The 116,488-nt window shown below is 43.7% G+C and overlaps 2 protein-coding genes and 1 long non-coding RNA gene across 6 annotated transcripts; 2 read left to right on the top strand and 1 right to left on the bottom strand.

The window, feature by feature from the left end:
• The first annotated feature begins 287 nt into the window (after positions 1 to 287).
• pals1a (protein associated with LIN7 1, MAGUK p55 family member a) lies at positions 288 to 25,523 on the top strand. The gene is made up of 17 exons (XM_056426027.1): positions 288 to 449; positions 11,948 to 12,246; positions 13,742 to 13,919; positions 14,506 to 14,606; positions 15,721 to 15,828; positions 17,643 to 17,720; positions 17,813 to 17,953; positions 18,933 to 19,094; positions 20,203 to 20,280; positions 20,394 to 20,577; positions 20,723 to 20,794; positions 21,093 to 21,164; positions 21,825 to 21,992; positions 22,100 to 22,189; positions 23,113 to 23,225; positions 23,351 to 23,461; positions 23,548 to 25,523. Exons 2-17 carry the CDS (start codon positions 12,052 to 12,054, stop codon positions 23,722 to 23,724), a joined length of 2,028 nt encoding a protein of 675 aa, XP_056282002.1. The 5' UTR covers positions 288 to 449; positions 11,948 to 12,051; the 3' UTR covers positions 23,725 to 25,523.
• Positions 25,524 to 28,202: 2,679 nt separating this feature from the next.
• ccdc88c (coiled-coil domain containing 88C) lies at positions 28,203 to 76,021 on the top strand. Of its 3 annotated transcripts, XM_056426021.1 has the most exons (31): positions 28,203 to 28,786; positions 34,733 to 34,845; positions 37,408 to 37,516; positions 46,595 to 46,664; positions 47,605 to 47,663; positions 50,238 to 50,321; positions 51,296 to 51,439; positions 51,697 to 51,923; positions 52,400 to 52,481; positions 53,103 to 53,261; positions 53,590 to 53,736; positions 53,974 to 54,124; positions 54,239 to 54,420; positions 56,367 to 56,504; positions 56,615 to 56,899; positions 56,998 to 57,795; positions 59,228 to 59,355; positions 59,452 to 59,593; positions 59,678 to 59,788; positions 60,072 to 60,233; positions 60,344 to 60,621; positions 60,832 to 60,975; positions 61,149 to 61,335; positions 61,436 to 61,581; positions 62,203 to 62,292; positions 62,394 to 62,698; positions 65,757 to 65,846; positions 66,369 to 66,473; positions 66,569 to 66,706; positions 67,542 to 67,780; positions 71,902 to 76,021. In XM_056426021.1, the coding sequence occupies exons 1-31, from the start codon at positions 28,727 to 28,729 to the stop codon at positions 72,658 to 72,660; spliced, it is 5,832 nt and encodes a 1,943-aa protein (XP_056281996.1). In that variant the 5' UTR covers positions 28,203 to 28,726; the 3' UTR covers positions 72,661 to 76,021. The 3 variants fall into 3 exon arrangements, with proteins under 3 accessions (XP_056281996.1, XP_056281995.1, XP_056281997.1); XM_056426020.1 differs by having other exon boundaries at positions 59,452 to 59,788; XM_056426022.1 differs by lacking the exons at positions 65,757 to 65,846; positions 66,369 to 66,473; positions 66,569 to 66,706; positions 67,542 to 67,780; positions 71,902 to 76,021 and adding an exon at positions 63,992 to 64,418 and having other exon boundaries at positions 59,452 to 59,788.
• Positions 76,022 to 76,817: 796 nt separating this feature from the next.
• Positions 76,818 to 79,989, bottom strand: LOC130201232 (uncharacterized). Of its 2 annotated transcripts, XR_008833154.1 has the most exons (4): positions 79,907 to 79,989; positions 77,583 to 77,821; positions 77,347 to 77,442; positions 76,818 to 77,207 (listed from the first exon to the last, which is right to left on the bottom strand). It is a non-coding gene; the product is annotated as an uncharacterized LOC130201232 (long non-coding RNA). The 2 variants fall into 2 exon arrangements; XR_008833153.1 differs by having other exon boundaries at positions 77,347 to 77,821.
• Positions 79,990 to 116,488: the final 36,499 nt, after the last annotated feature.

Here is a 116,488-nt window from a genome sequence, read left to right as displayed (position 1 = left end):
TACATCCTAAACTGTTATCTTAAACAAATGTTTTTAAAAGTCATTTGGCAGTTGCTCTTTTCTGTGGTCCGGTTTGACTGATACTAATTTATCAATAGTAATCATTTTACTGTGACGTTCACGAGCTGCATTCCACCGATGCAGAAACGTGTTGGATTGGTTTAAACACGATTCGCTTCATCGCTGTATCCAATCGGCATCATTGTTTCGTCTCGTTGCTGGTATGTGGTCTCCGCCCCCTGTCTGGAATTGGAAATGACAGTCAGTGAGGAGGAGGAGGGTGAGGTTTGGTGCTGTGTCCGAAAAACGAGCGACGATTCTGTTCGGAGTGAAACTGGCAAAGAAACATAAAACCCCGAATCACGACGACTGGAAAGAAACTAACTGAAATACGAAGTATCAGTCGGGACGTAGCTGCTAAAGGAGGACGTGGAGGGCTCTGGAACAGAGTGAGTGTCGAAGGGTTTTCGGTCGTGTCTGAAGCCGCTTTGTTATCAACAGGTGCTGCAGGAAGCGGCGAGCTAGCTAGTTAGCCGCGAACATTAGCCTCATAACGTTAAAGTTGACCACACTCGCGGAAAAAGAGTGAGTCGTTTTCGTGAGAGCGGCTGGTCGCTAATATGGCGCCAAAGCTTTAGACGATCGGAATTAACTTCCTTTCTCCTGGTGATATGAGTATATAATGAACCGAAAGCTGCTGCTGAGTTACTTTGATAGTGGCTCACTAGAACCGTCTCTTAGCTAACTGTCACACAACCACCCGGACCTCCACCGACATGCTGACCCGTAGTGACCGTTCACTAGCTACAGCAGAGGACTGAGTTTAGCTTGCGTGTGGTCATCTGAGGACAGTGTAACAACTAGTTAGTGTTTCAGCCCGTAGCTGCGGTCGCGTTACGCTACATTGTGTTACTTGACGTTACACCTCTGTATGGTATGGAGACGTGTTGGGTTCTGACTAAAACATTAGGATGCTAGCGTTGATTGCGTCAGTGAGAATGTGTTAGTTACTGCCTGCTATCCAATGTCGGTATCAGCTCTACCAGGCGGTAACACAATAATAATAATAACAACAACAACCTGTCTATGAACCGAAACTTGGCAATTCACCTATTCAATAGTTAATTCTAGGGATTTACCTGCCGAGTATCTGCAGTTCGAGAACAAGGATGTAATGTTGACAGGCATTTTCTTCAAATGAGTAACCTTGGAGAGCAGTTTCGGCTGTGCCAACATAAGTCACATGCCACTAAAATCTGCATTGATGTCAAACGTGTCCTGTCTACATTATCCTTATTTATGTTTTCCTGTGTTTTCATCTAAATTCAAACTGCCCATGTCTTAATATATTACACTCAGTGCGTTTACATTATGGTATAATTCGAATCTTGCTTTAGTCGGACTATGCTATCTTTTGGGGGATCTGCTGTTATCCCAATATACATGGCAGTGAGTAATTCGAATCATTGGCCGAAAGCATGTCATATCCGATACGATAGGTGGCGCTGTTTTCATTACAACTTGTGGTGATACAGCCATTTCCGCTTGACCTTTTCACCACCACCAACAACAACATTTCGAGAAAGATGGCGAACAGAGAGCAAGGCGAAGCTACATCCCTCTACTATTCTTCCATGGTGTTAATAGGAGCACAGCGAATGCAAATGGCGCTATTGGCTGAGTTGATAACGGAGAGAAGACACCGTCGCCGAAGGTACACGGAGAATTTAATTTATCGTCTCTTTCGACTTCCGGGTCACGACATGGGAGGGAGGGAGGGAGGGCGGCGGGATCTCGAGCATGCGCAAAGACGCAAAGTCCAGTTCCGAATCGAATTCAGAGTTACATGCCGCGAGAGTCGAATTATTAACTGGATCGGACCGAGCTATCCAGGGGTGTTAATCGGACCGAAGTCGGACCGCACATAGTCCGACTAAGGTGTTTACATGAAACGGATAATTCGATTTCAGTCCGACTAAGCCAATAATTCGATTGCATGTAACCGCACTGAGTATCGCATAGTTGGAGTCGTTTAAAAAAAAAAAGGAACTATGATGCTGGGTGAAAAAGCCTTTGTATTGGTTCTCTGATGCAAACAACACAAACAAGGAGCACAAAGGTTTGACTACATGCATACAGACAATGATGGAACGACTGTGAAGGAGGAAGGCAACCATGTCACCTCCTGACTGTCGTCCCAAAGTGCTGTCTTGAACAATGAACACCGATTTTTCTTCATGTCAGTGAAGGATTCTCCCCTTGCTGCGTCATGTTGGGTGCCTGAGGCTGTCTGCATGGGTTTGATAATCTATGCTTATTTGCAATGTTGGTGAGACAACATTGCCTGACAATGTATCCAAGTGGGGTACTGTGTTGTAGGGAAGCTTATACTCTCTTAAAGTTAAACAAACACTGTTGTAGTGACAACTCTTAACTGAGATGAAATGAAGGAACAACGCTTTGTCTTGCTCAGCTGAAGTGTGCGAGACCAGATCAATTACACTTAACCACAGGTATTAACAGATTTATTAACTGTGTTCTTTATTCTTCGCTCGATTTAGGGAACAAACACGTATTGACTAAATAGCTTTAGACTCCATCCATCCATTCTCCTTCGCTTAATCCAGGGTCGGGTCGCAGGGGCAGCAAACCCAGCTGACTCTCATCCCCGCCGCTTCACACTCGCTGCAAAACGCCCCAGTGAATGCCGTAGGTCATGGTCCGAGGATACTGACAGGACCACATCATCTGCAAACGGCGGAGAGGCGATCCCGAGCTTTAGACTGTATTTTTAATTGATATGGTCTATTACGTAATGGGTTTTGGTTCCAGCGCTTCTGTTGTATGGCACAACATGAGGATTGTATCATGTCTGTGTAGACTTGGGTGACCTAAAAGGGTGAGGTTTTTGTTTTGTTACACAGTGGCATACTTATTAGCGGTTGATGCGTTACTAACAAGTTTGGACTGGAACCTCAATGTCCCACTTTGAAAGAAACACTGAAGTATAGAGGTGTTCCAATTTGTTATTACAGATGTTAACAAACTGCATGATTTGCAAATGAAAATAGGTAATAAATTGCATTTTTCGCAATGTTTGATATTGCAAAATCTATAGCATGATTGCAAAATCTCAATAATAGTGTCATGATTTTTGTTTTGTGATAATGTCGTATTGTGACTTTGGTGTCGTGATAGTATAATATTGAAGTGATAATATTGTATCTTGCGGCCTCTGGTGATTCCCACTAGAGATGCACCGATCAGGTTTTTGGTGCCGATCACCGATCACTGAAATCAGTACCTGCCGATCCGATAATACCGATCACCGATCACGGTGTTGATTGAAGCATTCTATTTATTGTGTAGCATTATTGCCTAGGACTATGAGGAAATACATATATAAAGCAACTCAAACATTAAAGAAATTACCGATTTCTTTTAACATTTAGGACTTTTATTTTGAAAAATGTCCTAATTGATACATTAAAATTGTTTGATTGCTATTGTAGGGGATTTCAGATATGTATGGAACACATCTGCATTATTCATTTCCTGGAACTCTTGGGGAAATCTATATACAGGACTTTTCTTAACATACAAAAGTCTGACTTATTTTTATAAACTCTTCCTTGGTACAGTAAAAATGTTTTAATGTTAGCATAATTTAAGCTAAATCTCAGAAACGATCTATAAAGATACAAAATCAGTTCATTGTTTACTTTTATATGTTAGTGTATGATTTGTCGACATCTTATTTTGACAAACGGATGTTGTTTCACGTGGTTCTTTCCGCTAACTTTGCAAAACCGGATGTCACATAAATCCTTCCGCTAACGTTATCAAAATCCTCGCGCGCTCCTGATCGAATGTGTTTACCGTGAGCATCAGTCTCTAGGGGCTCAGACATGTGAGAGTCGGCTGAGTCGACCCAGAGATTCAACTCTGGGGACGGGGACGCCGCTCGGTGCGTGAGGATCCCCTCGTGGACCTCTCACTCTGCGGCCCTCGCCGGGCGCATTGTCTCCGTTGTGCAGTGATTGAAACGTCTGATAGTTCTCGCAGATGTTACGTCATCTGATGGGCCGTTTTGAGAACGCCGATCAAAACCGATAATGGGAATATCGGCCGATATGGATCGGCGCCGATCAGATCGGTGCATCCCTAATTCCCACCCACGAGAAGCCTTTTTCATGTGTCAGATTTCACATTTTATTAAGGTGAAAGTAATATTTTTTGTTTTGTTGATGGATACATTTTTGATACATAGCAGGAATGAGTAACTTGACAGATTGCTTCCCTTTAGTTATGGCCGTCAGCCTAGCTACTGAGCCCCAGGGGCATGTGGTCCCTCGTCTACAGTGTGTACCGTGTAGGACCGCATGTGATCACCCGGTGTTCAACAGCTCTGAACTGATCTTTAGGCTCTGGTGCAGGTAAGAGGTCACATCGGTTTGGCGATGGGGTCGATGCTGCCTTTTCCATAAACCCACTGTCGGCTAGAGAGGTGAGGACAGGCACGTTGGGCCACAGGCCAGCAAAATACACAAGTTCTCTGTTCTCTGGAATGCTCTCTCGGTCCCTCTCACTCTCACTCCGTTTCTCTGACCTGATTGCAACCCAAAGTTAGACCGCTGCCAAATGAAAATGTGTCGCGAAATCAAGGTTAGACGTTATCGCGCTGGGGCTGGCGCTGTCACCTGGTCAGTGTCACCCACCTTTTAGATATGATGACGGTTCTTTCCTGTCTAGAGCTTTTCAGTGAGCTTAATTCTAGTGTGCTGTTTGGGCATTTGTTAGCGGTTTCAGGCTGTCAGTCAGTGAAGCCTGCCTCAACCAGCCTAAACAAGCGGTCGAGTGGTCTTAAGGAACTACTTAGCCTGACTTTCAGTAGATTACTTTTGCTGAAAAACAATAACATACAGGCTTTCGGTCATTTCCCCTTAAATAGTAAATGCTATGTTTCCATTCATATTTACTGAACCATTACTTCATAGCTGTAAACGATGCAAAAGTCTTCCAGAATGTTAAAGATTATTGTTTATTGAAATCTATCTATCTATATTTTCTACTTTCGTATTTTAATAAAAATCCAACTTATGTCTGTATTCCCCCTCTCTGCTGCATTTTGGCTCCTATTTGTGTGTGTGTGTGTGTGTGTGTGTGTGTGTGTGTGTGTGTGTGTGTGTGTGTGTGTGTGTGTGTGTGTGTGTGTGTGTGTGTGTGTGTGTGTGTGTGTGTGTGTGTGTGTGTGTGTGTGTGTGTGTGTGTGTGTGTGTGTGTGTGTGTGTGTGTGTGTGTGTGTGTGGCAGCTCTGCTTCTGCTCTCACGGAGATTCACAGACTGACTGCTCAACTCAGTCTTGGTGACACATGATGTGGGTTGTTTTAAGAGTTGCAGGAACACTGCATCCCATACTCTTGAATTGATCAGACATTATACAGATGAAGCCTGATATTAACTCTTGCTTTGCCATGACACATTTTAGAATTGGGCTAGATTCCCGCCCGAACCATTATTGTTCAACTTTTAGTTTGAAGGAGGTCATGACGTCTGACTAGTTACCTGAACGATCAACAATCTGACAGTCCGATAAACTTTATCATCGGGTCCACGTCTTAGATTTGTGTCTAAACTTAAATGTTTTTTTTTGACACCATGAAATGTATCTAAGTCAACTATTGCAAGAATGTTTTTTGATGTAAACCGAGAAGTTGTTGTGGTATTTTAACTGACATCGATGATGCTTATATTGCCCCTTCTAAACTAGAGTGCTAAACCTCCTGTTGACACATTGACCTTCACAGCTCTGACGGGGCAATTATTGGGGCGCTCGGTTCTGAAACAGCTCATTTCCCGAGTGATGTGTTTCCACACATTGTTTTTCTCATTTGTCTCTGGCAGCTCATTAAATATGGCAGAGTTGGTCCCTGCGCTGAGCTATTTGTCTCTATTTAGAACTGTTATGTCATCCATTCAGTAATCTAGGCCATACATTCTTTCTCTATATCTTTGTGTGTGTTGTCAACCCTCAGTGTGTTTTTTTAGGAGTCCAGCTGACGCACCAATAAAGTCCTAATTGTCCCTGGTCTGAGGACAGAGATCCTGCCGGTCTTCATCAGCCGTACTGGGGAGCGGAAACCCAACCCTGCCTCGTCCTTCCTCCCAACAGCTACAGCACATTCAGTTTTTAGCCTTCAGTCACAGAGTATGGATCACCACTTTAAGTAGGTCAAGGATCCGCTTCTGCTAGCATTCCACACCATTAGACATAAAGTATTTTAATGAGCCGGGCTCTGAGTGGGAGAAATCCAAGACATTTTTAGGCACCTGCTTTATAGCTGGCTTAATTTATGTTTGGCTATATTAGACTTGGCGAACTAAAAAACTACTAGGAATTAGTTTTCAGCGCAAGCTTTATCAATACAGACAAAAGGCATTCTACTTATTATCTATATTGTTTTCTGTAAAATGATGATATCATACTGCATATTGAAACATTTAACCCTTAAGTCAAACCTAAAAGGAATGTGCGATAATTACCCTCAATATTTTGATGACACCACTTTATGTAAAGAAGTGTTACTTGCAGCCAGTCGGATGCTTTTTTCTTCTTCTTAGCCGTTCTGCTTTTGACGGGATTGCAAGGTGGACGGCAGACAACCACCAAAGGCTGAATATAACTGAGGCATGTCATTGTGATGTTAATATAATTTCGGTTAGTTTGTGTCCCTGACCCGGTTACTGGGGCAATGGCTGATGTCATCATCATAACTGGGATAGAATCAGCCAGGAAACCTCTAAACTCATATCTTACTATTAAAGTGCATGTGCACACACTTATGCTTGCACAGTATCATGGGGACATTAAGACCTAGGAAGGAAAACATGCTTGTGTGATTAGACAATCTGTCAGTAGTGCCAAGGTTTCTTGAACACGTTGCATGAACTAAACTGGGCTCTGCATACCATTTAGGCATTTTTAATGACTAGCTAATTAGAGCTGGGAGTCAGGAGGGACTTACCTTTGCTGACGTCGCCAAACCCATAAGTTGTATGTAAGTCAAAACATATTTGGAATTTGAATGCTGCAGTGTTTACTAGGGATGCACCGATCTGATCGGCGCCGATCCATATCGGCCGATATTCCCATTATCGGTTTTGATCGGCGTTCTCAAAACGGCCGATCAGATGACGTAACATCTGCGAGAACAACTGTCAGAGACGTTTCAATCGCCGCGCATCGCAACGGAGACGATGCGCCCGGCGAGGGCCGCAGAGTGAGAGGTCCAGGAGGGGATCCTCACGCAGCGAGCGGCGTCTCTGTCCCCCGAGTTGAATCACTGGGTCAACTCAGCCGACTCTCACATGTCTGCCCCTAGAGACTGATGCTCACGGTAAACACATTCGATCGGGAGCGCGCGAGGGTTTTGATAAAGTTAGCGGAAGGATTTACGTGACACAACATCCGGTTTTGCAAAGTTAGCGGAAAGAACCACGTGAAACAACATTCGTTTGTCAAAATAAGATGTCGACAAATCATACACTAACATATAAAAGTAAACAATGAACTGATTTTGTATCTTTATAGATCGTTTCTGAGATTTAGCTTAAATTATGCTAACATGAAAACATTTTGACTGTACCAAGGAAGAGTTTATAAAAATAAGTCAGACTTTTGTATGTTAAAAAAAGTCCTGTAAATAGATTTCCCCAAGAGTTCCAGGAAATGAATAATGCAGATGTGTTCCATACATATCTGAAATCCCCTACAATAGCAATCAAACAATTTTAATGTATCAATTAGGACATTTTTCAAAGTAAAAGTCCTAAATGTTTAAAGAAATCTGTAATTTCTTTAATGTTTGAGTTGCTTTATATATGTATTTCCTCATAGTCCTAGGCAATAATGCTACACAATAAATAGAATGCTTCAATCGACACCGTGATCGGTGATCGGTATTATCGGATCGGCAGGTACTGATTTCAGTGATCGGTATTATCAGTGATCGGCAGATACTGATTTCAGTGATCGGTGATCGGCATCAAAAACCTGATCGGTGCATCTCTAGTGTTTACATTTTCATTTGTTTTGTTGCTACGCTTCTTTGCTCAATACTGCTGCCAACTTTACACCGTCACGTCAAAAGTGGACTGCAGCAGTCATTGTTATTTATTACATCTGGGCTCTTCCTATGATGCCATGTTCGTCAGTGGAAAGAGCATTCTCTAGTCTATGCAATCAGTCTGTCGTGTGAAATTAGGACACGGCAGCAATTTGATGGATACTGTGTCACGCTCTGTTTGTATTAAAGAGAAAAAGATGTTAGTATATTGTATAGTAACTGTAGAAACATTATTATTTATAAATATATATATATGTATGCAGGGTTTTTCCTGCATAGAGAAAATTTGGGCGCGCGCCTAAGCCGTTTTCCCGAACGCCTATGACAAATCCCGAGCGCCTAAGGCAAAAAAAAGTCTGCGATGGAAAAAAAAAAAAAAAAAACTGTGCCGGCGAATATGTTCTCAATAGTATGTTTCAAGTAGGCTACAGCCGAACCCTCGTTCTGTTTTGATCAATATTAATCAAGTTGATAAGCGTGTCTTCTTGTCCGATCAATACGCAACTGTGAGGTGCGCGAATGGACAGAGCGACACAGACCGTGCGCGTGCAGCGCGCACAAATCTTTTTGGGGAGCACCGAAGACCCATTTTGACCCAGGAAAAACCCTGGTATGTGTATATGTATATATATATATATACACGTATGTATATAGTCCTGGTAAGAGATAGCATATCAATATGCTGTTATTGTGGCAGGGAAAGATAAGTATATGTATATCGTACCTACGCTATGATAGTGTGGAATTAGGACCAAGCATTAATTTCATAAAGCCGATAAAGGTGCAACAAACTAATATGTAAGGGTGAGAGTTAGGGCGATGAATATCAAACCTAATGTTGCAAGGCTGAGGAGAGGTCTGATGAGCAAACCAAAGTAAACACCTGTGTTCATGAGTCACGGCTGTGTGGGAGCTTTGTGCCAGGACAATGAGTTTGTTTTAATGAACGTCGCCGCTCCATGACGCAATGCATTTTCACTCTGAACTGTTGTTTACCAACTGTTTTTTTACTTATATTTTGGTTTTCAAATGTAACTTAAATTGCCCTAACCTTAACCCGCCAGAGAAGCATTAAAAGAAAATCTTGAATTGGACACCCTGGAAGCTAATGTTAATTAGATGCTAACCAGTAGCTGACCCATGGTTACGGTCCATGTCCTGTTTCATGTGGTTACCATCACATGCTTCTCCCAGGCGGTTTGTATCCTTTTTTGTAGCTTGTAATCCATCAGGGCTGATTTCCAGTCCTTTGTTTTCCTTGCTTCAGGCCCCTGAATGAGTTTCAACAGCCTCATTTTCATCCCTACCGTGTGTTGAATCCCTCACAGTGACGGGAGCCGGTTCATATTTGTTGTTCGAGGAGCACTTACCTCACTGATGTCTGAGCATCAGATACTGACCATCCAGGCCTCCATCACCAGCTCTCAGACAGAAGCCTCATTCAAGGATTTGTTATTGTCATTATACAATACATACAGTGTCTGTCTGTCAACCGGTCTAGGATTGCACAATGATACAATGAAATCGGACAAACTGTATAAAAGTAGCACAAAAGGAAGTTCAACAAAATATAAATAGACAGTCTAAAGCCCTGGTAGATATCTAACCTGTGCTGGGCCTTTCAGGACCGGGGACAAGTTTCACCACAGCATTGTTCTTGACGAACGATTCTCCTCATTTTAAATGATTGGTCTGTTTAAGGTTGGGTTGTCACTCATACACACACACCTCATGTATATTTACAAATATACAATTATGTGTAATGTGAGAGTTATAAATTGTACTTGGAAGAGAGCACTTTGGTTTTAGTAGGAATACGGGTTGTGCTTATGGTAGCGGTGCATTATTATAATGTGCAAAACCAGCATAACAGAATGTTCTATGTCCTTTGAATGTGATGGAGTGCAGTGTGTCTGCATTTTAGGTTTTACTTGGTCAAACCTGTTTTGGAGAGGCGGGTTGAAAATGTTTCTCTTTTGACCTCCATATGAACTTGAAATTTTAAGACTGAGAAGAGTGAAAAGCATTTCAGGGCACAGACTTTAATATCTAGTCATTTTGGACTGTATTATTGTATTACGTGTTTTTATTTTTATTTTCATTTATTAAAACACATTTTTGGCTGAGACATGGAAGATAGACTGAACTAAGTTTCATTTCTAATAAAAAGCTGATAATCTATCATTTCAGTGAAAGCAATAACGATAAACATGGATTTCCGTAGGATCGTTCCACGACTTCTTTGCTGACATATTTGTCTGTGTCCAGAGAAAAGCTTTGGCCTTGGAAAACAATAGTGTGTGCAAGCATGTTTATTCTGATATGTGTCACGGTTGATGTCTGCTTAAAATGGAGAATGGATGAAAACGTCATATTCTAGTTTAACATACCAAATACGTAAACCCTACGGATATCCTTTATTACACAACACTGGATGACCGGATTGGTCCCAACATTTCAAGGCTTCCTTCTGGTCAGTGAGAACATGCTGAAATTGAGGACACACACACACACACACACACACACACACTCCCCCATCCCCCATTTGTGGAATTTTTTCCCAGGACTGGCTGTGTGTGTGTGTGTGTGTGTGTGACAAACAGTCCTGCTGGTAAGAGATAGCACATCAACATGCTGTTGTTATTGTGGCAGGGAAAGATAAGGTATCCATCTGTCTCACCTTTTTATCTCACCCCCACCTCTCTTGCTCCATCCACTCTTAGCACCATGTCGGGTTCTGATGGAGCAGTCACTAGTCTCATCCAGTCACTTTACAAACCAGCAGGTGAACCAGTATACGGTGGCCGTTTAAAAGATGATTCTATTTGATCACAACTTTGACATTCTTTGGTTGTGGTTTTAGCCTTCGGGAATAAAATGAGTGAAATCACCTGTGTGGATGCATAAATTAGTGGAAAAAATTAATAGAAAGATTCATTGCAAATGAAAAAAATAATGTTGTTGGACTTGTAGGCCCTGGAACTCAATTTGAACTACTCATCATACAAGAATACAACGCTTTCCACCAAAAGCTACACATGTTTTGGTTATTTCCAATGAGAAAGTTTCCGTCTTTCTCTTTGCTCTCTGTGATACATACTCAGCAACTTTTTAAACAAAATGCGGTGCCACCTGGTTGTGTCCTTGTGTTTCCAGGCTCTAACCACACCAACACAGTCCTGATAAAGCAGATTATTTGTGTCTTTAAAACATTTATTTTTTACTGTTAACTCACTAAGTGTTCCGATATTGTGACTTTGACGATTACTGATTACAGATTCTGTGTGTATGATCTGCCTTGCTGACAAGTACATGTTGCGTCATTGTGACCTATTTTTACATTATACTCAAGTTGAGTCCTGAGATCTGGGATCAAAGCAAAAAGTGTTGCTTCTAAATCAGGCGGTTAAAATAATCAGGCTCAACTTTCGTCTTGTTTCTCTGTAAACTGTCCGAGCGTCGACCTGCTCGTGTCTCCCAGATCTCATTTGAGTCATTTTAGTATTTACCAGCTAGTAAATTGATAACGCTGTTAACAAGTTAATTATTTATTGGCTCAGTCAGTCCTCCAGTTAGTTGTGTGGTTTGTTTAAACACGCATTCCTTCTGTGTTTGACCAGTCATACCAGTCTGTTTACATCCCGGGTAAATGGATACCTGATAGTTCTGGGTCTGGTAGTGTGAAGGCCACTCGCTGCCTTCTGGATATAAGGAAACCCCCTCATGTTATGCAGCGGACTTCTAATCCATACTTGAGGAATGTTGGGAATGTCCGCAACTGGATTAATGACACCATTTTCTGCTTTCTCCACATGGTGAAGGTGTCATGGCCGCCCTGTTTACCGAGCTGCCCTCCTAGACCCGCCTGGTATTTAGAGACACATACCGCAACATCCCCGCAATCCACCCACGGCCACTCCTAGGGATGACGACCTCCCATCTGAACGGCCATGTCACAGAGGAGGAGGAGGAGGAGGGGGGAGGAGGAGGAGGATGTGATGAAGAACTGAGGGGAGGACAGCAGCACCGGGAGATGGCTATCGACTGTCCGGGTGAGCTGGGTAGTCGAACGCTGCCGGTCCGACGGTCCGCACAGCTGGAGAGGATACGACAGCACCAGGTATGCTCTCACACACTCTCACACTCTCACACACTCTCACACACATGTATAATGTGCATTTAAAATCAACAAAGGCTGTACACACCTGGAATGGGAACAGACAAATAGAGTAGAAATAAAAGACCTGTGTGCCCACTAGTATGTATCAAAAGAGTTAACAGCTCTGGAATGTAACCAAGTACCTTTACTCAGATGATGTAGTCTGTGTTGCCTTGTACTTTACTGAAGTATGCTCATTTACACTTTGAATGCCCTACATTTCAGAATAAAATAACTGAAGTTACTTTGCAGTTTAGGATTTTAGAAACCAGACACTTATAAGATTTGATCAATTGTAAGAACGTTAACTACCCCACAAATCATAAAGAAATTGCCTGCCCATGACTCCGGTGCTGTGCAGTAGACCAATCGTGGCACATCGGCCATTTTTTCCATGCACACCTGTAAACATGGTAAAGAGAAAGAACAACTTACTGTTACAATTCCGTAAATTTGGGCATTCGCAACTCATAAAGTGATTGGTCGGAGTAGTTGCAATAGAGACATATACATCCTGACTTTCGGTACAATGTATGTAAAGCTTGTTCCTACATTTCCCATAATCACAACACAGTAGCATATCTGTCCCTTGTGAATGCCCATTTCCTTGAAATACCATCCATACTATTAATCTCATTGGATAGCCTATGTCATCATCTGCACACATGAAAAAAGACCGAGCCAACCTTTACTGCTGTGTGACTGCGAATGGTTCCAGCCACATGTTCATTCATGAATCCATATTTACATAAGCAAGCATTGGCGGTGCTGTCAGAAGGAACAAGGAACTGATCTCTGGGGCCTCCTCCTCCTTCAAGGACGAGTAGTCTGCCAATGTCTCTCAGCCAAGTCACTCCAAGAACACACACACATACACATATATGTATCACCAAATCTCACACAGTGAACATCTCTACAAACAACAATGTTGTGTGGAAAGATTTAAGGAAAGGATTGCGTTGGCAATTTGAATTGTGATCATTTTCTCTCGTACTTGTTCTAAATAGTTTTAGATATGACGCCCCAAGCAAAATCTGAAGATTACCGTGTTTCTAAATGAATAGAATGCGAACAAATATTGGTTGGTTGTTTTAAGGTCCTCCCAGGTTTCAGCTGGAGTGTGTAATGTACAAAACGACTGTTCACATAATTTACTTTCATCAAAAGTGATACAGAAGAGTGCCCTTTATATAATACAAAGATGCATTGTCCTAGGTTCTTCTATTTTTAAATGTTAAACAAGGTAATTCTGTCATTGGGCACTTTTGTTAAACGGTTTGTTAACCAATTATTATTGGACTTATTATTGGACTTTGGCAGTATGATGTAAACAGTGAGTGCATCAAAGCCGAGAGGCTGCACGGTACAAGAGATCAGTGGAGAAGTGACCGCCTTTTTAAAACACCACAATCACATTTCCATCCGTGATGCATTTGTGTGTCCGTATGTGCGTCAGGAGGATCTCCGTCGCCGCAGAGAGGAGGAGGGTCGGCAGCTGGACCTGAACGCCTCGCTCAGACTCCGGAAGCTCTCCCAGCATCCCCACATCGGCATCGACAACCCCACATTCCTGAAAGACTCGCACACATCGCAGCAGCCGGCTCTCGGCAGCCAGCACACGCACGCACTGCTGGGTAAAGACACACACACACACACACAGGAGAGTATAATTACAGATCACTGATGTAACGAGTCTCTCAGAGAGGTAAGGAAATAATAAAGAGGCAACGGTGAGAAGGGTGCTTAAACCTTAATGATCATTTAAATCTTTAAAAATGTAAATGATTAATAATAAGAACTGGAGGGGGGGAAATAAGAGTGGGAGAGAGAAAGATGGAGGGAGAGAGCGAGAGAGGGAGAGAACGCTTTCTGCGAGGGAGAGGAATGTCTGCCGTTAGGGAGGAGAATTCCTTAGGGAGGGAGAGAAGGACACAAAAGGCTCTTGAGGGCGACTTAATTAAAACTCTGTTTCGGGTAGTAGTGTTAACACACCGTCACACAAACAGGAAGCCAAGATGTGCGCTCTTGACTTAGAAACAAGATGCAACCTCTCTCTCACACACACACACACACACACACATCAATCTGAAGCCAGGACAAGCAGGCTGTCCAAAGTGAATCTGTAAAATCGAGCCAATTGTCGTCTTTTCCCTTCTGTAGGACGCTATGTAAAAGTCAATGGTCCTTAATGAGAGTGTGTGTGTGTGTGTTTTCCTGCAGAGTTGGAGGAGCTGCTGTTGTCACTGAAGCAGGTCAGGGGCTGCCTGTCTGACCAGCAGAGCCAGAATGACGTGGAGCTGGTTTATGCTCTACTAAACAAGGTAACATGAAGGCAGCTGTATGGAGAGAGCCCCGAGTCAATAAGTAATTGTGGTATTTTTATGACGTAGAAGGACTTTACAAAGACAGAGCGGTGTGGTCTCAGCTGGAGCATCCATGATGACAAGGGCCTAGCAAGATTTGTGATGGGGAGGGGGGGCGGGACCGGAGGCTACATATAGACAATTTAAATCTTTTTGGAACAGAGGCTATGGACTCTTTTGTGTCAGTATTAAATATTACATAAGTTGGCTATTTTCATGCCCCAGGCTAAGAAATAATTAAGTGTTTCTCCTGGAATGTTGTAGCAATTGTCAGCATCAGAAAGCTCTGAATGGCTCTTTGTGGCTGCAGGGACATTTGACATGTATTTCAAGTAAAGGTAACTAGTTTTGGTTCCCTGCCTCCTCTCCAAATTGTCCTGTTGGGGTGAAGTTTGCGGCACTGAATATTGTTGACTCATCAAACACCAGATGAAAAGCTCTTTACATTTCCTCACGCCTGTTTGTTGTATAGTCAGGGTATAGGGTGCGTAGTCTACTGGACACATGGAATCGTATCGACGAGAGCTGTACAGAAGGAAAAAAATGTCAGAGCTTTGAAGATTGATGTATAACATTGGCATTGTAATTGTTATGACTAATAACTGACATAAATATACAGGCTGATATACGAGCCGTTGTTATGTAACGTGAAACAAATCAACGATGGCCAACTGTCGTTACACCGATCGCTTCATTCTGGAAATGTTCTGGAAATGGAGAGATCGACTAGACGTACAATTAGACTTACGTCGTTTGCTTGCTGTTCCTCGCGTCTCTCTTCTCGTGGACCGATTCTTTTACGCTTTCAGAGTACTGACTGAATGGGTCGACTAGTGCCTCAAAATTATGGCCAGAAGCGCACACCAATGTCAGCTCGCTCTGTGAACTAACGAAAGAGGTTTTACTTAGAAAGTCCCAAATAAAAAACTTTGATTAAAAGTATATAAACTGAATCTCTGTGACGTACAGTAACTAACATAATCATTTCATTACACTTTGATTTGCCTTTTAAATAATGTGAGAAGGGGGACTTGCAGATACTCACCATGTATTTTTTTTGGTTCTCCTTCAGTCTGACTTCCAGTCAGCGCTGAAGATCCATAATGCCGTGGCCACCAGCATGCACCGACCCTCTCCTCCGTACCCACACACACACCAGGCTCTTCAGCTGGCCTTGGAGGTACGTCACCGCTTACTGCATTTCACATTTTCGAAAAGCGACAATTGTTGTTGCATCATGTTCTTCAGACAGAACACACACACGCAAACACAGTCCAGGTCAGCGAGTGTATGCCGTGATAACGAGGTTGGAGACAGAGCAGCTCTGTTCAGCATCAATTAGAGCTGTGCACACTCACACACTCACACACACACACATTTTTGTCAGCCAAGTCTTTCATGTTGCAATCACATTTTAAAACGACAGCCCTTTCATAATGAATGCTGCGGTGGTCAGTTTGAGCTCAGACTTGATGATTCATCAGAAGGAGAGAATCGAAGCCGTCGGAGGGACCGACATGCTTTAAGTCTGTGAAGTTGGCTCTGCTCGTGACATCAGGTCGAAGACAACCAGTTCAAGGGAAGGGGACAATTTTATTCTCTGCCAAGGAGAAGAGTCGGCTAGCTGTCGGAGCTATTCATGGCTCATTTCAGTGGAATCTCATTAAAGAGCAGCGCATTATTTCTGCTCCATGTTGGCATCTCCGCCCCGCATTTGGCTTTAAAACAGGAAAAGCTTTCAGCTTCCATGCGGCACTGCCAGAAACATGCTCCTTTGTCACTGATAACGAAGTGGAAAAGAAGTGAAGAGAAAATATAAACTGGCTCTAAATACATACTAGCTTTTCTCTTCTTAGCTTGACTTCATATTAGGTGCCGATTGGAACTATTTTTCCATTCTTACCCATTTTACAAAATTTGACACATTTTTCACAGAATTTCTGTTCGGAAGAATAGTTTGAAATATTTTTAAAACCATTTGAAGTCCAGTGCTCCAACCCTCTTTAGACTTTTGTTTTGGCGCTTTCTTGACTTCATTCTCAACTTTTTTGTTTTAAATTTCTACATGTGCACACATAGACATTTTATGGGGACTAGCAGGGCGTTTAACTGCTAATTAGGATCAACTATGTTTTCACATTATGAGGATCATGGGATTCATCATTGTGAGAACCGGTCTCCGCTTCAGGAACACATCGTGAGTCCGACGGGGACCTTTCTCAAGAACTAAAAAAGTAGAAACGCATGAGCTTCTTTCTTTTAGATAGCAGCACATACAGGACTGTCTCAGAAAATTAGAATATTGTGATGAAGTTCTTTATTTTCTGTAATGCAATTCAAAAAACAAAAATGTCATGCATTCTGGATTCATTACAAATCAACTGAAATATTGCAAGCCTTTTATTCTTTTAATATTGCTGATTATGGCTTACAGCTTAAGAAAACTCAAATATCCTATCTCTAAATATTAGAATATCATGAAAAAGTATACTAGTAGGGTATTAAACAAATCACTTGAATTGTCTAATTAACTCAAACACCTGCAAGGGTTTCCTGAGCCTTGACAAACACTCAGCTGTTATAAATCTTTTTTTTTACTTGGTCTGAGGAAATATTAAAATGTTATGAGATAGGATTTTAGAGTTTTCTTAAGCTGTAAACCATAATCAGCAATATTAAAAGAATAAAAGGCTTGCAATATTTCAGTTGATTTGTAATGAATCCAGAATGCATGACATTTTTGTTTTTTGAATTGCATTACAGAAAATAAAGAACTTTATCACAATATTCTAATTTTCTGAGACAGTCCTGTATATCATTTAGAGCAAAGATGGTTCTTGTCACATTTTAAACGAGCCTTGGCTCCATCAAGTACATTGTTCTCCACTGCAAATTCACTGTTATGTTCATACATGCACTTGCTGCGTTGATAATATGCCAACATAATACGCTTGTGATGATTCCAACGATGTTTTTTTGTCACCACGGTTCCAGACCAGGAGTCTCATCCAGTCGAGCCAGAACAAAGAGGGGTTGGAACTCCACAGCCTGCTGTCAGACTCACACATCCAGGTAGAGACACGCAGGTGGTTCATTAACAAAGATACCAGAGAATTATTGCTCCACTCCTGTTGTTGATGTGTGTGTGTGTGTGTGTTGTGCAGTCATTGCTCCTGGCCCATGACAGCATAGCGGAGACAGAGATGCAGCCTGAGCCGCTGCCCTCCGAGGGAGAGACGCTGACCCAGTGGGGAGGAGAGACTGTGAAGATAGTCCGCATCGAGAAAGCCCAGGACATACCGCTGGTAAGACTACTGGGGTCTTTTATTGCTTTAATTGCACTCATTAAAATAATTCCCCAACTAAACCCAGTAGTAGGAACTGAAGATAACACATGCAAATACTTTATGAATATTCTGCCTTTTTGCTCTCCGTAAAGCATATAATGTGATTTAATTCAGTAGAATCTCTGATTCTCTTCTGTAAAGTACCAGCCTTTTCTTTGCTGGGCTCAATGTACATTACGTACATTTCAACACCAGTGTGCTGTGAGAGATCGTCCGGTGTGCCTTGTGAAAATGTCCAATTTAGTTGCCGCAAATAATTTGCCATTGTTGAGGGTCTGGCCTATCAAATGCTCTTCCGTGCCAATAGGAATGAGACGTTGTGGTGAAGAACGGCGATTGAAGAAATATTTCAAAAAGAAAAATGCAGACTCGGAACTGGGCTCTGGGCAACCGTCTAACCCGGATGGAAAGTCCAGTACGACTGGTGGTAAAAAGAAAAACTAGCGAAAGTTATGTTTCGTTTGGATTCACTTCCCCCGGGGATCGACTGCACCGCTATCGTTATGCTTGGTGTATGGGAAAAAGCTATCAACAGCGTCATGATCCCAAACGAGACGAAACACCCGTCACAGAACAACAACAACAACAACACGGACTATTTTGTTTGCTTGTGCACACAAACTAAGAACACTTTTATGAAGAAATCCACAAATGTGTCTGAGAAAGCTCTCAAAGCTACTGAGTAGCTGAACTGGTGACCAAATGAAAAAGCCCTCACCCTGTGCAAGAGGTGTTACTACTACCTGCCTGCAAAGCCATTGTGAACGAGATGCTCGGCCCTGACGCGGTTAACGAAGTAGCTAAAGTGCAGAGTTATGCTATAATGTAACTTTCTCTAACTTTTTTGGTCTTGGTGTGCCACAGGATTTTTTATATTTAACTTCTTCTTTTTGCCGCAGCTCAAACATTCCACTGTTTCTGTGCGTGTCTCCTCTAGGGGGCGACTGTGCGTAATGAGATGGACAGTGTAGTGATCAGTCGCATCGTTCGAGGGGGAGCAGCCGAGCGAAGTGGACTTCTATCTGAAGGAGATGAAATACTGGAGATCAACAGCATAGAGATCAGAGGGAAAGATGTCAACCAAGTCTTTGACATACTGGTAAGTTTGTCCACATATGATATGATATTCCTTTATTTGTCCCACAGTGGAGATATTTAAAAAATCACAGCTGCGGTGCACATCAGAGCATCAATGAAAATAAATATAAAACACAAAAACACAATACTAAAAAAACTAAATACTAAATATACAGGAGGGAAATAAAGTGCTGAGTAAAGTGCTGAGTTTGCCAGGATCTCCAGCGATCTACTGCAGTGTGTTGTGCAGCCTGACAGCAACAGGAAGGAAGGACCTGTGGTACCTCTCCCTCAGACACCGGGGAGGAATCAGCCGGTGGCTGAAGGAGCTGAGCAGAGCTGAGAGAGTGTCATGCATGAGGTGGGAGGCGTGGTTCATCAGGGACGAGAGCTTTGCCATCATCCTCCCATCCCCCACCACCTCCACAGTATCCAGAGGACACCCCAGCACGCTGCTGGCCTTCTTTAGCAGCTTGTTTAGCCTCTTCCTGTCAGCCGCTGCCATGCTGCTGCTCCAGAAGACCACTCTATAAAAGATGGCTGATGCCACCACAGAGTCGAAGAAGGTCTTCAGGAGTGCTCTCTGCACTCCAAAGGACCTCAGTCACCTCAGCAGAAAGAGTCTGCTCTGTCCCTTTTTATAAAGTGCGTGGACATTGTTCCCACAGTTCCTTGACCTTCACTGGGTGGTAACACCAGAGTGATTCATGGAATACATTAGTGTGAAGAAGGAACATTCTTTGACTTCTGCTGGTTGGTTTTAAAATGGCCACTTATCTGTGTTTTTTTTATTTATGGTGAAACCTTTATGCCAGGACCACCTTGTAGAGATGATCATCCTGGCTAAATCAAGGTTAAAAAAAAGTGGTTTCACTTTCAGTAGTTACATTATCTTTACAAAATACACACGTTTACATGCATATTCAGCTTTTTCTAAAATGTCATATGAACATTTAACATTCTACCTCCATCCCGCTGATTTGTGTCGAGATGATTTTTGTTGTTGAATAGTTTACTTTGGCTGTAATTCTCTGGTACTTTCATTAAATGGAGCTCAACAGCAAACGTCATGTAAAGGTTTAATGCAAAGCATAGTTTATAATGGCTAATAAATTGTGTGTGTGTGTCAGGCGGACATGCACGGCCTGCTGACCTTCGTGCTTATTCCCAGCACTCAGAGCAAACCTCCTCCCGTCAAAGAGTCTGTGGTGAGTGGCGAGTCGTGAAACACCCCGAGGGCTCGAGGTGGAGCACATTTAAAAAGGTGTCGACAGGAGTGAGTTGTGAAAATGTCCTCTGGCCTTCTCTCTCGCTCCTCCAGGTCCACGTGAAGGCCCATTTCGACTATGACCCCTCAGATGACCCCTACGTGCCGTGCAGAGAGCTCGGCCTGTCCTTCCAGAAAGGAGATATTCTCCACATCATCAGCCAGTCGGACCCCAACTGGTGGCAGGCGTACAGGGACGGAGACGAGGACAACCAGCCTCTAGCCGGACTGGTGCCAGGTACTTTCATCTGTCTGTCTGGTTTGTTGTTGTGGTTGTTGTTGTTTTTGTCTTGAGTGTTTTTATGAGAGCATTTGAAGGTTACTTAGTCAAACTCTCATCTGGCTGCTGTTTGTTTGCTCTCATATTCTCTTTTCCTCCACAGGGAAGAGTTTCCAGCAGCAGAGAGAAGCCATGAAACAGACCATAGAAGAAGAGAAGGAGCCAGAGAAGACTAGTCCGTTGCTCTTCTCGCTTACACCGTAACCTGATGACTGACCAATCCAGTCGTTTTAGTGTATATAGTAGTTGTATCATTTGTTTAATAACTGGATTGATGTCCAGCCGGACCACAGGATGCATTCCTGATTCATTAGAGTTTGTTGGTGCCCAATTCTCCAGTTAGCTACCAGACAGGAAACTATTCCCCACCACCACACATAACATACATTCCAAAAATCAAACTCAAATAGTTGCTTTAGACACGTATTACTGTTGACTTAAAGGTGTGTGTAAAGTTGCGTGCTCGTTTTCAGGGAAGCTGTGGTGCGCGAAGAAGAACAAGAGGAAGAGAAAGAAGCTGCTGTACAACATCCACAGGACCGATGGTAGGACTTCCTGTCTCTTTGTGACGCTCCAATCTCTTTTAATGTAACCGGGGCACTACTCTTATGTGTCCTAAATGTAGTAATGGATGGTAAGGCTGTGAAAAAAGAAAGTTTGAATGATTCATTTTCACAATTTTTGTTTTTTTATGAATCTAAATAAATACTAATGCAATTTATATGCTTTGCACTCGGTGGCTCAAGTTAACGCATTGTTTAACGGGAGGGGGGGCCCTAAAATGCCATCGTAGATATCACAAATATCACTGCAATGGACAAAATAATTATCCAAATTCTTATTTTAGTGTTTGTGTTGATTAGTTTCTACAAAATCATATACACATAGTTATAAATGAAGTAATAACCAGTTAATGCTCCAGTATAGAGATCAGTTGGACACCTGCAAGTATTTTCTCTGCTTATGAGAGAAAGTGGACAGTCTACACTTTCTAATTTGTTAAAACATCACCATTCACAGAGTTTAAATTGTTCGCTGCTGACTTGCTGGCTTACATCTCCATCAGTTTATCTTGGATACATCATGTTAGTCATCGTTTCCTATTTTCTGTGATAGAAACCGTTTCTGCTCCTAACCTCTTCTAGTTTCTCCCTCCGGACGCCATCATAACGTTCTCATTCAGTTCTTTCTGTCCATTTGCCCAGACGTTGACAATGAGGAGATACTCACCTATGAGGAGATGGCTTTGTACCACCAGCCGGCCAATAGGAAGCGGCCGATTGCACTGATTGGTCCAACCAGCTGCGGACAGGTGGAGCTTAGACAGAGACTGCTCAACAGTCAACCAGAACGCTTTGCTGGAGCTGTACCCCGTAAGGCTAACACACACACACACACACACACTGTAAACACTGTACACACGCTTTTATGTGTTTGTGGATATACTAACCTGTGTGTGTGTGTGTGTGTCTGTCTGTAGACACCACGAGGAGTCGTCGGGATTGCGAGCTGAGTGGTCGAGATTACCACTTTGTGTCTCGTCAGACCTTTGAGGCAGAACTGGCAGCAGGTAGAGTTTCATGTTATTAGATACTCTGTAAATGGATTATTTAGAGTCACAGACTCTGCTTGTTCTGTACCAGCTCCATCACGGGTGGACTCAATTTCACTCATTCACAAATGACAAAATATTACTCCGAAGCGATCAAGCTCAGACTGTTTAGAGGACATTTATGAGTCGAGACTTAGTAAAAGTGCTTTACAGGTGAATGGTGGGAGCTCGAAAGCCTTCACGGCATACTAATTGATAGGTTACCGCATAAAGTTGTCTCCATTCGCTCTTTATTCCCTCAGTAAACATAAGTTTGTGTCTCAATCTCTAGTTTCAAGTCTTCTTCAATACAGCATGATGTTCATTTAGTAAATGATAGTCACATTGACCATAAAGGAGGTTATGCTTTAGGGCGGGGCTACAAGGTGATTAACATGTCACATAACATGTCACATTTAGCATTCAGTTGTCTAAGTCCCTTCTGGTTGCAAAAAACTAGCTGGCGACCGATTGTGTGTGTGTGTCTGCACATTAATTAAATGATGCGGCAAACCCTCAGCCTCGGATTGATGCAAGGGTGCATGCGGCGTAACTTCCTCCATTTGCTTATGAGGACACGCCCACAGACACTGTCCGCCCTTCCATGGTCACAGTGCAAACAGGAAGTTCTCTTCCACGGTGTGGTAGGATCCAAAATGTATCCATGACAATGGATTGTCACGGTGTCATAAGCCAAAGTGAGCGAGTGAAAAATGGCATCATTTCCGGACTGGATTAAGCAAATGAAATGTTCCAACATGCCGGGTGATAACGAGCGTAACACCCGGCGCTACAGAGGGCGTAAAACTGTCAGAATAACGCCGCCGGCGTCCCGTCCTCGTGCGAAGAAAAGGACATGGCATCGGCTCGAATGACATTCCCCTTCTGCGTTCTGTTCCCAGGGAAGCTGATAGAGTCCGGTGACTTTGAGAAGAACCTCTACGGGACAAGCACGGACTCAGTGAGACAGGTCATCAACACTGGAAAGATCTGTGTGCTCTGTCTGCACACACAGGTGAGAACACACCCACCCACACACCCACACCCACACACACACACACACACCCACACACCCACTGCAGAACACTAGCTAAAAGGTTTGAGGTTAAGTGTGTGTGTGTGTGTGTGTGTGTGTGTTAGGCTCTTAAGGTGCTCAGGAGTTCAGACTTGAAGCCTTACATCATCTTCATAGCTCCGCCCTCCCAGGAAAGACTCAGAGCCCTATTGGCTAAAGACAACAAGAACCCAAAGGTATTCATTAACATGCCCCTTCTCTGGGTTCTCTGCCTTTTTACACATCACCGGTGTTTACGTGTGTGTGTGTGTTTGGCCGACAGCCCGAAGAGCTGCGAGACGTCATTGAGAAAGCACGGGAGATGGAGCAGAGCTGCGGTCACCTGTTTGACGCCATCATTGTCAACACGGACCAGGACAAAGCCTTCAACGAGCTGCTACGACTCATCAACAAACTCGAAACTGAGCCCCAGTGGGTGCCCTGCTCCTGGCTGCGCTGAGAATACACACACACATACACACACACACACACACACACGTCACACTGGAGTACACGTTTCTAGCGGTCCAACACAGTGGACGTTGGGTATTGGGGGCACCGCCAGGAGAGGACACGTCTTTTGAGAGTTGGAATGATATGAGATGAAGTTGTAGTTTCATGGGGAATCATCACAATATTACAACCTAAAGTTGTTATTTTTCTTAATATTAGGATATAAATGGAAAAAACAACCATCTTATTATATGATAATGTAGTTTTAGGAGAAAAAGTCCTAATGTTTTTAGATCAATTTCTAATTTCACAAGAAAAGGTCAAGACAATTGGCAAGATATAAGTTGTAATAGTAACACCTACAGTTGGATGATCATTTGAAAAAGATCCTACACATAAAGTTGGGATTTCACGAGAAAAATGTAATATCCAGAACAAAGTAATACTATTACAGAGAACATGTAGTTATTGTTTTGCAAATTAAGTTTGCGTCCAGGTGTGTTGGTGAATCCTGACACTGTACTAGTCTTAGTTGACGAGGCTTGGACTGCATGTCCTTTTCTACAATTATTATCATAGAATTATTGATGTATTGTTAAAATGTGACTTCTTGTAATTCCAGCTTTATTCTCATGACATCTCTTAATACGACTGTGTTGTACTGCAGAGTACAGGTCGTAGAATGTCTGGACCTGTTGGCACTAAGCTTGTGTGTCTGGAGGAAACAGAAGTTTGTGTCCAGCTGTGACCTTCATCATCTTTCTCCTCATCAGTTCTCAGTGAGACCAAAATATGGACCTGGAAAAGGCACTGTTTCCTTTTTTTTCTTTTTTTCATCTTTCTCTTCTCTCCTCTCAGAGCTCTTTCTCTTTTATTACGCACCCTTTGCCTTCACTCTGTCCTCATTTCAACCATTATGATTTAAAATATTTAAGATATCACAGTCACAATTATTTTATCTTTTTGCAGAGCCGAGAATCTGTGTAAAACGACAAAAACAAATCTGATTCTGTGTTCAGACGTGTTTGTACTCGGTAATGAGATGAGTTGCCCCGGGTGAGTCGTGAAAAGTCACACACACAAGCTCAGATTCATAAAGTGCTAATTTAAATCACCGCCGAGCCGTTATTGCTGTGGAGGACACACAGTTGTGTACGTACACACCACAACAGTGCATTAGACGCCGACTTCCCCCGGAAGTCTTTCCACGTGTGGCCTGAAGCTGCAGCCTTCTCCGCCCTGACTGACCTCTGACTGACTGGTCAAATGCAAACTATTGCCATAAACACTTAATTAAGACGCAGCACTTGATATTTCCTCTCTGACCGACCGTCTGCTGACTCGTTCCGTCTGATCACATCCGATGTCTGAGTGGGTACAGGAAACGTGAACGTTGTAGTTTATAGTCGTGATGCTGAAGTTAGTATATATTTAGTGTGAATGGATATATTTTGTGTGCGTGTGAATGGATCTGTGTGTCTTGTCTTTGAAGACAGCAAAGTATTATTATGACCTGAAATAGACCTGACGAACTATCACTCATCACTGGCTTGAGCATTTATATATTTGTAATATTGAAAAATAGATTTATGAAGTCCAGAATGCACCAATAGGATTGCAGGTTTCACCTTTTGCCTCAACTGCCATTGGTCCAGGAGGAGGAGAGGGCGGAGTTTAGCAGAATTAACTGTATTGAATGTAAAGTTAATTGATACCACTTGTTGTTTATCAGACATCACTTCTTCCTGAGTAAATCTGCTTTTTTTATGAATATTCACAACAAATAAATAAATAGATGATAGAAGACGTCTGACTTTGTGTTTCTTTATGTTTGTTTTTAGGTTTCTTCGTGTAAATATTTTTCACAGAAAAGGGTCTCAAGTGACTAACATTTGAAAGTAACTCAAATAAATGAGAGCCAGCTGGATAAAAATCTGTAATGGAATTTGGCTTCAAATGCGAGTAAAAAGCTTCTATCAACAGCAGTGGTTTCCTCTTTTTCCTTTCAAATTCAAGAATCCATCTGGGCACGCACCGATCCAACATCCGATACTGAGACCTGTGTTTGGGTATCGACCGATCCCTAGTCCTGATTTAGTGTTTCATGAAAAAGCTGAATGCCTTTTTATTTGCGTCAAAGGGAACATCAGGCTTCACTTGTAAAATGTTCACACCTGGATATCAATTTTATAATGTATAAATGTAGTAGTATCCAATGTAGACCAAATATAGTCTGTATCAGACAGGTTTCCTAATCCAGTAGTCCTGCAAAGCGCCAGGAGCTCCACAGTGCTGAGCCAGCGCTACCATGGTGACCGAATGCCTGAATATCATTTATTCTCAACAAGATATGACTTGCCTCTTAGTTTGATTCCACAGAGGAAGAACAAGGATGTGTGACCTTCTGATAAATGCTGCTGTTGATGTACAGTGTTATTGCCTCTAAAAAGCATTAAAATACATGTAATATTACAGTATTCGACTGTTTATTTTGTGAGCATGCTACAACAGTTAGATTTTGGCTAACATTTTCTACAGCAGATTATTACAGTGTATGTGACAAGAAAATCATATTTAAAATGTCCACTCACCAACACCAAGGGGTCATCACATGACCTCAGTTAGGAACACCAAGTGGTCATCACATTACTGATGTTCTGCAGTTCCTAATATGCCGTTGAAGGTCATGAAATGTGACACCCCTGAAGAGCAAGCTGGAAAGAGAGCCTTTGAGTTGAAGAATGTTGTCCCTCGTAGTGTTCCATAAGTACTTTCATACACTCAGTATGAGTTCAGATTTTCAGATTGTAACGAAATATATTACACATTACAGTCAGGAATGGATGGTACAAAGTATCATTATTTTTTCTATAACTTATTTTTACCACCATTTAAATACTTCTTAAGTGAATGTAAAATAGAAACCCATTATTTTAAAAGTTGAAAGATTCATGAAAACTATGACTGTTTTATTACACGGAAGCTTACATCCATCCATCTCCTGCTGGCTCTCTGTCGGAGGTCAGGTGTAGTAGAATAAATGAGCTACAAGGGGGCACTGTTCTACGGAGTATTATTATTACCACGCAGGATCTCTGAGGTGGAACAAAGTCCACTGCCGTTTCGTCTCCCGGATTCACCACTTCAGCAACAAAACAAAAACAAAACCCCTTTTTGTTTTTCCAAAATGACGCTGCTTTGCTTTCCTCTTTATTTCGCTCGGCTTGTGTGGGCGACATGTTTGGTCTGGTTCTGGACATGAAGCCTGTGTGATCATGCCGACATCAAAAGCCCACTGTGGTGTGATTTCCAGATCGGATCCACTCTGTACTCTTCCACACGGTCTGCTATCATGCTGCTCTGAGATCAGCATTAACACCTCTCACTCCACTCCTCTGTAAAGGAGCAGGTTTACTGAATGCTGTACTCTGCAAAGTAAAACCAGAAACATTCATATCAAGTGTAAGTGTTCACATAAAAAGTACAATACACACTCAGAAGTCATTTGTCAACAGTTGCTGCCACTTTGCATTTGGCCTTTTTGTCCTTTTGATCTGAGCTGATCTTCGGTTTCCTTTTCAACCTGTTTGAGGAGCAGTCAGAGAGTCTTAATGCAGAGCAAGAGGATTACCCCCAACCCCTGTCTGTTAGTTTGTAGGGGAAACTCCCCCTTTAAAAAAATAAGTCAGCTTATTTTTTGTTTTTGATGTTTATGTTACGTTATCCCTCAAATGGTCAAATATTGTAAAATATATTCAGAAAAACTATGGTATTGGACTTAAAAAAGTAATCCTACAACTATTTCTGAAAAGTATATCACTTATTTATATCTTTTACCTTTTACCTCTATTGGCTGGCCGCCACTGGGTGTAGGTGGTGTTGGTTATTGTTAGTTAGGAAGGTTAGCACACGTCTGATAAACTAACTGTTGCCAACCAAATCTGAGGATGATCAATTACAATTCAACTAACTAGCATGTACAAGGACATGTAAGAACTAACAATAGAAGGAACCATAGTTAAAATGATAGAGCATGAAGATTTTTGTTGTCATTGTACCGACACTAATATCATGATATTAGTAAAATATTGTTTGTTATTGTTATTATTTGTAATCTGCTTTAAGAAACTTTACCAAAAATGAAAAGCCAATATAATAATGAAGCTCACTCAATATGATTACCTAACACACAGAAATTCACTAATTTTAAAAACTTGTAATCTTCCATCCTTTTGAGAACGTTTACTATCTTGTTCTATCGAAGGTCTTTGACTGGTAACAAACGGCAGTGACGCCATGCTCAGTAAAAACACTTCCAAATTACTGCACTGTCATTGGTTGATATATCGCAGAGGGCGGTGACCGCGCTTTTTGCGCGAGCGGATTGGTCAGCCAACCCTCCCCTGCTGCTGGGTCAGTCAGGTTGATGGAGATAGAAGGATAGAGGTAGAGAGACTTGGTAAAGATGTAGCAAACAACGGAAACATTACATTTTTAAACATTCTCTGTTTGCCTATACCGAGCATTTGACTTTTCTCTACTTTGTTTACTTAACTTTTTTGTATTTAACGGCCGGTTTGCCGCTTTACGGTTAGAGTCTTGAATCCCTGGGAAACGCGAACAACTGTCCTGCGAAGTTTGGATCAAGTGTTTCACCTTCAGCCGGAAAATAAACTGGACATTTACCCGCCAGACTAACGGAAATGACACCGCGGGGCGTACGGGCGTTTATGGAAGTATTTCGAAAAGTTGTAATTCACATTTAAGGCCTTTTCATTTCAAACCCAGTGTTTAGGGAAACGGGACAGCGAGAGACAATAGTGGTGTGAAAGAGAGAGCGAGAGAGAGCTCGTGCAGGAGGGGAGGGGGGATCGATGCCTCGCGGGGGCTTTGTTCTGTCCCGTGTGGTGACCTACCGCGAGCCCGCTGCGGATATCGACTGACTCTGCCGGTGGATTTATGATTGCTTGGTGATTGATACACGGACTCGGGGGGCCGTCGGAACAACCATGGACGTGACTCTGTCCGAGTTGCTGGCCACCTTCATGGAGTCGCCGCTGGTGGTGTGGGTGAGTGGGAGCAGCACGCGCGCAGGCAAACACGGTTGTGCCGCGACTCATGGAGTTGCCGAGCCCTGTCTCTCGCTTTCCTTTTCCTCTTCTGCTTCTCAGTTCGGCTACACTTGTTGTTATGGAAGAACTACTACCCAACTACGCGAACTAGTAGAAGAACCAACTACTTTGACTTCTGATGTACCACAATGCAGTAGTTTGATCTCTCGCGCACCATTAATCCATTTATTGACCCTTCTAAGACAGATGCGTTACAGTGACAGGGGATATGATTTTCAGAATAAGAGCCTCAGACTAACTGATGTATTGAAGGATGTTGGTTTGTGTCTAAAATGTCTACGTTTAGATTTAATACAAACAGGGAAAAGAGGGAATTCTGTGTTTCTTTTGCTTCACCGGTCACAGTATTTCAGCGTCCTTTTTTTCTTCATTCCTTTGTCACCTTTTGCCATTCAAATTATTATGTTTCCCTCCTAGACTCAAGTATTCAATTCAATTCAGTTCATTTTGTACAGCCCAATATCACAAATTACTAATTTGCCTCAGAGGGCTTTACAATCTGTACACACGACACCCTGTCCCAGGACCTCACATCGGATCAGGAAAAACTTCCAAGAAATAGAAAAAACCCTTTCACAGGGAAAGTAAATGGAAGTATTCTGTTTGAGTGGTTTTAGCTGTCTTTGGGTGAATTTCGCATGGCCAAGGGGTGAATGTGTTGGAAAACAACTTCTTCCATCTGAGCAAACAGCCCTGCAGCTGATTCCCCTCATCCTGCAAGGCAGAAACTAATATAAACTGAATGCAGTGAAAAGCCAACTGCAACCTTCAGAAATGTTGTGTATCTGGAATATTGTTTGTATACATGTTTTCATTTACAGGCATATTTAAATAAATACAGAATGCATTCGTTTTGCAGTGCTTTTCTGTGAAAAGATGTTTCACAACCATAAAAGAAAGCTAACAATAAACAAAAGTAGGATTAAATATATTCATTCCCGAGTAGAATGTACTCTAGATATCAGTGTCCTCAAAGTTTGGTACCCATTTTGATCTTCCAGTCCCAACTGTGAAAACCAACACACAGCATTCAACAGGTTATAAACTCTGTGGTACTTCCTGTTCCCCTGTGACCCCATCCTGTTGACCTGACCGCCCAACCAACAGTTTCTCCTAGCTTTGTTGGACACAGACAATCACAGTCAAACCTTAGAAAGCAGCCATGTGGAAACTGACTTGTTAAGAGTTTCTCCGTCTCATTTCTTTTCTCTTTTTTTCTTTTGCACATCAACCCCGGGTTTTTTGGCTATGTTTGGGAGGAGAAAATTAAAGAGCAGTGCTTGCTCCGGTGGAGTTGCTCGGCACCCGGCAGCAGATCTGACTGTGGTTGTACTGGGCAGCTCGCGGCTGTGTCACTGTGAGTGCGAGCAGGGCGTTCCTCAAAAACAGAGCTTAACCCTGAGCAACAACAACAAAAAAACAACCTGAAATAAATAAAGGTTAAAAATTAAATATATCATATATTGCATTTTAATTCCAGTATAGCTCTCAAAGAAAAGTTCATGTTTGTTTAAATCTCTCCTCAAACATTGCTGACATGCCCATATACATTAAAAGAGTTTTTGGTTGCCAATATTGTTCCTGCTGTCCACGAATAAATGCCCTCCAAACACACTTCTATGTCAGCAATGGGGGACTAAGTTCACAGTCCATTCTCTGAGCAAAGATGTATTCTAATGTTCATCCGCTGTTTTTTTAATGACATTGTGTCACCATTTGTCCATTGATATACAAGGGAGGATTCCCTAGTTGACCCACACGATTTAGAAAATCTTGGATTCAATTCAATTCAATTCAGTTTATTTGTATAGCCCAATTTCACAAATTACAAATTTGTCTCGAAGTGCTTTACAATCTGTACACATAGACATCCCTGCCCCAAAACCTCACATCGGACCAGGAAAAACTCCCAAATAACCCTTCAGGGGGAAAAAAAGGGAAGAAACCTTCAGGAGAGCAACAGAGGAGGATCCCTCTCCAGGATGGACAGATGCAATAGATGTAATGTGTACAGAAGGACAGATTTAGAGTTAAAATACATTCAATGAATATGACAGAGTGTATGAATAGTTCATAGTAGGCATATTCCACGATGGAGACCTCCACGATCCATCAGGCAGATGGCGGTGGGGAGGAGGAGTGGGCGGAGTCTCAACAGTGGGCGGAGTCTCAACAGGACAGTGGCGTAGTCAGGAGCAGGAATTCCACGACCCAGACCTCGATGATCCATCAGGCAGATAGGATCTATGCCGTCTCATAGGGTCCGATGACCCCATGAGACGTGAAGTCAAAAGGACTCCAGGGAGAAAGCAGAGTTAGTAACGTGTGATTGAGAGATGAAAATTCATCCCTAAGGAGAGAAAAAAAGAGGAGATAGGTACTCAGTGCATCCTAAACGTCCCCCGGCAGCTATAAGCCTATAGCAGCATATCAAGGGGCTGGACCAGGGCAAACCTGATTCAGCCCTAACTATAAGCTCTGTCAAAGAGGAAAGTCTTCAGTCTACTCTTAAATGAGGTGACTGTGTCTGCCTCCCGGACTGAAGGTGGAAGCTGGTTCCATAAAAGAGGAGCTTGATAACTAAAGGCTCTGGCTCCCATTCTACTTTTTAAGACTCTAGGAACTACAAGTAGTCCCGCATTTAGTGAGCGTAGCTCTCTAGTGGGGCAATATGGTACTACAAGCTCCTTAAGATATGATGGTGCATCACCAATCAAGGCTTTGTAGGTTAAGAGAAGAATTTTAAAAGTGATTCTTGATTTTACGGCGAGCCAGTGCAGAGCAGCTAGTGCAGGAGTGATGTGATCTCTTTTCTTAGTTTTAGTGAGAATACGAGCTGCAGCATTCTGGATCAACTGGAGGGACCTAAGAGACTTATTAGAGCAGCCTGATAATAAGGAGTTGCAGTAATCCAGTCTCAAGTAACGAACGCGTAAACCAATTTTTCTGCATCTGTTTGAGACAAGATGTGCCTGATTTTTGAAATATTACGTAGATGAAAGAATGCAGTCCTTGAGATTTGCTTTACGTGGGAGTTAAAGGACAAGTCCCGATCAAAGATAACGCCAAGATTCTTTACAGTGGTGTTGGATGCTAGGGCAATGCCGTCTACAGAAACCACATCACCAGATAATTGATCTCTGAGGTGCTCAGGGCCGATTAAAATTACTTCGGTTTTGTCTGAGTTTAACATCAAGAAGTTGCAGGTCATCCATGTTTTTATGTCTTTAAGACATGCTTGAATTTTACCGAGTTGGTTGCTCTCCTCTGGTTTTATCGATAAATATAGTTGAGTATCATCTGCATAACAATGAAAGTTTATGGAGTGTTTCCTGATAATATTGCCCAAAGGAAGCATGTATAAGGTAAATAAAATTGGTCCAAGCACAGCACCTTGTGTAACTCCGTGGTTAACGTTGGTGGTTATCGAGGCGTCATCGTTTACAAATACAAATTGAGATCGATCTGATAAATAGGATTTAAACCAAATTAGTGCCGTGCCTGAAATGCCAATCGACTGCTCCAGTCTCTGTATTAGGATGTCATGGTCAATGGTGTCGAATGCAGCACTAAGGTCTAACAAGACCAGTACAGAGAGGAGTCCTTTATCTGCTGCCATTAAGAGGTCATTTGTAATTTTCACCAGTGCTGTCTCGGTGCTGTGGTGTTTTCTAAATCCTGATTGAAATTTCTTAAATAAACTATTATGATGTAGAAAGTCGCACAACTGATTTGCGACCACTTTCTCAAGGATCTTGGAGAGGAAGGGGAGGTTAGAGATCGGTCTGTAGTTAGCCAACACCTCTGGATCCAGAGTGGGCTTCTTCAGGAGAGGTTTAATAACAGCCACTTTGAAGGAGTGTGGTACGTGGCCTGTTAGCAGAGACACATTGATAATATCTAATAGAGAGCTGCCAATTAAAGGCAAAACGTCTTTAAGCAGCCTCGTCGGGATAGGGTCCAAGAGACAGGTAGACGTGTTAGAAGTAGAAACCGTTGAAGATAATTGGTCACGGTTGATGGGAGAAAAGCCATCCAAATATACACCAGGGCATACAGCGGTTTCCAAGGCCATTCCACTTGAGGACAGATTGGCACTGGTTAAGGGCAAGAGAATATTAATCTTGTCCCTAATAGTTAAAATCTTTTCATTAAAGAAGTTCATAAAGTCATTACCACTGAGGTCTATAGGAATGCTCGGCTCCACAGAGCTGTGACTCTGTCAGCCTGGCTACAGTGCTGAAGAGAAACCTGGGGTTGTTCTTATTTTTTTCTATTACTGATGAGTAATAGGCTGCTCTGGCATTACGGAGGGCCTTCTTATAAATTTCAAGACTATCTCGCCAAACTAAGCGGGATTCTTCCAGATTAGTTGAACGCCATATGCGTTCAAGATTTCGTGATGTTTGCTTCAGTTTGCGGGTCTGAGGGTTATACCAGGGAGCAAACCTCCTCTTCCTCACTGTCTTCTTCTTCTTCAGAGGGGCTATCGAGTCCAGTGTCATTCTCAGAGAGCCTGTGGCACTGTCAACAAGATGATCAATCTGGGACGGACTAAAGTTAGACCAGGAGTCCTCTGTTATATTGAGACGTGGTATCGAATCAAATGCAGAAGGAATCGCTTCTTTAAATTTAGCTACAGCACTGTCAGTTAGACATCTGGTGTAGAAACTTTTGACTAACGGAGTACACTCCGGTAGTATAAATTCAAAAGTTATGAGGTTGTGGTCTGACAGAAGAGGATTCTGTGGGAAGACGTTCAAATGCTCAATGTCAACGCCATAAGTAAGAACAAGATCAAGCGTGTGGCCAAAGCTGTGAGTGGGTTTCTGTACTCTCTGACAGAAGCCAATCGAGTCCAACAAGGAGATGAATGCAGCACTAAGGCAATCATTATCAACATCCACATGGATATTAAAATCTCCTACAATAATAACTTTATCGGTTTTAAGAACCAAACTTGATATAAATTCTGAGAATTCAGATATAAACTCTGAATATGGACCTGGTGGCCGGTACAGAATCACAAATAGAATTGGCTGTAGTGTTTTCCAGGTTGGATGTGAAAGACTAAGAACAAGGCTTTCAAATGAGGTGTAGTGTAATTTTGGTTTCGGATTAATTAATAGGCTTGATTCAAAGATGGCTGCTACTCCACCTCCTCGACCGGTGCCTCGAGGGATGTGAGTATTAATATGACTTGGAGGAGTCGATTCATTTAGGCAGACATATTCTTCATGGCTCAGCCAGGTTTCAGTTAGGCAACATAAATCAATGTGATTATCTGATATTAAATCATTTAGTAACACAGCTTTAGATGACAGAGATCTAATATTTAGGAGACCACATTTAATAGTCCTGTTTTGTTGCACTGCTGAAATAATGGTGTTAACTTGTATAAGGTTATTGTGTACGACTCCTCTTCTGCTTACTTTTGATTTATTTAATTGAAGTGGCCGTGGGACAGACACAGTCTCTACTCTAAAGTCATGGGTGGGTAACTGCTCGAATGGAAGAGCAGAGAAGGGTGTTAAACTACAACTCTGCTCCCGGTTCCTGATCTGAACCCTGGGTTGTCATGGATTAAGTCCGGTGATCAACTTGGTCATATTCGCAGAAATGAGACGCGCTCCGTCCAACGTGGGATGGATGCCGTCTCTCCTCATCAGATCAGGTTTTCCCCAGAAAGTCTTCCAGTTGTCTACATAGCCCACATTATTCGCTGGGCACCACCTCGACAGCCAGCGGTTGAAAGACGACATTCGGCTATACAATTCGTCAGTCCAGCAGGACCTCTAACCAGCATATGAAGTTAAAATGGGAATCAAAAGATCAGTTCATGTTTCTAGGTGACGTGTGGTTGACTTCCCTTCCTGTCCCCAGGTGAGGACGCTGGGTCCTCTGGGCTCGTGCGATGATGCGGGCTCCGAGGAGCGCGTCAACATGTTCATGGAGCTGGTGGATGGCGTCTTTCTGCACAAGATCATGACACACATGTAGGTACCGCCGTGCCAATGTGAGAGTTTTAACATTCATTTTCTATGTCTGACAAAAAATAAAAGTTCTTCGGCGTGTCTGGAGTGGGTTTATGAACGGCAAGTGAGTTAATCCAGTGTTTCCTGTTTGTGTGTGTCAGTGTGACCACATCCTGACGCACTGGTTTCAGGTTGTAAACGTCACGGCCAGATGTGCTGCTGAAGTCTGCATCAAGACAAACAGTCGAATGAATATGGGAGATCATTAACGGTCACTTGAGCTGCTGTCTGTTTGCACTTTGTTTTGAGGAATTACACGGTTGCAGACAGGCAGAGTGTGGTGCAATATCTCTCAGCATATTCAGTTTATGCATATATAGCTGAGCTAGAAATGCACTGGGAGAATCAGTCACATATCTGAAGGTGAGCAAACCTTACAGTAAGAGTGCAGGGCGTCTGTTTCAGACAGCAGAATGTGGTGTGATGAGGCTTTTCAAAGTGGTATGATACTTCTTATTGTACCAGGTTTTGTTATTACGACGGTCACCCGGCGCAGGTCTCAGGTAGGCTCAGGTCTTTTAATCAGATTTGTTGACGATAAAATATATATAGGCTTATCCTTTTTTATTCTTTCTGGATTGGACAGACAGCATTTGGACCACTGGGACACTAATGCCGTCCACATTATAATAACCCACCCAGACGGCCTCAATCGGACCATGTACCATATGTTAGTTATTGTCTTCAGAAACAATGATAATTGAGCTATTGTTCTCCACACACTGAATGTAGACTGGGCTATCTTGGGGGGCGGGGGGATTAGGGCTTGGTAGGGGGTTTAAGAGAAAGTGGGTTAAAAAGGAAGAGGTCATGAGGAATATTACTGAAAAGCCGTTCAGAGATTGTTGGTAAACCAGTCAGTCAGAGAAGCAGTCAGCTGTCAAAGCAGTCTGTCTGTAAATCTGCTATTCTCTACCTTTTCAGAACAATATATATATTATGTGTGTATATATTATGTATATATATATATAATTATGTGTATATATATTTATGTATGTATATATATTTCTGTATTTACATATTTATATATATATATAAATATGGTGATTATTCACAGTTGAAACATTAGAAAAAGTAGGGAACACTGAAATAGGCTGAAAATTAAGTGGTGGTCTAAGCACTGAAAGGAGTTGACATGGCATTCATAATGAACGCACTGAAAGGAGTTGAAGTGCAGCTGTAGTGAACAGAATGAAGTGTCAATTTAATTTGGGCGCAGAGTGAAGTTTTAGCCTCGTTCAAATTTTGGCTGTGATAAATTGAGGTGGTAGTGTCAGTGGAAGTGATTAAAGAAATGAGCTGAACAGTTGAATTTTCTATATGATTAGGATTTTTGTTATCGAATTCTGAGATCTGAAAACGATTCCAAGTGTCAAATGACATAACTGCAACAGGAGGGTGAAGTAAAAGTGCTGAAAGGAGTTAATTCTTTTTCAAGTGTAACTGTGTAAGTTGAAGTGTAGGCTACTTGATGAAAGATAAAGCTGTAGAAGATGTCAGTTGAGGGGGTTGACGTTTAGATTTAGTGTTGGCACTGTAAGCACCAGGAGTACAGTGTGTATTTATATTGGAGCTGAAATTGTTAATTCATAGTTAGTTCATTAATCCATGAGAAGTCATAGTCGTTTTGATAATCGGTTAATCCTGTCAGTCATGGTTTCAACTCGCTCTATGGTTTCCGGTTCGTCCGGGGGAGGAATTGTTGCTTTCCTTTGTCATATATTCAATCAAAAGAAGCCATATGAAGATTTCACCGTGGGCTCCAATAGGAAACTGAAATATAATTACGGTATATTATATTATTATATGTTCTCTGTCCTGAGGACCTGAGATGCCAGTTAACCACCAAAGGAGATGACACATTAGTCAAAAGAATAACAAATGAAAGGAGTGCATCTCTCAGTCCCAGTTTCAATATTTAGGACCTCCAAGCATTCCAGTTGCATAACCAATGCGTAAACAAAAAAACACGACCGACTGCAACAAACGGATGTTTCTTCGGCTGGTGAACAGACTGGTTGAGTACTCAGAAAGGGAAGCCTCTTAGCATGAAACAGAAGGTGAAAAACGCCACCATGTGTTTTGTTTTACGGGTCTTCATTTATATGCAGAACAGGTTTTTACTATGAACACTGAACACTGGCTAATGTTCTCAACACTTTGTCTGTGTGGGGTAATATTACGCCAAGCAAAAACAAACTGGCTTCAAGCGTCTGTATATTTAGAATAGTCTCCATTAGGCATCAAACTAACATCATGTTTTTGTTGGACCGCCAGACAGCGTTCTCTCCCCCCCCCCCCCCCCCCCATACACACTCTCACACACACTTGTACACATGCAAATCAGTCTGGCACAAACTGATGTGAGCATCTATCTCTCGAAACACAATAGTTACCCTACACTTGGAATGTGTGTATTTTTTGTAATTTACAAGATCTTTGTTTTAAGAAGCAACGTCATTTGTGTGTGTGTGTGTGTGTGTGTGTGTGTGTGTGCGTGTGTCTTTGTCTTTCTTTCCATAGCGACCCCAGCCCAACCAATCAGAGGCTGAACAAAAACGTGAACAATGACTTGTCTCTTCGCCTATACAACCTGACCATTCTCACCAGACACATCAGGACGTACTACCAGGTATGCACGCACACACACACATACACACACATACAAACACACACATCAAACTATGCCAACGCACACCATGGCAACATGCATGAGTCCAACTGCACCACAGGAGACAAGCTGCATTCTAGATTGTATTATTAGTTGTATTCCTTAACGTTCTTTTTTTTCCTAAATGGTCCACAGTTCCACAGAATCAAACAAATTTTTTTCATAAGCTTGAATCCGAGTTGTGAAAATAGTTATGTGAAGTCATTTTTATTTCACTGTCTGAAAACCACAGCTAAACTGGCACAGACTGTAATTTCTCCTCTTCCGTGTCCTTGGGATATGCTTGTTTTCATTACCTTGCTTGTAACATCCTTTTTATAGATCATATTATTACTTTTTTAAATGAACACCGTGATAATATTTCTCCACATTGTTTTGTGTTGTCCCACCTATATTCCAGTTGAGCTAATGGAATTAATGCAAATTACGAGCCTGGGCTATTAATTGCAGTTGTGTTATCTGCCAATAAATGGCTCCTTATTCTGCCATTTGCAGATATTGTATTGTGTGGTATGTTTTAAAACCAATATTATTGAACTCTTGCTTGGGTTAAGTCTACGTCTGTCTGGAGATCCAGCTGTTATTGTCCCCTCAGGGGATTTACTTTGCTTGTTAGCCATCATCCTTGTCATGTGTGCGTTTCAGCTTGGAAGTTTTGGAAAAGGAACCGGGCCATGCAGACACACACATTCATATTCCTAAAGCACACACGTGTTTGTGTGTGTGCGTGTGTGTGTCATTCATGGGATGTGTATTGATGATTCGGTACATCCGTATGGATCACCATTGAGCTTGCTTGACAGCCAGAGCTCTGCAGCGCTCGATGGGGACAGGAAGTAACACAGTGCAGTCAGATGATCAGATCTCATAATGTAATGCTCAGTGTGAGGCATTTAGTTTCTTTGGTATAACTTAACCATTTCAAACGCTACTCCCCGGGACATTTAAAACCTTTTTCTTTCTTTTTTAAAACTGCTGACAGGTTTGTGAGTTATCACAACAGCTTATTATTCCTTTGACTTTTTACATGATGACTTTCAGAAAGAGTTTATCTTTTGCTTTTTGGCAGCAGGCAAACGTTTACATAATCTAGAAAGGGTTTCATAATGTGTGTGTGCGTGTGTGTGTGTGTCTCAACAGGACGTGACTACAGCTCATCCAAATCAACTGCATCTGAACTCCATATCTCTTGATTTATGATACAGCAGACACACGGCTCCTGCCTCAGAGTAACGAGCTGCAATTAGCTTCAAAGGGGATTGGCCACATTACATCATGGGCCTGGCATCAACACACACACACACACACACACACACCTGTGTATCATTGCCAAAACATTTTTCTCTGTAATTCAGTGGAAGCTTACAAAGCTTTTTTTTTATATAAACATCTGATAGCCATTTGTGTATTTCTTACATGAATAAGGTGCTCATTATGTGACCTGGCATTATCATTATAAAATCCCCTTGAGGAGGGCTGCTTCACACACAGGTGGTCTCCTCGGGCACACTCTCACAATACAGTACAACACTGGTCATGTGTCTCTGAAGCAGATCATACAACAACAAAAGTCGCATCTGCTGCTGTGTGTGTGTGTGTGCGTGTGTGTGTGTGGTGAAGTGGGTCATTCTGGGCAGCGTGGGGTTAATCTGTCCATGATGGTTAATCTCTAACTACAGTCGTACACTCTGGCCTCAACACACACACACCTCACAGTATAACCTTAAGTCAATGAGTTATGAGCCTCAGAACACCGCTTAGTTTAGGATCAGCCACAAGAACACACACACGCACACACACACACACGGGTATCTAGCCAGCTGTTTATAAGGGGCTAGGTGTTGGCTTTCTCCTAATTAGATGATTTCTCGGCAGACACACAGACTGATCCAGTGACTCCTCCCAGTCTCCCCAGTGACAAAGCACAACGTTAACGTGTGTTGAGTGTGTGTGTGTGACGACCACGACGACGACCCTTTTGTTCCGTCTCTATTGCACACATCACAGTAACCTGAGATCACACACTCTGGAGGATACTAAGCTATTAACTCTTAACGCTGGAAAAAGTTTATGACGTTACAATCACCACTCTCAACTGTGAGGATTGCCGTTTACAATGTTTAATATCACTGTAGAGGGAGAATTCCAAAGTAGCGGATCCTAGTGGCTCGAGAAACTGCGCCTAGAGGCTGTTTGTCCTTTTTTTCTTCGATAAGTGACTTCTGAAAATAACGCTTTGTCATATTTGCTGACATTTTCATTAGAGCACGAGACGGATAATCCGTGAGTATAATCCGGTTCCTCTGGATCCTCTGGAAGTGCTCAAGTGACTTTGCCAGAATCTACCGTAGCCGAAACCAATCGGAGGCAGGATGATCCTCTTATGCGGGTTCACACTATGAGCAACCAGAGCTGAGGGAGGCCCGCCACGTTGCCGTTAAATGGTATAGGGAACTGGTTTTGAATTGGTTGACACTTCACTTCTTTAGAACCAATCATCAAGTTGCACGATGATTCAATGTAGCCAAGAACACAACTCCAGGGAAAATATTCTTCCTTCGTACTAAGATCGATTTTCACACTAGAGAGAATTTAAACAGACAGTGCGACAGTGACACAACCAAATGACAAAGTAATTAATTGTTTAGAGGAAAAAAAGGGCTGCTTTATCCAGAGGTTGGTCCGACTACACATATTTGCAGGCTGTCAATGGCAAGCAATACAATCAACCTCTTTTAATGCCTCAAAATGAAGCTTCCATGAGTGTGAGGAATTCTAGCGAACGTACTTATTCAAGCTCTGACACAAGTAGCTCTACTGTTGCTGCAAAATGAAAGAAAAAATCCACTGCGGCCATGAATGGTGTCAGAACTTATTTTCTCTCATTCCAGCCGAGTGTCTGTTATAGTTCTGACAAAATGTCTGAGCGTGACAGCTCCTGCATGTAGAGGAGTGAAGCTCCGGCTCCGGTGAAAGACGTTTTATTGTTATGTAGTAACTTAAGCAGCGGTCTGCCCTCCTCTCTTTTTCTCGCACCCCTTCCCCCCCATTCACTTTGCTCCTCCTTGGTTACCGTGGGAACGGCAGAACAAAGCCCTGAGCCTACATGGGATGTTTTTTAGCTCCATATCCTCTGGCCTACTTTGTACGCACTCACACCCTGGCCAGATGGATTGGTCTAGTCGGTGTGTGTGAAATGTGTTTAACTCTAACTAACTAACTGCTGTTTTAATGTGCGTGTGTGTGTGTGTGTGCTGGAGGGGTGAGGTTGCACTGTGGGGTTACGACAGATTTGGCTCTAACTTAAAGAAACACACCTAAACCTGTTTTTAAAGTGATACACTAAATTATTTGACTTACTTTACTTACTTTACTTTGATGAAACGCATCAACAGAGGCCAAAAGTGAATATTCTTAAAGCATACATAGTTTCTGGATTTTCTACAAGAAAGTGTCTAGTCGGAACACAAGACTTACAAGTTTAATGATATGTTCATGAATACCTGATGCTTTCATCACTTGACTGCCTTACTTTGGTTTAAATTATAAGGGAAATTAATAAAAACATTTCTGTAAATGTGCCAGAGAGGCTATTTTTCATCTGTAGTACCGAGATGTCACAAAACAAACCTAAAGACATAAGATTACATATCCAATGTTTATACAATATTTACGCTTTTCATTGGGTGCTCCAAACAATTAAAAGTGAGAATAGTGAGTATTCTTAGACATTGTCAAGTACTAACAAGACATTCAACAAGAAGGCTCACACATTCAAAACAGACAAAGCAAATGAAATAAGTGAGAGCTATGTTAGAAAGTACAGAATAAAAACATCCAATTCAGAGGCACAGAACATTTTCTTGATTTTCTACATGAAAGTGTGCTGTAGTTACTAATGATATTTTTTATCAGATTTTTTAAAAACACATCTGCATTTCATAGTTTAAAATGGCTCAGAACCTCAAACGCAGGCGGGAGGAGAGCAGACGGTCACTCTAATAATAATAATAATAATCATTTATTTTTTATAGCGCTTCTCAAGTCACCCGAAGTCACTTTACAGAGTGCAGAGTCCAGTAGTCACACACACACACACACACACAGTCATCCCGGTTGTGGTAAGCTACATCAGTAGCCACAGCTGCCCTGGGGCAGACTGACGGAAGCGTGGCAGCCAATCAGCGCCTACGGCCCCTCCGACCACCACCAACATTCATTCACATCCATACAACCGGGGTGAGGCTGCGGTGCATGTCTTTATGATGGTGGGGGAAACCGGAGTACCCGGAGGAAACCCACGCAGGCACGAGGAGAACATGCAAACTCCACACAGAAAGGACCTGGAACCGAGGCTGCTAGAGCTCGTGCCGGCTGAGCCCGGCTCGCTACTGACAGGTCGTCTCCCAAGTTGTCACCCAGCGGCACGGTGGCACGGATAGTGGTTCCCTAATTGGACCACCATCACTCCTGGAGACACAGATATCACATTAAAAAATGAATAAATGCATATACGGTGATTTTTATTTGGTTCTTAAATTAAATTACATTTCATTTGGCTGATGCTTTTTTTCAAAGCAATCATACACCGTAGACACAGCTACAGAGAGAAATACAGGGTTAGGTGTCTTGCTCAAGGGCAGGCCATGGGCTGGGATCGAACCGCCGATCCTCTGATTGAAATACGGACCTGCTAACAACTGACAAATAGTTGCCCTTGAATCTTAATTCAGATTAAAATATTGTACTTTTTAACGGCCAGTTTTCATTTTGGATCAGTTCTGATGAACTAGTGGTTGATTCTGGTGAAGTGGAGCCCTCGTACACGGCCCCAGGCAGCAGATACAGAGGAGAAGAGCGAAAGCAGCATCAACTCCTGACCAGGGGCTTCCAAAGAAAAGGTTACAGTCTTCACAGCTTCACATGACCTTGTTTTGTAGTCCTGTGATCATAAACAAATGGCAAAAATGATGTAATATTTGAGTTGAAAGAAAATCATAGGCAACATAAAGGTTTCAAAGGTGTCTCAGACACGCATGAATATATTTTTGACAGAAAGAATTTAAATGGTCGATCATCTTGTTTATTTGCTTTCTGATAATCAGAGAATCGTACTGTTTATTCTGAAGGAAGATGTTTGAGTATTGAGGAGTGATGGTCGACTGATAAAGGCCAACGTCGACGGGCCCTTGTCTCCTGATTGCGGTGTGAGTGTGTGCCCATGTAGACTGGTAGAAGGGAACAACTGAGGGCTGAGAGACAGAATGCTAATGTTCCTTTTGTCAACAGAAAACAAAACGCCTCACAGAAGGGGACAGACGAGGAGTAACGATGGAAGAAGGAATGAGCCTTCACTCGTTTCCCTATTTCTGTCTGTCGGCCCCTCGAAACACTTACCCGTTGACCAGCAGAACCGTGAACCGTACGTCCATGCAACTCTCGTAACTGCCAATCACTTTGTACAGACGCTGCTAGTTATGTTCCCCTGCATATCAAAGCATTCACACGTTCATCTTGGGACCCACTTACAGAAGCTGTCAGTTAAATCAGATGGCACACAAGGCCGGTGGCCAAGGAATACAGGAATAGAGGGATAAAGTAATACAGGAATAGAATAATGAAGTAATACAGGAATGAATGAATACAGGACCGCTGATTAATTACAGTTTAACGTTAACCATCACAGTGTGATATACAGTTTTACTGATGGTCGATATTTGTCATTATTCAGTCAAATACGCGAGCAGGACATCTGCATTTATGCTTCCCGAGCTGCAGAATTGTGATTATGTTACATTGTAAACAACCAATCGGTGTTTAAATGGGCAGGACGGTGGCGGCACCGCTAACGGCCAACAAACGAAGGTTCCATTATGACGCCGGTGTTGGAACGTAAATTCTAACGTTATCACGATGTAACATGTAATCTCGTAAAATGTAGTGTTGGTGAGAAACTTGAATAAATCCAGATGTTTAAGGAGATGTTTTCAAAACAAAATAAATAGACATTAGCGATGAATTATAGCAATTATATCACTAAGCTTAAAATACACCATGAAAACTACTGATGACCTAATGTGTTTTAATGAATAAAAACACAATATTTTATTTCCTGAATTTTTTTTTTTTTTAATCCTGTACAATAACAAATTAGATTTGTTGATAGTTTACTGTCTTTAGAACAAAAAATAGTCTGAATGGCAGGTCTAACTTGTGTGTGTGTGTGTGTGTGCATGCGTGCGATGATAGCTCAGATCTATCGATATGCTCCTGCAGCAACATCAGGATCTAACACTTAAAAACTGACATCAATAGATCAATAGAGCCTGCTACATGACCCATTTAGACACGCACACATCCATGGACTACTAACACTGGGCTCACATTTCTAATCCCAGATCAATAACATGGTGGCGGCTAACAAAAAAATGAGCCGCTTGGTTCTGTGCTCAACCACTTTAGATCTGTAAAACCTTGTGTACGCCTGCCAATTTCTTTTAATAAACCCCAAATCAACTTGGAAATGTGTGCCCGTGCATAGGCCTCATGTCCAGTCTGCTAAACGCCCACATCCAACCCAATATGGTCAGTGCACCTCAAGGATGTTGATGCATAGACATCAGCCTGACATGAGCCTGCTGATCAACTGTCAACTTCATGGGGAATCATGGGCAACTACAGAGAGGAAGAACAAGAATCATCTATTTTTGGAATTAGAAGTCAAAGTGTCTGTGGGTGAGAGTGAGTGTCCTCTAGTCTACGCTCCAGGGTCCAGTACTGATAAAAGTGATTTCTTTCACAATTATAAAGTGTTTATGGCATAGTCGTGGCTAACTAGCACAAGCACACATAACACTGCTCATTTGAATATTGTTGATAAAGAGCATCTATAAGTAAGCAAGGGAAATTAAATCTGTATCACATTCCTCCATAATGTTTCCAAACAGGTGTGAATATTCTCCAGTTTAGTTATTTTATAGATCACAACGTTTGCGTGGGCCTCTTGTTTGTGTAGACGCAACGGTTATAAATGATGAACCCGAGGCACCTTAAGGTACTTGACCTGTGCCGGCGGACCTGGCTGAAAGGACCCCAAATACTTATAGATTTATTATGACGTTTAGATATGAGAAATATCTACTACTACTTACATCGTGTACTTCTACTTCCGAAAATATGCACATTATCGTTGCTCATTCACTGTCAGCAGATATGTTTTCAAACCGTATCAGTCAAGCACAGCGATGGATCGAAAAAACCAAAAACAAGTAATGCACGGTATCGCCTCACTCGCTCCATGCGAGTGTATTTAGTTTAGTCAACGGTTGTCGTTGACCATGAAGCAAACCAAAAGACTGACGGTGTGTTTCAGCCCCGCCGTGCCTTTAAAGACATCTGGTAGCCAGCCTGCATGTTTTAGTGTGTGTGTGTGTGTGTGTGTGTGTGTGTGTGTGTGTGTGTGTGTGTGTGTGTGTGTGTGTGTGTGTGTGTGTGTGTGTGTGTGTGTGTGTGTGTGTGTGTGTGTGTGTGTGTGTGTGTGTGTGTGTGTGTGTGTGTGTGACACACACAGATGGAGACAGATGCAGGGCCTCTCATTACCTCCTGGTGTATGGGCAGGTGCAACAGTATCTGCAGGTATACCTGTCCACTGTAACCGAGGTGTAAGCTGATAGTGGATTTATGTTATGTCCCGGTGAGCAGATGACACTCCAGAGGAGAGCGCTGCATCTCTGATCATAAAGTTGTGACTGTGAACAAATGTACACTGGCACATTACCGAATGCAGATGGAGTTTTCCAGTCCATAATAACCATGGAAAAGGCATTAACACGCATGTTAATTGTGCGTGCGAGTGTGCAGGAGTGTGCTTTTGCGTGTATTATTCCAGCCAGCACCTCCCTGCTGACAGTCACTTCCCTCATCCCACAACACCCAGATATAACACGCACACACACACACACACTTCCCTTCTACTTCACCAGGGGTCATCAGCATTTCTCCTCCCATGTTTCCTTTCTGTAGACACACACTTGCATTCTTCCTATATGACCTTATTCCACAGACATGTTTCTTCATTCCAAAATAACTTGCTGTGATTGTCAAATCACATATTTTGAAAAAGACGCTGCACCTCTGAGAGTTTACAAGACAAAAAAAGTGACGGTGTTTTCATCTCTCTTCCCGTCTGGACGATTGGGTGTGTTTTGGTGGACAGAGAGGATATTCTGGAATGGAAAGTATTCCCTCCTAGAGGGCTGTTTCTTTCCTGACAGGCACACACACACACACACCCTTTATTGACAGCAGGGCGTTTCCTGTTGGCTGTGTGCCTATACACACACTCCCACTTGCAAACATGTAGGTGCACAAGTCTGGGTCAGTTGGTGGCTGGACTTTGATTCCTTTCCACTTATATCATATCATATCATATCATATTTGAGCCACACATCAGAGAATTTTGTTTAAATTAATAGTTTAATATTTAGAGCCTACAGTTTAGCATTTTCATGACTTGTGTTGGCAATTGTGTTCATCACTGATGTTTAGGAATCTAATTTAGCTAACAAGCTACTAGATAATTGCAATAAATAAATGACAGACATGATGAAGGTGATTAAGACACACATATCAAAACACTTTGTCTACGCTTGCTATGTTTTATGTAAAATTATCAATTCAGCCAGGCTGTAATGTAAACGTGTACCTCTCTGTTGTAAAGTTGGGCAGGTTAACATATGTCTGTGGGGATTGACTCCGCCTCAGTGGCTCTCAGCACCGTTTTCTCAGTTGCTGCTTGTACAAAAACAAATTCGCCCCAAAAAGTCATGATCGGATTACTCTTTCTTCAAATGTGTTTTTAGCTTCTGTGTCAAGGATCCATCCCAATGCTTTTGTTGCCCCTGGTTGGCGTCCGGTGGACAGTTTTGTCAGTAACTCTGCTTTTTAAATTAAGACCATGAATTTGCTAATGTATTTTGTTTGTTTGTTTGTTCTGTGTCCGAACAACCCCCACTCCCATCCTCATCTTCTCTTCTGCAGGAGACCTTACAGCAGCTAATAGTCATGCCCCTTCCTAACATTCTCTGCATCGCCAAGGATCCTATATCAGGTAACACACACTCACCCTAACCCAGCTCTTACCTACAGTCACATTCAGAGAAAAAACCTTTTCAAGATTGATTGGCAATTAGCTTTTTTGTTTTCAAGATTTAAGTCATACTTAATTAGAAACATACAGAAAAAAAGTCATAAGTCAAAATAATTGATGCTGACTTACAACAATAAACAATGATACTGATTTGTTTTAAGACAACTCAAATGTATCAGGAAACATAAAAAAATAACCTTAATTATTCTCTGATATTATAAAGTTAGGAGAAAACTTATAGAATAGAAGATTACAAGAAGGTGGTAACTCTAGGCTCCAGTTGTGTTGCTCCTAAAGCAATGTTATTATGGTATGGACAGCCTCTGAGCCGAGGCAAATGGTCCTGAAATATTCATACACACGTTTTCTCTCACGTTAGTTCTGTCGTTCATGAGGGTAAATACTATTGTAGAAGTTTTATCTTTGACAACACAGAGGCGTTTATCATTTCAGCAACATCATTTCAGCAACTACACTCAAAACCAACCGTTGAAAAGGTGTTGTTCTGAACACATGATGTTACCATAGTTACACACTGACACTTTGAAGGGACCCATGTGCCCAGCTGTCCCCCCGTCGAGAAAAAACAACAGAGGAAAACGCACACATGTACTTCTCGTGTTGAACCTGATCAAAGGTGTTTGCGTGGTTGCTGCTCTCCAACCTGTGCTGTTGCTGTTAAATGGAGTAACACTGGAGAGTCTGTCAGCAGTGAAAGGTTACACTGCCTGAGTTGTGGGACAGTCACCACCAACCTTCAAACATTCAGTTCAAAGACTTGCTGTTTAACTTTTATTCGACTTGACTTTTCTTATTCTCATTTGTATTCAGCTGTGTCGTGGTCGAAGTGCTCTGTTGTCATGCATTCTGACTTACAGCGTCTCTGTTGTGTTTCCCCCAGCTAAGAGCATGGAGCAGCTGAAAATACTTTTGTTGCTGATACTAGGCTGTGCTGTCCAGGTAACACACACACACACACACACACACACGCCCAAACGTAGCAGCTTACAGTACCACCCAGTCTCTCGGCAGGAAGTGTGTTTGTGACTATTTAGTGTTGCATGTCTGAGCACAGCGTGGATGAGGTGCAGGCTGGGACGGCCGGATCAAAATGGAGTCACATGGAGCTCCATCAGTGGTTTATTTATTTTCATATATATATATATTATATATATTCATATACAGGACTGTCTCAGAAAATTAGAATATTGTGATGAAGTTCTTTATTTTCTGTAATGCAATTAAAAAAACAAAAATGTCATGCATTCTGGATTCATTACAAATCAACTGAAATATTGCAAGCCTTTTATTCTTTTAATATTGCTGATTATGGCTTACAGCTTAAGAAAACTCAAATATCCTATCTCTAAATATTAGAATATCATGAAAAAGTATACTAGTAGGGTATTAAACAAATCACTTGAATTGTCTAATTAACTCGAAACACCTGCAAGGGTTTCCTGAGCCTTGACAAACACTCAGCTGTTATAAATCTTTTTTTTAACTTGGTCTGAGGAAATATTAAAATTGTATGAGCTAGGATTTTAGAGTTTTCTTAAGCTGTAAGCCATAATCAGCAATATTAAAAGAATAAAAGGCTTGCAATATTTCAGTTGATTTGTAATGAATCCAGAATGCATAACATTTTTGTTTTTTTAATTGCATTACAGAAAATAAAGAACTTTATCACAATATTCTAATTTTCTGAGACAGTCCTGTATATGTTTATTTATATTTATGTATATATATTTATATTTATGTATATATATATATACACATTTATTTGTATATATTTATATATATATTTATTTTTAAATATATATTTACATATATGCTTATTACTCTGTGTGTATGCGTGTGTATATATATATATACATACACTGTATACATAGATACACACTGTATACATATATACACACTGTATACATATATAAATATAGATACACACTGTATACATATATATATATACACACTGTATACATATATATATATTAGTGCTGTGAGAAATAACGCGTTAACGCGTTATGAATGATTAAATTACAGGATAAATTAGTTTAAAAATTTTAGCGCATTTAACGCATGCGCAGAATGAGCTTCCAATACGTCTGTTGTTGGTCGTCTCTCCAGCAGCATGTCATTTCTGTCTCTACGTGTCGCGTTAACACTACTCCGATCTCCGTCTCGCGCGCCTTAGAGCTCCGATGCCGGCGTGTACGCACACATCGGGCCGAAAAAAAGTAACTTGCACCCCCCCGCCCCAGTCACCAACTCTTCTCGGCTCGCGCGCGGCAGAGCTCCGATGCCGGCGCGCGCATCGCTCAGCCGCGATGCGCGCACACTGGTGAGCACACTCACTCTCACTAGCACCTCCCTCCCCCCCCCCCCCGTAGGTGAACGTCACAAAAGCTGACGCTACATATGGAGTGAGTACCAAACACCATCTCCCGGTACTCACTGAAAGAGTTATGTGCACCCCTGTGTATGAATGTATATATCCGTCTTTTGTCATAAATCTTTATGTTCTCACAAAAATATACCGAGAATATCGGTAATATGTGATTAATCATGATTAATCCACAGAAACCTGTGATTAATTTGATTAAAAATTTTAATCGTTTCACAGCCCTAATATATATATATATATATGTATATATACACACACACACTAATAAGCATCAGTATTACGATTCTGTATAATGAATATGTTGCGTTCTGGTCGGAGCAGTTTGTCGCTTTAAGGGCCATTCTTTATGAAACAATGACATGTCACTGCATATTAAATAAGTTTATTACGTTACACGTAACACGTCAAATTTATAAAATCTACTTTGGAAGCTATTCTTTTCAAATTCATTTTGATTTAAGAGTCAGCCAGATATGGCAAGATAAGAATTAATTGGGCTCCCTGTAGTAACAGAGGAGGGGCTAGTCACATGGGAGGTCGGGGCGCAGGTGGTTTCTCTGTCTGTGTGTTCTGCTCTTTGTTGTCTCATCTCCACCTCGTGGATCCACCAAAGTGCTTTTTCTTTAGTTTTTTTGGCTTTCCTTTTCCACGTGGTTTCTCCCTGCATTGCTTCCGCCTTCCTAATTTCTTCCTCCCTTTCTTTCACTCTTCCCTCCTTTTGTCTACTGCTCTACCTATACTGGTTCTACTGGTTTCAGGAAAGAGGCCACGAGGAAGCGATGAATGGAGAGACAGACAGAGAGAGGGAGGGAGGGAGGGAAAGAGAGGTGGATAAAGCCACGTGCAAAAATTTGTTGTCAATGTCAAGCAAACTTGCATCCCTCACCATACATCCTGCATTTCCCATAATCCTGTTCTGCTCGACGACAAAGTAACATCAACGAGCACAGTTTTTTAATTAAAATGTTGTTTGCTGTTTTTATTTTTGTGTGTGTGTGTGTGTGTGTGTGTGTGTGTGTGTGTGTGTGTGTGTGTGTGTGTGTGTGTGTGTGTGTGTGTGTGTGTGTGTGTGTGTGTGTGTGTGTGTGTGTGTGTGTGTGTGTGTGTGTGTGTGTGTGTGTGTGTGTCAGTGTGAGCGTAAGGAGGAGATGATAGAGAAGATCAAGCTGCTGGACATTGAGACCCAAGCTGCCATCGTCTCTCACATCCAGGAGGTCAGTGATAGAACCACGATCAACACAGATCACAAGTTCAAGTGTTTGTTGCCCACTGTTGAGACTCCGCCCACTCCTCCTCCCCACCGCCATCTGCCTGATGGATCGTGGAGGTCTCCATCGTGGAATATGCCTACTATGAACTATTCATACACTCTGTCACATTCATTGAATGTATTTAAACTCTAAATATATCCTTCCGTACACATTACATCTATTGCACCTGTCCATCCTGGAGAGGGATCCTCCTCTGTTGCTCTCCTGAAGGTTTCTTCCCTTTTTTTCCCCCTGAAGGGTTATTTGGGAGTTTTTCCTGGTCCGATGCAAGGTTTTGGGGCAGGGATGTCTATGTGTACAGATTGTAAAGCACTCCGAGACAAATTTGTAATTTGTGAAATTGGGCTATACAAATAAACTGAATTGAAAACTGAATTGAATTGTTGTGCGGCTTTTCCCAACTGGATTCATCCCCGAACATTCGTTCTAAGGACGAGCATAATGTTGACTCAAAGAAACGCATGTTTGATCTTAGACAGAGGGGGATACATAGAAACAATCAGACAGACACTGAGGGATACATTTTTTTTAATTTTTTTTTTTTTACTGAAGCATGTAAACATATTCTAGGAGAAACCTAAAATACGAGCATGAACAGGAAATGAGCATTTCCCTTTTAACTCAAGGTTCAGGTCACTTATTTGTTGGTCTTCATCGTGGATGGAGAAGTGCCTGGTCAACCAGCTGTTTCAAAGACATGTTGAAGAGTCTTCCATTAGTCGCTGTGTGGACAAACATTGTTCAAACTCACACAACCTTTTAAGATCTCGAGAAAAAGTCAAGCCAAATTACAGCAGTTATGAGTGTGGGAGAAAATATTTACTAAATTTGTTTTATTATTTTTAATTTTTTGACCAATAATATAAATGTGCACTGCTGTATTTAGCCTGTAATTTGATTTGGTCTATCTGTTGCAGGTGACCCACAACCAGCTGAACGTCCTGGACCTGTCCTGGCTGGAGGACGAGTTGCAGCTGGCACAGGATGAGCTGGAGCCTCTGTCCCGCAACATGGCGGCATCGCTGCAGCAACTGATCGACCAGAGAGACAAAGCCAGTGAGGTAATGACTCACGATTCAATTTCAATTCAGTTTATTTTATATATATATTTTATTAATTGTGTAATAAAAAAAAAACCTGCTTGTGGGTTGTGGGGTTCTCACAGTCTGTCTCAGAGGATTTCCCCCTTAAACACACAACTACATACATTTGTGTCGGTTAGAAAAGCAAGTCTGCAAAAGTCTGCCCGTATCAGCATTTCAATGGGAAAACAAGAGTGAAATGAGAATTTAGAAAAAAATACACTTCTTCCTTGCAGGTGATTGTGGATCTGACCCAGGAGAGGGACTACTTGTCCAGTCAACAGCCCCAAGAATGGTGCAGGAACCTGGGCATGAGCAGCCCAGACTGTGGGCAGAGTTCTGGAGGAGTGGGAGTAATGAAGGGGGGCTCGGCTGTGACCGGGCTGACCAAAGAGGAGAAGCAGCATCTGTCCGTGGAGCTCGCCGACACCAAAGCCAAGCTCCGCAGATACAGACAAGAACTGTAAGTGTGGATCACAAGACCGCTTGTAACGTGGAGAGGTGCTACTCATAGTGCCGACCCCGCATGGCTAAAGCAGCAGCTCACTACGCACTGTTACACAGTCCCCGAGGTTTCTGTGGCTGAACTGTGGTGATACGGCAGCAGCTGCAAGTCATTATATATGCAGCATTGCTTATTATGTTGTCTTGTTCTGATAGATGTGCAATGTAATCACATAGGGGGGGACCTATCTATTTGCAGGTAAACTATCCACTCCCACACACAGCAACTCAGTCATTCTGCAGAATATTCTGTCTCGATTCATTCCCATAGCTATATAAAAGACTCACAGTGAGTGTACTGTGTGTTTCTACTTTCTACAATTACAATTACTGAAAGATTTCAAACTCTTCAATTACTATGAACTTTTCGAGACATTACCAGGGCGTGGGGCTGAATATACAACATAATTAAGGATTGTGTGTCTGTGTGTGCAGGGAGGAGAAGACAGAGCAGCTGATGGATTCAAAACATGAAGTGGAGCGACTGGATCAGGAGTTACAAAGACAGAAACAAGAGGTTTGTGAATACAAAAAATTTTTTAAACAGTTTAGTACAGATTGTGAATACTTCGTGGTGAAAAAGCACCATAATGCTTTTTCGGAGCGAGGTTGATTTTCTTTTAGCCTTCTCACTGCAAATAAGGATAAAGGCATCTCAAACCGTGCCGGTCCTGCGAATCTACGTAGAATATTTTATTGAAGTGCTGCAACTGTTGCACGGTGGAGAAAAAAAGCATTGCACATTCAGGCTCTATATGCATTGCTTCTATTCTGATGACGTTTGGGCCCTCAGGCCTTTTTCAAGATTAACAAATGATCTGAACTGTTGCTGTGGAGCCCTGCTCTGGCTTGTTAACCATTCATATAGATATGACAGTTGCCTGGGTTCCAACCAAGCAAAGCACATACCACAAGTGTTAACGTGTGTCAATTTGTTCATGTGAACTAAAAAGATGACATTGTTTTGCAGAGGTTTTCTGTTTTGGAAAAAAATGGAAAGAATCAGATTATTTGGTCTACAGTTGTTCCTTTGGTTCCATCACTGCTGTTACATGCAATTCAAGATTACGGTCATCAATAGAGTAGGTTGGCAGCAGTTTTGTTTATGTGTCTGTGTTTGTCTGTGTGTGTGGCTCAGAACCAGTCGCTGTCTTGTGAGGCTCGTTCGGTCCGAGTGTACCGGGACGAGGTGGACTCACTGAGGGAAAGAGCGGCGCGGGTCGACCGACTGGAGACTGAACTGACCAGGTGTAAAGAGAAGCTCAACGATGTTCACTTCTACAAGACCAGAATGGAGGTACACACAGCGCTTCACGCTACACATCAGCATAATACCATTACCATCATATACAGCTTTCCTGTCTGGATGAGTCTTCTATTGAATCTGTGAAGGTTCATTGTGAAAGAATTATTTTCACGTTTGATGGTGTTGGTGTGTTTTCACTTCTTCCACTGTTAGTGTTATTTCAAACACTCGCCACCAATTGACCTAGACTTGTGCACCTAAATGTTTGCAAGTGTGTCTATAGGCACACACCCAACAGGAAACACCCTGCTGTCAATAAAGTGTGTCTGTGTGTCTGTGTGTGTGTGTCTGTCTGTCTGTCTGTGTCTGTGTCATACAGGAGCTTCGCGAGGACAACCTGACCCTCATGGAGACAAAGGTGCTATTGGAGGAGCAGCTTTCCACCTCCAGGGGGCGCTGTGATAAACTGCACACGCTGGAGAAAGACAACCTCTTACTTCGGGCAAAAACACACGACCTGGAAATGGTATGATGCCATTATCAACAGTTTATGAACCATAATGTTATTACACATAAAACTGAAACTGACAATTATTGGCGTATTAATTATTATTATTATTAATTTGTAAAAGCTTTTAAAACATTCTTTATCTATGGTTTTATGAGGCAGTTTTTCACATTACCAGCCCCAGATATCAGACCAAAAAGAATGCCGAAATTGCCGTCATTAAATTGTGTGTGGTGTGGTTTGTGTGTTGAGCAGGACAGGGACAATGAACGTCGGCGGTTGGAGGAGCTGGTGGAGGAGAACATGCTGCTGGAAATCGGACAGAAACAGAGTATGAACGAGTCGGCTCACCTGGGCTGGGAGCTGGAGCAGCTGAGCAAGAACCATGACAACACTAACACAGACAGTACGTTTGGCTGGTCAATTCTGTCATACCTACTTCTAGTTTGCATGTCCAGACCTGTTGTTCTGCGTATTTGATTCAACCCAAAGTTGTTGTTTTTAAAAATCTCTGCTGCAGCTCGTAAGTCGCTGGTCGATGAGCTGAACGAGTGTGTTTCCAGTCGGGTGTTGAAGCTGGAGAAGGAGAACCGGGAGCTTCAGGCCTCCATAGAGGGACTGAAAGAGGAGAACCACCTCCTGCAAGAGCAGCAGCTTCACACCCAGGAACGAAACAGGGAGAACCAAGGCCTCAGCAAGAAGGTGGGAGGACACATACATTATTTTTCTATTACTGTATTTTTTGCACTATAGGGCGCACTTAAAAGCCTTTAATTTTCTCAAAAAACGACAGTGCGCCTTATAATCCGAAGCGCCGTATATATGGATTGATTCTGGTTTTGCTTACTGACGTCTAAGAGATTTTGTGTGGTACAAGGCGCTCACGGCGTTAAGTCAAAATGTTTTAGTACGACTTTGGTAAACTACAAAGCCGCACCGCTTGCAGCATTACGGCTACCGTAGCCAGGAGCGTCGCGGAGTAATACATACTGTGCTTCACCATAATATTACAGTGTGTGTATAAGGATCCCAAAATGGCACCTGTCAAAAGACACGCTTACGACGCGGACTTCAAACTCAAGGCTATCAGTCACGCAGTAGAACATGGGAATAGAGCAGCTGCGAGAGAATTCAACATCAATGAATCAATGGTACGGAAGTGGAGGAAGCAAGAAGATGACCTGCGCCAAGTAAAGAAGACCACACAGAGTTTCCGTGGGAACAAAGCGAGATGGCCACAGTTAGAGGACAAAATTGAACAGTGGGTTATTGAACAGAGAGCAGCAGGTAAAAGCGTCTCTACAGTCTCTATTCGACTGAAGGCAACAGCGTTAGCACGGGACATGAATATCAATGACTTTCGAGGCGGTCCTTCTTGGTGCTTTCGTTTTATGAAAAGACGTAATCTCTCTATCCGCACACGAACTACCGTCTCGCAACTGCCAAAAGATTACGAAGAAAAGTTGGTCATTTTCCGCGCATACTGCAAAAACAAGATCACTGAAAAGAAGATCCAGCCAGAGCACATCACCAACATGGACGAGGTTCCCCTCACCTTTGATATCCCCGTGAACCGCACTGTGGAGAAAACAGGGACCAGAACGGTGTCTATACGCACCACAGGGAACGAGAAGTCATCCTTCACTGTAGTTCTCAGTTGCCAGGCTGATGGCCAGAAACTTCCACCCATGGTCATTTTCAAGAGAAAGACTTTGCCAAAAGAAACGTTTCCAGCCGGCGTCATCATCAAAGCTAACCCAAAGGGCTGGATGGACGAGGAAAAGATGATTGAGTGGCTGAGAGAAATTTACGTCAGGAGACCGGATGGCTTTTTTCACAAATCTCTGTCCCTATTGATCTGCGACTCCATGCGCGCCCATCTCACCGATGCTGTCAAAAACCAAGTGAAGCAAACTAATTCGGAGCTTGCCATCATTCCAGGTGGATTAACTAAAGAACTCCAGCCGCTAGATATTGGTGTCAACAGGGCGTTCAAAGTTAAACTGCGAGCTGCGTGGGAGCAGTGGATGACAGAAGGCGAACACACATTCACCAAGACAGGGAGACAGCGCCGGGCGACTTACGCCACTATATGCCAATGGATCGTGGATGCCTGGGCTAAGGTATCAGTCTCAACTGTGGTCCGAGCTTTCACAAAGGCCGGAATCATCACTGAACTGCCAGCTAACAGCAACAACACTGACTCGGATAATGACGAGGGGAATTCGGCATGTTGGATGCCGTAATCGCCCAACTGTTAAACTCGGACACTGAAGATGAAGAATTTGAAGGATTTGTGGACGAGGAATAAACTGAAAAAGTGAGTGTATTGTGTTGTATTTTACGTGTTACAACTGAATAAGGTTGGTAGTTATTGTGAATACGCTCATTAACGTTTGAATAATGTTGAGAATTATTGTGAACGCGTTTAATAAAGTTTGATCGACTGACTTATCTGACTGTTTTTTTCCCGCTTAATGCGCCTTATAGTCCGGTGCGCTTTATATATGAAAAAAGATCGAAAATAGACCATTCATTGACAGTGCGCCTTATAATCTAGTGCGCCCTATAGTGCAAAAAATACGGTACTTGTTACTCATTTGCATGTTACTAATAACGACAGTATGTTTATCTTGTGTTTTTGTTAGGTGGACTGTCTCCAGGGTTTATTGGACCAGGAGAGACTGACCAATCAGGACATGGAGTCCCTGGGAGAGGAAATATTGAAGGAAAAACAGATTCTGGGCAGAGATATGCATACTCTGAGGGCAGAAAAAGACAGACAGGTAGTTAACACATACACACACACTCATACACACACATTGTTAACGACTACCATAAGAGACCAGAATGCATCGTTCGTTCACACCACATTCCACTACTCCTGTCCAATCAGATCTCACAGTTGGAGAGCGAGAAGCAGCACCTCTCTGACGCCGTGGCGTCCCTTCAGGAGCGCGCTCAGTCAAACGACGAGGCGACCGTCCGGGAGGTGGAAACGGAAAACCGCCTACTGCATCAGAGCATCACTGACACCAGCTCCCGATTGGCCAGCTTAGAAACCCAACTCAAACTAGCCAGTGAGGATGCAGATAGGCTGAGGGAGAGGGCGGGGCGGTGTGATGAGTATGAGCGTGAAGCGGCGAGGCTGGAGAGGAGCAGGGACTCCCTGAACAGAGAGGTAGTAATACAAACTAAATGTTTTATATATTCTTAAAAGCAAACTGAATTGATAAAAAAAAAAAGTATATTCAACTTATTTCTCTGTTTTGCTTGTAGGTGGCCTCTCTGCGTGCATGCAGCGAGCGGTCCGAGGCTCTAGAGAAGCAGATGTCCTCCCTGGAGCAGGAGGTGCACAGGCTGAAGAGGGAGGCAGAGGAGGCCCAGCGGGAGCAGCAGCGACTGGTGAGGCACGAGGCAGAGAACAGCCTGCTGTCAAAGGAGAACCTGGACCTGCGCTGCTCCCTGGAAAACCTGCGCTCCTCATCCGCCCGCCTGGCCACCCTCCAGGAGGAGCATAAAGAGGCACAAAGAGAGACGCAGGATGTGCAGAGGAAGCTGGAGGAGGCCCGAGAGGAGGCCCAAGGAGAAAGGAAGAGGGCGGAGAGGCTTGAGCTGATTGTGGCAGCCCTGAACCAGGAGAAGCATCGCTTGGGGGAGGAAGTACAGAGGAGCAGAGAGGAGAGGGAAGACGAGGAGAGCGAGAGGCAGGACACCCAGGCCCGAGAAGAGGAGCTGAGAAGGGAAGTAGAAGAGATGAAGGAGGAGCGGAGAAGGAGGGAGGAAGTTGAAAAGGAGAGGAGGAAGCTCCAACTGGACTTGGAGCAGTCAGAGAAGGGCAGAAAGCACCTGGAGAAGGAGAGCTGGAAGATCCGAACGCTGCTGGAGGCGAAAGAAACAGAGCTGGAGGAGAATGCCACACGATTGGCTACTGTGAAGAAGGAGGGCGCAATTCTGGGTAAGGAAGTAGATAGGCTGAAGGAGGTGTCAGTCAAAGCCAAGGAGTCGGAGAGGGAGAACAAGGAGCTGCAGAAACGGGCAACTATTGACAAGAGGACTCTGGCCACTCTGAGAGAGGTGAGAGGACAAAGTCTGGAGAAATTATTCTTTCTTTCTTTCAGTATATCAAAGGATCCACGCAAATTCCATCTGCTGAAGGACATTCATGTAATATAAAACTTGAATGGTCCATAAAATAGGATTCAACAACTTGGCAATATATAGTACACTCCAGTATCTAACTCTGACTTATATATCTTATAACCAGTGACTACTGTACTACACAATACTTAAAATAATTGGACCCCAAATGTGCTGCTGACGCTAGCTGTGGTGGCTGTTCCGTGACCAAACATCACGTAACCCTAACCCCTAACACCTAACCCTTAACCCTAACCCGTCTCACACGTTTCTCACACGTTTGGTTTAGAAACCAAATCGATAAGACATTCCCCTTTTTTTTTTTGTCAGCGAGCTACCTGCATGTGGGACATCACCTGGAACAAGGGATTTCATTGGTCAAACATATTCCCACAGGCGGAAATCCAAATTACCTCCCCCCCCCATTTTAAAATGGTTATTTCCAGGCCAAAAGTTTTGAAAAAGTCATGAAAATGTGTTATATTCATATGTTCATTTACGCAGTTTGATTTAAAAAATAATGATTTATATAAATATGTATTCTTTTAACCCTTGTGTTGCCTTCGGGTCATTTTGACCCGATTCAATATTTAACCCTCCTGTCGCCTTCGGGTCAATTTGACCCGATTCAATGTTTAATGTCGGTGTTCTTTCGGGAGTCAACAAACAAACATAAAGTACCTCACACTTAAACTTGGAAAACAATATTAATTCTAATAATTTTCTGGAGATTTTAATAGCTGGGGTCATATTGACCTCAAGGGTAAAATATGTTAGTAAATATAAAGGTAACAGGAGGGTGAAACATTGAATCGGGTCATATTGACCCGAAGGCAACAGGAGGGTGAAACATTGAATCGGGTCATATTGACCCGAAGGCGACAGGAGGGTGAAACATTGAATCGGGTCAAATTGACCCGAAGGCAACACAAGGGTTAATCAAACTATTGTCTCTCATTCATTTAAGAATACTTATAATAATGGATTCAATTTGTACGGCACTCTTTATCCAATAATGTCAGTGCCACAGAGCCAGTACATAGTTAAAACTATAATATAAGGAATATAGGAATATTTGAAACAAGATATAAAAGTCAACTAAAAGTGCTAAACGCCTTTCTGAATAAAAGGTTTTTAGGCCAGTCTTAAAAGAGTCCAGTGTCTGTGTTGCCATTAGGTGGTCAGGGAGACTGTTCCACAAGCGGGGTGCTGCTGAGCAAATTTGTGTCATTTAAGGTATATACTCATGTATACATGGAGATTCACAAAATGTTTGGTCATGGAAATTAGTTTTAAAGTCCTGGAAAAGTCCTGGAAATCCATTGGTCAACATGTGTATGAAGCCTGTCACGTGTCTTTATGTGTGCAGGAGTTGGTGTCGGAGAAGCTGAGCGTTCAGCAGCAGAGTGTTGAGTTGGAGAGACTCAATCAAGAACTGGAAAAGATCGGCCTGAACAGAGAAAAGCTGCTACAGCAAGAGCACACACAGGAGGACAGGTAACCTGCTGCTCTTCAGACTGAGAGGACATCGTGTGTAGAAAGTATGTCTGAGGGAAAGTTAATAGGACTATTTGTCTTGTGTGCACCCGCCAGCAGGTACAGGCTGCTAGAGTCTCGGCTTGAGGAAACTGTCCAACAGACGTTAAAAGTGAGAGAGGAGAAAATCTCCCGTCTAGAAAGGAAACTGGAAGAGAGCAACACGCTCAACACTACGCTACGTGCTAAGCTAACCACTGTAAGCATGTGCGCACAAACTTCTTTCAAAGAAGTTTCCGGCTTGTATTTTAAAATGTGTAACAATGTGTTTTGTTTTTTCCAGGGGGAAGAAAACCATAACTATCAGCAGTGCTCGGGAGGTGACCGGAGTCAAGGGTCAGCCACTGCCGAACTGCTCCGAATCAAAGATCATCTCATTGATGTCGAGAAGAATGTACGATTTGTCTGCTTTTTTTGACTGTTTCTATCACATTATTTACAATTACACATTACTTACTTTAGTTTTTGTGTATATCTATATTTTATGTAAAATATTTGATGTTCTTTTAAAATAATTTCATATTTCGTCTTTTTCGCTAAATTAATGTGCATCTGTTTAATTATTGGACCATCAGGAATAAATTAATGTATTTACCATTTTAGATATATATATATATATATTTTTTTCATGTTAGTAGGCTAGGTTATTTATTGCTCGGTGTCGTTGCTTTCCCAAGAGTGCCTCCCTGCAGATGGAGAGCAGTCTGCTGAAAGGCCAGCTCAAACAGCTGGAGAACCAGAACACATATCTTAACAACCAGATGTTGGGGCTGCAGCGACACACCACCACCCTGCAGGAGCAGAATTCTAGCTTACATACACAGACTGCAAAACTCCAGGTACACTGTGTCCCAATCCGTCACAAGTGCCAGTAACAGCAGTCGTATAATAGTTCTCCAGAGAATGTTTATTGGACCACTGGGTTCTGATGGCTTTCTCTGCATCTCAGGTGGAGAACTCCACGCTCTCCTCCCAGAGTGCATCTCTCATGGCTCAGAATGCCGTGCTGCAGGGCCAAGTCACCGCCTTGGAGTCGGAGGTGGAGACGTGGCAGAGGCAGCGCGAGGAGGCGTGGCGAGCCAGAGAGAGCGTGCTCAGCGACCACGAGCGCCTGCTGAGCGTTCACGAGAGGCAAGCGCATGAGTACGAGCAGCTCATCAGTCAGCACGCTGCGCTGAAGGGCAAGCAGAGGACGCTGGAGGGCGAGCACCGGACGCTGCACAGCAAGTAAGTGGCAGCATGTAGACCTTACCGCTAACAGCTTAGAGATAGACGGTCTGTGGAGTCCTCGATCAAACACTGTGAGGTAAACACATGAGCAATTATCAGTGAGGACAATGTAGTCAATAATTAATGGAGGAAGCTAAAGAGGATTCAGTCCTCTGTTAAAGTGACATCTCTTAGCGTCTGTCATTTCAACCTCATTTCCATTCTCAGGTGTTGCACTTTGCTGCAGCAGAAGGAGAAATGGGAGGAGCAGGAGAGGCACGGTCGGAAAGAGAAGGAGGAACTGAACCAGGAGATCCAAAAGAGTCGTCTTCAAGAGCAAGAGAATCTACAGCTCAAAACAGAAGTGGACAGGTACTGTGTTAGAAGTTGGCTTATTACACACTAAAGACAGTGTATTACCTAAAATATACCTTATACACCCCACTTCCAAACATCCAAACTAGAACTTGAGGCAGAACCTGAACAGAATTGATCGAAGACTTTCCTCGTGCAGTTATTCATTCTCTTCTGCCTCCCCCTTTCAGATTAAGAGAGAGACAAACGCAGCAGTCAGAGCAATGTGAAGGGCTGCAGCAGCGCATGAATGACCTCAAGAGCTCACTAAGCTCCGCCCAGCGGGAAGAGAGTCGATGGATGGCGCAATACGATACGCTAATGGAGCAACACCAGGGCCTGGATCTAACCATGACCAAACTAGACAACCACTGTGAGGTGAGCTGGGCCTTTTACTTGACCAGCAGGAGAAAAGCACAGCATTCACCATCACCTTCTCTCTGTAACTTTACGGATCTGACCTTCTTTTTTTTTAAAGTTGTTGAGCCGACTGAAAGGGAACCTGGAAGAGGAGAACCACCACCTCCTGAGTCAGATCAACCTGCTGAGTCAGCAGAACCACACTCTACTTGAGAGGAGCATGGAGAGCAAAGAGCTGTGTCACCAGGAGCAGAAACTATACATGTAACTGCACCATGACATCTGCGACATAAAACCACAGCGATAAGAAACAGACTCTACATGTAACTATAGAGCAGAGCAGATGCCACCGCTAACGGGGAATTATCCAGAACTGCTTTTAAAGAAAGGACACGCGTACTTATATGTTGAGACCGTAAAGATAATGAGACTTTATCACAAATTACATGGAGGGATGAGCTGATCTGTGGTTTGTGTGTGCATGAAGCCAAAAGAAATGAACCCTGTGCAAACCAATGTTGATGGAAAGCTTCATTGCTTCATAGCAAATATGGTCACATCAGTTCACTGGTTGCAAAAAACCAAGATGGCGACGGCCGGAGTTAAAGTTTAAAAACAGCAATCCAACGGGTGACAAAAGGGGGGACCATGTCTTGTTTTGAAACACACCCAAAGTTTCTATGGAGTCCCGCCACAAGTAGAATACGCTTCCTGGTTTGTTATGACCTAAATCATATATCTTTCTGATTACGATTTGAACAAATAGATACATTAAAAAAAACATAGTTTTATAATAACTGTCCACTGAGTGTGTCTAAAAAATAAGATTTACAAAAGTAAACCATGACGATGAATAACAAATTACAATGTTTTTTCTCGGTGTAGTGATAAGCTGAACGCTCTCCGTCGCCAGAAAGAGAAACTAGAGGAGAAGATCATGGACCAGTACAAGTTCTACGACCCCACACCGAAGAAGTAATGCTTTTATAGACACATTGCATTTTCAATATAGACGAGCCGTGTGTAGAGTTTGGTGTGGACCAGCCCCATGTAACGGGTTGATGTTGTGTCCTCAGGAGGAGTCAGTGGTCCGGAGCCAAAGCGTTAGCCAAACTGATCAAACCCCGGAAGGAGAGCAGCAGGGAGAGAGGGGCCGACCGAGACAAGGAGGGCGGCAAAGAGAGAGAGAGAGCAAAGAGCGCCCCAGACATCCCACTGCCTTCCCCGCCCCCCCTCCTCCCTCCTGAAACCCCGCCCCCTCTACCCCATCGCACAGCGAGTGACACGCTGGACAGCGGCCGTGCCCACAGTAACCATAACAACCACACCAGCAGCACAAGCCTGGGACCCCAGAGTCCTGCGCTCACGCCCATCGGCCGAGGTAAACACACTCTGTCTTCATTCACCATTTAATTATCAGGGCCGTGAGACTTCCCCGTCACAAGTTTCATATCGACATCGGAGAAGACTTTCATGTCTGTGATGTCATGAGAGAGCGGAAAACTCTTATGTGTTTTATGTGAAGTCCACTTTATGCTGATATTTTGGTTCCAAAACCTCAAAGCTGATGGAACATGGTGACTTCTAATTAGGTGCACCTTTGTGTCGTCGCCTGTAGAGGGCGCTGTTAAACTCTACACAATATCACCGGCAGTTTCTCCCATCTATTATCATCCACTGTGTCTGTCCTCTGCATTCTTTCCATATTAACAATACTGCTCGTACAGAATAATTTTAATTGTTGAATGTTCTAAACAATTTTTCTACTGCATTCTTTCCAAACTTCTTGTACAAGGTGCTTCCTGGTACTTTTTAATTTACACATTTTTCATACAAACAAACAAAAGGTACAAGTTTTATCCAGTCAATTTAAAACAAGTATCTTTGTACCTTTTGTAATACTCTCAGACTATTAGCCATTTGAGTTACCATTATTATCATAATAAATATGTGCTTTGTGAAACATTGTAAAAAACAACTTTTCATGAAACAATCATAGCAGATATTACGGAAACACGTTATTATCTCAATGTTTATTAAACGTCCTCGTCCTTAGAGCTGAAGTACAGTGAAATTACTTCATTACATTTTTGACAAAGGGCTACAAGTAGACATTTGTTTCTATTTACACATACTAAAAAAAGGTAGGGGGCCACTTCACACTCTAGCTACATGATGCATACTTTTCATTTTTCTATCCTAATAATAGAAGTGGGTTTCTAATGCATGGTTTCTTTTTCAATGTATTTTCTTTTTAGAGCTCTACTCTTAAATCGAGTTCTCCTCACGGCTGAGCTCAAATTCACTCTCAGTGGCTTTTAAGTTAAATTCCACCGGCAAGTGGAAGAGGTCATATTAAAATAAGTTTTAACCTCCATATTTGTTGTTTGTCTGCCTGAATTACGTTCCAACATATCCAGACACCAAGCTTTGCACTAGTAGTCCTACTTTGTTTGAATTCAAAATGAGTTGAGTTCAGTCTCCTTGAGTCTAATCAATGCATGGTTTAACTTTGTTCTTGTTTTTATTCTCATGGATTTTCTTGCATGATGTCTATTATTTAGCACTCTGCCGATAACTTCTTAATCAACTGTTTCCTTTGATTTGCTCACTGTCATTATTTCATCCTTTGTTTTACGTTTCTCCATCTCTCTCTCCATTCTCTCCATCTCAGCTCCCCTCACCCCAAAACGCTTCAGTTTCCTCCGCAGTAAAAGTCAGGAGAAACTCCTCCCCTCCTCCTCTTCCTCTTCCTCTTCCTCTCGTCCATCCCTCTCTCTCACCAGAAGACTGCGATTCTGGTCTTCAACTGACATCACAGCTGACGTCATCACTAGCCAGCCAATCTCAGCCAACGGAGTATTCTAAAATCGCTCTCCTCCTCCTCGCCCTCTTTAACAATACACATCATTATCTTCCTTATCACTGCCACCTCCATGTTAGACTGCTCAGCAACACTCATCACGGTGACTCTCAGCACTTCACACAGCAAAGCACCATCACACACACGCATGTACCTCATGAACACTAATGCAGTCGCACTCCTCGAGCCCACAGACACACATTTAAAACACACACCCAAGCAGGTGCGCGCTGCGGGTGTGAGCCAGCCAGTATTACTAGTAAGTAGTAAGCACACACATGTGGAGACGGTTTCCCAGCACGCCTGCTTACGTCTGCATGTCCTTGAAGACTTGTTTTAGTTCTGATGAGGATCCTTGTGAATGATGCTTGTTTCATGTTTTTAAACTGGTGTCTCTGTGAGGACGGCGGTCTGTGTTGAAAGCCGATCTCATCTCAGTCTGCATCTGATCTTGTCTCTTTGTCTGAAAGGAGCTTTTTAAGCAACCAAAATCTACATGTTTTACACTAATATCAGCATCTCTCAAGCAGCCAAGATAAGAATCAAGATGCCATTTTGGCTTAAAGTGAGATTATGACACAATTATTTCTTCCTCCTACTAAGTACAAGTTAAATTCATGAGTAATTAAACTCACACTCATGTAAAATTCACTCAGGGGTTTTGTCTCCACAGCCTTACTTTACTTTAGCATTAGCTAGTGTTAGCTTAGGTATAGCAGTGTGCTGACACATCATAATAAAGCATTTCATAATAATTTAAAAGGTCAAGTATCCTGATCTTTCGTAATTGCTGGTTACTCACTGACTTTTATTTTGTAATTATCATAGCTACAGGGATGATGTATTTTTGGAGTTAAACAAGAAGTTAGCATCACACCGGTTCCCTCTACCGAAAGCCAATGGGAGTGTTCCATTGGATTTTGGATTATTTCAGAAAACCACTTTTATGATTTTTGAAGCTGCAATCAGCAGAGTAAAAAAAGCTAACGTTAGTCTGTAAAGGAACTCCACCATTGTCACATGACTTTACTCCACCACCACTGAGCCAAAAGAGAATTAGTATTCTAGTGAGGACGTTTATTCGTCTCATTTAGACTCTTGGTAGCAACCGCCTTTTTTAAGACGCGTAGGCTACAAGCTTCTAAATTCATTAGCTCTCTCCAGCTTGTGTTCACCACAGAACTAACGAAAAACACACAACAACTTTGAGACGAGGGAACCGGAAGTGCAAAGACGCTGACTCATTTAGTTGTTTTGCACTCATTCCTGCGGAACTGTAATTGTCATAGTTTAAATGCATTATTATCACTGTTACAGATTCCCCCACTTTGGCAAAAGTGACCATTTTGTTACCATTGAAATGAGAGCAAAACGCCAGCGAGCTAGTGTTACATGTTATGTCCAGTGATGTCGGTGGTTGATTGGTCAGAAATATCCAATCCCAATGTCCAGTGTGCCTGAATCAATGAATGGTTTGCTGATGTCTTGCTTGGCTTTCTCGCTACTTTATGTGATGCACACCACACGTCTCATGGTCATACAACGGTTCCCTTACAACTCTGCTATCGGTCTGCAGGTTTGATGGACAGGGGCCGCGGTGTTTACCGTAGCAGTACTCCAGGAGGCAGCAGTGAGAGTGTCAATGGAGAGGATGGACTTGGACAAGGTAATTAACATGTTTTTGTTTAATGAGGGTTAACACTGGACGAAGATGTTGTAAAATCCAGCAGGAAAACAGAGCTTGTTCATTAGGATTGAAGGTCATTTTAGGTTTGAGGTGTTCACATCCATTTTGAGAGCACATTGTTCTGTCCGTGAACCACCTGCTTGGATTGATTGGAATTTGTAGCTTAAATGAAAAATATGATTTCAGCTGCTGATTTCACAACCTGTTACTTAATCGTGTCTCGTGCACATTTATTGATGCCAGTGGCTGTTTCGTCTTATTGTTCTCGCTCGAAAACCTAAATTGAATCACTGGGAAGGAAGAGACTTATATTTTGTGATTGTATTTTGTCCTCAATTGAAGATAAAAGGACATATGTGGTGTATTGATGTTTGTATTAGATGCGGTATATCATTATGATGTATGATATGATAAAATGTGAAAGCTATTTTCAGTATAATTTCAATTGATTATACTACGATAATGCATTGTTCTAACCTCTTTGAGTGTGCTGCCCCCCAGCTCAGACCCAGAGAGCTCTGAGCTCAACTCCCAGCCATCCGTCCCCCGCATTAGGCCTCACTAGCTGCTCCAGACCGGGACATGGTCTCGGCCGCAGGCCCAGAGGCAAGCCATACTATTAATACTCATATTTAATGTCCCTTATTCAGGAGTCGGGCGGAATGCGTGTTTTTTTTGTAACAGTGCGTCAACATATACAGGTCTATTATTTGATGAAGACACCCGCCACAACTCCTCTGACTCCATGTTTGGTCAACATGGCAACACGGGAGGTCGTCCGGGGTCGGCAGACTTCAGCCACAACACCTCCAGCTCCAACTCGCCTGTCAACGGCAGAGGTACACACACACACACACACACACACACACACACACACACACACACACACACACACACAGGCGCACTAGTAGAGCGGGTCGTCCTGGGTTTGTCTCCCACATCACTTTTTTGTTTCAAAAGACCCAAACCATTTCGTCTCACTGCATCTGAAGGAACGTTAGGTCGCAAAACAGGCCTCTCCTCCTGGTGGTATATTTTGAAATGCAAGATGATACTAAAACGTAACTGGTCATTGAAATTAGGCATTTTAATCTGATGTTCTTTATTCATGTGTATTCTATTGCCATTTTCACATTACAGCTTATGTTGTTTCTTTGTAATTATATTTCATCTGTTGACAGACACATCAATATGGCATATCATCAGGCAGTCTTTATAATTATCATCGGCATGTATCCAATTCTTTGTAAAATCTGTGTATTATGATGCCAGTCTTCCCATCTACACAATTCCTTATATGTTGCTGAACCCTCACAGCTTGGCCAATTATTTGGCATCTCAGTAAACAATAGATCTGGTGAAACTATAGATTTGTTTTTCATTCATCATGGGAATTTTTGAGCATATATAAAAAGAGTAGAGATACTAATAACAGCTTGCGGTCTGAGGTCCACAATTTGGCAGCAAGCAGAATGTTTGTATGAGTCAAAAGAGAAATTATATTCTTGATCACGGATATAATATAATATTAGATAGATAATAAAGTGAAATTCCCCAGTCTAAGTACAGCTCAAAAATGTGTTATATACAGTATTCTGTCCTAAAAACTTCAGGTGTACTCAAAGTGGTACCCAGTTTCAGTCGGTAATAACTCGATACTTCTTACCGTTTTAGACTCATTGGTTCATCAGGCTCGCTCAGCCAGCCTCTCTAGTGACGATGTCATGGGTCTGAGCCAATCACAACAGACCTTGTCACGTAGCTCCACTCTTCCATACGACCAAGCGCCCCAGAGAGCCCAACCGCAGCGCGGAGGCGGGGTTAGGTCTAAGACCCGCCCTGGGTCTCCTGGAAGTGAGATGGTGACACTGGAAGAGTTTCTACAAGAGAGCAACAAAAAGTCCCCTCCTATGGTAAGAAATATATTAATCTATACTATTAGTTTACTGTTATGCTCATATGTATGTTCACGCATAATAACTATAGTTGGGTCTTACATGCATCCGTCACATGGATATAGGAACATAGACTCAAAATATCCACTTTATTCTCGCATTTTCACATCTCATCCCTTGAGACAGTGAGTTACCTCCACTTCAAACTGTATCTTAATGCAGACACAGTGAAAAGCCTCCAGACTCCACACCTCTTCTGTGGAGTCTGGAGGCTTTACAAAACTGCCATGGGTCTGTGATGTTCTACAGAGGGACATCTGTGCAGGTCGTGTCAGGCAATAGAAGACATGATCAGGGGGGGATCTTTAGAAAATACAAATCAGTCATCTAAAAGTTGGTTTTACGTGAATCACAAATGTATTGCATATGATTGTTGTTGGTTTTTTTTCAATTTATATTATTAGGTCACAGAATCATTCTGAATTGGGCTTACAGCCAGCTCAGCTGGTGGAACACTCTTTGAATAATGTGTGCATGAGAAACAAAAAAAAGTATGCTTTAAGATAATGGTGAATGGAGCCAATTTTCCGATTAATCTCAACGCAGATTGGAGGCAGAAACAAGCTTTTAATTCAATTCAGTTTCAATTCAGTTTATTTGTATAGCCCATTTTCACAAATTACTAATTTGTCTCAGTGTGCTTTACAATCTGTACACATAGACATCCCTGCCCCAAAACCTCACATCAGATCAGGAAAAACTCCCAAATAACCCCTCAGGGGGAAAAAAAGGGAAGAAACCTTCAGGAGAGCAACAGATGAGGATCCCTCTCCAGGATGGACAGGTGCAATAGATGTAATGTGTACAGAAGGATATATTTAGAGTTAAAATACATTCAATGAATATGACGGAGTGTATGAATAGTTCATAGTAGGCATATTCCATGATGGAGACCTCCACGATCCATCAGGCAGATGGAAGTAGAGAGGAGGAGTGGGCGGAGTCTCAACAGTGGGCGGAGTCTCAACAGGGCAATGGCGTAGTTGGTAGTAGGCATATTCCCCGACCCAGACCTCGATGATCCATCAGGCAGAGAGGATCTATGACGTCTCATAGGGTCCGATGAGACGTGAAGTCAAAAGGACTCCGGGGAGAAAGCAGAGTTAGTAATGTGAATGTAATGACTTCTTCTCGGAGCCTTGAGTCCCTGAAGTGGGCTGGTGTTTGGTTCTGATAGCTGTAGTGGGAAATTCATCAAACATAACACTAACAGGTATGAGAACCAAACTGAAAACAATGCAATTTACCTTGAATAACCTCCTGGTGCCTTGTGGTCGCGGTGTCAACAAAACCAATAGCAAAAGTGAGGGTGAGAGTTGAAATGACCGGATGGTGCAAATCATGCAGTTAATCTCCAGACAAACGGAAAAACAAAGTCATTTCCTTTATTCAGTTGTTTTTTCTGCTATTGGAATAAAGAAAAGAGCCAGTGAAGCATGTTCTCTTGAATCCAAATATTGCTGGAGTGAATATTTCTGCAGGTTTATCTGCGGAGACCTTTCAAGGACAGACTATAGGACGGTTGTCAGTATGAATAGGAAAACAGTTTTTATATTTATTCATTGCTGAACACTCTGCTTGGGACAAACTAAATGATCAAATGGAAAATCCGGCGCTCTGTACTGTATCAACGTGTTGATATCGACGCTTCAGTGTCTTTTTCATTTCTGTTGTTAATTTTCACTTTAGCTGAGAGGGCTGAGTCATTTGGTTAGTGGTCATTTTAGATTTGAAAAAAGACACATTCTTTAAAGATGAGAACATCCAACGTTGAAGAAAAGGAGCTCCATACTTGAGGTTATTCTGGCCATTGATAATTAATAAACAGCGTTTATTCTGTATCATCAAATAAGTGACAGTTATGACTGAGCAGCAGATGCTCATGTATTAGCCAATGTTCAAATGTCTGAAGTAGTGCCATCTAACAGCTGTCAAATCAGATGTTTTATTCCAGTCTGTCGTCCATGTACGGACTGAGGTAGACGGGAGGAATCAGCGTGAGAATATCACCGTCACTGAACTTCTCACTTACTAAAAGAGCTGCAACAATGATAACTTAGATCAGACTTCTTTCTTCTGCTTTTTGTGCACATTTTAAAAGTTTTGATAGATGTTAAACTGAATCTAATGGGCGGAGCTATGCTGAAAGAGCTAACTATTCAATTCAATTCAATTCAATTCAATTCAATTCAATTCAATTCAGTTTATTTGTATAGCCCAATTTCACAAATTACAAATTTGTCTCGGAGTGCTTTACAATCTGTACACATAGACATCCCTGCCCCAAAACCTCACATCGGACCAGGAAAAACTCCCAAATAACCCTTCAGGGGGAAAAAAAGGGAAGAAACCTGGAGGAGAGCAACAGAGGAGGATCCCTCTCCTAGGATGGACAGATGCAATAGATGTAATGTGTACAGAAGGACAGATTTAGAGTTAAAATACATTCAATGAATATGACAGAGTGTATGAATAGTTCATAGTAGGCATATTCCACGATGGAGACCTCCACGATCCATCAGGCAGATGGCGGTGGGGAGGAGGAGGGCGGAGTCTCAACAGGACAGTGGCGTAGTCATGAGCAGGAATTCCACGACCCAGACGATCCATCAGGCAGATAGGATCTATGCCGTCTCATAGGGTCCGATGACCCCATGAGACGAAAGTCAAAAGGACTTCCGGGAGAAAGCAGAGTTAGTAACGTGTGATTGAGAGATGAAAATTCATCCTTAAGGAGAGAAAAAGAGGAGATAGGGACTCAGTGCATCCTAAAACGTCCCCGGCAGCTATAAGCCTATAGCAGCATATCAAGGGGCTGGACCAGGGCAAACCTGATTCAGCCCTAACTATAAGCTCTGTCAAAGAGGAAGGTCTTAAGTCTACTCTTAAACGAGGTGACTGTGTCTGCCTCCCGGACTGAAATTGGAAGCTGGTTCCATAAAAGAGGAGCTTGATAACTAAAGGCTCTGGCTCCCATTCTACTTTTTAAGACTCTAGGAACTACAAGTAGTCCCGCATTTAGTGAGCGTAGCTCTCTAGTGGGGCAATATGGTACGACAAGCTCCTTAAGATATGATGGAGCATCACCAATCAAGGCTTTGTAGGTTAAGAGAAGAATTTTAAAAGTGATTCTTGATTTTACTGGGAGCCAGTGCAGAGCAGCTAGTGCAGGAGTGATGTGATCTCTTTTCTTAGTTTTAGTGAGAACACGAGCTGCAGCATTCTGGATCAACTGGAGGGACCTAAGAGATTTATTAGAGCAGCCTGCTAATAAGGAGTTGCAGTAATCCAGTCTCAAGTAACGAACGTGAACCAATTTTTCTGCATCTTTTGAGACAAGATGTGCCTGATTTTTGAAATATTACGTAGATGAAAGAATGCAGTCCTTGAGATTTGCTTTACGTGGGAGTTAAAGGACAAGTCCCGATCAAAGATAACGCCAAGATTCTTTACAGTGGTGTTGGATGCCAGGGCAATGCCGTCTACAGAATCCACATCACCAGATAATTGATCTCTGAGGTGCTCAGGGCCGATTAAAATTACTTGGTTTTGTCTGAGTTTAACATCAAGAAGTTGCAGGTCATCCATGTTTTTATGTCTTTAAGACATGCTTGAATTTTACAGAGTTGGTTGCTCTCCTCTGGTTTTATCGATAAATATAGTTGAGTGTCATCTGCATAACAATGAAAGTTTATGGAGTGTTTCCTGATAATATTGCCCAAAGGAAGCATGTATAAGGTAAATAAAATTGGTCCAAGCACAGAACCTTGTGGAACTCCGTGATTAACGTTGGTGGTTATCGAGGCGTCATCGTTTACAAATACAAACTGAGATCGATCTGATAAATAGGATTTAAACCAAATTAGTGCCGTGCCTGAAATGCCAATCGACTGCTAACTAGCTAACAACAATGAGCAGCAGATGGCGTCTGTCCGTAATCAGTCAGTAGAGCTGATGGGAATTAGTGACATGTGACATGCCGTTTCTGTGTCACATGCCTATTGTTAGATCTAGCCAAACAAAAACTTAATTAAATCCTTTATTTGTTCTTTCTATTTTTTTGCATTTCCTTTATCCAGGTGTCAACGGGAAGTAAGGAGGACTTGATGATGGACTATTTCACCAGTAGTCCGGCTCCCGCTGCCAGAGATCAGGCGACTCCCACCAGCTACGTCACGCCCACTGTGCAGTCGTCCAACCAGAGGCCGGGCCAGAGTGTCAAACCCTCGCCCCGCCAACCTGTAGGCCAATCCCCTGCCTCGGGCCAGCCTGTCGCCCAGAGTAGCAGCCAATCACTGAGCAGGGCTTTCAGCCTGGCCTCCGCTGATTTGCTGCACTCCAACGGACCAGACAGTTTCCGTGGAGCTGAAGGCCAATCGGATGTGGTTGTTCGGAGACAAGGGGGAGGGGCTAGTGGGAGAGAACGTCCACTCTCTGCTCGGCTGGCCGACCCGACCAATCAGCACGGAGACGGCAGCTTCCTGAATCCGCCGATTCACCATTCGTCCTCTCTTAACCTGCAAACAGACAGACACACGGAGAGAGAAAGAGAGCGAGGGAAGACCGCCGTCTCTCAGAACGGCCCCACCTCGTCCTCCTCCTACCACCACCGCGGAGAGGTCGCCATGGTAACCCCCGTAAGGGCCGTGCCTGCCACGCAACCCGACAAGGCCTCAGAGCACAGGGAGGTTTTAAGGGAGGGCCAGTCGGACTACGCCTCCCACTTAACGAAAGAAAGTGAGAGCTGTGACGCCGTGGAACGCCCGAAGAGCACGCCTGCTTCCCCTGACCCCAACAATGACCCTCAGACTGTGTGGTATGAGTACGGCTGTGTCTAAACACTGACACTAATGGAAACCCATTATACTCACAACCACTGTCTGCTGGAGCTGAATCCAAACCCTCAGTCACAAGCAATCAGCCTCTGGACTCTGATCTTTGTATTGTGGATACATGTTATTCTGAGATACAAAATCAACTGGGAATAAGTCTAAATTATGGACAGCAAAAAACAAATTTAAGCCCATCTCTGCACAAAGGAGTCGTGGCTTCTGTTTGTATTTTCTGGAACAAACCTTTGTAGCTTAACAAGTAGACCTGATTCTGTATGCCCCTAGCGGATTAACACAGTAAGGAAGCTTCCTGAATCAAAGGAGCTGCCAAGGATTTCAGCCGCAACAAAACAACCATGTCCTCACCTCAACGATGGACCTGAAGATACAATGTCACCATTTTTCATCAAAAGCTGTATCTCACAAGGGGACACAGTGTAGACATAGAATAGAATATACACTTTTATTAATCCCCAAGGGGAAATTAGTTCTCTGCATTTAACCCATCCTTAGCTCAATCACTGACGTTCTTTAGACATAAACACCGTCACACTATAGATGGTTTCTGAGAATGCTGAAATTCTCTGGCCTATGTTGTTTATGATCGCCCTGTTTACAAGCGTGTTTTTAAATGTTTTCACATCAAGAAATGGAGATGTCTGAAGTCTGAGAATCCACAACAATTAAAGCCCTACATGCAGAGCTGAGGGCCAGAATAAGAACGGTCTTGGTCTATGAGCTGGAACTCTTTTGACCGCTGACACTGTGGGGCACTGCTAATTTATACCTGGAGGCCGCCAGTCCTACGGAACTGCACGCCTAGAATTAGCCATCACCGAAGTGAGTGGTTAGACTAAAGTGAAGGTCACAAGAAGCACCAGAACGACTGAATGTATGAGATTTCCCCTCCTCTTTTCTGTCATACTCCTCTATTATCTTGAACAAACGCAGGGAAAAGAGTGAGAGAGGAGGATGGACTCTGAGAGATTCAAGCAAAGCAACAGATATCGAGAGTGACGGAGTGACGGGAGGATGGAGAGATAAACGGGACAGAGGTGGAGGCTAAATTACAGTCCTTCTCCCTGCATTAATCTTTAGATGATGTCCCAGCATGCAACACTCTAAACACTTTACTGGAAATGTTGCACAGCCCGGGATAACACTAGCGCCACACACACACACACACTTATATAATGATATACACAGAGGAATTGTCCTTGAGGGGCTCGGTTGTGGCTTCACTAACCAATGAGCTGGACCTAATTTACACACACACACACCACTAAGTAAACCACTGTGTTTTGGTATTGTGCACTGCTGCACGCTAAGTTAGACAGTAGTGAATCTGAGTCTGCCCAGCAGAGAGAGATTCAGACCTACTGTGATCTAGATAGTTAGAGTTTGTATGTGATGAATTGGCAATAAACTAAGAGCACCTCTTTTACACTGTTCCACACACCTTTGGTATTGTTCAACCTGGACCCTATTGTGTGTCTTTCTCTGAATTAAAAGTGTCTGACTTTAGGCTGAGCTATCGGAAGAGAGTCGCTCGCTGAAGGAGAAGTCGTGTTTTGGTATCCTACGAGGTGACATGTCACCAAAAGACGACAGAGAAACGCGTGATGGAGTACAGAAAGAGACTCAGTGGCCAAAACGAGCTGTGAGTCGTCGGGGCGACTCGTTCTTCAGGTGCTGCTTTCAGCGCTCTCCAGGTTAAGGAATACCAAAGTTACCCGAAACTGAAAAGTGTCTTCATCACATACACGGATGCACACGTGAGAAACTCATGCAGCGTCTCTCCATGATAAGACCTCAGTATTGAGTTTGTCATCACTCAGGGAGACGAGCACAGCACGTCATCATTCTCCTGGAAACACTGCTCTCCTCACTGCTAGTTAGATGACTGTTTGGAGGGGGGTGGGGGGGTGTTGTGAATACTTTGGGTTTCCTTTTAAACAAAGAAAGGAGGAGGATGAGAGGTGGGGGAAATATATTGGCCTATGCCTTGAAGGCCGATGATGTCAATGGAAAAACAAAGCATCTTATGCTAATTATTCTGACCTTGTGTCTGTACTGCTGTTTGAAAATACGAAGCTGTCCCTCTTGTATTAGTGACTGCAAAGACTTTCCTCAAAACACTAGAGTGATGATGAGGAGGAGGAGGAGGACGTAACACTGGAGAAAGTGACTGTTTGGCTGGAATCCATCATGATGAAACAAACGGCACACGTCAATATGCAATGAGCTAAATTATTTTACCTGTAACATTTGTATATGACATTAGATCTTTTATAAACGGGGTCAATATTCCCAGACTTTTGGATACTTTGTTTTGTGTAAAATCCTGAAAATGTTTGTTGATCCAAAAAAGAAGAAACAATATCAGAACTATTCCTGTCCACTGGTAAAAGTCACGCGGTTCCGAGAGTTGTAGATACTTTTTAAAAGGGAATACGGTTCTCGTAGTGGTGCGATACACTGATGGGCGATGCTGTCAGTAGTAGGGTGGTGCTCTCAGTAGTAGGGTGGTGCTGTCAGTAGGAGGGTGATGCTATCCGCAGTAGAGTGGTGCTGTCAGGAGTAGGATGGTGCTGTCAGTAGGGCTACGACCGGTCTAGTCACCTGTGTAGGTTGCGACTTTTATTACGTCTCAAATGAGGCCTGAAGATTGTCATAGAAACACGGTGACTGATGAGAATATGACTATTTTCACGAAATAAATGCACATGCTATCCTATAGTACTATAGTTTTCTACATTGTATACACAAAATAAATCAACTATGCACCACTCCAGACTGAAATCGTACGTATTGCCAACACTTTAAGGCCTCTCTATGTTATTCGTTATCAAATGCTCTGTGTGTGTGTGTGTGCGTGTGCGTGCGTGTGTCGATAGAAATACATTAAATTCCAAAAAGCAATCTTTTATGTTATCAAAGCAACAGCATCTCACAAAAAAAACACACACACACTTGTGCAAATTACATTATGTTATTTGCTGTCTGGAAAGTGTGTGTGTGTGTGTGTTGTCTGCCCGTCCTCCTGCCCCTCACTCCTATTGGTCGGCTTTACCTGCTGTGTTGAGAGCAACAGCACCAACGATCCTCAGCGGGACTCCGGTGCTTCCAACGCGCTGATCTGACGTCATTATTAACCGTGCGTGTCCAGAGGAACACAAAAGGACAGCCGCACGCTGCAGGACACACGAGAGAAGGTCACAGACACTTCCTGCTGTCACTGGAATAACTAGATGACTGTTGCTGACTGCTCTGCTGTGATGTGACTTCTGTTTGAACAAAAAGAAAAGTGTGAGACGGTAGAAACTGAGGATAAAGCTTTTTGGTAATAAAGATTTACAAACTTGGACTAATTGTCCCTTTCATTGTAAACTGAGCTCAAATGTTACCGCAGACTATATCACAGTTGTGAATGTCAAAATTCTAAATATTTCCCATCTTATTTCCTTTTGGTGTGCAAGGAATATATCACAGACATATAGTTTATAAATATATATTGTATGTGAATGGCATCAGTGTGCCAGGAACACTCAGAAAAGTTTGACCATTGTCTACTCAATAAAATTAAGGCAACAAAGTGACAATTAATATAATTTAATACTTCATCTTTGATTAAAAACTATTGATTTAATTAAGCGAATTTAAACAAAATATTAAATACAAATATTTTGGATTTACTAATAATATGGCAAATGTTGAGTAAATCCAAATCAATTATACAGGGGAAATGATTAATATTTACTAGGTATTCAAAAGAAAGTAATTTAGATATACCAAATAGCTGTCAAAAAGTAATTTATATTTACTAATTATGTGGATAAAATTGATTTCTATTTAGTAAATATCTGGATAATACTGATTTATATTTACTAATTTTATGGGTGAAAACTATGCTATTTTTCTAAATATCTGGAAAAGAATGATTTGGATTCAATAAATAAAATAAGTTACATCAACTCATAACTTGGAAGAATGTTACTTAATTCTACACATTTAAACTGAAATTAATTTTTCAAATCAACTTAAAATCTATGTAAAGTTAATGATTGTCACTTTGTTGCCATATTTTTTAAATGTAGAATCTACTTAATATCATGCCTTCTTTTTGCAAGAATTTACTGAGGCGCAGTTAAAAAATTACCACATTTAGGAAAGCAGCATGTAAACATTTATTTGTGCAACTTTGTTGACCATCTTTCAAAAACATTTGTGTAAAATGCCAAAATACAAAGAAATCCTGGTGTACACAAAAGAATCACTGCAGCAAGCCCTTCAAATGAGTATGACAAATTGGATTTTTCTGAACACACCTGAATGGTAAATAACTGCAGCACTGAAACTCAGACAAAGCCTCGAAATAAACCATGTGACTGAAACCCCCTGTAAAAAAACAACTCATTGGGTCCAGACTGAAGACAGGTGGGGACAGAATCTCATGCCGACATGATGTTCAGGAAACTGGAACTTAAGGCGTAGTCATCATTACTGCTTGAAGACTTACAGGTCAACCGGTTGTCTGTGGGCGGACATGATCTCTACAGCCAGAAAAAAGACAAAATAGAAAAGATTAACAATAATATAACTTTAAATAGCATTTACAACATGACTAGGTGGTTCGAACAATAAAAATTTATTCTGTTGTTAAATTAAGACACTGAACTTAAAACAACTTACTCCCGTTTATCCTTGACAACTTGGATCCGATCATGGGTCACACTAGTGGAACAGCAAAGAAGGTGTTGAGGTCCATGCTGGTAGTCGTAATCACACCTAAAAAGAAAGAGTAAGGGGATAAAGGACAAGGGGAAGACGTACATCCTCTTCAGTAAAAACAAAATCATCTCAAGCATCAACTTTTGCTCTTTTCAATGCTAATGTTGTAAATAAAAATGAAAAGGCTAGATTCACACTTAAGTGCCCCATGTTGTCGTCATCATAGCGGCCAAGGTTTGATTTCCGGTGGTCCCTTTGCTGCAGATCCTCCCCTGTGGTGCTTGTGTGTCTCTCTAGCTCTAACACAAATAAAGAAAAAAACATCTTAAAAACAAATAATTGCTTGCTTCTGGCATTTAAATGGATTATAATCTCACCGTGTTGCTGGGTGTCATTAAGGTCACGAAGTTGTTCCATCCAAGTTGGATTACAATGTCTGAAAGGTGGCAGGAGAAAATAATTAGCATTTTACAATTAACTAATTGTTCTTAATTATCTGTACATAAATGTAAACATTGACTCAAAGGACACTCTTTGGTGACGTCCTCATCTGATAATGTGGACAGTAAATGAAGATTTAATCATGAAACCATCCCCTCACTGGACAGCTCACGGAGCTTCTGAGGAGCTGTGAGCTGTCATGTCCGCCACAGCGCAGTTATAAGCGTCATGTTAACAACAGTCACATGAACAGAGTCCCGACCACGTCAACAGCATCAAGTTAAGAGCGTCACGTGAACAGAGTCCCGACATCACGTGAACAGACACCTACAATAATTGTCTGGTCACGTGACTATCCGGACTGACCTCTCCGGTATATGTGAGCTTGTCTACACATGTCTGCTTGGAACCAGTTTCAAAGCACTTCAATAAAATGGTCGTTATTAGATGAAGTGTGTAGCACGTGACCCCTCAGGTGTCTTAACCCACCTGCCACAGTAATGAACCTATAACACGAGCGTTAGCTAAACATTACCTCACATACGTGCAAACTTGTCACCTTTCGGTGAAATTCACCGTTTTGAACTCAAAATAGGTCATCCACGTGAATCGTGGAGATCCGAAGAGTTTTTTTTGGGGGGGGGGGGGGTCACCTGGCCCACTCCCGTTGAGATTGCAGTGAGACGCGGAGAGAAGTGTGAAGTGTTGCTCTTCGCAATAAAACATCTTTGATGGGACGCGTCTCGGCCAATCAGCGTTCAGATGTCCACAGCGTTTGGGGGTTCAGGTTAGCTTGAATGTTAGCCCGCTACATCTGCTGCTGTCACGCTGCACGGTGTAGCGATGCTAACAAAGTACCCGTACGTTAAACACCATGTGATTTAGCATATCTTTAGTATCGATACTTCATTCAGAGAGCGATCAGAGCGCACGCGCTGCTCCGTGTCGAGCTGTCTGCGCACACTGCGCTGCGCAGCGCTCACAGCGAGAGAAGTGGCGCAGCTTTAGAGACTTCGGCTTAACAAATAAAAAGATGCCAGACGTGAAATGTTTCAGTCTGTAAAGTTCTGTAACTCTCCAGCTGCTCATCCTGATGAACTGTGGATCATCTGGTCAGAGACTAACGGCCTCATAGTGTATAATCAATGCTATGATGGAACCATGTAGTTTCATTCATATCTGGCTGTATTAATACTAATATTACTGTCATTTGTTAAGTGTTGAAAAAGTTGGTAAAAAGTGAACCATACAGATGTTTTATTTCTTACTATTATAGATAAATATACCAGTCTCGTATTAATGGTACCATATTGTTTTTATGGTATTGTATTGAATTCTGGTATCATGATATTTATGGCAGGTATGTAATATGTATAGAAGTTATAATATGAGTATCGTGACAAACAGGTGGAGACAGAACAGATTCAGGGAAAAGTCCATGAGGACTGTTCAGGCAAAAAAAAAGGAAGTTGGTTTATGAATGACTAACCATATTATATATAATGACAATGTATATTTGTTATTACTATCATTATAGGGCTGAGTCAGAGCGGAGGACCTTTTGTTCTTAAACTGTTTATTATCATTATTTAGATTTGTGGTCAGAACAATAAAATGACTGTAGTTGTGGTTCTAAAAGCTTTGAGGCTTCAAACAACGTGGATGTGGTGTGGTGACAACAACAACAAAAGTCACCTGCACCCCCCCCCCCCCCCCCCCCCCCCGTTGTCACCTTTTTCACCCCTCATGAGTTTGCAGGTATGACCTCAGCTAACATGTGTAAAGTAAGCTAATGTTGGCTCGTTCAACACAGAAACCGACAACCTACGTTACATCGACGATGTTAAAGAAACGTCAACACACTTAACCATCAGATAGTTAAGTTAACTTACTCTTGACGTCCAAGGCGATACAGAACTGCAGAACACCATGCCTCGAATTCAAAAGTAGCTACCCGCTAGCTCACATGAGGCTAGCTCAACCCCTCACGGGAGAGCTGAGTAGAAACCTCAGTGTCACTAACGTTGCCCGTTCAATACAACTTTTACTCTCTGAAATTAAATTAAGTTGGCATTCTTACCTCAAGAAGAGATGCCATGTCAGGAAGCTGTCGTTCTTTCTGTGGCTTTTAGTGAGTCACTGACGCAGGAGAGAGCAGCGCGCAGCCCAAACTGCGGAGAAGTGGCGCGAAACCGGGTTCAACAGTTCAATCTGCTTTTTTTGTGTACTGCACCTGGCCTCTCCTTTGAACTCTCTCTCTCTCTCTCTCTCTCTGTTGGACGGGCTGTCTGTCTGTCTCTGTCTGTGCTGTTTTCTTCTAACCTAGTTTGCTAAGAATAAATCCAGCTTCGTGTACCGGAAAGTCAGGTGTGGCGCCGCAAATTCCTTGGGCGGAAGTGTACGGCGTTTAAAACTGAAGAGTTCCCATTGAGTAGAATGTATTAATTTTTCGACATTGTTGACTTTACTCATAAAATATGATTAAATTCTACTCAGTGATTTTGAGCTGATATTATTCAAACAAAAATGAGTAAAATGCAATTGATAAATAATTCAAATTGTATTAAATCAACATAATAATATGCCAAACTGCACACACACATATTTTTTATGTAAAGGTTAGTAGTATTTATTTAGTAAATATTAATTGAGCTCAGTCCCACTTTTTTGAGTGAAGTAGACAGGGGCCTAAGATGTTGCTTACGCAATTCTGTTCAAACAGCCTATTCAATTCAATTTGGTTTATTTTGTAGAAGTCCAAAATTACAAATGACAAACTCAGTTTAGAGGGCTTTACAATCTGTACACATACAACACCTTTGACCTCACATAGGATTAGGATCATATTCATTGAATGTATTTTAACTCTAAATCTGTCCTTCTGTACACATTACATCTATTGTTCTGTCCATCCTGGAGAGGGATCCTCCTCTGTTGCTCTCCTAAAGGTTTCTTCCCTTTCCCCCCCCTGAAGGGTTATTTGGGAGTTTTTCCTGATCCGATGTGAGGTTTTGGGACAGGGATGTCTATCTGTGCAGATTGTAAAGCACTCCGAGACTAATTTGTGAAATTGGGCTGTACAAATAAACTGAATTGAATTGAATTGAAAGACAACAAGGGAAAAAGGTGAGCGCAATAGATGTCATGTGTACAGGTGAACAGCGTTACAGAGTTACAACACATGCTATGAATATGACATAAATGATGAATAATGAGGAGGCATAGCCTTTCAAAGTTTAAAATTATTATTATTAATAATGACTTTTTTCCGTCACTGGAAACCACAACCGCACGACAGTGAGTCACCACGTACAATATTCGGACCATGAAACCGAAGCAGCATATTTTAGATGGTTTTCTAGTCTTCCGACCAATCGACGCACTTTAACACTAATTGTGTTAAAAAACATTTCATTTAAATTTTTTAAACTATTTGCCTGACTCAACTTTCTCCTTAAGATGAACCGAAGAGAGTGTACACAATGTGTGTGTGTGTGTGTGTGTGTGTGTGTGTGTGTGTGTGAGAGTGTGTGCGTGTGTGTGTGTGTGTGTGTGTATGACATATATAAATATATATACACGCACCCACACATTGTATAGACACTCTTTGGTTTGTCTGAAGGAGAAAGTTGAGTCAGGCAAATACATTTTTTAAAAAGGGAACAGGAGACTGAGGAGAGACTCCTGGAGAGATCTTGTAAATGAGTGAGGGTAAGATGGAGCAGGAGATCCACAGGCGGATCGGTGCGGCTGCAGCAGGAAAACAGGCGCTGTACCGCATGGTGAAGAGGGAGCTGAGCCGAAAGGCAATTAAAGCCCTCAATTTACTGGTCGGTCTATATACGTTCCAAGTTCCAACCCTCATATATGTTCACGAATTTAGCCGGGCTTAGCCTTAGAGGTAAGGTAAGGAGATGAGTTTCCTCCCTAGGGTGGCCGGACTCGAAAGGAGTCAGCTGAGGTGGTTCGGGCATCTAACTGTTATATATATATGCGTTTCATCTTAACATATTCGGCATGCGCGTTGTGTCAGTGTGCGCGCGCGCGTGTAGACAGAAAGGGTGTTCTTCAGGGAGACGGACCACGTGCGTATGTGAGTGTCAGAGAGAGAGAGAGAGAGAGAGAGAGAGAGAGCGTGCAGTGTGCGACGCAGCTACAGAGCGAAGAGACGCGGTAAGAAACAGGCGTCTTTATTTCATTGATTTTTCTTTTTTTAAAGATTCCAACTGTACAGATATTGAGTATTTTTGTGCAGAATAGTCTGTTGTTATTAGTTATATCTGTCAGCGATAGTCTACTCTGTGTGATCAACAGTGGTTTGTAATAGCTGAAGGGACTCCTGTTGAATATGGATTATTATGGAGCGGTCAAGTGTCTCAGGTGATGAGTTAAAAAAGCTTTTAGGGTGCCTCTACAGGCACTCCAGTGTGAAGTTATTGATTATTATTATTATCAAGTCGTATCAGTCTGCAGACTGGAGACGACGGAGAGCGTCACATCAGATTGGGGGTGCAGCATGTGGGCTATACTTTATCTTTAAACTATAACAATGCAAGATAAAGGAATATCCTAAGTATTATGAAGATACTGTTGGAGAGAAAATTACCAAAAGTTACCTTAGTCTCAGTCTTCGGTCCTCAGTGAGGATGAGGAAGAGAGGTTTCACTCTGACTGGCTGACTGCTGCAGGATTCCTACAGGACCAGAGCAGAAACTGAGTGACTAATTATGTAAGTGAGTGAATGATTGGACTGTATAAAAAAAGAAGGTAACTTCAGCCAAAATACAGGACACGTTATTGAATCAAACCTAACGAGACTGAAGCTCTGCTTTACAGCTGCAATAACCAATACGTCTTATATTATATCAAAGGGCTGTAAAGTGAAAGAGGTATGGGCCTGTAGGGACACATAACATATACTAGTCTGTATCTGTTTGGTCTTTTTTATGTATTTTTAAGCATGATCCATGAGGTGTGCTTGAAAGCTCCAAGACAAGCTTGTAACCTTGAGTTAAGAATGTTCTTCATCAAGCTGTGCACTTATCAGAAAGCCCATACATCTTGTGCACTTTACCCCAAAATGTAGCCTGATGTAGTTTGGTGATTTTGAAAAGTCACTAGAATTAAAATGTTCCCATAACCAAACCTTGACTCCCTGCTCACAAAAACACAGACTCGGCCCAGCAGCTCTGCTAACTCATCCTGAGACTTCTCATCAGACACATATGGACACATTCTTGTCAGCGTCTGACTCGGTCCTAGTACTGACATTGAGGGAGAAGCAGCCGCATTGCCAAAGCAATTCCATGCACCGCAAAGCATTAGTGGCCGCCATTTACATTAACATCATGAGCAACAGCAGAGAGACAATGAATACAAGACTTCAATTCAATTCAATTCAGTTTATTTTATATAGCCCAATATCACATATTTAAAAAATTGCCTCAGAGGGTTTTCAATCTATACACATACGGCATCCCTGTCCAAGGACCTCACATCGGATCAGGAAAAACTCCCATAAAATGGAAAAAAACTTTCATAGGGATAAAAGGGAAGAAACCTTCAGTAGAGCAACAGAGGCCGGAGCATCAGCATCAGCAGGAGGCCGGCTAACCAGGCAGGAGGCATCAGACACAGCCAGACCCTATGAGACGTGAAGTCACAAAGACTCCGGGGAAGAATTAGAGTCAATAATGTGTGATGGAGAGATGTAAATACATCCATAAGGAGGGAGAGAAGAGGAGAAAGGAGCTCAGTGTATCCTAAAACGTCCCCCAGCAGCCTATAAGCCTAGCAGCATATCTAAGGGCTGGAAGGCATCCAAGCTCTTTAAGATATGACGGTGCATCGCCAATCAAGGCTTTATAGGTGAGGAGAATTTTAAATGTGATTCTTCACATAGTATTGAATAAAGAAATGAAACTATAACCAGAGAACTGGAAATAAAGGTAATTAAGTTGTAACCAGCAACACACAAAGACATAAACTGCCAATGTAATTGATCTATCCTCACATTCAGGTCTTTCGGATCAGTAGTCAGAGCAGAACTCTGCAGCCGCTCGCCTCCGACCACACACATGTATGTTGATCACGGTCTAATTCCTTTTGACTTCATTCTTAATTCAGGCACTCTCTTTTAATCTCCTTTTGGCCTATACTTGGGTCCGGGCCCAGACATTGGCCACCAGTTGGACATAATGCAGTCCCCCTTTGTATACACTAACCTCATTCATCCGGGAAAAGGCTTTCTCAGCTCTCTGCAGGTATTAGCAGAAATACAGAAATACACATTTTTCAGACAGGATACATAAAGGCGGTAGTGCTAGATCAAGGGCTGCCAAGGGCCTCGAGCAAAATCCAAGGGGCCTTTACGACTGTGCCAAGGGCCCACAAGTCCAGTGGCCCTGGCGGAGGTTTTCCGTGTCCTTCTCGGTTCCAGGGTTTCTAAAAGGACTCTTGACAATGCATTTTTAGTGACTTGGTACTCCTTGAGGACACCTCAGACCAAACGAGGCCCTCCACCGGGTCCACAAGAAAGCCTCAAGTTTTGTAACGGCCTCTTGGGATTCTCTCAGGGACCCCAGAGAGTTCCTAGAAAAGAAAACTGCTACCCTTGAAGACCCCAAAATGTCCCTTAGTGGCTACTGGACTCATTTGTGGCACTAGTGGAGGTTTCAGAGGCCTGCATGGGGTGTTCCAGGGTCCTCTTGGGACCTCTGCTAATTGCATACGAGTTACTCTGGTTGCAGGTATTTTTGTCATTGATGACAGAATTGGGACCAGTTACTTTTCAGGAAAAGTTAGATCTATATCCAGGAAACCACCGAGCACTGGAAATTCAGGGAGGACCCTGGGCTCAAGGAGTTGATGATGGTCCCTTCAAGACCCCTGGCACAGTGGTCCTCAACCAGGCCAACAAGAACAGCCATGAGCCCTGCTTAATGCCTCCTGGGATCCTGTCAAGGCCCCCTAGAAGGATACCAGAAACCCCTTGTGGACCGCTGAGACCTCCATCATGACAATCAGACACCGGTGAAGGTCTCAGGGGTCCCTGAGAGGGTTTCAGGCTCCCCAGAATGGCCCTTGATGAGGTGTGCTCCTTGGGACCCTGTAACTGCCTTGAGTTTCCCTCCAATAGGGCCATAGGGAGTTGCGGTGACCCTTTATTGAGAGTTCAGGGCCCATCTAGCAGAATTCAGTGCATCCCTGTGACTTCTCATTTTGCAACATAAGGAACACTTTCTAATTGCCAAGATTTAAATACCATTTCATGATTTGACAGAACGACTATTATATTTAGGCTTATGCTAAGTGTAATTCCATAATTGTCCCATATCGTTGACTGGATGAAAGGGTTTACAAGAGGATTAAGAATGGACTCTTATTACCTTTTTTCTTTCTCCTCTCACTCACCACATCTTTCTATTTCTGTCTCACCAGCTTGTTGCTCAGAGGGTGAGAGGGGGCGAGCAATCAGGTTTTTGGCTAATCTCTGAAGAATACTAGTTTTTATTCTGTGCGAGTGCAGGTGCTTTCTACAATTGGGGACCAGCAAGGAAACAGCAGTAGACCCAAACGTAGCAACCTGTTGTAACCTGATACACAATCAGCTGCACAGGCTTTCAGCTCCATAGGGAGAATAGCACCAATAAGATTGTCTGGAATGTGATGATACAGAGGCATGTCTACACCATATTACATGTACTGCTGCTTTGTGTGTTTTTATTCAAGGACTGGATGTTGGGATACTGGGAAGCAGATGGAGCATATGAATAATGTATTTAGTATTTTACTCTCTTTGACTGACATCTAATGAAGCCACATGCTCTGTATTGTATTGCTGTGATGTAGCCATTGTGGCAGCCAGCCCCGGACGAGACCACGAGGGGAAGTCAGGGACGGTAAATACCGACTGTTCCCTGTACTTCCCCACTGCGGCCCAGAGAGGGAGCCAGACCGGCAGGCAACAAAAGTGGAAACACCTGGGGGTGATGGGAGGCACGGGCCGGCAACCAATCACCACCCGGGGCGTTACAGATAAAAGAAAGGACAGAAGCCCACAAGGAGAGAGTGGTGGAGACGAAGATACGAGAACAGATACGAGAGACGATTAGGAAGTATGGGCTGTGGGCCCCAGAGCGACTGGATAGAACTCTGTTTTGGAATACGCTTCTGGCTGCCTGATCCTCGCCTGTCTGAATACCCCGATCCTGCCAGACCCTCGCCCGTACCCCGCGGACCCGATTGATCTAAACCTCTGGTATTGTGAAATAAAGACTTTGCATTTGGTTGTAAATTGGGTGTGGACAGTGGAATTATTATTTCTCAGTCACGGGGCACCCGCCGTGTGCCACATATGGTGGAGAATGCGGGTTTCGCATTCTGACTGAAGATAATGATTAAACCCCCCCAACTACAATGGAATCAAAGGATTTAACGGCGCTGATTGCACAACTCATGGCTAACAATCAACAGCTCATAGTTAACAATCAACAGCAGCAGACGCGCCACGACCAGACCCTGCTGGTGCAGCAGCAAACCACCGAGCTCCTGCGGACCCAACTCACGGAGCGTTACGAAGCCCAGGAGGAGCATGCTGGCTATGAGAGGGACCGCCGGGTCCACCCCGCACGCTTCCTCACCAAGCAGACCCCCGCGGATGACATTGAGGTCTTCCTGCTCACCTTTGAGAGGACCGCGGTCAGAGAAGAGTGGCCTATCGACCAATGGGTAGGACTGATTAGCCCATTTTTGTCAGGCATAGCGCAGACTACCTACCAGGACGTAGCCACTGACCCCCTTACCACTTTTGACACCCTAAAACGGGAAATTTTGAAACGCCATGGGTTTACACTGATCACCCGAGCCCAGCGTTACCACGAGTGGGTATTCGACCCCACAGTCACCCCTCGAGCACAGATGCATGAGCTAGTGAGGCTTACCAATGCGTGGCTGATCTCAGAGCCAAAAACCCTCACTCCCATCGAACGGGTCATCATGGACCGATTCATGAGGTCACTTCCCTACGACGCCAAGAAATTGGTGTGTCAACAGAATCCCCAGAGCGTGGACCAGCTGGTGGATCTGCTGGAAGGGTACCAGGCCGCCCAGGGAGTACTGCGCAGTGGACGGCTGGGGAATACAGAAGCCCCCACGCGCCCCAAGAAGCGACAGCCCGAGGAGGTGCCCGTCGTGAGACCTACACAGGAAACACCATGGAGACGGCCCCCCACCAACCCCGACCACCGAAGGTGTTACGAGTGCGGGGAGGGAGGCCACATCGCCTGGAACTGTCCCCAGAAGGGTGATGTGCACATGGCCTCGGCCGCCAGCGAGAAACCCGCCGGACGACCCTATGGGTTACTAACCACAGGCTGGGCGGAAGAGATGGGGGACTCACCCTCGACTCCGGTCACCGCTAACGGGCGAGACGCCATCGCCCTGATAGATTCCGGAAGCGTGGTGACGCTGGTGCGACCGGAGTTCGCCCAGCCCCCTCTCCTGGAAGACACACTGAGTGTCACGTGTATACATGGCGAGCACCGTCAGTACCCCACTACAAACATCACGTTAAAAACAATAAAGGGAACATACTCGGGCACAGCCGGGGTCGTACCAGGCCTACCAGTAGCCGTGCTCATCGGTCGGGACTTCCCCCTCTTCAGACAGCTGTGGCTGCGCCTGGCCATGGGAGGCCCGCGGAAGCCCCGAGGGGGCCCCTCGGCCCCGCCTCCCAGGCAGCGCCACTCGGCACCCCGCCTCTGTGCGGTGCAGGACGTCGCCCTCCAAGGCTCCACCGACCCCCTCTCCGAAGGAGAGTCCAGCGCCGGGGAGGTAGTGGCGGAAGAGGAAGAGGGACCGGTGGAGACGAGGGAAGGGGAAAGGAACCCCCTCGAGGAAGAGGCAGACGCTTCCCCCAGCAGAGAGGAAGCCGACCAATGGGACATGTTCCCCTTCAACAACGACACCGACGTGGGCCCAAGGGCTGAGCCTCTAGCCGGGAGATTCGGCTCTGCCCAGCTCGAGGATGTCAACCTCACCAGCGCTCTGCAGCAAGTCTCTGTGATCGACGGGTCGACTCGTCGAAGGGGTGAGACAACGTGTATATCCTCACTTTGCCATTAAAAATGTATTATTATACCAGGTTGTCCGGAAAGCCTCCGTAACTAGTGACTTGTTGTTAGTACCACGGCCATTTATCCCCACGGTGCTGCGCTTAGCTCACACTCACCAGCTCGGAGCCCACCTAGGAGTAGAGAAAACCCTAGAGAGGATTAAAGCCAGGTTTTACTGGCCAGGCATAAAGAAAGCCGTAGAAGAGTACTGCCGGAGCTGTCCCGAGTGCCAACAGGTGGCACCCAGACCCCATCACCGCAACCCCCTAGTCCCCTTGCCTATAATTGCCTTACCGTTTAGTCGAATAGGGATGGACCTGGTCGGGCCACTGCCAAAAAGTGCCCGAGGACACCAATACATCCTAGTGGTCCTAGACTACGCCACCAGGTACCCCGAAGCAATTCCCCTACGCACCATGGCCTCCAAGGGAATAGCCCGCGAGCTAATGCTAATGTTTTCACGGGTAGGCATCCCCGAGGAAATATTAACAGACCAAGGCACCCCCTTCATGTCCCGAATCATGAAAGACCTATGCCGAGTCATGAACATTACCCAGTTGAGAACGTCAGTATACCACCCTCAGACTGACGGGCTGGTAGAGCGCTTCAACCAGACCCTGAAACAGATGTTGAGGAAAGTTATCGAAGCGGACGGAAGGAATTGGGATCAGCTCTTACCACACCTAATGTTTGCCATTCGTGAGGTGCCCCAGGCGTCCACAGGATTTTCTCCCTTCGAGCTGCTATACGGGAGACAACCCAGAGGACTCCTAGACCTGGCCAAAGAAGCCTGGGAGCAACAACCCTCACCCCATCGGACCCTGGTGGAACACGTGGAGGAGGTACAGGAGAGAATGGCCACTATATGGCCCATGGTAAGAGAACACATGGAGGCCGCCCAGGCCGCCCAAGCCCGTGTCTACAACAGGAGCGCACAGCCCCGGGTGTTCGGCGCCGGAGACAGAGTGTTGGTGCTGGTGCCCACATCGGAGTGCAAGTTCCTGGCCAAATGGCACGGGCCCTACGAGGTGATCGAAAAGGTGGGAGAGGTCAACTACCGCATTAGGCAGCCCGGGCGAAGACCACCAGAGAAGGTATATCACATCAATTTGTTAAAAAAATGGGTCGCCCGGGAGGCTGTGTGTGCTGTATCTCTCCCGCCAGGCCCGTCAAAAACGGAGGCCGTAGTGGTACCTATGGGCGAGCAGCTATCCGAGAGACAACGCCAGGACCTCCGAGAGCTGATCGACCGCCATAGAGATGTGTTCTCTACGGAAGCCGGCCATACCAACCTTCTGCAACATCACATCATCACCGAGCCCGGAAAGAAGGTAAAGCTAAGGCCCTACCGAATCCGGAGGCCGGAGAGAAGCCGTCGGCAAGAGGTTAAAACGATGTTACAGAACGGGATCATCGAAGAGTCCCATAGTGAGTGGAGTAGCCCCATTGTGCTGGTCCCCAAACCAGACGGAACCCTCAGGTTCTGTAATGATTTCCGGCAACTAAACCTGATATCCAAGTTCGACGCATACCCCATGCCTAGGGTGGATGAGTTGATCGAGCGGCTGGGGACCAGCCGATATATCACCACCCTAGACCTGACCAAGGGTTACTGGCAGGTACCCCTGGCGCCAGCGGCCCGGGAGAAGACCGCCTTCATCACCCCCGACGGGTTGTTCCACTACCTAATGCTCCCGTTTGGCCTACATGGAGCCCCGGCCACCTTCCAGAGGCTGATGGACCGCGTCCTCCGGCCCCACCAGAAATATGCAGCAGCCTACATAGATGATATTGTCATCCATGGGGAGGAGTGGGGGACCCATCTCCAGCAGGTCACCGCCGTGCTGAGAGCCCTGAGAGGGGCCGGGCTGACCGCCAACCCCAAGAAGTGTCGCCTCGGCCTTCGGGACGCAGATTACCTGGGGTTTACAATAGGGCGTGGATGCGTCAAACCCCAGGCAGGCAAGGTCGAGGCGATACGAAACTGGCCCCGGCCCCAAACCAAAAAGCAGGTGCGAACCTTCGTGGGGCTCACCAGCTATTACCGCCGGTTTGTCCCCCATTTCTCCTCCCTCGCAGCACCCCTCACGGACCTCACCAGGAGCCGGCTGGCCGACCGGATCCTGTGGACAGAAGAGACGGAGAAGGCATTCCAAGAGCTCAAAGAGGCGCTCTGCTCAGGACCAGTGTTGGTGACCCCCGATTTCTCCAAACCCCTCATCGTCCAGACAGACGCATCGGAAACAGGGGGGGGGGCCGTTCTATCACAGCTGCAAGAAGGGGAGGAACACCCCATTACGTATATCAGCAGAAAACTGCTACCCCGAGAACAAAACTACTCGACGATCGAGAAAGAATGTTTAGCCATTAAATGGGCGTTGGAAGAGTTAAAATATTATTTGTTGGGACGGCACTTCACCCTTGTCACGGACCACGCCCCTCTCGTCTGGATGTCAAGGAACAAAGAAACTAATGCCAGGGTCACCCGCTGGTTCCTGTCCCTTCAATCCTTTGCCTTCTCCGTCGTCCACAGGTCCGGGGCCGCACATGGGAACGCGGATGCCATGTCCCGGAGAGACGCCTTGGGGGGATGGGCCGCCCCTCCCTCCCGGTTGGAGCTGAGGAGGGGGGTGTGTGGCAGCCAGCCCCGGACGAGACCACGAGGGGAAGTCAGGGACGGTAAATACCGACTGTTCCCTGTACTTCCCCACTGCGGACCAGAGAGGGAGCCAGACCGGCAGGCAACAAAAGTAGAAACACCTGGGGGTGATGGGAGGCACGGGCCGGCAACCAATCACCACCCGGGGCGTTACAGATAAAAGAAAGGACAGAAGCCCACAAGGGGAGAGTGGTGGAGACGAAGATACGAGAACAGATACGAGAGACGATTAGGAAGTATGGGCTGTGGGCCCCAGAGCGACTGGATAGAACTCTGTTTTGGAATACGCTTCTGGCTGCCTGATCCTCGCCTGTCTGAATACCCCGATCCTGCCAGACCCTCGCCCGTACCCCGCGGACCCGATTGATCTAAACCTCTGGTATTGTGAAATAAAGACTTTGCATTTGGTTGTAAATTGGGTGTGGACAGTGGAATTATTATTTCTCAGTCACGGGGCACCCGCCGTGTGCCACACCATATAGTTTATCACATTGAGCAGGGCTGGATTACCAAGCAAGCAAGTCTCAGGTTCACTGCTTATTATGTTTTGTGGGCAGTTGATTGATGTAGATTTCAGATTACTGAGCTATATTGCATTTTCATCCATCCATCCATCCATTCTCATCCGCTTATTCCGGGGTCGGGTCGCGGGGGCAGCAGACCCAGCAGGTTGACCCAGACTCCCCTCTCGCCCGCAACACTTTCCAGCTCATTCTGGGGGATCCCGAGGCATTCCCAGGCCAGCCGGGAGATGTAATCTCTCCAGCGTGTCTTGGGTCTTCCCCGGGGTCTCCTCCCAGTAGGACGTGCCTGGAAAACCTCTAACGGGAGGCGTCCAGGAGGCATCCGAATCAGATGCCCGAACCACCTCAGCTGACTCCTTTCGATGCGAAGGAGTAGCGGCTCGACTCCAAGCTCCCTCCTGATATCCGAGCTCCTTACCCTATCTCTAAGGCTGAGCCCGGCCACCCTACGGAGGAAACTCATTTCGGCCGCTTGTATTTGCGACCTCGTTCTTTCGGTCACTACCCAAAGTTCGTGACCATAGGTGAGGATTGGAACATAGACCGACCAGTAAATTGAGAGCTTCGCCTTTCGGCTCAGCTCTCTCTTCACCAAGACAGACCGGTACAGCGCCTGTTTTACTGCTGCAGCTGCACCGATCCGTCTGTCGATCTCCCGCTCCATCTTATCCTCACTCGTGAACAAGACCCCGAGATACTTGAACTCCTTCGCTTGGGGCAGGCACTCTGTCCCCACCTGGAGGGAGCAATCCACCGGTTTCCGGCAGAGCACCATGGCCTCAGATTTGACGGTGCTGACTCTCATCCCTGCCGCTTCACACTCGGCAGCAAAACGCCCCAGTGAGTGCCGGAGGTCATGGTCTGAGGATGCTAACAGGACCACATCATCTGCAAACAGAAGAGAGGCGATCCCAAGACCCCCAAACCTGACCTGCTCCACCCCCAGGCTGCGCCTAGATATCCTGTCCATGAAAATCACAAACAGGACCGGTGATAAAGGGCAGCCCTGGCGGAGACCAACACCCACCGGGAACGTTTCTGACTTACTGCCGAGGATGCGAACACAGCTCCTACTGCAGGCGTACAGAGTCCGGATAGCCCGTAGCAACGGGTCCGGAACCCCATACCCCCGCAGCACCCCCCACAACAATTCCCGAGGGACCCGGTCGAAAGCCTTCTCCAAGTCCACAAAACACATGAAGACTGGTTGGGCAAACTCCCAGGACCCCTCGAGGACCCTTGCGAGGGTAAAGAGCTGGTCCACAGTTCCACGACTGGGACGGAATCCGCACTGCTGGTCTTGAATCCGAGGTTCGACCAGCGGTCGGAGCCTCCTTTCCAGTACCCTGGCATAAACTTTCCCAGGGAGGCTGAGAAGTGTGATTCCACGATAGTTCGAGCACACTCTCCGGTCCCCCTTTTTGAAAATGGGAACCACCACCCCGGTCTGCCAGTCCAAGGGCACTGTTCCTGACCCCCATGCGACATTGAAGAGGCGTGTCAGCCAAGACAGCCCAACAATGTCCAGCGCCTTCAGCATCTCAGGGCGGATCTCATCCACCCCCGGCGCCTTGCCACCAAGGAGCTTTTTAACAACCTTAGCAGCCTCTGCCAGGGATATTGGTGCGACCCCCCCCAAGTCTACAGGCACTGCCCCCTCTAGAGGGGACATGTTGGCCGGATTTAGGAGTTCCTCAAAGTGTTCTTTCCACCGTCCGACGATGTCCCCTGTCCGGGTCAGCAGCTCCCCCCCCCACGCTGAGAACAGCCTGGGGTAGACCCTGCTTTCCCTTCCTGAGCCGTCGGACGGTTTGCCAGAACCTCTTTGAGGCCGACCGAAAGTCCTTCTCCATGGCCTCCCCGAACTCCTCCCATGTCCGAGTTTTTGCTTCCGCGACCACCGCAGCTGCAGCCCTTCTGGCCTGCCGGTACCTGTCAGCTACTCCAGGATACCCCTGGGCCAGCCAGGCCCGGTAGGCCTCCTTCTTCAGCTTGACGGCTTCCCTGACCCCCGGTGTCCACCACCGGGTTCTTGGGTTGCCGCCGCGACAGGCACCGATGACCTTCCGACCACAGCTCCTGTCAGCCGCTTCCACAATAGAGGCTTTGAACATGGTCCACTCGGATTGCATGTCCCCAACCTCCCTCGGGATGTGTGAGAAGTTCATCCGGAGGTGGGAGTTGAAGACCTCCCGGACAGGGTCCTCGACCAGACGTTCCCAGTTCACCCGCACTACACGTTTGGGCTTGCCAGGTCTCTCTGGCTGACTCCCCTGCCATCTGATCCAACTCACCACCAGGTGGTGATCAGTTGACAGCTCTGCTCCTCTCTTCACCCGAGTGTCCAAGACATACGGCCGCAGATCAGATGATACGATTATAAAGTCGATCATCGATCTCCGGCCTAAGGTGTTCTGGTACCAAGTACACTTATGAACCACCTTATGTTCGAACATGGTGTTCGTTATCGACAAGCTGTGGCTAGCACAGAAGTCCAATAACAGAACACCGCTCGGGTTCAGATCGGGCAAGCCGTTCCTCCCAATCACTCCCCGCCAGGTTTCTCTGTCATTGCCCACGTGAGCGGTGAAGTCTCCCAGGAGAACTATGGAGTCGGCAGGCGGTGCCCTCTCCAGAACCCCTCCCACCGACTCCAAGAAGGCCGGATACTCTGAACTGCGGTTTGGTGCATAAGCACAAACCACAGTCAGAGCTTAACTCCCCGCAACCCGTAGGCGCAGGGAGGCGACCCTCTCGTTTTCCGGGGCAAACTCCAACACGGCAGCGCTCAGCCGGGGACTTGTGATTATCCCCACTCCCGCCCGGCGCCTCTCACCCTGGGCAACTCCAGAAAAGAAGAGAGTCCAACCCTTCTCCAGGAGCTTGGTTCCAGAGCCAGCGCTGTGCGTGAAGGTGAGCTCAACTAGATCTAGCTGGTACTGCTCCACCTCCCGCAGCCAGCGATCGGCTCGCCCAGGCCCCCTGCCCAGCCTGCCGCCCGGTCTACATAGCACCCGACCCCGATGATTGTCCCTGCGGGTGGTGAGTCCACAGGGTTGCTGCTCAATGTTGTTTCTTCGGGCTGAGCCCGACCGGGCCCCATAGGCGAAGGCCCGGCCACCAGACGCTCGCCGACGAGCTCCCCTCCTGGGTCTGGCTCCGGGAGGGTGCCCCGGTTTCCCTTGTCCGGGCGAGGTAGCTGAAGCTCGTGTGCTGCTATTCATCAGGGTTTTTGCATTTTCAGTTATGATTAAAACGGAAATTAGGGCCTTTCAACAGGACTTGCATTACTACGTAAGTCCTTATCTCGATTGTCTCTGTCAATTAGTTTCAATACCTTCCTTTATTGTTATTGTGCATATTTTTTTGCCCCAACTAATAAGAAGCAAGTGAAAGATCAGTTCCGCGTTTTGACAGGGACATCTCTTATGCAGCAGCCTACATTTTTATGTAGTATTCTCAATAATAATAATAATGGATTTATTTGAGATTTGGAACAAACCCCTATGGGACTGACATTATTATTATACTTTTTTCTTTTTATGATGATTTAAAATGCTGCTCTCTGTGACAATAACAGCAACTTCTATTGTCATCATAAATAGACTGTTGTTAGTTGCGTTCCTGAATGCGACAGGAAATGTCGTCTGCATGAGGAAATAGCCGTCAGCCTCACTTGAAGAAGGTGTTTTGAGTAAACGGAAGATGTTAGCAAGTGCTAAACATTGTCGACATGAGCTATATATTAATTGACTGCTAACATTGACTAATGTTGGTCTTCATCTTTTTTGAGCAGTTGTGTCTGCCTCCGTTCTGTCTGCAGTTCCCCCGTGAAGTGTGTTGTAAATCAAACATGGCAATCAGGTGAATAAATCAAAAACTGTGCTTGCCCTTGTGGACAGATATCAGCGAGAGAGGGAAAGACATATTCACACCAAGTTTGATAGAAAGAAGTCTTTTAGGTCATTCGTATTGGACCTATGGGGTTACATGTAATTGCGGTGCTGCCCAAACCATCACCACAGGCAGTACCTGAAATATTATTGCACCGTTTTGAATTAAAATCATTCCTTTCCGTATGTTATGACGCTGCAAAAAAAATGAAACATTGGATTTGTGTTATTCCTACTGCATCAGAACAAAGCCTAAGACATTGTGCAACAGCATATGTTGTGACAGTACATCTCATGATTACATAATTAGGGCTGAGGGTAACATTCATGGTCGACAGTGGTGGTGATACTAATTGGTCAGGATGATGAAGTTGAGGGTGATATTCCAGATAGGTGAGTAAGAGGAACAGCATATTACCTGCCTTGACAGGACCTTCATTAGTGCCTGATTTACAACTTACTTCTGTTGCCACGGTTACCGCTGTCAGGGTCTCTGATCAAAGAGCAGCAATCCAACTGCCTTAGGGAAATAAGTCATGGTATTGTTGTGTGTAATTTGTTGATTTATTGTTTCTGGTGTCTGGAGGACAGATCCAGTTGTAATGGTATAAAATAGTACTGTCATGTTATGTGAAAATCAAGCTAAGGTGATCAGGAGTTTTAGAGTGATTTAGTGTCGTGGGAAAATAAGGGGTAGACCAGCCTGCTGTCGGAAAACTAATGGCTTTCCACACGAGGTGTTAGGGGAAGCACATACAAGGTCTCGGGGTATTGATCAAGAAAAGGATCTGACTCTTCCAGAACAAAGGAGACGGGGCTTCTTCTTTGAAGTAGTCGTACACAGTAAATTCCCCAGTCTTAAACATTCTGTGTTAAAGTATATGAACTCTTTCAGAGTTATTACAACGATAGCAAGAGTAACTAGCCCCCAGTGTTGGTGTAAATATTCAGAGTGAATTCCCTCAGTGTTAAAAATGCAGTGTTAAAGTGAATTGACCCCGTCAGAGTCATACCAACTCGAGCCAGTGTAAAAAACATAGTGATGACAACGTTCACTGTTACTCTGGAAAGCTCCGCCTCCTCTTTCTCCTTTCAAATTGAGTTTCATCACGCGCGTTTTAATTCTGGAAAGAATGCAATAATTTTCTCTAAATCACTTTTTTATATCAAATGTTAATATTTCAGCAGAAGCAACATTTTAGAATAACTCTATACTGAGTTCAACTTACACTCGAGCTGTTTTTGTGTCTTGAAATATCGGATTGCAGACGGCTAACGTGACCGAGTCAAAAGCTACACAGTGAAATTAAAGAGTACATTAGCACTAAGCCTGTGAACATATTGTCCCTATCTACAGAGTGTTAAAGAGCCACTGTGGGTCAGTGGTTAGCAGGTCCGTCTTTCAATCAGGGCGTTGGCGTTTCAATCCTCGCCCCAGTCGATGTGTCCTTGAGCAAGACACTTAACCCTGAATTGCTTCCTGGAGCTGCATCTATGGTGTATGAATGTAATGTCAGCTAAATGTAATGTAAAGGGAAGTAACACTGAACATAGATAACATTAAGTGTTAATTCTGATTAACACTAGTCCGAGTGTCAAATGTAAATAACACTTACATAAAAATGAATGAAATAACTCTTACCAGAGTTGCGTTAACTCTGAAATGTTAACACTATGTTCAGTGTTACTTTAACACTCTAAAGATAAGGGACAATATGTTCACTGGCTGAGTGTTAAAATGTACTATTTAAGTGTTGAATTGACACTGCCAATCAGCACTTTTGTTTGTTTGACTGGGGCTAAGAGGCATAAACCTAATGTTGTATAAAGAAAACTGAGAATGTTGCTTCGTTGAATCTTGTGTCACAGACAGATCTACAAATAAAGGTAAGACCACAAACAATTTTCATTTCAATCTTATAAAAAAGAGAGGAGAATAAGAAAAATACAATAGAATATTTAAAAACTAGGGCTGTGAAACGATTAAAAATGTTAATCGGGTTAATCACAGGTTTTTGTGGATTAATCATGATTAATCACATATTACCGATATTCTCGGTATATTTTGTGAGAACATAGAGATTTATGACAAAAGACGGATATATATTTTTTTACATTCTTCTATACAATGGTGCTGCAACTCAGCAGTTATTTAGCAGTTTTCTTCCATATGGAACATTAATACATCTTCATCCTAAACAGAATGTTTAACCCTCCTGTTGTCATGATCTGGAGTTTGTGTCTAGTTTTGTGTCTTGTTTTGAAGTCCTTGTGTCATCTGTCTCCCTGTGATTGTCTGCCCTGGCCCTGATTGTTTCCTTCTGTGTGATTGCTGGTCCCGCCCTGATTGTGTCCAGCTGTGTCTCGTTCCCCGTTGTCCAATCCTCTCACCTTGCCTGTGTATGTAAACCCTGTTTGTCTCATTCGCTGTGTGGCTTCGTACTGTTTGGTCCGCGTTTTTCTTGGTCCTGTCTGGTCTGGTCGGTGATTTTTGTAATTAAATAGTTTGTGGAGTAATGTCGGCGTTTGGGTCCTCTCTTGCTGCGACAACCGTGGCCACACATGACAGAACGAAGCCACCAATAATGGACCCAGCCTTCAAACCCCAGATTATGGACTCTGCAAGATCCAGTTTCTGCAGTTTCCGCTGCACGGTTCCTGCCTGGCCAGCTTATGCTGATGTTCTTCTTGAGGAGATGTGGGAGTCCCTCCGGGCCATGCAGTCAGTGTTGGCGGTTCCTGTCCCCGATGTTCCAGTCCCCGGAGTTCCATCACCGGTTCCAGTCCACGATGTTCCGGCTCTAGACCCCGAGGTTCCAGTCCCCGGTGTTCCGTCACAGGCTCCAGACCCCGAGGTTCCAGTCCCTGGAGTTCCATCACCGGTTCCAGTCCACGATGTTCCGGTTCCAGTCCCCGGTGTTCCGTCACCGGTTCCAGTCCACGATGTTCCGGTTCCGGTCCCCGGTGTTCCGTCACCGGTTCCAGTCCACGATGTTCCGGTTCCGGTCCCCGGAGTGCCGCCTCCAGCCCCCGATGTTCTGGTTCTAGTCCCCGGTGTTCCATCGCCAGTTCCAGCCCCCGATGTTCCGGTCCCCGGTGTTCCGTCGCCGGCTCCTGTCCCCGATGTTCCGCCTCCGTTTCGCCCGGCCCCGGTTCTCCCCATCCCGCCTCCGTCCCGGTCAGTCACAGTTCCCCGTGTTCCGTCCCGTCCATCCCCGGTTCCCCGTCCCGTCGCCTGGTCCTGGTCCCACAGGGACCCCATCCCCAGACCCCGGTACCCCTGGGACTTCCTCTCCTGAGCCCGGTCCCCTAGCTCCCCGCCCTTGTCCTCCGGCCCGCCCTCCGGAGCACGCCCTTTGGCCTGTTTATCGTCCTGCGGCCCGCCCCCCGGACTGCTTCTGCAGCCTTGGACCCTCCTCCGGCTCCCCTCCACCCACCCTTGTGGAACGCTTGGCCGTCTGGAATTCGTCCCTTGAGGGGGGAGTACTGTCATGATCAGTAGTTTGTGTCTAGTTTTGTGTCTTGTTTTGAAGTCCTTGTGTCATCTGTCTCCCTGTGATTGTCTGCCCTGGCCCTGATTGTTTCCTTCTGTGTGATTGCTGGTCCCGCCCTGATTGTGTCCAGCTGTGTCTCGTTCCCCGTTGTCCAATCCTCTCACCTTGCCTGTGTATGTAAACCCTGTTCGTCTCATTCCCAGTGTGGCTTCGTACTGTTTAGTCCGCGCTTTTTTCTCGGTCCTGTCTGGTCTGGTCGGTGATTTTTGTAATTAAATAGTTTGTGGAGTAATGTCGGCGTTTGGGTCCTCTCTTGCTGCGACAACCGTGGCCACACCTGTTACCTTTCGGGTCAATTTGACCCCGTTTAATGTTGGTGTTCTTTGGGGTCAATTTGACCCCAGGCTGTTTTTCACTGTCAAACATATGAAATATCAACTTTTTATTTAAAGGGCTATTTAGGTAGTCAACAAACAAAGTACCGCACACTTAAACTTGGGAAGCAATATTAATTCTAATAATTTTCTGGAGGTTTTAATTGCTGGGGTCAAATTGACCCCGAGGGTAAAATGTTAGTAAATGTAAAGGTAACAGGAGGGTTAAACATAACATTTTTCTCTTGTTTGTCAACCAATCAATTCAGTTTATTTATATAGCCCAATTTCACAAATTACAAATTTGTCTCGGAGTGCTTTACAATCTGTACAATTAGACATCCCTGCCCCAAAACCTCACATCGGACCAGGAAAAACTCCCAAATAACCCTTCAGGGGGAAAAAAAGGAAAGAAACCTTCAGGAGAGCAACAGAGAGGATCCCTCTCCAGGATGGACAGATTTAGAGTTTAAATACATTCAATGAATATGACAGTGTATGAATAGTTCATAGGCATATTCCACGATGGAAACCTCCACGATCCATCAGGCAGATGGCGGTGGGGAGGAGGAGTGGGCGGAGTCTCAACAGTGGGCGGAGTCTCAACAGGACAGTGGCGCAGTCAGGAGCAGGAATTCCACGACCCAGACGATCCATCAGGCAGATAGGATCTATGCCGTCTCATAGAGTCCGATGACCCCATGAGACGTGAAGTCAAAAGGACTCCGGGGAGAAAGCAGAGTTAGTAAGGTGTGATTGAGAGATGAAAATTCATCCTTAAGGAGAGAAAAAAGAGGAGATAGGTACTCAGTGCATCCTAAAACGTCCCCCGGCAGCTATAAGCCTATAGCAGCATATCAAGGGGCTGGACCAGGGCAAACCTGATTCAGCCCTAACTATAAGCTCTGTCAAAGAGGAAGGTCTTAAGTCTACTCTTAAACGAGGTGACTGTGTCTGCCTCCCGGACTGAAATTGGAAGCTGGTTCCATAAAAGAGGAGCTTGATAACTAAAGGCTCTGGCTCCCATTCTACTTTTTAAGACTAGGAATTACAAGTAGTCCCGCATTTAGTGAGCGTAGCTCTCTAGTGGGGCAATATGGTACTACAAGCTCCTTAAGATATGATGGAGCATCACCAATCAAGGCTTTGTAGGTTAAGAGAAGAATTTTAAAAGTGATTCTTGATTTTACTGGGAGCCAGTGCAGAGCAGCTAGTGCAGGAGTGATGTGATCTCTTTTCTTAGTTTGAGTGAGAACACGAGCTGCAGCATTCTGGATCAACTGGAGGGACCTAAGAGATTTATTAGAGCAGCCTGATAATAAGGAGTTGCAGTAATCCAGTCTCAAGTAACGAACGCGTGAACCAATTTTTCTGCATCTTTTGAGACAAGATGTGCCTGATTTTTGAAATATTACGTAGATGAAAGAATGCAGTCCTTGAGATTTGCTTTACGTGGGAGTTAAAGGACAAGTCCCGATCAAAGATAACGCCAAGATTCTTTACAGTGGTGTTGGATGCCAGGGCAATGCCGTCTACAGAATCCACATCACCAGATAATTGATCTCTGAGGTGCTCAGGGCCGATTAAAATTACTTGGTTTTGTCTGAGTTTAACATCAAGAAGTTGCAGGTCATCCATGTTTTTATGTCTTTAAGACATGCTTGAATTTTACAGAGTTGGTTGCTCTCCTCTGGTTTTATCGATAAATATAGTTGAGTATCATCTGCATAACAATGAAAGTTTATGGAGTGTTTCCTGATAATATTGCCCAAAGGAAGCATGTATAAGGTAAATAAAATTGGTCCAAGCACAGAACCTTGTGGAACTCCGTGATTAACGTTAGTGGTTATCGGCGTCATCGTTTACAAATACAAACTGAGATCGATCTGATAAATAGGATTTAAACCAAATTAGTGCCGTGCCTGAAATGCCAATCGACTGCTCCAGTCTCTGTAACAGGATGTCATGGTCAATGGTGTCGAATGCAGCACTAAGGTCTAACAAGACCAGGACAGAGAGGAGTCCTTTATCTGCTGCCATTAAGAGGTCATTTGTAATTTTCACCAGTGCCGTCTCGGTGCTGTGGTGTTTTCTAAATCCTGATTGAAATTTCTCAAATAAACTATTATGATGTAGAAAGTCGCACAACTGATTTGCGACCACTTTCTCAAGGATCTTGGAGAGGAAGGGGAGGTTAGAGATCGGTCTGTAGTTAGCCAATACCTCTGGATCCAGAGTGGGCTTCTTCAGGAGAGGTTTAATAACAGCCACCTTGAAGGAGTGTGGTACGTGGCCTGTTAGCAGAGACACATTGATAATATCTAATAGAGAGCCGCCAATTAAAGGCAAAACGTCTTTAAGCAGCCTCGTCGGGATGGGGTCCAAGAGACAGGTAGACGTGTTCAAGTAGAAACCGTTGAAGATAATTGGTCACGGTTGATGGGAGAAAAGCCCTCCAAATATACACCAGGGCATACAGCGGTTTCCAAGGCCATTCCACTTGAGGACAGATTGGCACTGGTTATGGGCAAGAGAATATTAATCTTGTCCCTAATAGTTAAAATCTTTTCATTAAAGAAGTTCATAAAGTCATTACCACTAAGGTTTATAGGAATGCTCGGCTCCACAGAGCTGTGACTCTCTGTCAGCCTGGCTACAGTGCTGAAGAGAAACCTGGGGTTGTTTTATTTTTTTCTATTACTGATGAGTAATAGGCTGCGCTGGCATTACGGAGGGCCTTCTTATATGTTTTAAGACTATCTCGCCAAACTAAGCGGGATTCTTCGAGATTAGTTGAACGCCATATGCGTTCAAGCTTTCGTGACGTTGCTTCAGTTTGCGGGTCTGAGGGTTATACCAGGGAGCAAACCTCCTCTTCCTCACTGTCTTCTTCTTCAGAGGGGCTATCGAGTCCAGTGTCATTCTCAGAGAGCCTGTGGCACTGTCAACAAGATGATCAATCTGGGACGGACTAAAGTTAAACCAGGAGTCCTCTGTTATATTGAGACGTGGTATCGAATCAAATACAGAAGGAATCGCTTCTTTAAATTTAGCTACAGCACTGTCAGTTAGACATCTGGTGTAGAAACTTTTGACTAACGGAGTACACTCCGGTAGTATAAATTCAAAAGTTATGAGGTTGTGGTCTGACAGTAGAGGATTCTGTGGTAAGACGTTCAAATGCTCAATGTCAACGCCATAAGTAAGAACAAGATCAAGCGTGTGGCCAAAGCTGTGAGTGGGTTTCTGTACTCTCTGACAGAAGCCAATCGAGTCCAACAAGGAGATGAATGCAGCACTAAGGCAATCATTATCAACATCCACATGGATATTAAAATCTCCAACAATAATAACTTTATCGGTTTTAAGAACCAAACTTGATATAAATTCTGAGAATTCAGATATAAACTCTGAATATGGACCTGGTGGCGGTACAGAATCACAAATCGAATTGGCTGTAGTGTTTTCCAGGTTGGATGTGAAAGACTAAGAACAAGGCTTTCAAATGAGGTGTAGTGTAATTTTGGTTGAGGATTAATTAATAGGCTCGATTCAAAGATGGCTGCTACTCCACCTCCTCGACCGGTGCCTCGAGGAATGTGAGTATTAATATGACTTGGAGGAGTCGATTCATTCAGGCAGACATATTCTTCATGGCTCAGCCAGGTTTCAGTTAGGCAACATAAATCAATGTGATTATCTGATATTAAATCATTTAGTAACACAGCTTTAGATGACAGAGATCGAATATTTAGGAGACCACATTTAATAGACCTATTTTGTTGCACTGCTGAAATAATGGTGTTAACTTGTATAAGGTTATTGTGTACGACTCCTCTTCTGCTTACTTTTGATTTATTTAATTGAAGTGGCCGTGGGACAGACACAGTCTCTACTCTAAAGTCATGGGTGGGTAACTGCTCGAATGGAAGAGCAGAGAAGGGTGTTAAACTACAACTCTGCTCCCAGTTCCTGATCTGAACCCTGGGTTGTCATGGATTAAGTCCGGTGATCAACTTGGTCATATTCGCAGAAATGAGACGCGCTCCGTCCAACGTGGGATGAATGCCGTCTCTCCTCATCAGATCAGGTTTTCCCCAGAAAGTCTTCCAGTTGTCTACGTAGCCCACATTATTCGCTGGGCACCACCTCGACAGCCAGCGGTTGAAAGACGACATTCGGCTATACAATTCGTCTGTCTGCAAATTTGGGAGAGGGCCAGAGAAAATTACGGTGTCCGACAACGTCTTGGCATAAGCACACACCGATTCCACATTAATTTTAGTGACTTCCGACCGACGGGCTCGGGCGTCATTACCACCGGCGTGTATTACAATCTGACTGTATCTCCGCTTGTCCTTAGCCAGCAGCTTCAAACAAGACTCCACGTCGCCCGCTCTGGCCCCGGAGGCACACGACTCTGGTCCGCGGCCGCTATTTTCACGTTCCTGACTATAGAGCTCCCGATAACCAGGGTGTGTTCCTCAGTGGGTGTGTCGCTGAGCAGGAAAACTGGTTCAAACGTGAAGTGGTTGGTGCACAGCGGGCTTCTGTGTAGACTTACTACTCCTGCGGACAGTTACCCAACCATCCGGCTGCACGGTTACCGCCGGGAACAGCTATCAGCTGACTGTAGCTCCGCGCCGACTACGGGAGAGGGCGGGCTAACTAGCATAGCTGTCTGAGCTTCGATAGCGCGGAGCCGTGCATCTAACCCACTTAGACCTGCCTCCAACCTAGCAAATAAACTACACTTGTTGCATGTATCGTTATCATTAAGGGAGGCAGGGGGATAACTATACATGAGACACACTGAGCAAGAGGGAGCGGGAGGGAGAGAAGAAGAAGTCATGCTCGCTGTTGAGCTGGCAACCAGAGCTTACCCGGAAGAGTGAGATGATGCGTTCAGGAGCAGCTGGGAAAATCTGCACTGCGTGTGAGAGAAATGTAGATGAAACAATCTAAAGGCCTCTAGTCTTCCTTTAGCAGCTGCTGAGGCAAACTGACTGTGTGGGTTTTCTTCATGAACTGGGCCGTGATAAAAGGGACGGCGGGGACACCGCTGCAAAGCTGAAACCTCACCGGCCCGGACACGGACAGGTGGACAGATTGACAAGTGACTTTTTTTTTGCTCGGTCCCGATGCGGGCGCACGGAGCTCTGTGGCGCGCGAGATGGAAATCGATAAGTGTTAACGCAACGCGAAGAGACAGAAATGACATGCTGCTATGGAGATACGATCAACAACAGACGTTTAGTTTAATAAAAGAACAAGTCTCTGTGCTATAGAGAACATGTCAGGGGGCGGGCCAATCTTTTTAATGTCATGCGATCTACCAACACTACGCGGCGATCGATTGGCAGGTCGCGATCGACGTGTTGAGACCCTGATCTACAGGAAGTCAAAGTCGTAACAAGGTTTCCGTAGGTGAACCTGCGGAAGGATCATTACCGATGAACAGACCGTCTGCATGAGAGCGGACAGAGTTCAGATTGAAGTGGTGTATTGGAAGCTCATTTTGCAAGTGACTTTTTTTTCGTCCCGACGACCAACAACAGACGGATTGGAAGCTCATTCTGCGCATGCGTTAAATGCGTAAAAAAAAAAAAAACTAGTTAAACCTGTAATTGAATTAACCCTTGTGTTGCCTTAGGGTCATTTTGACCCGAATCAATATTACACCCTCCCCCCGCTTTAGGATTAATTTGACCCCATTCAATGTTTAATGTCGGTGTTCTTTCGGTAGTCAACAAACAAACATAAAGTGCCTCACACTTAAACTTGGAAAACAATATTAATTCTAATAATTTTCTGGAGGTTTTAATTGCTTGCATCAAATTGAACCCAAAGGGTAAAATATGTTAGTAAATATAAAGGTAACAGGAGGGTGAAACATTGAATCGGGTCAAAATGACCCAAAGGCGGGGGGGGGGGGGGGGTGTAATATTGATTCGGGTCAAAATGACCCTAAGGCAACACAAGGGTTAACTGAGTTAACGCGTTATTTTTCACAGCACTATTAAAAACTAAATTTTGGCCTTAAATAAAATATGCTTTTTGTTGAGCAATCTGTATTAAATTGATTAAAGTATCAGAATTTAAAGTTTTTAAAACAACTGAATATTTCACTAAAGGTCAAAATTGAAATCTGTGTTTTTGTACACCTCTATACTCTCATTTATGCTGTATGAATTATAGAATTGTGACGGCCAACACATGAAGGGTGCAGAGCAAATGCACGTTTGTTCTTACCTTTACGTATCTGTAATATGTACCGTGTGCGTGTGTGCACGTGTGTGTTGTGTGAAGAATGCTGATGAGATATGAAATAACCAGTAGCCAATTGAATAAGCTACCCTTTGGGGTTTATATATTTGTAAATCTGGCACTAAATGAGTCAGTGCCTCACCAACCATGAACCTCATCGCACGTCACTGGTCACAGAGTTCCCTGAGAAGCTGTGTCAGAACTTTGTTCCTTGCAGGGAATATAACAGATAAAGGCAATTTTGATTCTGAGACTTCATTCCTCCTTTCCCGATTGACGGGGGAAATCTTCCACTGCACAGTTTAGTTATCGCTATTCAACCGGTTTGTTTTCTGGGAGAACTGGACGTCTGGTGTATCAGAACGATCCTCTCCGTGGTCTTCATCAGATGAAAAGTTGAGGCTACTGGTCTAAAGTGGTTCGGCTATGATCTTTGGTACTGGAACCACACATGTAGTTTTCCAATGGTCTGAAACACTCTCAAGAAGAAGATGTGCAGAACCACCTAGCCGTGCTAATCTGCATCATCCTTGATTTACCCTTGCAACTGGACAGGTGGCTTTTCTTGCCTTGAACTTCCTTAGCTCCTTCCTATCTGATAAAGAACATTTTCTCATTCCCTGTCTCCAGATTTGGGCCCCTGCTACTGCATTTGCCATTACCTGAAACCATTCTCAGTCCTCTCCAGACATCTCTTGCAGAGTTCCTCCATTTTTCTCCAGTCCTTTCCTTTCCTTTCTTTCTTAGTCTCTTTTGTACCCTCCTCAATTCCTCTTTGTGGCCAGATCTAAAAACCCTTTTCTTTTCATTCAGCAAGTCATTTGGGTCACCCAGGATTGTCGTTGGAGAAACACTGTTCCTTCCATGGGTATTGTAGTGCCCAGTGGCGTGCCGTGGGCCTGGGGCCTGGGCCTTCAGTGAGGTCCTACACAGTCCCACCCGAATTAATCCACCTCTTATTACCATCATTATGATGCCATGGCTCTAGACACTATACAGTTAGACAGAGACGCAGTATAGCCAGGCGTTGCGTCACCTTGAAATTGACATTTTTATTCAGAGAATTGCAGGGGAAGAGTACAATACAGTCCAGTTCAACTAATAGGCAAGAACATAGTCGAGTGCAACAGAGTTATATTAGTATTCGTCTTCTATCCATTTCTGGTCCACAAACTTTGAGCTTTAAGTCCAACTTTTTTTTACAGTGTGTTCACTAAACAGCGCATTGTCGCACCCAAAGCAGTTTCACCGTGATGATGAAGATGAAAGCTCCTGTTTACCCAAACACATGACACAATTAATGAGTCTTTTCAATATTTCCCTATTTTTCTTCACCTTTTCATTGTGCAGCTCCGCTGCCCTGCGCGCTTGTTCGTTGATCTGTAGATCCGCTCGGGTGTCCCCATAAGTTTTCAAAGCACCATTGCTTGTAAGCGCCGAGCCGTACTTTGGTGTCTCGTTGCTGCCTCGGTTAGACAACTCAAGTTTGCAAAGCCAGTGTGGCTCCAAACACCAAATCGATCACTTGCAAATAATAGGCATTCCCAGCAGTCCAGTGTGCAGAGCTTCTCGGAGTCTGAGCCGTTGGTAGCGCTCGTAGTTGGAACTTTGAAAGTGGCGAACAAACCCATTCCCCGCCTGTGACGGGCTTTGTAGTGTCGGCGTCGGTCTTAAAGTTCGTCTTGAGAATGGCGTTATAATTATATCCTCGACCAAATCGATATCTTCTCCTCCTTCCGCCATTGTGGGTTGAAAAAACAGCTTCGTAGTATGCGAATTAATTCGTTTATCAAATTCAGTTTCCTAGTTCTGAGGTTCTGCATTTACCTGCCCATAGGACCCGCCTCTCAATATTGGTAATCCAAACAAAAGACGTGCACGCACTACGCCTGCTAGCTGGCTCCTGTGCCGGTTCCGGGGCCAGCTAGCTGGCCTACAGGAGCCAACTCTAAAGCTGATTAGTTGACACAACATTTTCATTCCCATTCACTTTAAAGGGTACCTGTTGTGATCTCGAATGTGTAGCCAGATCAAAAGATAATGTGTTTCTAAAGGTTATTCATGCACTGACGGTCCAGTATTCAATAACAATACGTAGTTTAGGCTGTTCAAAGTCCCTCAACTCCGACAAGCTTCATTGCACTGGTGCTTGAATATGGCGCAGGTGGTGTGACGTCACATCGTTGATAGATCGACAGCCAGCCACAGCGGATGTGTTCAGAAACCAATGTAAACAACGTCGAGCGCTCGCAAACAAATGCTGAGAACTTGATAATAATATAGAAAACGGGCGAAATATGGACGATGAAAGATTGTCAGATTCAGCAACTGGATACTTGTATGAACCATTAAAAGCAGACTATCCCCATTTAGTTAATTGTGACAGCGATAGCGATGATTCTGATGAAGTTGATGCGAAGGACCGCGGTCCAGATGCTTCACCGTGCGGACCGTGCACGCAAGTCGGCGGACGTTTGGTGCAGTTGTGGAAATGTGTGCCACAAAAAACAGACATAGAGTGCATTTGTTGTAAAGAACACGAACTTATGTCCGATGATATAGTGACATTAGACCTAATCTGCTTTACACAAAAGCGTGAGCTTGATAGCTACATCGCGCATAAGCCAGCGCTGGAGATGTCTTTCATTGATGCAATGTTCGCCGACATGTTCGGGGTGCTAGTGACTTTTCTTTGCTCCGTCCGTCCCGATGCGCGCAAACCGGTGTCGGAGCTCCGCGCGCGAGACGGCGGGCAGAGGACTGTTAACGCAACACGTAGAGACAGAAATGACATGCTGCTGCTGTAATGTGGCGCTATAGAGAAAGTGACAGGGGGGCGGGCCAATTTTTTTTAATGTCATGCGATCTACCAATACTACGCCGCGATCGACTGGCAGGTCGCCGCGATCGACGTATTGAGCACCCCTGATATAGATTGTGTAATTCTTGAGGCCACCGATCTATCCCAAGAAGCAACGCGTGTAGAAGTGGCTCCGGATTGGCTGAATTCCTTTCAACGACTCTACGTCATAGTGACCTTTGACATGAGTAAATAACTGGTAAGATGTCTGCGCCCTGAAGCGTTCACGGACTCGGAATGTTGACAAAGAAATGTAAAGCCTCGGGCTATGCGTGACTTGTTGACAATAGCGGCGGGGTAAATATGATTTATTTGATGCGCCTAATGGATGTAGCACGTTGTTGTTTTTGACTACAGGTACCCTTTAAGCTACCAGCGCCCGCAATGTTGATTCTGAAGGCCTAAGGGCAGATTTTAGCACCCTGGCAACACACGATGGCTGAATATGATTGGATAAAAGTAGTGTTGTCAATCGATTAAAAAAAATTAAGTAATTAATCGCACATTTTGAAATTCATTAATCGTGATTAATCGCGATTAAAAGTTTTTTTTTCTTCTAAAGACTAAATCTTCTAAATGAATGAGTAATCCCTTCAGACAGCTTGTATTTTAGACACTTGTTTAATTGTATTCTTTTTTCAAGACAAAACTTCACACAGAGCTGTGTTTTCAAAGAGGCTCCTACATATAAAATGCCAGCGAGGTATTTAATATTGTGGATGATAAATTGTTTCTTCAGTGAAACATCCAGATTAGTAAAAAAAGGTGTATTAGAGACCCCATTGGTCCTGTCATCTATAACACTGAACAACAGCAGAACCAGTGGCCTTGGTACACTGACAAATATGTCACGTTAACCCTCTGGAGTCTGGGCTCATTTTCTCGATTTTACAAAACAATGTAAATTCACCTTTTAAAGTCTTTTGCATGTGACACATCCCAGTGTTTCCCCCACCATTCTATCAGGGTGAGGCCCCGCCCCCCTGTAATGTTCTCTATCACGCCAGATTACAGCAGAAGTAATGTAAAGTTCTTTCCTTAAAGACGTCTTTGTTCTTGTATTAAACTAAACGTCTGTTGTTGGTCGTCTCTACAGCAACATGTCATTCTGTCTCCACGTGTCGGTCACTCTTCTCGGCTCTCCGTCTCGTGCGCCGCAGAGTTCCATGCCGGCGTGTGCGCGCGCATCGGGGCGGAGTAAAAAAAAAAGTCCCCTGCACCTTCTGCCCCACGTCACCGACACGTCGCCCTCTGCTTCTCTGTGAATATCGAGGAGCAGACGGGAGGAAGGAGGCGGACTGCCACGGCTTGACACTCAGAGGAGTGCAACAACTTCAACGCACACCGGAAGTAAACAAAGTTGCGTTAATTGCGTTAAAATATTTTAGTGCGTTAATCGCGGCCAAATTAATCGCATAGATTAACGCGTTAACGCTGATAGCCCTAGATAAAAGATCTAACATAAAGACCAGCCCTCCAAATGTCAACCTGGGGCTGGAAGCAGTGCAACCAAGAGGAAAGCTATGAAATGAAGAGTATAACTCTTACTCTGGGGAATAATTGAATACATATTTGTGGGAACATTTATTTAAAAAATTTTTTATATTCTGATGATGTTTAGGCCAGCAGAGAAGACCTTGCTGGCCCTGACGACCCACCACTGGTAGTGCCCCCGTTGCCTGTTCAACACTGAGGCACTACTTGGCTGCTCATCTGCTAGAGTTCTGACACGTTTCATTCAATTTCAGGGTCCAGTTTGTTATGTTCAGTTTGTTTATTGTACTATTTGCATGTATTTATTCCAAACTAAATCATAAACGATGCTGCCACCAATGTAGGTGCACATACTTAAATCATAATATAACACATAACCATTTCTGATATACTTTCCCGTATTGTCCCCTGTTATCTCATGTATCACAGTTGAAAAACTGTTTGCTTTCCACAATTGAGCAACACCTGACCTCTATACCTCTTCTCATTAAAGCCCCACTATGTAGTTTTTCCCTTTTAGTGCCCCCTTCAGGTTTTGAGGTATTCAACGTTTACTTCAGTGTCGTAAATACCCAGTTACGATAGATGCAGCCTCGCATACACTTGTATTGAGTTGGGATCATGTGTTGTCCTGTATTATAATATTATTATTATTATTATTATTTGTACGTGTAATTCCTGAGTGTGATGAGTGAAAACATTTAGCCTAATTAATTAATTAAAGTGTATAAATACGGATGATACAGTTGCAAAGAATTCATAAATAAGAAAAACGCTGGTAGAAATCAGCCCTGTGCTTCTAAGCAGGCCACGAAAGACAGTATAAATACCACACACTGTGTCTAAATACACAATGGAGTTTGTTGAACAGACTACATAGAGATAACCTCTATACTCAGTTTGTGATAACTGTATCTTTATTAGTATTAGTACAGTGATGATTACTGTGTCTTTATTAGTATTATTACACTACTCATGTGTACAACCACAAATTCTGTCAAAAGTCTCTCGAGCTGTTAAAGCCGACTGACAGCTGTTCACAGCTGGATCAAATGATCCAGCTGTGAACAGAAACAAACATGTGGCTTCTCATTAATCTTAAAACATCTTTTCTTGTTTCCTCTCTCCTCGCACGGTTTTGCGGGTGAACAAGTGAGTGAAACGTGGTGAAAATAAGAGACTCGGGATGTACCCCTGATCTACAGAGACAGGAAGGGTCACACACGGGTATAATTCAAACTTATTCCATTTACCTTGCAGAGTAAGGGTTAAAAGCATGGGTTAGCTTGATACTTGAGGAATGCACAGCATAATCCAGCTGTGCCTTAATCTTCTTTTGGTTTATTTAGGGAGACCAGAGAGAGGCCACCAGAAGGACAGACCGAGTGAGAGGAAGAGAGATGAGGCCTGTGGTTGAAGTGTGTTGAGTTGAAGTGGCTCTAAATGGTTTCATAGTATGTTATTATGGAGTTATTCCAAATAGGCCATTATGCCAAAGCAAAGAAAAACATTGGTTCAACACGTTGACTGTTTCACTGCAGCTGGAGAGAAGAAGTTAATCTAAATTTAGATGCTATTCATGCAGTGGCGGCTGGCCAATAGAGGGTCACAAGGCCTGGCCCCACCCACCTTGAGCCACAAAACCAAAAGAAAAATATCCCAAAATTCTAATTATATCATTTATAAATTATACAAATTGTCAATATTTGTGTTTTGGAAATATGGAATATACCCAGTAATATTTGTAAAATAGGAAATCTACTCAAAATATATGCTTTTCATGCACTTCCTCTTCCTCCTGTCTGCATGTCTCAGTGGCACTGGGGCCGAATCTTTGGGCCCAGAAGCGACGGGTCTAAGAAGCAGTTTAGTCTATTACCAGTGGCGGCTGGTGAAATTTTTTGGGGGGGGGGGGGCGCAGTTGGGCGACGCGGTTTAAATAGCACTCAACAATGAGAAGAAAAGAGGTTTTGAGTAGAATATTGTAAAAAATAAAGCTTTATTTAAAGAACACAGCATGCTCAACACGGTCCAACAATAACTATCAACACACTGTAACTTTGGGCATGAGAGGTTCAGAGCAGCTTTAAGAAACATTGGGTTGGGTTTCAGAGGTTTGCAAAATAAAAGAGTTTCACCCTCACATGAAAGAGGTTCAGAGCAGAATAGAGTCAGAAAGAGATGCAGCACATGTTACATTGGGTGTTTGACAGAGTAGACCCACTACTGTAAAGAAAAGTAGCCTCCTCTCTTTAAAGTTGGCAAACTTCTCAATAACTCTCTGGTGAAAGTCAATCATGTCTGTAACCTGCCTGTTTCCATTATTCTGGAGGGAATGTGTCTGTTTTTCCGAACTTTTTTGTTGTGTTTTCGATGCCAGTTCGGTCTCCTTCTGCTGCTCTGCTCTGCAAACAGGGTTAGCTTCATGCTGCTAGCTAGTTAGCTTCATGCTGTTAACTGCGGCAAGATTCGTGCTTTACACTTTGTCTGCAGCTCTTTAGATCCCTCACCCCGTTGTAGTCCAGAGAGTTTCAGTCCCAGGACTTTGGAACAACAGACAGGGGAAACTAAACAGCGCATTACTCACTGAGCTCCAGCTAACAGCTCCGTTAGCAACCTGCTCCCGTAGCTCCGTGGAGCTCTCTGGCTGAGGGAACGATACCGGTCTCTGATCTGCTGAATAGTCCAATCACGTGAAATAATAAAACGATGTCATAGGCCAGAGCGCACATTTTTGCGCCCCAAAATTCACGTTTCATCCGCCAATGAGAAGCCGTCCTTGCCGAAACGACTGTGAAATGTTTGCTCGCTGCCGCACACACACGTTTGGCCGGTGCCCAGAAAATGGGGAGGGGCTTCTCTCCGTGAGTGGCGATATATTATATTTTTTCACATTAACTTAAGTGGTTGTTGACAGGCTGACGGTCTCCCACACACATTTAGCGCATCAACACGGTATATTTACTATTTAAATGATTTGGCATATAATGTTTTTTGACAGGATGTATTTTTTTTTTTTCTTCATCTCAAAATTTTAAGAAAGGCGGCGCCCTAGCGCCCTCTATGGACGCACCACCACTGTCTATTACTGATTAAATATATTAATTAAGCAATAAGGTACTTGAGGCAGTACTTTGTCGTCAATAGTGTCCGCTTCAAGGGTGTTGTTAGGCCCGACACGGCGGGCCGGCAAACCCTTGAAAAGGACATTATTGACGACAAAGCACTTCCCCCAGTACCTTATTGCTTTTATAATACGGATGCGTGCGACATTATAAATAGTAAGCTGCGTTTTAGCACAAAATAGTTGTCGCCACCAAATGTTGTGTATCGCATTTCAGTAGTCGAGAGAGAATAGTCCCCATCTGTTTGTCTGTTTGACAAACAGACAGGAAGTCCGAATCTGTGAATATCTTTCCAACTTTATCGGACTTTGTTTTGTCGTGACCCTGACATCTACAGGTTTTTACAATGCCAACAAAAACGTTGTTTGCGGGCGTAAACGCGCTTCATCAAACACCAGCACCGACTCAACGTTCAGACGTAACTGCTGAGCCCCTAGTGGTCACCCTTTCCACTGTGCACAGTGCCATAGAAATCCATTTGTATTTCATTTATACATTCTCTGGTTATGGTCTTCGGGTCTAGTTCCTGGTTTCTCTTCGCACCAGTTGGTGAAGCAGTTCATTGCAGACTTCGTTTGGCTGACAGTGCTTTTTTCATTGCGAAATATTTCATAGGTCTCACTTTCTTTCTTATCTCTGGTAGCATGACGTCCACCTGAAGTATTCTCTTTGGCTAACCACTCATCAAAAGTCATTCCCCCCAAAATATCAAAGTTCACACAAAACATGTTTGGTTACGGTCAAGCTTGAACTGACAACACACGGCCGCGCACAATCTACCGTTATTGTTATTTTGAGTGCGCACTGATAAACGCTCAGATAAATATAAACAGCTGTCGGACATTAATATGGCTGAATAAAGTACACCTCGTGACTCACTTTCAACCAACCAGAATGCTTGATTTCATCTACCCGTATTATAATGAGTGATATCTTTGGGCCAAAGTCATCCGGCCCATCTCGTCTGGCGTTTTTTTAAAGACATCACATTGGCGAACGCGAGCACTTTGAGCGCAGATTCAGCATGGACAGTTAGGGAGTAAGGGACATGAAGCACTTGTGGGAATAATTAATACATAATAAGATGTCCTTATTATGTCAGTGTTGGAATACATGTTACATATTTAACTACAAAGTAGAAATGCCTGTTTTGATACTTTTTTTTGAAATTGATTGGATGGCCCTCCCAAAAAAAAATGCCACCATCCGCCACTGTATTCATGTGCTGACTGAATGTTCTTTTCCAATGGCGGCAATGGAACCCAGAAAAGCTGAACTCAAACGCTGACGTTTTGCTGCTTCTGCCTCACATTTAAATGTCAAAGTTGGGAATACAATGTAAGACATTTTCAGTTTTGTAATGTTTGGTATAAGAGAGCGAGCACACAGAGGAGTGGGTGACCAGAGACGCATACAAAACTCTGACAGCTAATATACAGGACTGTCTCAGAAAATTAGAATATTGTGATAAAGTTCTTTATTTTCTGTAATGCAATTAAAAAAACAAAAATGTCATGCATTCTGGATTCATTACAAATCAACTGAAATATTGCAAGCCTTTTATTCTTTTAATATTGCTGATTATGGCTTACAGCTTAAGAAAACTCTAAAATCCTATCTCATAAAATTTGAATATTTCCTCAGACCAAGTAAAAAAAAAGATTTATAACAGCAAAACAAAATCAAACATTTGAAAATGTGTTTCCAGGTGTTTCGAGTTAATTAAACGATTCAAGTGATTTGTTTAATACCCTACTAGTATACTTTTTCATGATGTTCTAATATTTAGAAATAGGATATTTGAGTTTTCTTAAGCTGTAAGCCATAATCAGCAATATTAAAAGAATAAAAGGCTTGCAATATTTCAGTTGATTTGTAATGAATCCAGAATGCATGACATTTTTGTTTTTTTAATTGCATTACAGAAAATAAAGAACTTTATCACAATATTCTAATTTTCTGAGACAGTCCTGTATGTGAAAATGTTGACCTGAGCCTTAATTGTGTTGGTGTATGCTCATTTTCAGGTTCACGCTTGTATTTCTTCTAAAACTTGTTTCCAGACTTTAATTTTAAAAAATACCTTCTTTTTCTCATACTGGGAATATATATCTGTATTCAACCTCTGAATGCTCCATTTTATCGCCTGTTCCTTTACAAAAAAAAGAAAAACTCCCAAAAAAGCCCAGAATGACAAAACATATAACGTATGGGTGAATGTTGACATGTTATGTTCAGTTCGTGTTCACGATAATCATCATGTGATGTTTCACTCATTTATTCATTTATATTTATTCAATATGCTCTAATAATAACAATTGTTTAAGATAAGTAAATTAAATAATTTTGGTGAACATAATTTGGCCTGATCTTTGTTAGTCAGCATAGGAAACAAGTTGTAAGTGCAGATACTCCAACAATGGTAACTAGTTGAGGAGACATCCTGATGTTTCACTTAGGAAGACCAGACAGGAACCTAGGAAATAAGTGTTACGTATGTGAACTTTATACAATGATTTTCCAATGTCTAGTTGTCTACAATATATGGACCAGGAGGTTAAAGATGCTCCAAGTAAAACAATATACTGTACATAGGAGGAGACAGCAAACAATCTGCGCTTGCCTTGTCTCAGGCAAGTCTTTTTAGAACTTTTAAAACTTGAGGTTTTAAAAATGTTTGTCTTTTCTTTTCTTTACCTTTTTGCACGACCCATTTGTGTTTCATCATACAATGATCAGAGTATGCGAGTGTATATATATGTACATATCAGTATCAGGATTTTGTGTAAGTTGTGTGATCCTGATGTGCAGCATGTAGCTGCTATTACAGTAAGGTCATGTCTTTTAATGTGGTCTGGCTGCTTATGTATATATATATATGTATACATATATATGTCCTTCTGTACACATTACATCTATTGCACCTGTCCATCATGGAGAGGGATAGTCCTCCGTTGCTGTCCTGAAGGTTTCTTCCCTTTTTTCCCCCTGAAGGGTTATTTGGGAGTTTTTCCTGATCCGATGTGAGGTTTTGGGGCAGGGATGTCTATGTGTACAGATTGTAAAGCACTCCGAGACAAATTTGTAATTTGTGAAATTGGGCTATACAAATAAACTGAATTTAATTTAATTTAATATACAGGACTGTCTCAGAAAATTAGAATATTGTGATGAAGTTCTTTATTTTCTGTAATGCAATTAAAAAAACAAAAATGTCATGCATTCTGGATTCATTACAAATCAACTGAAATATTGCAAGCCTTTTATTCTGATTTATTGCTGATTATGGCTGACAGCTTAAGAAAACTCAAATATCCTATCTCTAAATATTAGAATATCATGAAAAAGTATACTAGTAGGGTATTAAACAAATCACTTGAATTGTCTAATTAACTCGAAACACCTGCAAGGGTTTCCTGAGCCTTGACAAACACTCAGCTGTTATAAATCTTTTTTTTTACTTGGTCTGAGGAAATATTAAAATGTTATGTTCAACCGGGTTTTGAAAGTGTGTGTTTACTTTGTGGAAAATGTGTGTGGTTTCCACGAACAAAAACACCCTCTTCTTTGATAAGTGTGATTGAGACCAACACTGCTCGACATGCAAGGCCTGAATACGAAATACAAAAACTAAACTAAACTAATAAATGAATGAACAACAAGAACAATTAAACCAAACTAAGGACCAACTAAATGAATGACCAACTAAACTAAACTAATGAAAAACAAAACCTAAGAACAATTAAACTAAACTAATAAACAACTAAACTAAACTAATGACCAACAAAACTAAACTAATGACCAACAAATCCAAACTAATAAACAACAAAACCAAACCTAAGAACAACTAAACTAAA

The sequence above is a fragment of the Pseudoliparis swirei genome, chromosome 11 (genome assembly GCF_029220125.1).
Source record: "Pseudoliparis swirei isolate HS2019 ecotype Mariana Trench chromosome 11, NWPU_hadal_v1, whole genome shotgun sequence".
NCBI classification, from domain to species: Eukaryota; Metazoa; Chordata; class Actinopteri; order Perciformes; family Liparidae; genus Pseudoliparis; species Pseudoliparis swirei.
Note: the sequence above shows the minus strand (reverse complement) of the source record. Positions and strands in the feature narration are given on the sequence as shown.

What these genes read in the sequence shown, in the direction of transcription:
- pals1a (XM_056426027.1), top strand. Translation starts at nt 12,052, where the DNA reads ATGACGACCTCCCATCTGAACGGCCATGTCACAGAGGAGGAGGAGGAG. An exon ending in AAGCCCAGGACATACCGCTG is followed by an intron (nt 17,954 to 18,932) that starts GTAAGACTACTG and finishes TGTCTCCTCTAG; the next exon opens with GGGGCGACTGTGCGTAATGA. An exon ending in CTTTGCTGGAGCTGTACCCC is followed by an intron (nt 21,993 to 22,099) that starts GTAAGGCTAACA and finishes GTCTGTCTGTAG; the next exon opens with ACACCACGAGGAGTCGTCGG.
- ccdc88c (XM_056426020.1), top strand. Translation starts at nt 28,727, where the DNA reads ATGGACGTGACTCTGTCCGAGTTGCTGGCCACCTTCATGGAGTCGCCG. An exon ending in TGACAACACTAACACAGACA is followed by an intron (nt 54,125 to 54,238) that starts GTACGTTTGGCT and finishes TCTCTGCTGCAG; the next exon opens with CTCGTAAGTCGCTGGTCGAT. An exon ending in CTCGCCTGTCAACGGCAGAG is followed by an intron (nt 66,707 to 67,541) that starts GTACACACACAC and finishes TTACCGTTTTAG; the next exon opens with ACTCATTGGTTCATCAGGCT.